This window comes from Primulina eburnea, chromosome 1 (assembly GCF_022965805.1).
Source record: "Primulina eburnea isolate SZY01 chromosome 1, ASM2296580v1, whole genome shotgun sequence".
Taxonomy (NCBI): domain Eukaryota; kingdom Viridiplantae; phylum Streptophyta; class Magnoliopsida; order Lamiales; family Gesneriaceae; genus Primulina; species Primulina eburnea.
Genome location: NC_133101.1, coordinates 11,087,477 through 11,211,138, shown reverse-complemented (window position 1 = coordinate 11,211,138; position 123,662 = coordinate 11,087,477). Strand labels below are relative to the sequence as shown.

At 36.6% G+C, this 123,662-nt stretch overlaps 10 protein-coding genes across 18 annotated transcripts; 4 read left to right on the top strand and 6 right to left on the bottom strand.

Moving 5' to 3' along the window:
* Positions 1-8,989: 8,989 nt before the first annotated feature.
* On the bottom strand, positions 8,990-11,117 carry LOC140804038 (uncharacterized). Its single transcript, XM_073159910.1, has 2 exons — positions 10,219-11,117; positions 8,990-9,423 (listed from the first exon to the last, which is right to left on the bottom strand). The coding sequence occupies exons 1-2, from the start codon at positions 10,631-10,633 to the stop codon at positions 8,990-8,992; spliced, it is 849 nt and encodes a 282-aa protein (XP_073016011.1). The 5' UTR covers positions 10,634-11,117.
* A 7,747-nt stretch (positions 11,118-18,864) lies between these two features.
* LOC140804030 (uncharacterized) lies at positions 18,865-21,898 on the bottom strand. The gene is made up of 2 exons (XM_073159896.1): positions 21,532-21,898; positions 18,865-20,743 (listed from the first exon to the last, which is right to left on the bottom strand). The coding sequence occupies exon 2, from the start codon at positions 20,725-20,727 to the stop codon at positions 18,865-18,867; it is 1,863 nt and encodes a 620-aa protein (XP_073015997.1). The 5' UTR covers positions 20,728-20,743; positions 21,532-21,898.
* An 11,628-nt stretch (positions 21,899-33,526) lies between these two features.
* LOC140811327 (cold-regulated 413 plasma membrane protein 2-like) lies at positions 33,527-34,796 on the top strand. The gene is made up of 4 exons (XM_073169186.1): positions 33,527-33,878; positions 34,023-34,130; positions 34,222-34,292; positions 34,383-34,796. The coding sequence occupies exons 1-4, from the start codon at positions 33,694-33,696 to the stop codon at positions 34,634-34,636; spliced, it is 618 nt and encodes a 205-aa protein (XP_073025287.1). The 5' UTR covers positions 33,527-33,693; the 3' UTR covers positions 34,637-34,796.
* Positions 34,797-43,663: 8,867 nt separating this feature from the next.
* LOC140811314 (mitochondrial import receptor subunit TOM6 homolog) lies at positions 43,664-45,468 on the top strand. Of its 2 annotated transcripts, none has more exons than XM_073169180.1 (2): positions 43,664-43,944; positions 45,218-45,468. In XM_073169180.1, the coding sequence occupies exon 1, from the start codon at positions 43,770-43,772 to the stop codon at positions 43,932-43,934; it is 165 nt and encodes a 54-aa protein (XP_073025281.1). In that variant the 5' UTR covers positions 43,664-43,769; the 3' UTR covers positions 43,935-43,944; positions 45,218-45,468. The 2 variants fall into 2 exon arrangements, with proteins under 2 accessions (XP_073025281.1, XP_073025277.1); XM_073169176.1 differs by having other exon boundaries at positions 43,666-43,944; positions 45,207-45,468.
* Positions 45,469-55,638: 10,170 nt separating this feature from the next.
* Positions 55,639-56,771, top strand: LOC140811299 (protein VACUOLELESS GAMETOPHYTES-like). The gene is made up of 2 exons (XM_073169165.1): positions 55,639-56,088; positions 56,340-56,771. Exons 1-2 carry the CDS (start codon positions 55,682-55,684, stop codon positions 56,686-56,688), a joined length of 756 nt encoding a protein of 251 aa, XP_073025266.1. The 5' UTR covers positions 55,639-55,681; the 3' UTR covers positions 56,689-56,771.
* A 12,251-nt stretch (positions 56,772-69,022) lies between these two features.
* On the bottom strand, positions 69,023-72,539 carry LOC140811290 (protein DETOXIFICATION 33-like). 2 transcript variants are annotated; one of them, XM_073169155.1, is made up of 7 exons: positions 72,191-72,539; positions 71,109-71,650; positions 70,929-71,015; positions 70,668-70,724; positions 70,315-70,553; positions 69,559-69,764; positions 69,023-69,423 (listed from the first exon to the last, which is right to left on the bottom strand). In XM_073169155.1, the coding sequence occupies exons 1-7, from the start codon at positions 72,482-72,484 to the stop codon at positions 69,331-69,333; spliced, it is 1,518 nt and encodes a 505-aa protein (XP_073025256.1). In that variant the 5' UTR covers positions 72,485-72,539; the 3' UTR covers positions 69,023-69,330. The 2 variants fall into 2 exon arrangements, with proteins under 2 accessions (XP_073025256.1, XP_073025262.1); XM_073169161.1 differs by having other exon boundaries at positions 71,109-71,389.
* A 9,506-nt stretch (positions 72,540-82,045) lies between these two features.
* Positions 82,046-85,617, bottom strand: LOC140827605 (cytochrome c biogenesis protein CCS1, chloroplastic). Its single transcript, XM_073190348.1, has 8 exons — positions 85,044-85,617; positions 84,183-84,402; positions 83,989-84,100; positions 83,329-83,601; positions 82,962-83,227; positions 82,721-82,877; positions 82,533-82,616; positions 82,046-82,438 (listed from the first exon to the last, which is right to left on the bottom strand). Exons 1-8 carry the CDS (start codon positions 85,510-85,512, stop codon positions 82,283-82,285), a joined length of 1,737 nt encoding a protein of 578 aa, XP_073046449.1. The 5' UTR covers positions 85,513-85,617; the 3' UTR covers positions 82,046-82,282.
* Positions 85,618-89,499: 3,882 nt separating this feature from the next.
* Positions 89,500-91,283, bottom strand: LOC140827601 (uncharacterized). The gene is made up of 2 exons (XM_073190334.1): positions 91,184-91,283; positions 89,500-90,313 (listed from the first exon to the last, which is right to left on the bottom strand). The coding sequence occupies exon 2, from the start codon at positions 90,290-90,292 to the stop codon at positions 89,627-89,629; it is 666 nt and encodes a 221-aa protein (XP_073046435.1). The 5' UTR covers positions 90,293-90,313; positions 91,184-91,283; the 3' UTR covers positions 89,500-89,626.
* A 2,366-nt stretch (positions 91,284-93,649) lies between these two features.
* LOC140827575 (probable 1-acyl-sn-glycerol-3-phosphate acyltransferase 5) lies at positions 93,650-96,940 on the top strand. Of its 5 annotated transcripts, XM_073190308.1 has the most exons (5): positions 93,650-93,814; positions 94,027-94,137; positions 94,408-95,014; positions 95,384-95,514; positions 96,417-96,940. In XM_073190308.1, the coding sequence occupies exons 3-5, from the start codon at positions 94,443-94,445 to the stop codon at positions 96,821-96,823; spliced, it is 1,110 nt and encodes a 369-aa protein (XP_073046409.1). In that variant the 5' UTR covers positions 93,650-93,814; positions 94,027-94,137; positions 94,408-94,442; the 3' UTR covers positions 96,824-96,940. The 5 variants fall into 5 exon arrangements, with proteins under 5 accessions (XP_073046409.1, XP_073046398.1, XP_073046388.1 ...); XM_073190297.1 differs by lacking the exon at positions 94,027-94,137; XM_073190287.1 differs by having other exon boundaries at positions 94,027-95,014.
* Positions 96,941-99,739: 2,799 nt separating this feature from the next.
* LOC140827558 (UPF0496 protein At4g34320-like) lies at positions 99,740-102,404 on the bottom strand. 3 transcript variants are annotated; one of them, XM_073190276.1, is made up of 2 exons: positions 102,133-102,404; positions 99,740-101,150 (listed from the first exon to the last, which is right to left on the bottom strand). In XM_073190276.1, exon 2 carries the CDS (start codon positions 101,125-101,127, stop codon positions 100,000-100,002), a length of 1,128 nt encoding a protein of 375 aa, XP_073046377.1. In that variant the 5' UTR covers positions 101,128-101,150; positions 102,133-102,404; the 3' UTR covers positions 99,740-99,999. The 3 variants fall into 3 exon arrangements, with proteins under 3 accessions (XP_073046377.1, XP_073046360.1, XP_073046367.1); XM_073190259.1 differs by having other exon boundaries at positions 101,821-102,403; XM_073190266.1 differs by having other exon boundaries at positions 101,832-102,403.
* Positions 102,405-123,662: the final 21,258 nt, after the last annotated feature.

Below are 123,662 nucleotides of genomic sequence, written 5' to 3'. Positions count from 1 at the left end.
ATTTATTTAATATGTAATTTTCGAAAATGATGTCTTTTAAGATACTTTTATGTGTCGTGTCATATTTAAACCGGTAATTGATTTTTAATGAAAATAAGGACTTTTTAAAGGCTCGGTTAACAATTTCGAAAACTTTCATAAACGAGATATTTTTCCTACATTCTAATGGGTCTAATGGGTTTATTATACTAAAGTTATTGGACATAATTACCTACCAATTTCGAAAACTTTCATAAACACAAAGGCATATCTTATTCCTTCTTTTACCATCATTAATGCCATAATATGTGTGAATATGTATATTTGTGTGAAAAATCTGATGCCATGCTATTTTTTTCGTTTTTATGGTAAGCACATGTCAAAACTTATATTTTATGCCACAAAGCTCATGGTTCTTGATTTTTTGGAGCGGCTGCAGGTTAGGAATGCTAGAGGCTTGATATACAGCGGGTTTACGGACCTTTATATGCACGGTTAAGGGCTGGAAAAGGAGGGCTAAGGGCTGCATGAAACCTAGGGTTCCATGGGGCAAGGGCACGCGATTTTGGAAATTTAAGGAAGGAGGCAGGGTAAGGGGCTATCCAGGCCGGGGGGGGGGGGGGGGGGAGGTTTCGTTGTGGTTCTAGCATCTAGCCATGGTGGTCCACGCACGGCTGAAGAGGCTAGGAGGGGCAGATGCATGGCTAGGACACGGTCGTTGCCACGCGCAAGAAGGACGAACCATGCATGTCCTCGTGCATGGCTCGCTAGGGCTAGTCCAAATGGGTCCTAAGGGGTTTGTTCTCGGTCCTATGATGGTCGGTTAGGGTCTGATCTATTTGATTAGGGGCTAGGATCGAAGGAGAGTAAGCTTGGTTGAGGTTAGGGTTTGGTTCGAGAAGTGCATAAAATTCCAGCGGGTTCTATGCATTTCTAGGGGTTCCAAATGACTTGAATTGGGTTGAAAATGAGATTGTTAGGTGTTAGGAAGCTGTGGTTAAAGTTTGGTTAAGATTCGGGTTAAAACCGAGACTTCGGTTCAAGTTTTAAAGAGTATTATGAAATTTTAGTCGAGGGGCTTAAGTTTACGTCAAAAAATATTTATGGGTATGTTTTAAGGTGTTATGGTAAGTTTGGATGGATTCGGGTCGAGGTTTTAAGGTATAGGGATAAAATGGGAAAACTAGGGTTTTAGGGGCACAACGGTCATTTTACGCATGAAAAGTGTCAGGACCCCTGGCAGTGTCATAAATGCTGTAATGAAATGCTAAAAGATTTATTTTGAAAGGTTATGAGATTTTATGATGAAAAATGATAAATGTTAAAAGACATGTTGCCTGCTTGGTTTAAAAGAAAATGATATTTATGCATGTATTTTTACAAAGTGATGAACACGATGAAATTTTTTTGAATGAAGTGATTTGATTGTAACATTAAGGAAATGGGGATTCGTGAGGGACAAAGCCCAGTAGAACCCGTTTACAGGACAAAGCCCCGTGGGAACCCAAGACCAAGGCCCAGTGATGAAAAAGTGGTTGCTGGTGTCCCCTCCAACTATAGGCCAAGCACATAACATAAAAATGATGATTGGTGCCTCGCCGCTTGGTACCATGGTTACAGCTGAGATGATCAATCGACCGAAGGATGAAAAGATGGTCATAATTAATGAACAGAATTCACCCCCAAAAAGAAAATGTGTATGTATATGTTTATGATGAAAAGAAAAGTATATGATGAAAGAAAAGGTGAAACGTCTACTACTTAAAATACTGCTAGAATTTTAAAAAAAAAATATTGAAAAATACATTTAAATACATGAATGCAATAACATCTGTCAATCAAAGATTTAAAATGTAAGTATTTCACTACTGGTAAAAGTACTGTAGTTAAAAATAAGAGAAATCATCAAACCCTAGACTGTCGTGTAAAATAAAACAAATGTGAAGCATGCGAAAATCCCGACAAACCATCGACATGTAAAAACGAAAGTGTATGAAATTGTCAATGTTCACTCCTAACTCATAAACATAATGTGCGGAAAAAGATATGGTCCTCGGGTTAGCGTGCACACATCCAAATCCGCCTAATCAGTCTTCTGCACCTCTAGTATCCTTGTCAATAAGCTCACCTGCATCGTTCACACCAAGTGAGTCTAAAGACTCAACACACCTGAATTGTTATAATAAATACATATACATAACATGCAACAATAAAAGTACTGTAATTAAAATAACTTCATGGTCTTTAAAGCATGAACTTAAACATATCGTGTCAAAGCACAACATGTCCAAAACATGTCTAATCATATCAACATATACGAGTTCATTTTCTTTATTTGAATTCAGATCATTAGTTGTGACTTTCATATCAGCTTTATCCGATATATCCATCAACCTATAACCGTGGTATCTGACGACAGGGACATCAGCGACAGTTTTACCCATCCATTGAGCTTTGGCCTTACATGTTCGTGTTCGTGTTCGTCACAACCAACTATTATCATTCAAAACATATTATCATATTCATCACTTATAAAAATCATATATATGCGTAAATTTCCTTAAAATTAAGCATGCAACATATTTTTTCATATTTCCATAAAAAGACATGTATGTGGTAACATAAAAATTTAAAACATGTCAAATTGTAATCAGGGCGCTGCCAGGACTTCTAAATCGACCCGGGTGCAAAATGACCGTTTTGCCCCTAGAAACCCTAATTGACCATTTTACCCCTGGACCTCAAACTTTCGACCCGAAGACAACCACACTTAAATCATAATTCAAAGATTCCTAATCAAGCCTCGTATGACCCAATCTAACCCTCACTAAACTCGGTCATAACGACATATCAATACCCAAATGGGGCAATAGCGCTAAAATTAAAGCCCATTCATACTCTGGACTAGCGCCTAGGCGCTGACATTGTGGTGCTGCGGCGTTTGGTTATCGCATAGGTGCCTGGCATCAGCGCTGTAGCGCTATCAGCTTCGAAGGCACCGTGGCGCTAATCTTATCGCAGAAAAGTATCTCAGACACTTCGAAGCCATCTTCTACCTACTCTCAACCAACTCAAACCAACCCCGAACCAACCACTCCTAGCTCACCACTGGACCATTCTGGACTAACCTAGCTGAGGACCCTAGCCCCATGCACGTTGTTGAACTCTTTTTACCCGAATGTCAAGAAACTGAGCCCTAGTCGAGTTTACCCTTTCGATAGACCTTCTACCCGAGACCAGCCATGCTTGGACCTCCCTAGACCACGGCTTGGACCCACCAAAGTCTGCACCACGGCTTGGTTCAATCCTCCTTGGTCGTATCTACCTTTTCCTTCACCATTCCACCATAAACTCTAGCCCTTCAAGAAAATCCGATTGGCCTTTACCCCAGCACGATCACATCTCGACTCCAGCAACTTGACCTCCTAGTTCTTGACGTGGAGAGCCCTATAACCTAGCCCTAGTAGCCCTTTGCACAAGAATCATGAAAATGTGAGTTATATACAACATGGTATGCATATTTCATGACAAAACCGAATAAAACTTACACCACATGATAAATCGAATGCTTCTCACGCAAAAACATACAAACAACGTAATATTGATGTGAATGATGTAAAGAAACAAGATATAGTCATGCCTTTGCGATTAAACGCTCGAAACCTTCGTGTAGAACGTGCACCGGAGAAGTGGGGAGGGATTTCTTTGAAAACTTTGTGAGGATTTTTGAAAGTGAGGCTGCTGGAAATTCAGAATAATGCTGCTGAATGAGAAAGGGGCTGTAACATCCCGTAATAAATAACTAATACTACTTTAAAATTTGCGGAAAATAAAATTTTTTCTTTTTAAATATCAAATCATCGCTTTCTGAATTTAAATAAAATGATCGACTAAATTTTGAAAATAATCCAAGTACAAAATTTTTCCATGGCATAAAAAAATATCATTCATCACTGCTGTAAAAGCGTTATCCAAAACGAGCATTTGAAAATACTTGTTTGTCAACAAAATTTTGAATAAATAAAATCAGAGTAAAAAGTTTAACCTGCATAAAATCCTTTCATAACAATAGTGGTTCTCGGGTTTGCACTGCATACAGTCCGAGCAAGCTCACTAGTCAGCACCTCCTGTATCCTCAAAAGCATCAACATCTGCATCGATCAAGTTTAGTGAGCCTAAAGACTCAACACGCATAAACCATGAATAGAAAATAGTAATTAATAAAATCACATACATTTGAAATTAACGAGTACGAAATAACAGATGAACATGCATAAATATAGATGTGTCATAACTTCGTAAACATTTTCATAAAAGTGCTTTCATCATAACATACATAATCATACTTAATATGTTCAAAGCAAGTGGCCCGTAACAAAAATCGTCTGATCAGACTAAACCATAGTACTAAGCTGACATGGATCATCATAGCCTTTTGACCGATGTCCACACCCACACATATTATAAAGTGCATTTTAATAAATTAAAATCATACATATATATTTTTAAGAAAACAAATTAATTAGCTAATATGTGACACAAAATCATCATTTCTATCATATGTTACATAACTACCTCATTTCTCCACAACTCCGACCAGTTCCTTCCACTTACAAGCAGGAGATATTGCCAAAATCATCCTCATGAATTTTTGAAGAAATTAGTTGTTAAATTATATTCAAGCAATTAATGTAGACTAAAATCTTACTGTAAGGAATTGTTGTACAGGAAATAAATATTATAATGTTTATAATGTGTGTATCAGAAGTTAGTGTTGTGCTCTGGTGTTGTTAACACGAGCACACAACATGCAGCGGAAATTAATTATTAACACACAAATATAATTTTAATGAATAAACACCAGCTTTAAATTATGCACAAGTACGAATACTTGTGCGATGCCTCATGGCAAAAATTTCACTAGAAAAATTATGTAAATCGTTTACACCAAAAACAATACTAGTGAGAAAACAAAAGCAAATTCCTTTACACTCCAAGGAATTAAAAATGCATCAAAATAAACCACATAAAAACTAGATGCATAAAATAAAAACGTATTGCTTAAAACAAACACAACCACTCTTCGTCCAACACTCTGCGTCAGTGTTGTCTCCGAGTGTTGGCAACACCAATCGGCAACACGGAAAATCTGTGAATCAATCACTCAAACACTTCACACGAAAATCTCCAATACTGAACTTGTGTGTTCAGAAAATGCTCCAGCAGCTTTCTGCGTTGCAAAGTGATCAATCGAACACACGAAAACTTCTCATCAAAAATAGGCTCGGCTTTCGTATATTCTTCTATGTAAGAACTCCTCTGCCGACCTTCCCGAAGACTCCCAAAAACTCCAGCAGCTTCTCTTCACAACAAAGTGATCCACAATCACACAAAATTTCAGCACCTACACAATAAAGTGACAACCCGATCACATAAAAATGTAGAGCAAATATATGTTGGACTTTTATAATTTCTTCTATGTGAAAAGCATCCTAGTCCAACTCTCTCCTCTCCAAGAACCCCACTGTACGGCTACAAGGGTATCCATATTTATATCAATAGTTTGACCTAAAATTTATTCCATAAAAGTGTCCTACAAAATATGGAAACAAGATTTTCATTAGATAAAAAACACTTTCAAATAAAGATAAAATATCTTGGAGATACAAATCATATTAAAAACAAATACTATAATATCTATAGATAAATAAAGCAAGATCTCATAGTCTACAAATAAGTAAACCAAGATATTATCATTTAAATTAAATCAAGCAAGATTTAATAATCTAAAAAGGCAAAATCATAAATTGATAATATCAATTTAGCAAAATAATAAAGGAATAAAATATTCCTTTCAATCTCCCCCTTTTTGTCTTTCTGGACAAAACATCCAAAAATGATAATCTTAGTTAGCATCGCAGTCAGTTAAGCTCCCCCTGCATTAGAGTGTGTCTCCCCCTGAGCCAAAGTTCATCTCCCCCTGAATTAAACATGTTAGAGCACTGGTGTTGTTGACAGTGTTGTCAACACTATCATTAGAACACCTGAAAACATAAGAAGACATACGAATGAGAAATTCATTAATCACACAAAGCAACCCAAAAACAACATTAAAGACAGAATATAAGTATTCATTCAATCTCAGCAACTCCAGATGCTTCAGCATCATTCTTTTGCATTTTTGGTCCTCATACTCCCCCTTTTTTGCCAGAAAATTATAAAGATATATCAGGAGTTAAGCACAGAAAAAAACCACAAAGAAATCACGAGAGTAAGGAAAGATGAGAGAGTAAGTGAAAATAAGCAAGAGTAATTATTATGGATTCAACGGTAACATAACTTATATACTCTTGCTCCAACGGGAAAAAATGACATTGATTCACTCCTTCAGTTTTAAACAATCCACACGGTAAAGGTAATATTTTCGAAATTTTCCCAAAAACTAATTATGGTTTAATCCTAAAATCAACCATTAAAATTGATTCAAACTCGTGTTAAGACGATTTCAAAAGAATATCCAGTGAAACACACGTCGATTATAACCCACTGACACAAAGTAGTCACATAAATTCAAAATTTAGGTAATCAAGGTTTTCATCAACTGTTATAAGTCAATACTGATACACTACAAAAAAAAAATAGATTTAGCGACGGTCAAAACCGTCGCTAAAACCGTCGCAAAAAGGTAAGGCGACGGTTGTAACGACGGTCAGGCTATCCGTAACCTGATTCTGCGTCGCCTTCGAAAAGTAACGGTTGAAAATTCCCGTCGTTATATAGCGACGGTTTTGATGAAGAACACCGTCGCTATATTTGCGACGGATTTTATAACCGTCGCTAAAATAGCGACCGTGTTTATATAAACACCGTCGCTATTTTAAGCGTCGGTTTTTTAATAACCCGTCGCTAAATTAAGCGACGGTTCTTTATAATCCGTCGCTAAATTAATCGGCGGTTTTTTAAAAAAACCGCCGCTTAAGTAGCGACGGTGTTTATCGATAAAATTCGTATAAAAAAACTACTAAAAAATTTACGAACGAAATATGGCACCGATGAAGAATTTTTCTGTAAAAAAACTACTAAAAAATTTTTTGTGAAAAAAAAGTTTTAATACCTAATTTGAGCGAAGCCATGCAGCTTTACGTAAGGGAAGATCGCACCGACGAAGAAATCTACAAAATAAATACGAAAAATTGTTAGTACAAAACAAAAAAATCGAAACTTTGAAAAAATAGATAAAGTTTTGCTACCGGATATAGTGAAAACTCGTTAAGAAAATTTTCGCGAACCTTCGTATATATAGAATTATAGCGACGGTTTTTGGAAAAACCGTCGCTATATAGCGACTCTTATATTAAAACCGTCGCTATTATAGCGACGGTTTTTGACAAACTGTCGCCGATCTAGATCAGCGACGGATTTTGCATAACCGTGGCTGATCTAGGTCGGCGACTATTATATTAAAACCGTCGCTATTAAATTAAGCGACGGTGTTTTACACGGTCGCTATATAGCGACGAATTTTAATAAAACCGTCGTCTGTTAAATTAAGCGACGGTTTATGAAAATTTGTCGCTATAATAGCGACGGTAGTATACAAGACCGTCGCATGTGTTTTACCCTTTGCACAAAATGACGACGGGTGTGTGGAACAGTCGCAATAATAGCGACCGTTTTTTATAAACCTTCGCTAATATAGCGACGGGTTTTATAAAACCGTGGCTATTATAGCGACGGTTTTATACAACCGTGGCTATTATAGCGACGGTTTTATACACCCGTCGCTATTATAGCGACAGGTTTTATAAAACCGTCGCTATAATTTAAAAGGCGACGGTTCATGAAAAACCCGTCGCTATATAGCGACGAAAAAAGAGAAACCGTCGCTATTTGAGCGACGGTTTTAAAAAAATCGTCGCTAATGCTTCCGTTTTTTTGTAGTGATATGTCACTGTATATGATGAATTCACGAAACAAACATCAATATGCATGTCCTAAATATGCCTCCAATATGATGAATTATCGAAATGTCAGGCAGTGTAAACATTATGCAGTGTCTGAACTTGGTGTTGGCAACACCTCATGGCAACACCACTGAGTTTTAGTCCAACTTCCATAAAATTTTCTTTTGATTGAGAAATGGTAGCTCCCACACTAGAAGAACGGTCTTCAATGGACTCCTCTAGGTAGCTTTTTCCATTATTATTTTTACTTAGAAGTGGTAGCTCCCACACTAGAAGAACGGTCTTCAATGGACTCCTCTAGGTAGCTTTTTCCATTTTCTTCTAGCCATTTTTTTTTATTTACCTCTTTTCTGTTTTTCTCCTTATGCTCACATTTACCAAGTCACTTTTTCACATTGGACAAGAGCACGATTTCCATGAACATCCTCAACTACTCGATGCCTTGGATTGAGCATAATTCACTCCTTAATATTTGATTGGAAGTATGGACACTCAAAGAGTACCTTTCAGAAATTGCCTTCACTGTTCATACATTACACAAATAAATAAGATGGTTATGATTATGCAGTATGCCTAGCATCCTAAAAATAGTTATGCACAAAACTGGTGTTGTCACTGGTGTTGGCAACACCAAAGAAAACACTGAAAAATGATTAAAGTACGCACATGCTGAGAGACTTCTGAAGATTGGAAAATCTCTCAAAAAGGTTTCGTGAATATATCAGCCAGTTGATTCTCAGTCTTAACAAATTCCAGTCGAATTATGCCTTTTTCAACCAAATCTCGAATAAAGTGACGTCTTATGTCTATGTTTTTTGTTCGAGAATGTTGAACAGGTTCTTAGAAATGTCTATAACACTTGAGTTGTCACAATATACCATCATGTGATTGCTTAACTTGTAATCCAAGAAAAAAAATTTAGTTCTCTACCATGCTTATTTCGAACTGTGATGGCATGCAATCCACAAAGTTATTCACAAGTATTTGAGATGAAGAACCGAAAATAATAACATCTACATATACTTGACAGATCAAAATATCATATTTCAGTTTTTGAATGAAAGAGTTTTGTCAACCTCACCTTGTTTGAAACCCAGGTTTATCAAGTATTCGGCCAACCTACCATACCATGCCTGTGGAGCCTGGGAAAACGTGGAGCTCAAGCATAATAAACCAATCATTTTGCGGTAGTCCACCTTTTCTTTGTTTCTTGTTTGCACACCATCATGTAATTCACCAATTATTTGTGATGATGGATGATTCTTCTGAATCTTGCTGGGAATTTCTTTTTCACAATTGATCACCACATCATCATTATCATTGTTATCATTATCCACAGTTTCTGTTTGGTTCAGAGGCGGTGTTGTGCTTGGTGTTGCTTCACTGGTCTCAACACCAGACTCAACACTGTTTCTGGTCAGTGCCTCACTTATATCCAGCAATTCTTCTACATCAGCATCCGGTGTTTTAACCGTCAGATCTGCAAGATCATCAAACACAATGTTAATTGACTCCATTGTAGTCCTAGTTCTCAGATTAAATACACGATAAGCACGGCCATTAGTAGAGTATTCAAGAAAAAGACATTTAACACTTTTTGAATCAAATTTAGCTAGACGATCTCTATCATTCAGCACAAAGCATACACATCCAAAAATATGAAAATATTTAAGGTTTGGTCTTCTTCCCATGATAATATCATATGAGGTCATTGTAGAACCACTCCTTAAATAAACACGGTTGGAAATGTGACATGCCGTATTGAAAGCTTCAGCCCAAAAACATTTTGACACATTCTTAGAACTAAGCATGACCCGAGCCATTTCTAGAAGGGTTCTATTTTTCCTCTCAGCAATGCCGTTTTGTTGGGGGGTCTTTGGAACTGAAAATTCATGAGTGATACATTTCTTATGGCACAAAGAAATAAAATGAGAATTTTCGAACTCCTCACCATGATCGGTTCTTATTTTAGCCACCCTCATATCATACAGATTTGTTATCCTAGCATGTAACTTCTTAAAAGCATCAAATGTATCGGATTTTTCTCTAAGAAAACTTAGCCAAGTAAAATGCGAAAAATCATCAACACAAACAAGTGAGTATTTCTTACCACCCAAGCTCTCAACATCCATTGGACCCAGTATATGCATATGCAAAAGTTCAAGGCACTGTGTTGTCCCAAAGTGTTGCAACACCGGGTGCGCAACACGGGTTTGTTTACTCTTATGGCATGGACCACAGACATACACAACACCTAAATTTAAATTGGGCATACCTCTCACAGCATCAAACTTACGCAGATTCTTCAAGGTATTGATACTCACGTGTCCCAGTTTTTGATGCCATACGTCTAATTCACTCACCTTGGCACTTCGGCAACCATCACCTTCTCCCAATTGATAACAATTGTCAGCTGAACGAGTACCTGACATTACACAAACATTGGCATCATTAAAAACTTCACAATTATTTTTATTGAACTTAACATGTAAATCATCATCACAAAGTTGACTTATGCTTATTAAGTTTGAGTTAAGTCCTTCAACATGTAGAACATTGTGAAGTTCAGGAAGCCCATCAACGTTCAGGGTTCCTTTGCCTACAATTCTTCCTTTAGAACCACCACCATAGGTTACACGCCCACTTTTTATTTCAACATAATCCGTGAGGTGTTCTTTAGATCCGGTCATGTGGCGTGAGCACCCACTATCGAAGTATCATGCACCTGCAATGTTAGTTTTTAAAGAAGTATAAATGATATTGCATCGAATAACAGTTTTAGGTACCCAAACTTTCCTTGTGGAAGATTTCTTGACTGCGGTGTTGCGCCTGGTGTTGGACAACACGGTGGGCAACACCCGATTTGATTTCCAATTCAGGTAGTCGTCTCTTAGTTTGTAGCAGAAGGGTCTGATGTGCCCAGGCTTATAGCAGTAGTGGCAGATAAAATGTCGCTTTCTTTGCTTTGGTTTGGAAGTTGACACTGGTTTCTTGATTTGTGATATCTTCACTGGAGGATCAACTTTCAAAGGAGAGGAAGAAGCTCTATTTTGTTTCGGCCTTTGTTCCGATGCTAGCTTTGAGATTGGCAGATTCTCCATAGGAGGGTTCACCATTAAAGGGACAGAATTGTCTTTAATTCCCTTTACAAACACAGTTGATTTTGATCTAGAGTTGGAAGATTCACCATGTTCATATGCGCTTTCAACATATCCAAGACCAGTTCTGCCATCCTTTCCCATTGTTAGCATTGAGTCAAGTTTTGACGAACTTGAGTTGAATTTTCCAATAGTCTTTGAGGCCTTCTCAAGCTCATCCTTGACTTTGCACAATTCAAGATCCTTCTTGCTAAGCACAACTTCAAGTCGAGACACAAATTCTTTCAGATCAGCATTATCCTTAGAGAGGATTGAATTTATTTTATTTCTTTTGATCCAATCTTCGTATAGCTCCTTATACATAGCCTGCACACATTCAAATGTGAGTTCATCAGAATCATTATCCTGGATTTCATGATTACCCAAGTCACCGTGAGATTTAGCATTGAGACACAAGGATTTTGAAGTGGTGTTGCGGCCCGGTGTTGCAACACCAGAGGCAACACCGTGCGGGTTGACTTGCAGCCGGCATTTTTCTTTCAAAACAGCAGTGTTTGTAGACAGAACGTCCATTGAGATTCTGTAAAATTTCCTGCAAACAAAAACAACAATAAACCAGAATCAATCACTTAGTGTATCAAGCGTTGGCTCTGATACCACTTGTAAGGAATTGTTGTACAGGAAATAAATATTATAATGTTTATAATGTGTGTATCAGAAGTTAGTGTTGTGCTCTGGTGTTGTTAACACGAGCACACAACATGCAGCGGAAATTAATTATTAAAACACAAATATAATTTTAATGAATAAACACCAGCTTTAAATTATGCACAAGTACGAATACTTGTGCGATGCCTCATGGCAAAAATTTCACTAGAAAAATTATGTAAATCGTTTACACCAAAAACAATACTAGTGAGAAAACAAAAGCAAATTCCTTTACACTCCAAGGAATTAAAAATGCATCAAAATAAACCACATAAAAACTAGATGCATAAAATAAAAACGTATTGCTTAAAACAAACACAACCACTCTTCGTCCAACACTCTGCGTCAGTGTTGTCTCCGAGTGTTGGCAACACCAATCGGCAACACGGAAAATCTGTGAATCAATCACTCAAACACTTCACACGAAAATCTCCAATACTGAACTTGTGTGTTCAGAAAATTCTCCAGCAGCTTTCTGCGTTGCAAAGTGATCAATCGATCACACGAAAACTTCTCATCAAAAATAGGCTCGGCTTTCGTATATTCTTCTATGTAAGAACACCTCTGCCGACCTTCCCGAAGACTCCCAAAAACTCCAGCAGCTTCTCTTCACAACAAAGTGATCCACAATCACACAAAATTTCAGCACCTACACAATAAAGTGACAACCCGATCACATAAAAATGTAGAGCAAATATATGTTGGACTTTTATAATTTCTTCTATGTGAAAAGCTTCCTAGTCCAACTCTCTCCTCTCCAAGAACCCCACTGTACGGCTGCAAGGGTATCCATATTTATATCAATAGTTTGACCTAAAATTTATTCCATAAAAGTGTCCTACAAAATATGGAAACAAGATTTTCATTAGATAAAAAACACTTTCAAATAAAGATAAAATATCTTGAAGATACAAATCATATTAAAAACAAATACTATAATATCTATAGATAAATAAAGCAAGATCTCATAGTCTACAAATAAGTAAACCAAGATATTATCATTTAAATTAAATCAAGCAAGATTTAATAATCTAGAAAAGCAAAATCATAAATTGATAATATCAATTTAGCAAAATAATAAAGGAATAAAATATTCCTTTCACTTACAAACACAATTTACTTTATATTTTATTACGTTTATTTTTATGCTTATATTTTATTACATTGATTTTATAAATTCTATCAAACAATTTATAAATTTCGAAATTGTATTTGATAAAATTTTAAAAAACACCATAAAAATTTTCAAAATATATGGTTTTACAGTTTGTAATCAACGAAGATATTAGAACAAATGAATATCAGATCTCATGAGTCCAATACTATGATTCAAATACTATGTTTAATCGGACGACAATAGTTATAGCTTATATTGAAAAAACTAAAGATACTTATTTTGAAAAATATAAATTCGAATTCTAAATTTCAAAGCTTTAATGAACAGGTTATCAATGCGATTTGCTTTCTTGCATATTTTTTTACAATTTTCCCAAGCTTTCCTCTTTCCAATGTGGACGTTGACCTGAGCTGACCTCCTGCATACTCAATGAACAAGTGAAGGGGTGCTTAAAATTTTTTTCTCTGTGACAATTCTGATGCTCAATCAAAATAGAGCTCACGAAAGTAGAGAGAAAACTCGAAAGCCTCATCCCCGCCGCATGCTCGGCACCTTAGGTTGGTCTCACCTGAGATCGAGATCATTCTTCAACTCCTATTTTGGTTCACTAATGTTATTTAATCATCTAGCGATGATGCTCAAATTGATTAGATGAGTTGGGTGGGCAATGTACCAGATAGATATAGTACTTTTCTTGTGAATATTTTTGACCTGATATGAGCTTGGCTTGGCCTGCACTGTGAGTATTCTTGACCGGGTAAGATGAGCTCGGGTGGTCTGGCCTTGCATGTGAGTACTATTGACTGGGTAAGATGAGCTTGGATGGCCTGGCTTGGCCTTTGAGTACTCCGAACATGGTAGGATGAGCTCATGTCAATTGATCTGCACACACTCAACAAAAATATGTCAGTGGGTGTCGGAATGGTTTTCAGCATTGATACTCTGACGTTCAAGCCATTACATGACAGAAGAAGTATAGAGATAGTTTATTGAATGTAATAGAATGCAATATCTCATGTCTCAAATGAATGAGAAAAACTGGGTATTTATAAGGGAGAAGATGACATCGATTGCAGCTCTTGGATATTGTTCCTAATTAGAAATCTACATATGCTCTACATTCTGACAGTAGGCATGATGAATCATAATGTCCCTGGTTTTACATGTTAATGATTACGAGGTATGGTTACCCATACTTTCCTTGCTCCCATATCCTCATGATCGGTCTGAGTAGTAAGAAACCAACCTGGACGATTCCTGCTGGTGACTAGGTAAGGTGAGACCAGGTCGGATGGCCTACAAACATGGAAGGAAACAGACCCCTTACCCGTAAACAGGCTCCACAATCACTTAATTTAATCTTTTTGGGTACCTCTCCTTGCTCTTTCAAGAAAGACTCCAAAGTGTTGCAAGTGCCCGAGATGCCAAGGGCTTCCCTGCCTAGCATACACCTTTTCCACCCAGACAATATCATTCAACCATTTCTTGATCGGCCAAGAATATGAGTCCGGCCTTGTATGAGTCCATAATGGTCTAATATGCTTCTCGGGTTACTACATGGCCCTGGTTGTTTAAACATGTTAGTCTTTCTTATAGCTGGATTCTGCCATAGGACTGGTTTTGCTTTGATCTTCACTTCATGCCCAAGTCTAATGATGAACTGAGCCCTTCTCAATGCATCACTACTCCGTCCATAAATAGTCCAGCTAGAGTCATACTCGATGTTCCGATTAGTCGTGTTTGGACTCCATTGGAAAGATAATTAATTTTTCTTTGAGATCGGCTCCTATAAATAAGAAAAGAGAAATTTAAAGAGGATGGCATTCTCTCTACGGACATGAAAGACTTCTCCAATCTGGAAAAAGTGACGACCTTCTTATTTTTCATTTTTTTCGTTGAAAAAGTATTAAGAATGAGAGGTGTTAAGCTTTTTATCATCCTGGCGTCGAGCTATTTTTCCGCAGGACCTCTCCTACAGTATCGTCACCGCAGTAGACTATTTCCTTGATGATGAAGCGACTCTTGGCCTCAGTCCATCCATTGTACTTGTTCAACTATTGATGAAAATACTCATTTTCTAGTACAACCCTTTCTTTTTTGAATTTTCGCTAGTTACTATGGCTAATTGTGGGGTCTTGATAACTGACTGAGGACTAAGTAGCCCCAACACTTCGTAAAATTTTGTAAGTTTTAAAAAGTAATCGGGAGCCTTATGCCTCCCAGGATATAATAAGGTGTAGGGGTTTTATACCTCCCATCATAGATAAAGTGTCGGGGTGTCATGTCTCTTGAGCTTGAATAATATGTTGGAGTCTCATACCTCCCAAGATTAAATAAGATGTCGGGGCCTCGTGTCTCTCTTGATTGAATAAGGTTTTGGGGTCTCATGTCTACCAGGTATAGATAATATGTCGGGGACTCACGTCTCTCGGGATTTAATAAGGTGTCGTGACCTCATACTTCCTGAGCTTGGATAAAATGTCGAGGTCTCATGTCTATGGGGCTTGCATAAGGTGTTGGGGTCTCATATCTCCCAGGATTAGAGGTGTCGGTGTAACGTCTCGCTCATTTTTAAAAGTGCGGAATATTTTTTTATTATTATTTTTAGCTCGCATTTTCGAAATAACATTTAAAAAAATGATTTTAAATATTCAACCATAAAAATAGCGTCGTTTAAAAATAATCAAACTCATCTTTTAAAATAATCATATTTATTTTAACATAAAAATAGGCGTGATGTCGTACTGAAAATATCATTTAAAAATACTCATAATCATTTGCCAATAAAAAGGAGTAAAAATCGTAACAGAAAAATATAACATTTAAAAATGATCTTAACTATTTGTCAGTAAAAATATCGCAGTTTAAAATAACTCAACTCGTCTAAAATCATATGTAAACATAAACATATAAAAATTCTTAAAATCATCAACGTATGAAAATATTCATCTCCTCTCAATCTCATAAATCGTAATGCGGAAAACATATGGTCCTCGGGTCTTGTAAAATCATATCGTGTAAAATCATGTCATCTCATGTCATCATATACGTATACATTTTCTTTTTAATTGAATTCAGTTCATTAGCTGTGACTTTCGTATCATCATGTCATCATGTCAGTCGATGGATCCATCTACGTATAACCACAGTACTGGGCGGCGGGGACACCAGCGACACTCTCACCCGTCAACTGGGCCTTGGCCTATCATATCATCATATCATGTCAATGGAAATACGATCGTCGGGCTCCCTCTGGGCCTTCTCCCGTAAACGGGCTCCCTCTGGGGCCTTTTCCCTCACGATATCTCCAATCATATCATCATGTCATCGTGTCATCGTATTAGTCACAACTAAATCACTTCCTTCAAAACGTGTCATCATATTCATCACTTAATAAAATCATGCATATAAGTAATTTTTCCTTTAAACCAAGCATGCAACGTATTTATCGTAATTACATAAAAATCATGAACATGATGCATAAACATTTAAATCATGATAAAATGTGCTCAGGGCGCTGCCAGGACCAGAATCTCACCCCGGGTGCAAAATGACCATTTTGCCCCTGGAAACCCAAAAATTACCGTTTTGCCCCTAGACGTAAAATTTCACTTTTTTGACATTTTCTTAATCCCATTGACTCTTACATGTCCCAAATAATTATTTAAGCCTACATGAATTTTCTCATATTTTTATTTGGCTTGAATCGACGACCTTTAAATAAATCCTTAAATATAACATAATAATGCGCTTTAATCACGAATTAAATCAAACCTTAACATAAAATTCCCAAATTAAAAACTTAGACTTCTAATAATTATTTGAACTTAAATATAATTTTTCATAATTTTATTAAGCAAAAATCTAGGCGTTTTAATTAATTCTTTAATTAACATTTTGTGCGACAATTAAATCCCGGATAAATCCAAACTCAATATTTTTGTCCCAAATTTTAAACAAAAACTTTTTATTATTTATTCTACCATTTTGAGCCATGAACCACATCCGTGGACCCATGGTTCTATTTTTAGTTCTTAAATTTTCGTTTTTGACACCTTATCAAACACACCGAGCCATCTCCTAATTTACTCGAGCCACGCCCGAGTCACCTTGAACCAAACCCGACCCAACCCATCTAGGAACCCTCCTGGACCATTAGAAACCATTGGACCTGCACCTAAGCTCCAAAATCGAAGCTATACATGAGCTGCAAAAACAATCAAGAAACCCACCTAGACTACCCTTGAGCCAACTTGAGTTTTCCTTGAGCCATGCGCGAACCACCGTGAGCCAGCCTCGAGCCAGACCCTCTATGGACCCTACTGGACCCTTAGACCACTTAGGAACAACCCCAAACCCCAAAACCGAAGCTCCCAACCCACAACCCAACCTGGCCGAGAACCACAAATTGACATGGGTTCTCATTTCTGTTGCTAGGACTTAGGCCACAGACCCATACCCTGAACCAGCCCTTGGTGCACCTTCTTAGGACCCTAAGGACCTAGCCTAGCCCAGCTCAGAGCCCCCTGGACGAGCCTTTCTCCCTGCACAAGCTGCTGAACCTGTGCGCTACTCCTTGAAGCTCTAGGGTGGTCTCTATGTTTTCTTGCTTATCCTCTTAACCAACAGTCCAGCCCTTGAACTGTAGTGACCCGTTCCAGAATCACCTACTAATCAGAACTTAAGCATGCAAAATTAACATTAAAACTGAATCAGGTAAAACAGCGGAAAAACAGTAATACAACCCAATCGAATCTGTAAGTACAAAATACTTAAACAACCAGATCGAACTAAATTCCAAGAACAAATACCAATAACTACAAGTCAACCTCTGCCAGCTCCCTGTCCACTCCCTCCTGGACCGCCCAACCTGAGACCTGCCCCATCGAATAGGGTGTCCAAAACAGAGATAAACCGAGGACGTGAGCATAAAACGCTCAGCACCGAAAGCATGAGTATACAATACTATGACATGCATGTATGCAAAATGTACTGGATACCAGGATCTGGGTATATCGAAATACTGCTCAGGTAAATGACGTCAAGGTATGTAGCACTCTGCGCCGTCGCACCAGGAGGTGGCTCCCATACCAAAATAAACCTGTGGATATACTGGTGACCTGACCACCGTCGGCCAACGGGGTCCAACCATCCACAACAAACGAGGGCTGAGCACCCTCTCAACCAGTGTTCTAAAAAGCGGTAGGCGGTAGGCGGGCGGTCACTTACCGCCTAGCGCCTAGTCGTTTAGGCGGGGCCTAGGCGGCCGCCTATGCGGTTTTTTTTTAAGCCCAAAAATCTTGTGATTTTCTATGCAATAATAAATTAATAATATTTAGTATATAGATATTAATACGTTCTTATATATTACTAATATTGGTCAATCACTATCATATGTTTGCTACAACCTTCGTATCATCCATGATACTTCAACATTTTTCCGACAAAATATATAGATATTAAGTCTAAACATCTATTTCTTCTTGTTCATCTCCATATTTTTCCAACACTTTTTCTGTATCAGATTCAAACTCAAAATCCATGGCGTCTTCCTCCTCTTCATCCGATACAAATTCTTCTTCGTGAAGCTCTCTTACATCTTCGACATTTGTCTCAGCATCTTCATCTCCACCATCAACAATCCATCCTTGTGCCATAGTTGCTTCAGTTGTAAGTAGCACATCTACTTCTTTTTCTTCTTGTCTTCTCCTCTTGTTGATGATCTTGGCATTAAATTGAACATAGACTAAATTGTTCAACCTTCCGGTATCTAGTCTATTTCTTTTTTTTGTATGAATCTGGATTAAAGAAAAATGTTAATATTGAATACTTGTTTAAAATTTTAATAATAAATACATAATAATTAATCAAGTGCTTACCCCCTCAAAAGTGCTCCAATTTCTCTCACAACCAGAAGAACTTGTAATTAAAGAAAGAATTCTTTTAGCCATTTTTTGCAATTTGGGTACACCAATTCCATAAAGATGCCACCATCCAACTAAATAAACAAATGACACAAGTCAACAACAATTAGAGAACAAAAAAAAACACAAGCAATAAAATTTATAAAATAAATTAAGTTCTTACCCGAATCATATTTCTCATCATTTTTTGTGCATCCCGCCTTAGCCAATGCTCTTCCAAATCCACCCTCTTTGTTGATATACTTCAAAAACTCCACATTTACTACCTCACTTTGGCTATCAATATCATCGGGGAAGAATGATTCAACACAAGTGAAAAATCCATTTGTGACCACTTCTTCACTTCCTATGCTTGGGTCATTGAAGGAGTAATAAGGGTTCAAGAGGTAGGCGGCCAAATGTAGTGGACTATCAAGCCGGTTACGACTTTTCTCATCAATAATATCAATAATGGGACGATAATGAAGCTCTTGATTTTTGAATGTCATTTTAATCTCATCTCTTGCTCTAAGTAATTCACCATACAAAAAACCCATAGATGGTTTCTTATCCCCATCAACAAGACGAAGCACCTTAACTAATGGAGCAAACACCTTCAAGCAAAAACTTACCCCGTTCCAAAAAGAGGCACTCAAAGCGGTATTATATGACATCTTCCCTTTTACACTCTTTGAATGTTTGCATACATTCCACTCTTCACTAGCAACCATAGCTCTCAATTCATTTTTCTTCTCCATCAAGCTTTGCAAAGTTAGAAAAGCGGTTGCAAATCTTGTTACTCCCGGCCTCACAATGTCTCTTTTTTTGGTGAATTTCCTCATCATTGACAATGTCTTGTGATGTGCATAAATAAAGATGGTGAAACATTTCGCCTTCTCAATCACCCCTTTGAACTTAGATTGGTTTCCAATTCCTTGAAGCATAAGATTCAATGTGTGAGTTGCACAAGAAGTCCAAAATATATGTGGTCTCTTCTCCTTTAATAAATCTTTCGCCGCCATATTATTTGAAGCATTGTCCGTTACCACTTGAACTACACTTTGTGCTCCAACTTCTTCAATGCACTTGTCCACATATTCAAATATATAATTCCCGGTGTGTGCTTCATCTGATGCTTCCCTAGAAGAAAGGAAAGTTGTGCCTTCCTTACAATTAACACACAAATTCATGATACTTCTTCTTTTTCGGTCGGTCCAAGCATCAGTCAAAATTGAGCAACCATTCAAAATCCATTCTTCTTCTTGCTTTTTTAATAAACTTTTAGTTCTTTCTACCTCTTCTTTCAATAAGGGCTCCCTTAATAGGTATTGACTTGGAGGACAATAACCCGGACCAAATTGACCAACCGCTTCTACAAACCTCTTGAAGCTATCATTGTCAATGGCATGAAAAGGAATACCAGACTCATACACCCATCGAGATACATATTGGTGCACACTATGTGTCCTTTGCTTCCAAAGTGCATCAATAATATTTTTCTGTTGAGTCGTCTTCTTACTACCACTCAATGAAGAATCAAGGTTAATTTCAGATGCAAATCGGTCCATAGGTCCAAGATTAAGTGGTTTTCTTCTTGTCCCTAGACTTCCTTCTACTTCCTCATATTCATCAAGAAAAACTTCTTCTCTCACCATCATTTCATTTGTATTCTTTTGTTTCTTTTTTGTTCTTGCTTCTTCAATAGCATTCTTACACTTCACTTTATCCTCGTCCGAAGATTTTTTACACGGGGCAACATTTCCCTTGATATTGGCAATATGTTGTTTCATCCGATAAATTCCACCACTAGTAATTTTACCACACAACTTACATTTCAACTTATCCATATTTGTAGGATCCACCAAGTCCGCAAATTCCCATCCAACATCTTTCGAATTACGCTTCAAAGGGTTATCAATCTCCGTCCCCGGTATTGAGTTAGATGCTTCAAAAGACATAGTACCCGCAATTTTCCTTCACAAATATCAATTCAAGACAAACAATAACATATAGTAGCAACAACAAATATAATAATTATTTTAAATTGATTTTCTCTTTCGAATGAATTGATCTTCAACTGGAAAAAAAAGGTAAATTGGCACTTGTTATAGGTAAATTACTAATACTCTTGAAATTAGATCCATCTGAATCTTGCATATCTTAACCTATCAAGTTAGAGAAGCTGCCTGGCATGGCTTCCCTGAAGTGAGGAAACCGAGCCAACCAAGAAAAGACGTGCTCATCTAATCCAACATACACGTCTCACACAAATCAAATTCCAATAGCACAATAAAAAACATAAATGAATGCCGATCAAACTACTAGCAAACAGAGATACACAACACAGTAAACTAAAATTAAAATCATAGAACTAAGCACAGTTCACCCGATAATTCTTCACCAAATCAAAATTTTAACTGTCAAAGGCTACAGCATTTTTCCATAAAACCAAAAAACCCCAATTCTTGAACCAACAAGGTAATGCAGTGACACAACTCAAAACAACACAGTCAAAGGAAAATCTGAGTCTTATAAAACGACATCAATGAACAAATACGCCCCAATTGCAAAAGGGGAATTGAAGAGACAATCTGGTTCTAACCAGCATAGACCTATTGAAAGAAACCAATATACACAAAGCTCGAGCTTAGGACAATTTACAAGAGAGGTTTATTGCTTCATGATAGAAAAATATTTCCACAATCCGTAATTCTATTAATTACTTGCTCAATATCCAATTATCCAAAGGAACAGCACTCTACCTTCCGGCGGCGGTAGATGGGTGGCGGCAGGACTACCGGCGGCGGTTGAAGACGTAAGCTGCGAAGGCGGGTCAGGTCTGGGTAATTTTTGTAGAATGGGATTGGGATGAGAGTGATCGCCTAATTTGAAATTTGTATCGCTGCTCTTTGTCGTTTCATCCTCTCTTGGCCCATTTGCAAAAAATTAAAGGCCCAAAATTTTTTTAAAATATGCGCCTAGGCGGCGTCCATCCCGCCTAGGCGGCGCCCGGGCCGCCTAGGCGGCCGCTTAATGCGGCGACGCCCATCTCCTTCGCCCATCAAAAAATCGGGGCGGTGGGCAACCGCCCACCGCCTAGGCGCCGCCTAGGCGGTGCTAGGCGGCGCCTTTTAGAACACTGCTCTCAACAGGCTATCTCAAAGATAATCAGGCTCAACATGATTATGCAAATGCCGCATAATAAACCATGCATCATATGACAAATAATAATGCAACATATAAACATGCAACACATAGTAAAGCATACTCAATCCTGCTATCTCGGATAGTACTTTCGTACCTCAAACCAGTAGATCCTAGAAATCAGCCCTAGAATCAAGCCTGCGTCCGTAGTCAGCCCACTGATGCCGCTAGCTCCCAACTAGAGCACAGCTCCGCTACAAAACCAGTAGCTCCCCGCTAGTGCCTAAACCTCGGGAAAAGGCTAGAAACCCATCAGAAACGACTAAAACGCTCTGGAACACTCGGAATTGGCGAGTAAAAAGTGAAGCCTTGCGCCTCTATTTATAGACAACGATCGGACTATCCGATCCTCTTCGGACGATCCGATCCACTTCGGACGATCCGAACCCTGTACCCTTCGGACCTTCCGAACCCTTATCGGACGATCCGAACCCTGCATGTCTTCCACGTGTCCAGACACCTATCTTCGGACGATCCGAACCCTGATCGGACGATCCGAACTCTGCATGTCTTCCACGTGTCCAGCCACCTGTCTTCGGACGATCCGAACCCTCTTCGGACGATCCGAACCCGGTTCGGTCCTTCCGATCCCACCGAAATATAATTAATCCAATAATTAACTCAAATTAGGCATCGGGATACTACATTCTCCCCCTCTAAAAAGGATTTCATCCGCGAAATCGAGCCTGAAGAATGACAATTCTGAACAACAATACATTCAACTTAAGAATGAATTACAACTGAAAGCACAACTGAAATTACAATCATAACTGAAAATACTACAACTAGAACATCTCTGGATGCTCTGACCGCATGCGACTCTCTAGTTCCCAAGTAGCTTCTTCAGTACCTCGGCGCTGCCACTGCACTAAGACAAGAGGAATAGTCTTATTCCGCAGTACCTTATCCTTCCGGTCTAAGATCGAAACCGGTCTTTCTACAAAAGACAAATCCGGATTCAGCTGAACTTCTGTTGGATGCAAAACATGAGACTCATCCGCTATGTATCGTCTCAACAAGGACACATGAAACACATTGTGAACACTAGACAGATACGGTGGCAAAGCTAATCTGTAGGCCAAGTCTCCCACACATTTTAAGATCTCAAAAGGACCAATGAATCTCGGAGATAGCTTACCCTGGAGTCCAAATCTCAGAATCCTCCGAAAAGGTGATACCTTGAGAAACACTTTCTCGCCTGCATCAAAATGAAGAGGTCTGCGCTTGGTGTTCGCATAACTCGCTTGTCGATCCTGAGCAGTCTTAATCCGCTGTTTGATCACAAGAACTTTGTCCATGGCCTGCTGAATCAATTCTGGACCCTCGACCTGTCGTTCTCCGACTTCCTCCCAGAACAGAGGAGTACGACAACGTCGACCATACAATGCTTCAAACGGAGACATACCAATACTCCTATGAAAACTGTTGTTGTATGCAAACTCTATCAGTGGCAGATGATCCTGCCAAGCTGGCCCGAAATCCATCACACAAGATCTCAACATATCCTCAAGAGTACGAATAGTCCTCTCTGACTGACCGTCAGTCTCTGGGTGATATGCAGTACTCAAACTCAAGGTAGTGCCCAAAGCTTGCTGAAAGCTGCCCCAAAATCTAGACGTAAATCGAGGATCTCTGTCACTAACGATACTCACGGGCACACCATGAAACCGTACAATCCCCTGAATGTACAACCGTGCCATCCGATCGAAAGTGAAATCTCTGTTATATGGAAGAAAATGGGCAGACTTAGTAAGCCGATCCACTACCACCCAGATAGCATCTCTATTCCCCACAGACATAGGCAAGTGAGTCACGAAGTCCATCGTGATATGCTCCCACTTCCACTCCGGAATAGGAAGATTCTGCAACAAACCTCCAGGTCGTCGATACTCAGCCTTCACCTGCTGACAGACTAGGCACTTGGAGACATACTGATAAACATTACGTTTCATACCTTTCCACCAAAATCGAGTCCTCAAATCCTTATACATCTTGTTGCTCCCTGGATGAACACTCAACTTGCTACGATGAGCCTGGGACAAAATCTCCTCCCTCAAAGTGTCATCTTCCAGTACAACAACACGACCAGATAAGCACAAAAGACCCTCGGACTGATAGTGGAATCCAGAAGTATTATCTCCATCAGCCAACCGAGCTAATTTTTGAACCTTAGAATCAGACATCTGAGCATCTCTAATCCGAGAATACAAAACTGGCTCGGACAAAATAGTAGCTATACGGATACTCTCTGTTCCCTTCCGATGCTTACAATTGAATCCCATCGAACAGAAATCCTGAATAATTCCAGATACAGCACAAGTCTGAAGAGCAGATAACCTCACCTTGCGACTAAGAGCATCGGCCGTGAGATTCGCAGATCCTGGATGATACTTGATCTCACAATCGTAATCTTTGAGTAGATCCATCCAACGACGCTGACGCATGTTCAACTCAGCCTGAGTGAACAGATACTTCAAACTCTTATGATCAGTGAAGATCTCAAATCGCTCACCATACAGATAATGGCGCCAGATTTTCAAAGCAAAAACGATCGCTGCTAATTCCAGATCATGAACAGGATAGTTTTCTTCACGAGGCTTTAACTGTCTCGACGCATAAGCAATCACATGCTCATTCTGCATCAGAACACACCCTAGTCCCTGTAAAGAGGCATCGGTGTAAACACTGAAACCACCAGATCCAGACGGTAAAGCCAAAACAGGCGCAGATGTCAAACGTCTGCGAAGTTCCAAGAAACTCTCTTCGCACTCTGATGTCCACTCAAATGAAACATCTTTCCGAGTGAGCTGAGTGAGTGGCTTAGCAATCTGAGAGAAGTTGACAATGAAACGGCGATAATACCCAGCCAATCCCAGAAAACTGCGGATCTCGGCTACTGTCGTCGGATGCGACCAGTTCAATACCGCTTCCACCTTGCTTGGGTCAACTGAAACTCCCTTGCTAGAAATGACATGACCAAGGAATACAACCCTGTCAATCCAAAACTCACATTTACTCAACTTCGCATAAAGCTGATTCTCGCGAAGTGTCTGTAAAATAATCCTTAAGTGTTGTACGTGTTCTTGCTGATCATGCGAATAGATTAAGATATCATCTATAAACACCACAACAAACTTATCCAAGAAATCCCGAAATACCCGATTCATCAGGTCCATAAAAACTGCTGGTGCATTCGTCACCCCAAAAGGCATAACCAGAAACTCATAATGCCCATACCGGGTCCTGAATGCAGTCTTCGATATATCTCCCTGATGAACTCGAAGCTGATGATAACCAGACCTTAAATCAATCTTGGAATACACAGAGGTACCTTGTAGTTGATCAAATAAATCATCAATCCGTGGCAACGGATACTTATTCTTTATCGTAGCACGATTCAACTGCCGATAATCTATGCAGAGCCGCATAGAACCATCCTTCTTTTTGACAAAAAGAACTGGTGCTCCCCACGGGGACACACTGGGTCGAATATACCCCTTGTCAAGGAGATCCTGCAACTGCTGTTTCAATTCTTGCATCTCCGATGGAGCTAAACGATAAGGAGCTCTAGAGATTGGTGCCGTGCCTGGCACTAAATCAATGCCGAAATCCACTTCCCGAACGGGAGGAAAACCAGGAATCTCCTCGGGAAAAACATCCGGAAAATCGCAAACCACTGGAATGTCACTGATACCGACACTAACTGCGGACGAATCAATAGCATAGATAAGGTAGCCTTCCCCGCCCGACTCTAAAGCACGACAAGCTTTCAGAGCAGAAACCACGGGCATCGGGGGTCGCGCTCCCTCTCCATAGAAAAACCAACTGTCGCCCTCAACTGGACGAAACTGCACAAACTTCTGATAACAGTCCACAGTAGCTCTAAACACAGTCAGCACATCTATTCCCAGAATGCAATCAAAATCTTCCATCGCAAGAATCATCAAATTAGCAGTTAAAACATTACCCTCAAACTCTAGAGGACAACCCAAAACTAGACGTTTATCTAGCACCGAATGACCCATCGGCGTGGAAACAGATACCACAACGTCCAAAGAAGTGAAAGGTAACTTATGACGCTTCGCAAATCTCGCAGATATGAATGAATGCGATGCACCAGTATCAATGAGAACGTAAGCAGGTAATCCACATAATAAAAACACACCTGCGATAATTCTCTCGTTCTCCTCAGCCGCCTGATCCTGGTTAAGAGCAAAGACCTGCCCTTGAGTACGCGGTCGGAGGTTAGAACCCTAAGTAGACTGTCCCTGCTGTGGCCTCTGATGAACTGAAGCCTGAGAACCAGATCCTGATCCTCCGCCCGTCTGTGGACAATCTCTCTTCATGTGGCCCAACTCACCGCACTTGTAACAAGCACCCGCAACCTTGCGACAACGTTCCGTCGGATGATCCTTCCCGCAATGCTGACACGGGCCCTTCTTCTTCCCAAAATGGTGAACTCCTCCAGATCCAGAGGAAGAAGAAGTAGATCCAGCTTTCTTGAATGCTTGGGCGCGGGGACCCAAAGAACTAGTAGGACGAGCAGACTGCATGGCTCGACCTCTCAGCAAACTGCCCACAGCCTGGCGACAACGATTCACAAGGCCCTCATACGATGTCGAATCATCGCAGACAACAACCCGATCATAAATCTCCTGATTGAGGCCCTGAAGAAAATGGTTATACTTGGCACTAGCATTGTCACTGACATGCGGAACATACGGAAGCAATTCAAAGAACTTCTGCTGATACTCATCAACAGACAAACTTCCCTGCTTCAGATTGATCAACTCAATCGCCTTGGTCTGCAGAAGAGCTGGCGGAAAGTAAAGCAACATGAAAGCGGCTCGGAAATCGGTCCAAAGAACTCGACCCTGTCGCTGAACTATCGGTGCAGAGGTAGACCTCCACCACTTGCGCGCACCACCCTCCAGCAAGAAATCAAGGGTATCAATCTGCTGCTCCGCCGAGCACTGAAAAGTCTTGAAGCAGCTCTCCATCCTCTCAAGCCAGTTCTCCGCAACATCCGGAGTCTCACCGCCCGAAAGAGGTTTCGGCCCCATCTGCAAGAACCGATGCATACTAAAACTCCGAGGCTCATCACGACGGTGTTGACGACGTTCTCGATGCTCTCGACGACGCTCCCGATCGTCGTGGTCTCCCCAGCGTCCAACGCTGCCATGACTACTAGCATCGTCGTCAAAACCAGACATCTTTTAGCTACAAAAGTTACCAGAGATTAAACCCAAAAGAACAGTTCTAAATCCCAAAATCTTAATGCATGCTCTGATACCATAAATGTAGTGACCCGTTCCAGAATCACCTACTAATCAGAACTTAAGTATGCAAAATTAACATTAAAACTGAATCAGGTAAAACAGCGGAAAAACAGTAATACAACCCAATCGAATCTGTAAGTACAAAATACTTAAACAACCAGATCGAACTAAATTCCAAGAACAAATACCAATAACTACAAGTCAACCTCTGCCAGCTCCCTGTCCACTCCCTCCTGGACCGCCCAACCTGAGACCTGCCCCATCGAATAGGGTGTCCAAAACAGAGATAAACCGAGGACGTGAGCATAAAACGCTCAGCACCGAAAGCATGAGTATACAATACTATGACATGCATGTATGCAAAATGTACTGGATACCAGGATCTGGGTATATCGAAATACTGCTCAGGTAAATGACGTCAAGGTATGTAGCACTCTGCGACGTCGCACCAGGAGGTGGCTCCCATACCAAAATAAACCTGTGGATATACTGGTGACCTGACCACCGTCGGCCAACGGGGTCCAACCATCCACAACAAACGAGGGCTGAGCACCCTCTCAACAGGCTATCTCAAAGATAATCAGGCTCAACATGATTATGCAAATGCCGCATAATAAACCATGCATCATATGACAAATAATAATGCAACATATAAACATGCAACACATAGTAAAGCATACTCAATCCTGCTATCTCGGATAGTACTTTCGTACCTCAAACCAGTAGATCCTAGAAATCAGCCCTAGAATCAAGCCTGCGTCCGTAGTCAGCCCACTGATGCCGCTAGCTCCCAACTAGAGCACAGCTCCGCTACAAAACCAGTAGCTCCCCGCTAGTGCCTAAACCTCGGGAAAAGGCTAGAAACCCATCAGAAACGACTAAAACGCTCTGGAACACTCGGAATTGGCGAGTAAAAAGTGAAGCCTCGCGCCTCTATTTATAGACAACGATCGGACGATCCGATCCTCTTCGGACGATCCGATCCACTTCGGACGATCCGAACCCTGTACCCTTCGGACCTTCCGAACCCTTATCGGACGATCCGAACCCTGCATGTCTTCCACGTGTCCAGACACCTGTCTTCGGACGATCCGAACCCTGATCGGACGATCCGAACTCTGCATGTCTTCCACGTGTCCAGCCACCTGTCTTCGGACGATCCGAATCCTCTTCGGACGATCCGAACCCGGTTCGGTCCTTCCGATCCCACCGAAATATAATTAATCCAATAATTAACTCAAATTAGGCATCGGGATACTACATGAACCATCTCTTTAGGCACTCTCTTAAGACCCTAATGACTCAACCTATCCCAGCCCAAAGCCCCCAGACCGAGCCTTATTCTTCCTGAACCAGCAGCAACATGCGTTGCTTTCCCTTGGGCTCTCGGGTTTGGAATCCTAGCTTGCTAGGACTCCTTCCCAGCCCTGGTTTTCAAGTCCTACCGTGGCTAGGACTCTTCCTTTGACCCCTCACGACCCTAGCTAGCTCTGGTCCCAGCCCTGAGCAAGCCAAGCCCCAAAATCCTTACAACCGAACCCATGATCACCTAACGTATTTTCTGTCCAGCTTGTGTTTCTTCATGTCGGGTAGCATATTGGAGTGTTCTAGGACCTCCTAAATTCGTGTCAAATCTTCCCTTATCACTTCTTAATAGTGGCAGCACCTTGCACTCAAAATTTCAGAAAACATGAACCACAAACAAGAATGACAGAAACATAAGAAAAAAATTGAAAGCTTTTCACCCTCATGATGAATCGAAAATTCTCATGCAACAATGCATTCAACAGTATATATAGCATGTATGATGCAGGAAAAATAGATACAATGCGTGCTGAAAGATGCAAATACGGGAGGGAATCGAGCCAAAAGCCGGAGGAATTTCTTTATTCCAAGACAAGCAAGATCCGAGACTTTAGCTGGGGCTTAAATGCTGAATCAAGAGGGCAAGGTGGTAATGAAAGTGAGTGTCGGTTGATAGGATATTAATTGGTGTAGGGTAGGTTTAGGTTTAATTTAATTGTAGTTTAGGTTAATTAAAATGTGACTAATGAGCCTCAATTAAAATAAAAAGGATTTTAAGTTCAATAAGCTTAAAAGTAGGCCCAATAAATCCAAACATACTTCCGAAAAATATTTCGTGTTGGAAAGATTTTGAAAATATTAGCCGAACCCTCAAAAAGTCCCTCGATTCGATAAAATTTACGTACCGTTAAAAATTAAAATCTTGCGGGTACCCAATAAATCTCAATTCTTGAAAAATACCTTTAAAACATCTTATATTAATTAATAAAAATTAATCGTATAGTTAAAATAATTTTCCTGAAATTCTCCGGTCTCCGATCCTCGTTCGAGCGCGAAATGAAATTAAAAAAATCTTTAATGCATAAACATTTAAAACTTCGTGAAATAAATTCTATCATGCATGAATTATTCATAAAAATAATTAAACACAATTTAATAAAATAAACATACATTTTATGTTTTAAAATAATTTAATAAAATACTAAAAAAATTTAAAAATTTGCATGCATGTGGTTTACGTGGACTTTTCGATTTTCTGGACGTTACAGTCGGAGCCTCATTCCTCCATGGCATAGATAAAGTGTCGAGGCCTCGTGTCTCTCGGGATTGGATAAGATGATGGGGTATCATGTCTACATGGCATGAATTAGATTCTGGGGATTCATACTTCCCTGCCTTAGATAAAGTGTCACGGTCTTATGTCTCCCGATCTGCCTGAGAACTTTCTCCACCTCTCCCTCCCCTTGAACAGCCGCTGATATCCACTATGCCGGTTTTTCAGGACCAACAATTATGGTTGGTTGAGGGTCATCGGGGATCGGATTACCATAGCTTACACATGAGTTTGTGGTATGCCTTCGGAATGGATCCCTCTAAGTTGATTTTTTTTTATAGAAAATAATATATACGTCCATATATCTAATTTCCCACATAAGACGTCAATGATGATGGTTGGGTCGATTAGGTGAGTTGGGTGAGAAATATACCGAGCAGAGATGTGTAATTTCCCTGTGAAAATTTTTGACCTTATGCAATGAGCACAGGTGGCATGGGCTGCACTGTGAGTACTCTTGACCTGGTAAGATGAACTCGGGTGGCGTGATATGTATTGTGAGTACTCTTGACCGAGTAGGTTGACACTACAAGAAATTTTCAAAACAACAACACACATACAACAACGGTTTTTGCTAAAACCGTTGTTATTTAACAACGGTTTTAGCAAAAACCGTTGTCGTAGATCAAATTTTAAACAAAAGACAACGGTTTTTATAAAACCGTTGTCTTTTGGGGGTCAAAGACAACGGTTTTTAGGGTAAATGACAACGGTTCTACAGAACCGTTGTCTTTGAGCGCTTATGACAACGGTTTATAAAACCGTTGTCTATTAGCGTGTTTTTTTGGACAATATAAAACCGTTGCACAACGGTATTTAGCGACGGTTTTGGTAAACCCGTCGCTAATTTAGAGACGGTAATCTCCATCCGTCGCCGATTTAACATTTGCGACGGATGTTCCAACACCGTCGCTCATTTAGCGACGGAATATAAATTTAGCGACAGTTATATACAACCGTCGCCGATGTATAATTTAGCTACGGTTAAAATTACAAACTGTCGCTAATGTCAAAATTTCCATCCCCCCAAAACTTCCCTCCATTTTCTTCTTCTACCTTCTATAAATATCTGCAAATTAACTCCATTTTCTTCCACTTCACTTTACAACACTTAAAATTTTTCTCATTTACACGATTTTACAACACTTAAAATTTTTATCTCTTACACAATTTACCACTTCACAACAATTAAAATTTTTATATTTCACAATATTTTATAACTTCACGACACTTAAATTTTTTTATCTCTTACATTATTATATTAATTCACAAAACAGATTTATTAAATTATTAATTTTTTTTATTTTACCTAAAATTGTAGCGACGGAATTCATGTATATTCCGTCGCTAAGTAGCGACAGTTTTGGACATGATGTCCGTCGCTAATTTGCGACGGAATTCGCAAAATATATTTGCGACAGTTGTTCAAAACCGTCGCAAATTGTAGCAACGACAACGGTGAAAAACCGTTGTCTTTGAGCGAGACATTTAACCACAGAGGCTTTAACAACAATTTTAAAAGGGCTACGACAACGGTTAAAAACCGTTGTCTTTCGCCTTTTTTCTTGTAGTGTGAGCTCATGTGGCTTGGCCTTTGAGTACTCTTGACTGAGTAGGATGAGCTCAGGTGATCTGGCCTGGCCTGTGCCATGAGTACTCTTGACCAGGTAGGATGAGCTCATGTGGCCTGGCCTGACGTGTGAGTACTCTTGATCGGATAAGATGAGCTCAGGTAGCCGGACCTGTACTCTGAATTGGGTAGGATGAGCTCATGTCAGATGATCTACACACACTCAACAAGAAAATGTCAATGACGCTGGAAGGGTTGCCGGCGTGGTCATTTCGACGTTCAAGTCAGTACATGACATATTAAGTAGAGAGAAATTATTGAATGCAATATAATGCAATATCTCATGTCCAAAATGAATGAACCAACATGGGTATTTATGAGAGAGGAGATGACATCGATTGCAGTGGCTGACAATGTTCTTGATTAGACATCTAATCATGCCCTGTCTTTTTACGTCCTATATTGACCATGGTCTTCTCATTGGCATTGATTTGACATGTTAATTATTACGAGTTATGGTGACTCATACTTATGGCTCCCAGTTCCATTTCCTCATGGTCAATCTGAGTAGGAAGGAACCGACCTGGACGGTTCCTGGTGGTGATCTGGTAAGGTGAGATAGGGTTGGATGGTCTGCAAACGTGGAGGGGAACAGATCCCTCGATTACCAGTGGACAGGGTCCGCGATCAGTTAACTTTATCTTCTCGGGTACCCTTCCTTTCGTTGTTAGAGAAGACCCTTCCTTTCCTTGTCAGAGAAGACTCCAAAGTGTTGTAAGTGCTCAAGATGCCAAGGGCTTCTCTACCTGGCCAGTCACCTTTTACCACCTGGACAGTATCATTAAACCTTATCTTGTACGGCCAAGAATATGAGCCCGACCTTGTATGAGTTTATAGTGGTCTGATATGGTTTCCGGGTTGCTGCATGCCCGGGGTTATTTAAACAAGTTACTTTTTCTTTACTCGGGCTGGATTCCACTAGGTATCTTCTGGGCTTCCCTGTACCAACTATGGACTAGTTCTACTTTGATCCTCTCTTCTTGCTTGAATCCAATGATGACCCGAACCCTTTCCACAAAATCATCTGAAAATTAGGTAAGTCAACTTCATGTTAGTCATTCTAATTGTTTCTCCCATGAAGGAGTTCAATTCGTCTTCTTTACCGATATTATCCCACACCAACGATAATACCCTATCCAACATGAACGAGGTCAACCACTTTAGCTCTAGGTTGGGCCCCCCGAGGGGCTAATCTTGAGCTCAGGCACCTATGCTCTGACCTTGGCTCAGGCCCACGGTAAAGTCGAACGATGAAGAGCCGAAGAAGCTTTTAGATCTGAAATGCTTTTTTTACGAGAAGTGAGAAGCAAAATAATGGAGGAAACCATTTTAGATCTGAAAAAGTAAATAAACCGTGGTGTAGGGGTAGACTTTACCATGGTTGGGAACACGTACAGGAAAGCTACTTTTCTTACACAAAAACAATTATTTTTCTCATTTGGGTAAGTGAATAAAAATAATAAAAAAAATTCCACGTGGCAATCAATGAGTGGATTCAGGTAGTGTTTGATGAGGCATAATCGACTTTACCCAGGCGCACCTTGAGCTAGGGTTAAGTCGATGCTACTTAAGGGAGCATTGTCTCCACATGATTTGGATGGACACGATTCATATATATATGTGATTTAAAAAAAATTAGTGGACCCCGTGCATGTGTGGTTAAATTTGGACCCTTGATTCTATCATTTGGGTAGTGCCCTACATATAGTATGGAATCAACTTGAGGTATCCGGCTTCCAACTTAGAAAAAATTCAACTCAAATCTTGTCTTTCAATGGATTAGTCACCCAATGGAGGTTAGCAACGACTAAATTATAAATAAAACCAAATTTTGGACGGAAACTGCGATTTAACTATTTATCTGATTTTTTCCATTGTATACTTTCGTGTACAGATAATGCTACAGAACATGTATCAACGAGCTACTGCACAGTACACAAGAGCTGTCTCCAAATTATTGCAGGCCACGTGGTGAAGCTCCTCGAAGACCTTGTCGTTTTCCACACGTTGACTCTGCCACGAACCCCGAGACGGCGTCGTATTGCACGAAATCCCATCCTTCCCTCTGGTAGCATTATCTTTTCCCAAAAATCCATACAAAGTAAAGTTAATCCACGTTGACTGATTGTTGTTATATAGCAGCAATCTCCCAGCTGCGGAGTTCACACTAAAAATGGTGGGTGGGAAGATGAGTTACCTGGCAATGAAGACCGATTACGAGGCGGAGAATGCGCTGATCAGCTCTGACCTGAGGGAGCTCGGAAATTCTTTGCAGCAGCTGGCGAATCACGCGTTTCTGGGTGGTGGTCTTGGGTTCGGGACGTCGTTCCTCAAATGGGTTGCTTTCTGCGCTGCCGTGTAAGTTTTTTACTCTATTTGTTGCTCAGATTATTAATATGGGCAAATGGATGTGCTTGTGAAAATCTGACAACGGATTGATTCGATCGCCACGTGGTTGATATTGCTTCGGATTCGTATTTGAGAATGTTTTTGTATCTGCAGTTACTTGTTGATCTTGGATCGAACAAACTGGAAGACCAACATCCTTGCATCCCTTCTAATCCCTTACATTTTCTTCAGTCTTCCGAATTGGTTGTTCCACTTGCTAAGGTAATTAAAACCAACCCTTTCACAAGAAACGCATTTTTACCAATAACTTGCTTTTCCAAATGACATGCACATGGATAAAAAAAAAATACAGGGGAGAAGTTGGAAAATGGATTGCTTTTATTGCTGTCATCCTACGCCTCTTCTTTCCTAGACGTTTTCCAGGTTCTAACCCATAATACGTGCAAGACCAGTACCAGTGATTCATACTTGTTTTTTGTGTGTGCCTCTGTCTCACACAATTTGTGAATGCAGATTGGCTGGAACTGCCGGCAGCATTGATCCTTATCATCGTGGTGGCTCCGAGATTATTTGCTGATGATATCAGGGGACACTGGGTTGGACTGGTTATCTGCCTCATCATCGGATGTTACTTGCTGCAAGAACACATTCGAGCTTCCGGTGGGTTCAGGAATTCCTTCACAAGGAGCAATGGCATCTCAAACTCTATAGGGATTCTCCTACTCTTCGTGTATCCTGTTTGGGCCCTTGTTCTTTGGTTTCTCTAGATGAAATATCAGCTACCAAATGGAAGAAAAACTATTGTGGATCCATTTGTTTTTGTTTGACAATCCCTTTGCGAATGTGGGTGAATAAAGGACAGCATGTTCTCTGCTGTTTGTATCTGACCGATCTACCTTATTGAGATTCTAATTTTTTTGTGTTTTACCTATAACATGCATGGTCGAGTCCCAGTTTCCACTAGGAATGAGCAAATATCAAACCAACCATTTGATTTAATTTCGGGTTTGGTTCCATCTTTGCTCTCCGACGAACTTTTCTTGAAGTCGCCCCAGCCTTTGGACAGATTATGTTGGGAGAAGTGAGACCATCTTTATGAATTTAGGTGTACGTTATTAAATTACTTATCTTTAAAATTATTTTATAGTATTTTATTAAGCTATTTACAATAAAAAAATATATCATTTAAGAATTATTATATAATAAGAATTAATGTTTTGATAAGTTAATAATTTTCCATAATAAAATTGTATCATTTCTATATTTTCGACCAAAAAAAAGTATGAATCCATTTCAATAAGTCAAGTCTTCCTAATTTGGTTTCAGACCAAATTAAACTCGAGCCCAATTTTGTCAGTTTGGGAAAAAAAAATGCTTGAAAAATGAAAATAAATAGAAACCATAGTAGAACTCAAGCTTATATGTGCCAAATTTATCATCAATAAGTTATAAGGTATGAGCTCAGCCTATTGGTTTGTAAGAAAGTCATTCTTGCTTAATAATTACCAAATGAAAAGGTTACATTCTAATAGTAGATTTAAATTTGTGAGACGGTTTCACGGATCTATATGTTAGATCATGTCTATATTTATCATAATAAGTAATATTTTTTGTATAAAAATAAAAAAATTTCATAGATGATTTAATAAAAGATCTATTTCACAAAATTAATTCGTGAGACTGTCTCACAAAAGTTATTATGAGATTTTATTTTGATTAAAAGCAACTTATTATTTTCCATAGTTTATAATTCATCTAAAATGTATGATGATATAAACGTAACAATGTAATTACCTACTTTCGTCTGACCACCAGCAACAAGGTCACCAAAGTCCAAAGCTCTTTGCCTCTTGGCATCAATTATAGTCCTGTATCCACCGTCCAAAAAAGATTCGTATAAATTACATTTCACACACAACGACGCCACTACGGATGTTAAGAGATCCGGGTTTTACTTAGACCCACCCGACCCGAAATGAACGAGAAGGGTTTGGGCATGTCCAATGGGTCACGAGGCAGGTCTCAGGTCCAATTTTCAGACCCGTCCAGATATTATGCGGGTTACGAGAAGGGTTTGGGCATGCCCAATGGGTCACGAGGCAGGTCTCAGGTCCAATTTTCAGACCCGTCCAGATATTAGGCGGGTTATGGGTCCTATAATACCCGCTTCATACTCGTTTCATATATGTCCATATAAATACTCTATGATTTTAGTTTTATTAATATCTATTTGAGGATGTCAATATTTTTTTAGAGAGCTAATAATTTTTTTTTTATGTAATTCATTATATCGTGAAGATATTTTGTTTGTCATTATTAAGTATGATTGAAGACATGAATTAGTTTTCTATTATGTTTTATTTAGAAGCTTGTTTGTTTTATAATTCAGTCATGTAAGAAGAAAATTAATCTTTCCATTTTGAAAAAAAATTCGGGTGTCACGGGTCTAACCGGTCCCGTTTTGTATTCAAGATGGGGCGGGTCTGAAGAATATTTAACCGAGATGAGATGGGTAATGGGTCAAAGTTTTCTTCGTGGGGCGGGTATTGGAGTCATACCCATCCCATCGACGTCTCTAGACACCACCCGAAAAATCTTTAAACGCGCCCCTCTCCATTTAATGCTCCCCCATTTGAAATCTTCGGATGCCGTCATTGATAACCAGCCGTCCACTATATTTTTTTCATGTTTAAATTTAATAAAATGACATTTAATATTGAAAAATATATGAAATAATATTTTCAATCATTGAATATGAAGAACGTTTTGAACAATTTTTTTAATTTCTTCAAGTTGGTTGAAATTTTTCTAAGAATTCCAAACCTCAAAATAATGGTGTTGTGTAACTTTTGGAGTGTATGATTAGGGACCTCAAACATCACTATTTATAGAAAAATCGTATCATTGAGTAAGTATAAAGTCAAATTATGTCTTATCATGATGAGATATTTTAAATTTCAAAATATGATATCTTATCACGATAAAATTATAAAGATATAATTTTTCTAATATAAATATTTACAAATTTATGACAAGTAGATGATATAAAGTTTGCTCATAATTAAATCTTTTAATTATCATCATATATAGATCACTTAATAGGATGATATTTGATATTATTAATAAACCCTTCCAATATTCTCTCAGTTATCTCGTATGCATCTTATCATTACTAAATGAGTAAACAAAAACATGAATTATGGTGATAAGCCCCCTAAACATGAGTATTATCTTCCATGTATCATGCTTCTCGAAATGAAATAACTTAAAGAATAATCATTATGTTTATCTAGGTCCAAATTTATTGACATTTTTCAAATCAATAAATGTGTACTTAATAAAAATATGATAAAATATCATAACAAAGTTTCATTAGAAAACTGAATTTGTTCTTATAACAAAAATTACATAGAGAAACCATGTCTCATAATTTAAACATGATCCTTAAATTTATGTGGTGGCATGCATTTAGTCAAAGGATCAACAATAATCAATTATTTTATGTTAATGTGTTCAACAATAAATGTCTCATCTTTAACATGTTTTCTTATGGCTAAATCTTAATGTCGATGCGTTTGATTATGACTTCCACTTTTGTTATTCTCAGTCATAAAAACAATAACTGAATTGTCACAGAACATCGTTGATGACCTAGAAATAAAATCAATGATTCTAAGCCCCGAAATGAATATCTTTATCCAAACATCATGTGAGGTAGCCTCAAAATAAGATACGAACTCAACCTCCATAGTGGAAGTTTTGCGCTTCTCCAAGATACAACTCCAATAGCTAGCAAGAAAATATAACCTGGAGTGTATTTTCTTGAATCAATACAGTCAGCGTATTTGAATCATAGTAGTCAATCACTTCCAAATTCTCAGTTCATCTGAACATAAGCATGTATTCTTTGGTCCCTTGAAAGTAACTATTTTGTTTATTTGCGGCTTTCAGTGGTCTATATATGCCTATCATATATCCCTAACATTCCAACTATATATGCAATGTGGTCTATTAATTACTATCATATATCCCTAACATTCCAACTATATATGCAATGTTAGGTCTAATGCAAACCTAAGCATACATCAAGCTTCCAACAACATAAGCATAAAAAATATTCTTAATTTATTCCATTTCAATGTTATTCTTTGGACATTGATCAAAATTAAATCTGTCGTCCTTCGCAAAAAAAGCCACACTTTGTTATCATCCTTCATCCACAATCTATCTAAACTTTGTTGATATAGGTCTCTTCAGACATTCTTAAGATCCCTCGAGATCTATCTTTATGTACCTTAGTGCCAATGATATAAGATGCATCACATATATCCTTCATATCAAATTTTTAGATAATAATTATTTCATCTCATATAGAATTCATTGGTTGCAAGCAATACGACATCCACATATAGGATAAGAAAAAAAATATTACTCTCATCAACCTTCTGGTATATACATTGATCCATGATGTTATCTACAAAATAAAATGAAATATAACATCATGAAATTTTAAATATCAGTGATGGGAGATTTGTTTCAATTCATATATAGATTTCTTATGCTTGCACCAATTGCTTACAATCACTAGAGGAAAATTCTTCTGATGTTTCATATAAACCTCTTCCTCTAGATCATCATTGATAAATGACGTTTTCATCTTCGTTTGTTATAACTCGAGGTCAAAATGTGCAATTAATGCCATAATTATTAAAAGAGAAACTTTCTTAAAAACAAGAGAAAATGTCTCCTTATACTTGATTCATTCACTTTGAATGAATCTCTTATCAACGAATCTTACTTTATATCTTTCGATGTTGTCCATTGATTCTTTTTGTTTTGAATACCCACTTACATCCAATGTTCTTTGCAACATTAGGCAACCGAACAAGATCCCAGACTCGATTTGATGACATCGAATAATGTATTCCTTCATTACATGATACCATAATTTCGATTCACTACAACTTATGGATATTGAAAAAGTTTCAGGGTCATTTCTAGCTTCTAGGTATCACTGATTTTCTTATTCTAGCGTATCTTCTTAAGTTTTTATATTGGGAATATTCTTGAACAGTTGTTTGGAAAACATTTGTTCTTTGTTCCCAGTTAAAAGTTTGATCAACTAGATTTCAGTAGAAAATTGTGGATCTTGATCAATTGGTCGTCTATCACCTGTTGGGGTTTGAGGGGTGCGAAAGACAACCAATGGATCACTTGAACTAGATGGTTGATCATTAATGTGATATTTTTCAAGAATTACATCTTATAGATTATCACTCTCACTAATCAAGTCATCTTCAATAAATTTCGCATTTATTGATTCAAAAATTCTAGTGTTATGATATGGACAATAGAAAATGTACCTCTTGAATTTTTCTGCATACCCAATGAATATCCACTTATCGTTCTTGGGTCCAGTTTTTTCTCTTGTGGGTTATAAACTGCTACTTCAGACGGCATCTCCAAATTCGTATTTGTTGCAAACTCGGTTTCCAACCATTCTATAATTCAAATGGCGCCTTTGAAACAATTTTGCTTGAAACTCAGTTTAAAATATACACTGCTGTTTTAAGAGCTTCAAACCTCAAGGTCTCGGGAAGTTTGAAGTTATTCCTCATACTCTTAATAGTGTCCATTAAATTGTTTTTCTTCTTTCAGCCATATCATTTCGTCCAGGAGAACTAGGCATGTTATATTGGGCAACAATCTCATTTTCTTAAGAAAATTCGCAAATGGCTTAAGAGCTTGTCCATTTTCAGTGTGTCTACCATAATATTCATCACCTCTATTAGACATCGCGATCTAAATTTGTTTATCACATTGTTTTTCTACTTCAGCCTTAAAAACTTTAAAGACATCGAACGCTTCGTGCTTGTTATGAAGTACTTAGATATACATGTATCGTCAGTAATCATAAATGAAATTAATGAAAAATTATGGACTTTGCATGTCCATGTCTGGACAACATATATCTGTATGTATGATCTCTAACAATTTGGTTGTAGCATCCTTTCCCGAGCCACTACTAAATAGACTAATAAGCATGAAAAATTAAAATGTAATAAAAAAAATTATACAACGGAAAGTAAATAACTTAATCATCTTTCAACCCAAACGAAAACAGAACAATAATCTAAGTCTTAAACATTAATACAACCATATCGAAAACATAATAGTGAACGAGAATACTATAAACTAAATAAAACCTCCAATAGATCACCATCGAAAACCCAACTGCTCTAGCCACTGTCCTAGACTCCGAATCGTCCAACCTAAGACATATCCCGTGGAATGGGGTGCCCAAGATGAAAAACAATGACGTGAACGATAATCGTCCAATACGAAAATGTACGAGTATACAAACTGATATGATGCATGTGAAATGCAATATGTTTGGATATCAAGGATCCAGTCAAGAATCTCAAGCTCAGCCTAGAGGCACCTAAGTGTGTAGTATCTGATATGTCCTAGGCATGTTTTAGCTCTCACACTCATCATCAAGACAGGACCTACAATGTCCAGGTCATCAGAACATGCGGGTTCCGTCGAACACTGTAGCTCACGATAACCCACTGTCCACAATACAAAATAGGGTTGAGCGGCCCCAACAAATGAGGTATATCTCAAAATATATCAGGCTCAACATGATATGTCATGCATAATATGTCAAAGCAGTAAAACATGTATCATGCAACAGATAAATATGCAGCATATAAGTGTGTATACGACGCTTGGATATCTCAGTCAGTACATCACGTACCTCACTAAAACAATCTGACAAAAATCTTACTCGTCTGAACCTAGACAATACCAATAAAATGGAATCACTATCAAATGAGATTTTGAATTACCAAACATGCTTCAAAGTTCTTTTAATGATCTTTAAATCACTATTTAAGGCTTTAGGATTATACATGCGTTTGTCGTCAGCCCACCGCCGACGTCTCGATTTGCATCCCGGTTCACCGACCCCTCCTCGAGTCGACACTAGTTCTTAAACATCCCGACACCAAACTGCCTTAGAAACTGGCTAGAAAACCTAAGGTTTATGGCTAGAACTCTCTCTGAAAGAAGCAGTGTAGGAAACAAATGAAAACAACTTCCCTTTATAGGCTGCATCCGGACTAGTTCAGAACAATATTATCTGTCTCGTGTCAAAATCTCATTCGTCTAGTTGGATTTTTGGGGTTAATATTGAAGTGGATTGGAACGTCCAGTTTAATTCGGTGGATCCTAATAGGTTGATCCCGAATTGTCTATTCCTTAATAAGGCTTAATTAACAACTTTTTAGTCATCTCTTATTTTAGTCATCTCTTAGTTAATACTTCATTCAAAATATGGATTCAGGTCATTACATTGGTACTCCTCTTGGAACCCCTTTTGGATTTGTTGGTCTTAATTCCTTAATGTAGTCTACACAATTATCAAAATTAGTAAAATCTAAAGTACTAAATACTTCATCATTTACTAGTATCTTATTCATCTTTATGGAGATGTGTTCCAATATTTGGTGCCACAATATAGATGAATCCTCAATTATAACACATATTTTAATATATGCATGAACATGCATAGTGTTTTTGGTATCATTTTGCAAAGAAATTGAAAAAAAAGACCATCAATCATTGTATCATTTTCAACAATATTTGATTTATAAAATAAATTTATAGAATTATTTAGAAATTAAAATGAGTAACCAAACGGTACAATACTTGAAATTGAAATTAAATTTCTAGAAAACTTAGAACATAAAATGTTTTCTCCAAAAATATCCAAAATAACTTGCAAGTCTCTATATCATCCATATGTGAACGCATTTTGTTTCCCGAACAGACGCTCTGGTCATTTCCCTTTGGCTCCCTTAGGTTTTGCATACCTTGTAAGGTTTTGTGATATGAATTGTAAAACCAGAGTCAATCCACCTTTTATTATAAATATATTTAACCATATGAGATTCATAACAAACAAATGAAATAGGAATATATTTCTTCTAAAGCCAATCTTTAATTTTGGTGCAATCATTCTACATGTGTCTATCCAGTTTTTTTACAAAAGAAAAACTTGGATTCTTTTTTGATGTCAGGTTGAGGTGAAATTTTTATCTCTCTTTTCCATTGACTTTGACTTGCTTCTTAGACTTTCCTTATGCATCCAGAAAAACATTATCACTTTTCTCTAACAACAACCTTCCTTCCTCTTGAACACACATTGTGATCAATTCATTGATTGACCATTTATCTTTATGTGTGTTGTAAGAAATGTTGAAGGTACAATATTGTTGTGGAAGAGTGCATAAAATGGTGCACAAGAAAGTTGTCAGACATTTTCACTCCTAAGTTTTTTCAATTGAACCACTGTGTCATCTTAATGATGTTCTCTCGCACACCTTTCACATGTGTGAACTTAATGAAGAGAACTTCATTATTAGAGTGTTAGCAAGGGCCTTGTCTAAAGTTGCAAATTGTTTATCAATTTCTTTAAGTATGTCATTGAATTTTTCATGCCCCTCAATTTAACCACGGATACCAACAGAGATCTTAGTCGTTATGAACATAGTGTGGAGGTGATCTTATCGCTCCCACTTTCATAAAGATCAACATCATCAGGTTTTCAAACTTCATCTATGGCATGTTGTTCATTTTTCCTTATGACATAATCAATATCCATTCACCTTAATTGAAAGATAAATATTTTTTTTCAATACTTTTTAATTATCCCCTTTGAGTTTGGAGATATCACAACTAATATAAGATAAATTAACATATTGCACTGCAAGAAATTTAATAAACATTCTTATCACAAAAATATTTTGTAAAAATTTCATGTTTTGCCAATGTAAATTATATATAAAAAATCAGGTGAGATAGAACATGCATGTGAGCTAAAGTTTTAATTGAATTGTTTCTTATATTTAAAATTTTAAATTTATTTATATATATATATATATATATATATATATATATATATATATATATATATATTATTTGGATTTAGAAATTTGTTAAAAATATTATTTTAGTAATATGAAGTTTATTTTATTTGTAATTTTTTGTTTAATACATGTATATTATATTTGATATTTTGATTATATTTATGTTGTTGTTTATATTTTAAATTCCATCCAATGTGGGGGGAGCTCCTTGTGCGTGGCGTATCATAATGTCTAGTTGCTGCTGGTTGGCTGAGTCACTATGGTTTACCTCCTGTCGCGCCGGGGTGAGGGGCGCCTAAGGTGAGCGATTTCACCTTTTGAGCAGTATGTCAAAAAATAAAAAGTTACTAGGCTGAATAACAAAATCTAGGCCCAATGTACGATTATATGTCAAAAAATAACAAAATCTAGGCCCAATGTACGATTATATGTCAAAAAACAAAAAGTTACTCGAAGTAATGTGTATTCAATAGGAAATAGAAATTTATTTTTTTGGTGTTATCATTTTTATTTGTTTATTTTTTTTAGTCATGTTAACAGCGAGTTGACATTTTTAATCTTATAACTTCCATATTTTTTTCATTTTTAGTCTTTTTTAACCCGAGTTCATCATGTCTTCAAGTTAAAAAAACAAAAAAAGAAAGAAAAAAAACAAATTACAAGAATAAAATAAAAATTCGTCGTAACATAACCAAAATTTAAAAATAAATACAAATTATAGTACTAAAAATTAAACGTTATTTTACCAATAGAAATGGAATCCCTTTTTGGAAATATCCCACAACCAAAACGTGGGCCAAGGCCCAATATTAAGTAATGGGCATATATGAACTATACAGCCCACACACAAAAACCCGGCACCCAAAACCAGTACAAAACTGCAAGCTACAAATTGAAACGAGGGCTTAGGGTTTTACATCAGTCGTCTCTTCAACACAAGCCACACATATCGATCGGAGCAGCGAAAATGTTTCCGGGAATGTTTATCCGAAAACCGGACAAAGCGGCGGCGATGAAGCAGCTGAAGAGCCACGTCGCGATGTTCGGGGTTTGGGTCACCGTCATTCGTGTCACTCCTTATATTCTCCATTACTTCTCCGATCAGAAGGAAGAACTCATGCTCGAACTCTAGCTTTTCCGAGGTAGCTAAATAATCAAGATTGTTTTTTTTTTTTTTTTTGCAAAATTACGCCTTCATTGATTTCTGAAGAATTTTATTCTAATTTTCTGAGATCCGAATTTAATATCCAATCTAGTGAAGTAAGATAGAAAGAGCTATGTTTTGGCTCCTAGATTGTCTTTGTTTATTTATTATTTAACTCTATCCATCTTCAAATCGTTTGGCTTTGAATTTGTTTGGATTTAATTGAAAGTTAAAAGGGATATAACGAGATGTGTGTGTTATAAAGTAAAATGATCTAGTGACACTTTGAACAGTTACAGTGTGTATAGTTTGATTACTTTCAGAGGTGGTAGGATGAAGAACTTTAATTGAGAAAATTTGATAGTTTACAGAGACCGGAAGTTATCTATTATTTGCACCTAAATTATGCAGATTACTCAAGCGTGGCTAAAACTAGTGGATACAATCAACTCATTTGCATATTAGCTTCTATTTTGATGGTGATGATACTAAACTTTGGTTAATATAAGGCGAGAAGAGTTGAAGCATAAAGAATCTAGGACTAGCATAGGCTTCAGTTACTGATTCACTGCTTTATCATAGAGTCATCGCCCCGAAGACACATTAAAGCGCTGTCTCGACCCCTCATCTAAAAAAATTATAATGGTATGCATAATTTTTCTGAAGAATCGAGTTTCGCCTCACTCTCCTCATGAATATCGTGTCTTCCCCTGAGTGCAAGCTATACTTATACAGTGTGCTGTGTATTGAGGTTATGACCTACAAATTATTGTCAATGCATTATAAAACGGACCAGTTTCCTCATCCGTGTGTGACGCGAAAATCTTAACAAGTAGACATTCCATTTCTCGACTGCTAGGGTAAGTATTGACTCAAGTCATTTTAAAGGCCCTGTTAGTTACATGGAAAGTGTTGGAAAGTGAGAGGATACGCGAGAAAAGAATGTATAAACACAATTTAGTGGAAAAGTATTTCTTTGCTGTCTCCATGTGTTTGGATTTTTTGATTTTTTTCCCATCTCTTATATATATATATATATATATATATATATTAGATGTTATTGCAAAATGGGAATTTATTAGGCACTGACCGGACCGGACCCATTTATCCTATTTCCAGATTGGTGTAGGTTTTCTAATATTTTTCTTGTTGCAACCAAACAACTACTTTGTTTAATGAAACCAAACATACCAAGATTTTATACTAGGCTCCCAATTTCTCAGAATCACCTAGTTTGCTGATTTTTACTATCTTGTCTAGTCTTCATGCAGTTGAATGGTTGACGTGAATGATCACACTGGAACAGGGATCAAGAGTTTTGAGTCGTAGTTTCGTTGTGTTTTCCGAATTATCATCCCTTTACAGTTTCTTTTGAAACCTAAGGCCTTGAGATACTCAGGTATTTTAGATATAGAACTGCTGTTCGATTTTATTTTCAAGTTTTCAGGATTTTAGTGAGGTTTCTGTATGGTTTATGGATACCTCGTTACCATTTGCATGCTAGTGGTATGTTATAAGTAAATTGTTTGCAAAAAAATAAGCTATTGCAATAAAAAATTATAAATTATTGATTTAAATTCAATTAGCTTAGAATTAAAAGGAACTAGAACGTTAAAGTTACTTGATTTGTTTTATTCTTTTTATTATTATTATTTGCGTAAGATCATGAAATAAAAAAAAATAGTTTGTATTTATTATATACATGACAACAACTAATGCAACTTACGAAATGGCATTATCATTTTAATTTGTGTTTCTTTTTTGTTTTATACTTGAGTTCTTTGGAGTGATTGATTATCTTTGTTGAATTTTTTGAACACGTCTCAAAATATAGTAAATATCATGGAAGTGGTTGCTAATACAAAAAAAATCTTAATCAGAAATTTAGAAAGAGTGATTGACGATTTGTTTAAAAAGTTCTAGAGTTTTTATTTGGATATGATATACATGTTTTAGGAATTGCTTAGATTGTCTTAATGGTGGATACATACACTACAAAAAAAAGTTTGCGATGATCAAATTTGTCGCTAAAACCTTCGGTAAATTTGTTAGCGACGGATTTTACCGTCGTGACTAAGTCGGCTGTCGTTGACCTTGTGAGAGAAAGAAGTTGGGTGAGTTGGCCAAGGAGGGGCTTTAGGAAAGGAGTTTCATTAACCAGGAACCGGAGTTTTTGGGACCCTTAGCCGCATATGTAGAAAAAGAGGGAGCGGAGAAGGAAGATGTTCGTACGACAGTATCCACGACCCCTTTACGCTTATCCTAGATCTTCCCATTTTCAAGAAGATCCCAAAATGGCATAATAACCGTCGCTAAAATTAAAATTAGCAACTTTTATTTACTCCATTGCATTATTAAAAAATCGTCGTTGAATTTAAATTTTTTTTGAAATAATCAATATTTTTTATATTTAAAATTGTATCTATCTTTTTTTTTTTGAAAATTTATTTATATTGTATTTGAATATTTATCAAATCTAATAAATTAATTTTAATTTCGAAAAAGAACATTAAGCTAATATATATATATATATATATATATATATATATATATATATATATATATATATATATTAAATCCGATTGATATTGTATGTAAAATAAATCACGTTTGACTGATATTTAAATTAAAATGTGCAATAAATAATATCAACAAAATATAATAAATATTATGGTGCCTTAGTCTCGTCATCGTCGTAACCGTCGTGGTCGTCACTATCACCATCCTCCTGTCCATCATAATCGTCGTAACCGTCGTGGTCGTCACTATCACCATCCTCCTGTCCATCATCATCGTCATCATCTTGGCCCAAGTCATGTGATGACCTGATATACTGCTGTGAGTAATCGTATCCATGTAAGGATCTACGCTCGTGTGATGGTCTGGTGACAAAGCAGATGTCGTGTGATGTTCCTGCATCGCCGATGTGTGATCCTCATGCTGTGAAGCCGCCGTTGTGGGAGGAGCTACGTGGGTGGGATGCTATGTCGTATGGTTGAAAGGGTGGCTGTGTAGGTGCTCATTGAGACATGCCAGCGACCAGTAGACGTACTTGCTCTTCCAAAGAAGGCATTCGTGTCATCAACAACTCGTTCTCCTTCTTCGACTCCTAGAACTCCATCGTTAGTACGTCAGATCGTGCATTTTATTGAATCCACCCTTAATTTTTGGGTCTCCTGACTCATAGCTGTCATAGAAACCCCAGCGCTACTAGAACCTTCATGTTGATGTGGAGCCATCTGATAAATCATGGAAGTCATGGATCCACAACCATACATCCGCCATTTTTTTGGCTCACCTGTCGAACATTGTGTTGACCTCATGTGTACTTGGAGCTTCCGGAATGGTCTCATCCTCGTATGGGGTCAACGACTCAGCTATATATGTCTCCATAACTTCCTGCGAAGAAAAATATATATAAATGATAAGTAAAAAAACTACATGCAAAAACATATGGTATTTCGAGTATCAAACTTATATGGCAATACTGAAAATGAAATCTTTACATCTGAAATATTGCGTTAAATAATTTAAACAAAAGCAACCAATTAGTAAATCATTACATTACACTAAGAAATACATGATACGTTGAACAAAAACAAGTGGTCAAGAAAACTGCACTAATAACTCTAATCATTGTCGTTGTACAAGACATCGTCGTTTTAAACTCGAACATCATCTCTATCATTGTTACTGTCATTCATGTCAAGCTAATTATCATAAAGAACCATGACATCGACCAGATCTTGTTATGTCAACGAGAATTGAGTTTCGATTGCTTAATTTTGACTTTCGTTATTTTGAAAAATATACGTTGTTGCATCAATTGCATTTACACTTGATTCCATATATGTAACATATGCTCTTCTTTTTAAACTGCTCAAAAACGGCCAATTTGAATTAGCTTTTTCATTGTTGGGTAAGTCAAGTATACAACTATGTAACTCCATTTTTAATAATTAAACGGCGAAATCAATTTTATTTCGCCCCTTCCCCATGAAAAATATCTAGCTCTATTTTTAATTATTTCTGTCTTTTAAAAGTCGAATTATTTTATTAGTACATGATTGAATATCAATTTTATCACATCATTTGGTACTGGTTCCGAAGGATAAAATGATTAAATATGTATTATATATATAAATATATATTATATTTATTTATATAGATAACACAGTGATTTATAATTTTAATTTTTATAAAACTTGATTCAAATGTATACTAAAGCTGTCTGAATAATCAATATCTTATCCATCCATAACTGGAGCTATTAAATAAGGACTTTAAATGCAATGTGTACTAATTAACACATGGGGATTTCCTTGGTTTAATAAACGATAATGATCAAATCGTTTTTTGCATTACAATCATTTTTCAATGCACGACTTTTACATCTGCAGAAATTACAAGGTATCATGAGAAAAACTACAAACGCCTGGTATGATAAATGGGACAGTCTTTCAAAAATAAGTTCATGTTTTGAAATCAAAATTTATAGGACGTACGGTTATGATTATGAATATTGGCAGAACTCTATCTCAAAAGTTAGTTTCGGAAAAATGATTGTCCAAATTTATATATACAATTTTTAAAAATTTAATGCAATCACACATCTAAAACATACTAAAATTTACGGGATTTACTTTTTGTCTACATAAAATAGTTACATAATAAAGAGTTTTAACATTTAGTAGTTGTATGGTTTTGAAAGCAGACTAAGCATATATTAAAGGTACTTATCCGTGCCTCTCAAGGGAGTACCTTGAAGAAATAGTTTTCGTATTTGGGGTGAGGATTTGATGGGTGGAACTCAAAATTTGTGTTCAGAGGCGTACCCAGAAGTTTTTCATTAGGTGAGCAAATTTTGTCTTGAGGAAACTTTTTGACAAGTTATATCCCTAAAAAACACTTGTTTTATGGTTGCTGTAAAGTGAGACTGTTGAGAAAAAATTTCATAATCAAGATACAAATAAAATTAAGAACATGTCAAAAATATAAAAAAATTTGTGGAATTAAAAAGATAACTTGTATTCAATCTAAATCATCTAATATCAATGGTTGTTTTACTTTTGGTTTCATAATCATGTACAAATTAAAACATATTTTTAAATCATTAAATTTACACCGTAGATATATTTACACAATTGTTCTACTTCTTGATCTTAAATTTTAAGATCTTATATTATACAATGGTGTAAATTAATTGGTTTAAAACGAGGGAAAACCCAGAAGAATTGACAAAAATTGCAAGTTCACACACTTTCTTTCAATCGCATACATCTTTTAATTATTTTCAAATTTAATTATATATTGTAATATTAATATTTTCATTTAAGACCGGAGTGTCATGCCGATTCGCTAACTTCGTCGTTAGTTAATAGGTGCATTCGGATATTATCATACATGACATAATCATGTTAAAGACTTAGAGCAAGGGAATGTTAAACAATGGAGTATGAAGATGTTGAGAAGTAATTCAACCTTGACCAAGTCATTTATCAATTTTATTAGTTTCTAGATGGTTGGCTAGTGCCAGAATAATCTCCTTGTTGGTTGAGATATCTTAGGAAGTTGTTCTCTGTAAGCCTATATATAGGCACGTCACTTTCCTTTTGTAGCAGTAATAAGAACACAAGTGCAAATAAAACATCTTTTGCTTTCATTCTTATTCTCAATTTCTATCGACTATCAAAGTGGTATCAGAGCCAGGTTCGATTGTAACTGGGCGTGCTTATGGCAAACAACAATGTTGTGAACGTTTCTCAACCAGCAATTCCACTTTTCAAAGGTGAGTGCTATGACTTCTGGAGTATCAAAATGAAAACTTTGTTTAAATCTCAAGACTTGTGGGATTTAGTTGAAAATGGCTACTCTGAGGAGGATGAGGAAGCGAAGGTAAAGGAGAACAAGAAGAGGGATGCAAAAGCCTTGTTTTTTATTCAGCAGGCTATTCATGAGTCTATCTTTACTAAGATTTCAGCAGCAAACACTGCCAAAGAAGCATGGACAACATTGCAGACATCCTTCCAAGGCTCCTCAAAAGTAATCACGGTAAAACTCCAATCTCTTCGTCGTGATTTTGAAACTTTACAAATAAAAAATGGAGAATCGGTACAAGACTACTTGACAAGGGTAGATACTGTTGTTAATCAAATGAGGTCCTATGGTGAGGAAATCAAAGACCAAATTGTTGTTGCAAAGGTACTAAGGAGTTTGAATTCAAAATTTGATTATATAGTAGCTGCTATAGAGGAATCCAAAGATTTGACAACTTACTCATTTGATGAGTTAATGTGATCTCTACAATCCCATGAAGTAAGACTGAAGAAACATGAACCAGATGAAGAAAAGGCCTTTCATGTGAAGGGAGAGATGTCCAGCAGAGGACGTGGCAGAGGAGGCTATCGTGGAAGAGGCAGAGGACGTGAAAACAACAAAAGCAATATCCAATGCTATTATTGCCAACAATATGGACATGTACAAGCTAATTGTTGGAAAAGAGAAAAAGACATACAAGCAAATTGTGCTGTCCAAGAAGAGGAAGAAGAGGAGGCTAAGTTGCTTATGGCATATCATGATGATGCAAAGATCATGAGCGATGTTTGGTGTTTAGACAGCGGATGCTCTAATCACATGACTAATGAAAAGTCTTTATTCAAGGAACTTGATGATTCTTACAAGTTGAAGGTGAGAATCGGTGACAATAAGCAGATGCAAGTTGAAGGTAAATGTACTGTGACAATAAATAATGATCACGGTAATGTCAAGTTTCTCTATGATGTTTATTTCATTCCATCCTTGTCACATAATCTGTTGAGTGTTGGGGAGTTAATGGGAAGTGGTTTTTCTCTTTTGTTTGATGACAATTCTTGTGTGATTAGAGAGAAAACTTCTGGTCATGTTGTAGCTAATGTTTCTATGACTAGAAACAAATTATTTCCTCTTGAACTTTCTAGTGTAGAAAGTTATGCTCTTGCTGTTAAAGAAAAGGATGAATCCACACTATGGCACTTAAGGTATGGACATTTAAATGTCAAGGGTCTGAAATTGCTAAATGAAAAAGAAAGGTTGTGTCTATGGAAAGCAGAGCAAGCGTCCTTTTTCTGTAGGCAGGTCTTGGAGAGCATCTAAAACTCTTGAGTTAGTGCATGCTGACTTATGTGGTCCAATGGAAACTGCATCATTTAGCGGGAGCAGATATTTCTTACTCTTTACTGATGATTACAGCCGCATGAGTTGGGTATATTTTCAAGAACTCAAGTCAGAAACATTCTCAAATTTTAAGAAGTTTAAGGCATGTGTTGAGAAACAAAGTGGCACACCGATTAAGGTGCTTTGAATCGATAGAGGTGGTGAGTTCTTATCTAAAGAATTTTCTTTATTCTGTGAAGAAAATGGCATTCACAGGGAATTGACGGCGCCTTATACACCACAACAAAACGGTGTGGCAGAACGCAAGAACCGCACGGTAGTAGAGATGGCAAGAAGCATGTTGAAAGCCAAAAGTCTTCCGAATATATTTTGGGCAGAAGCAGTAGCCACATCAATTTATCTTCTAAATTTATCTCCAACAAAGGCTGTTCTGAATCAGATTCCCTATCAAGCGTGGAAAGAAAGAAGGCCTTCGGTAAGCCACTTACGTATCTTTGGTTGTATCGCATATGTTTTAATTGATTCACACAATCGTCGTAAGCTTGATGATAAATCAGTAAAATGTATTTTTGTTGGTTATTGTGATCAATCTAAAGCATATAGGTTGTATAACCCAACAAGTGGCAAAGTGATTATTAGCAGGAATGTTGTTTTTGATGAAAATTCAAAATGGATATGGAATGAAGAATCAAGTGGTGTTAATGTTGACACAACTGAATATGAAGTTCTACAGAACACACCTGAATTTGTCAGCTCAACCTCAACAACAACTTCCGTATCCTCTAACTCCAACAGCAATAACTCATCAAATGATGAAACTCCACCGAGAAAATTCAGATCATTATCAGATATTTATGAGAGCACACAAGTTTTATCTGTAGCTGATCCTACAAACTTTGGAGAAGCTGTAAGCAAAGAAGAATGGTGGAAAGCTATGAAAGAAGAATTGGAGGCAATTAACAAAAATGCAACTTGGGAATTGGTGGAGTTGCCAGCAGGAAAAAATGTCATTGGAGTAAAGTGGGTATTCAGAACTAAGTATAATTCTGATGGAGAAATTCATAAATACAAGGCAAGGCTCGTGGTCAAGGGATACTCACAGCAACAAGGTATCGATTATGAAGATACTTTCTCTCCCGTAGCCCGCTTTGAAACAGTAAGAACTCTTCTAGCCTTAGCTGCTCAATTAAGATTGGTTGTTCATCAATTTGATGTTAAGTCTGCCTTTTTAAATGGTGAGTTGGAAGAAGAAGTTTATGTAACTCAACCCGAAGGCTTTGTTGTTCATGGTGAAGAGAGAAAAGTGTACAGGTTGACAAAGGCATTATATGGCTTAAAGCAAGCCCCGCGTGCTTGGTACAGCAAGATCGATTCTTGCTTTCAAGAAAATGACTTTAAGAGAAGCAAAAATGAACCCACACTTTATTTGAAGAAAGCTGGTAACGATTTTCTCTTTGTTTGCTTATATGTAGATGATATTATCTACATGGGTACTTCCTGTTTTATTAAAGAATTCAAAGACAGTATGAAGAACAAATTTGAGATGTCAGATTTAGGTATATTGAGCTACTTGTCTTGGTTTGGAAGTGAATCAAACTGATGATGTGATTTTTGTCCATCAAAAGAAATATGCTACTGATATTCTAAAGAGGTTTAATATGCTCAATTGTAAAGTTGCAGACACACCAATGAATTCGAATGAGCAATTGCAACTTAACGACGAAACTGAACCAGCTGATGGAACATATTTCAGGAGCTTAGTAGGGGGTTTAATATATTTAACTCACACCAGACCAGACATTGCTTATTCGGTGGGGGTAATTTCAAGATTTATGCATTCTCCGTCAAAGCATCATCTTGGAGCAGCCAAAAGAGTATTGCGTTACATTGCTGGAACAATTGATTTTGGGATATGGTACAGTCAAGTTTCTAAATTTAAATTAAGGGGCTTTACTGACAGTGATTGGGCCGGGTGCTTGGATGATCGAAAGAGTACAACAGGTTACACATTCAATCTTGGTTCAGGTGCCATCTCTTGGAGCTCAAAAAAGCAAGCAACAGTAGCTTTGTCATCTTCAGAAGGTGAATATGTATCTGCAACTTCAGCAGCATGTCAGGCAGTATGGATGCGAAGAATTCTTGAAGAACTTGGTCATGAACAAAAAGAAGCAACTGAGATCTTTTGTGATAATAAAGCAGAAATTTTTATGACTAAAAATCCCGCTTTTCATAGCAGGACCAAGCATATCAGTATTCGTGTTCACTTCATCAGAGAACTTGTAGCTGAAGGGAAAGTTGGTTTATCCTACTGCAATACAGAGGAGCAAGTTGCAGACATCCTGACAAAGTCTCTTCCTAGAGATAAACATGTTTATCTAAGATCTCAGCTTGGTGTCTGTAGGTTTGAATTAAGGGAGGGTGTTGAGAAGTAATTCAACCTTGACCAAGTCATTGATCAATTTTATTAGTTTCTAGATGGTTGGCTAGTGCCAGAATAATCTCCTTGTTGGTTGAGATATCTTAGGAAGTTGTTCTCTGTAAGCCTATATATAGGCACGTCACTTTCCTTTTGTAGCAGTAATAAGAACACAAGTGCAAATAAAACATCTTTTGCTTTCATTCTTATTCTCAATTTCTATCAGAAGATACTAAGAGGAGTAAAGAACAAAGGGGGCAAATTAGTGTAAAAATGGATAATAGAATCATATTCATGTTGGTCTTTTCAATATTCTTCTCAAAGTACAAAGTTTACAAATATCACTTGAGGCCAAATGTTCCATTTGTCTAAAGTGGGGAAAGAAATCCCATTGGTGTTCTTCGTACACAATTAGACTTAATTATTTGATGCCTTCTGTCCCAACATTTAGTATATTTTGACCATAGGAGCAAGATTCGGGGAAATCTTGTTTAGAAAGATATCAAACCTAAGATAGTATTAAAAATTATATGATTCTATTTCAGCAAGCTTCTCTCCGAGACAATGCCCATATCGTTACGTCTTTCGTGTCGGTCGGAACTTATCTGACAAAGAATTTCGCTACTTTATGATCGTTATAGTTACGGCCGCCGTTCACCGGGGCTTCGGTCGTCGGCTCTCCTGTCATCAGATCACCAACTTCCTTGACTTTCTGACATTGTGCAAACGTCAGCTCCCATACATGGTCTTACGACTTTGCAGAGACCTCTTTATTTTTTTATGTTGGTCTATATAAACTTTTTATCGTATAGTTGGTCAAAATTTTGCTTCTAATGTAATAAAAAATCTCATGTTATGTTAGTACTCCGGAAAAAATCAAACTAAAAATACGGAGATGCAGTCGATTATTGCAGTCGGGTCCGATTTTGATGAATTGCGGGATCAAACTCTATTTAGATTAACGAACTTGAATACTATTTTTGAACTTTGTACTTTGAGAAAAAAATGCAAAGAAATAGTCCATTTATTGCACTAACAACTATCCTTGCTCATATTTGTTGAATTTTCCCTATTAGTTTCAAGTAATTGCTTAAGAAATTGGCGATGCTTTTTGTTTAGGGTGTTTGTTAGCATTTGGAAGACGAAAAGCAATTGCTATTGTTTAGCTTTGATATATTTCGTGTCATCAATTTAGGCTCATTTTCTAAGTAAAGAAACTCCTTTTCTTCTTATCTTACTCAATAATAAGTTCCAATAATGTGACGCTAAAGCATTGAGAATTTGATATATGTATTTCATAATGGGAGCTAATCACAATATTCTACGTACCATAATTAAATCTATGGACTTTTGAATATATCCATTGGATAAATGTGTAATTAATTGTGATATTAAAAAACTTATAATATTAATAATACTCTATTTATTTTTTATTTTTAAAGAAATATGTATTCTATTTTATGTAAAAAAATTCATTTATAATGTGAAGTATGTGAAACATTACAATCATCCTACTGAAAAATATCTTTAATTTTTGAAAGATTTTTTAGGTACTGAGTCTCGAACCCGAGATTTCGTCTCGAACTCGAGACCTAGGAACTTGATCGAATGTTCAAGTTGCCATATTCTTATATTCTTTGGAGAAGTTATTTCTCAAAAACCTAATATCCAAAGCCAAGGAACTCTTTGACATGCATTAACCATATAATATAATAGGCACCTTTGAGTATTTTATTACATCACATAAAGGGAGAAAAATTCCCATTCTAATGTGCCTTATGCCCCCATTTTAATAATTTACAAATATAAAACCAATTCCAAGTATAAATCCTACATTGCTTCAACTTCAAGCTATATAATAACAACCTTAATTTTTATTATTATCCAAAGTTATCCAAGATTCACCTTAAATTAAAATAAAATACCAATTTTGGAGCCATAAAAACATAGGCCAATACGTGAAAGCTTTGATGTATAGAACTATATATATTATCCATTTTCCATTAAATTTTAAATTTTTTTATCTTTTTTTATATAAAAAATATATACTTGATACCCATAGAATATAATATTTGTCCCCTAAAAAGGGAAAAAAGAACAAATAATTAATTATAAATTTGCATGCCACCACACAAATTCTATTCCTACGCTGCCACTTTCCACCACCATGAGATACAATGAAATCTCCCATTTCAGCCACCCGCAGCACAACCTCAAGTTCGAGTACAGCGAGTCGCCGTTCAAGTGCGACGGCTGCAACGAAGTCGGTATCGGCTCTCGCTACAAGTGCGCGGCCGCTGCTTGTAACTTCGACCTCCACACCCACTGCGCCATCCCTTCCCCTTCCATCTCTCACCCTTTCTACACCAAGTGCTCGTTCCAGTTCCTCGCCCGCCCACCAGGGACGGTGGCACGCTACTGCAACGCATGCGAGAAGGACGTGTCGGGGTTCTTGTACCACTGCAAGTCTTGTGGGTTCGACCTCCATCCCTGCTGCGCTAAGCTTCCGATGGTGCTCGATGACGGCGAGATCAAGCTTTACTTGTATAGGAAAGTCTCCTCGCCGTGTCACAGGTACGGTAATCCGTAACCATCAGTAAACTTCATCTCCAAGTTTCTTGAAATAACAACTTGTCTTCGTTAACTATTTTATAAAAAATATTAAATGGATTAATTACATCATTAACTGAGAAACAATAATTGAATATGTAGGGCCTTAGTTTTTTTTAAAATTTATTAATGAAAAAAATGAACTTACTCTGTTGTTTTTGAAATTCGACTCAAACCCACAAAAAATCTGAATTTCGGAAGACGTGTATAAGCAGGTGTGGGAGAAAGGGTGGGAGCTGGAGCTATAGATCTTCATGCAAGAAGTACAATCTCCATGTTGCGTGTGTAAAAGAAATGCTGGTCGATAGCTGGCACGAGATCTACACCGGGGAGTGCCGCAGTGGCAAATGGGGGACCAAATACTCCGGTGGCCGGAAACTGGAAACCAGGATTCCGAGCTTGAAAGATACATTGGAGACTCATAATCATAGAAAGAAGAAGAGAGGGAAGATGGAGAAATGCTGCGAGGTGGCGGCGTTGGCTCTGCAGTTCGTTATCTCCGCCGTGTTAGGGGATCCCACCACCCTCATTGCTGGGGTTGTGGCCTCCTTGATGTCCAAGTGAATCTCAAGATTATATATCAAATGTTTTCATAAAATCTAAAATATTTCTATAGTTTATTAATCAAAAGAATATTCTCCATTATATTTAATTTATATGAATTTTAAAAAAAAATTATAATTCGTGGTAATTAAATATAAATTAAGATGTATATAATTATTATATTTTTAAAAATATGTTTGAATTAGAAAGTTGAAATTTTTATTATTTGGTAATATAAGTAAATTAAAGTAAATGCATTAGAATTTAGATAACATAAATATAATTTGAGGTATTAATAATAGGCAAAAACTTGTGTGAGACGGTCTCACGAGTCGTATTTTGTGAGACGGATCTTTATTTGGATAATCCATGGAAAAGTATTACTTTTTATGCTAAGAGTATTACTTTTTATTGTGAATATGGGTAAGGTTGACCCGTCTCACAGATTGTGATCCGTGAGACGGTCTCACATGAGACCTACTCTTAATAATATTGGAGCCAAAGAAAGAGAGTTAATTTAGAAATATTATATAAGATTTATTTGATAAATAAATATGCGTGAATAAGTTTTTCACTGCATTTTCTATTTGTAGTGTCACTGTCAAATAAACTCATCCTCTCAAACTTTGGGATCTTTAGGAGGTGATTTATAAATTATTTATCCATAGAATAAATTTAAAATATAAAATAAAAAACTACGTGTTATTGAGAAAGTACTAACTTTCAATAAATTCTCAATATAAAAGAATTATGAATATAGTTTACACTTCTTCAATTCAAGATAAGTTTTAAACTTTTGAAAGATCGTTGTTTTTAACTGAGGCAAAAATTTGTGTGAAACAATTTCACGGATCGTATTTGTGAGACGAATCTCTTATTTGAGTCATCCATTACAAAATATTACTTTTTATGCTAAAAATATTATTTTTTAGACAAAAACTTGTGTGAGACGGTCTAACGGATCGTTTTTTGGAGACGGATCTCTTATTTGGGTCATCCATGAAAAAATATTACTTTTTATGCTAAGCGTATCACTTTTTATTGTGAACATGGGTATGGTTGACCCGTTTCACAGATTAAGATCCGTGAGACGGTCTCACATGAGACTCACTCTACTTTTTATTGTGAATATGGGTAGGATTGACTTGTCTCACAGATTATGATCCGTGATACGGTCTCACATAAAACTCATTCTTTAACTTATCATATTGATACGCAAAAAAATTTCCAAAATATTATATTTAACAAAACATATTTGATAATTTTGTGATACAAATATTTTATTATTTAAATCCAAGATCTGCAAAAATTATGCTGCTTGTCTTGCACTGCTGTCAGATAAAGAGTACCTTATAAGATTTGTCATATTTACTTTTTCTTTTTCAAAAAATATATACATGCTTTGTACTTTATTTTAAAGCAAATTACCACTCTTTGTTTATAACCATGTATTATACTGATCAATTTATTGATGTACGAGTGCATATATATATATATATATATATATATATATATATATATATATATATATATATATATATATATATATATATATAAAATAGTAAAATATACAAATGCAACGCATGTGTTATTATTATTTTTAATTTTAACAAATAATATTAAATAATTAACACGAAATTATTTTCAATTTAGAAAAGTTTTACAACTTAAAATGGAAGTTTTGTTTAATTTTTTTCTATGTAAAATATGAAGTGACGTGAAGAGGTTTTTAGTAGGGTAATAAAAGTAACTATGGAATTAAATATTTTGATATCTTCTAAGATAATTACTCTAAGAGTCTCACACTTACTTTTCAAAAAAAAGAGTCTCACACTTAATAATATAGTATAGATATATATAATAACACACAACAACGTGTAAGTAAGTGAAATATCACATTAAACATCAATCTATTAATTTTAAAAAGAAACAATTAACAAAATAAATTCTAAATTAAATATCAAATTTAGAACCCAGTCGTAAATTGTATGTTATGACAAAAAAATGACCCTTGAATAAACATATAAAATCACAAAGCCATGCACAAACGAATTCTAGTATAGTTTTTCTGACAATAACTAAAATCTCGAGTTTGGACAAAGTCATTATCAACCAAACAATCACCTAGAATATTTTCCACTGGTTATATTATATGAAAATGTAAAATAACATGAGCAAAAAATAAATGATTTTCCGACTGCATTAGGCTTTGTTGTTTTATTTTTTTCATAATTATTTTGGATGTTCATTATTAAAAAACGACACCTACACTTGATCTTATTTTCAGAAAACAAAATTTACCGATGAAAAAGTCTTAAAAGTTTTTATCCATTGATCGATTTTTTTATACTTTATTATAATCTTGACTAAGAAGAAATATAAAATATCGTTTTTCAATTAGTTATGTTATGAAAAATATTGTGTAATATATACTCATTTGAGTGAAGTATATATTCGACCAGCTAAAAGTATTATTTTTTATATCAAAAATATTTTTTACTGCAAAAATAAAATGTTTTTCTTACGAAATTACCTATCTTCATAATGATTATATTGGAAGATCAAAAAATACTACTGAACTTAACATAATTTAAAGTTCAAAAAATCACTTCCGATTTTATGAAAATATATATACGAAATAACTAAAATGATCATATTTATATAATTATCCTAATTCATTATTAAAAAATTTCCAAAAACTCAAATATTTTAATTCATATGAACGTATCGCTTGGGTTCTATGATCAAATAATGTAATTTAAAATGAATTTCCACCAAATTAAATAGTGCTTGCAAAAATCAAACGTCAAAAAATCAAAATAACTTTCAACCCAACCTCATAGATATAAAATATATACCAAGAAAAGAAATCAGATGGGATCAAAATGTTTTATCCCATGATTCCACCCTCCCATAATTTTCCCCACCGCTTTGCATCACCTTCTCGTACTACTGCATAAAACATACAAGAGTAGATTTCTTGCAAGAAGATCTCACGAATCTTTATTTATGAAACGAGTCAACCCTATCGATATTCACAATAAAAAATAATATTGTTAGCATACAAAGTACTATTTGTTCATGGATGACCCAAATAAGATATCTGTCTCACAAAATACGACCCGTGAGACCGTTTCACAAAGTTTTTGTCAAGAGTAGCTCTCTTGTGAGACAGTCTCACGAATCTTTATTTGAGAAACGGGTCAATCTACCGATATTCACAATAAAAAGTAATACTCTTAGTATAAAAATTAATTTTTTTTCATGGATGACCCAAATAAGATATATGTCTCACAAAATACGACCCGTGATGCCGTCTCACACAAGTTTTTGCCACGTATAAATATATGGGATATATACACGGCTATTCACCAGAGTCCGGGTCCGATGATAGAATACATAAAGGTCATTTTCAGTTTAAGGCTCTCGACTTTGTAGCTTTTGAAGGGCAAGTAACTTCAAGAATCAATTCGGCGATGAACCTCTGCAAGTAAGTTGAGATCGAAGAAAGTGCAGTCGAACTAACTTTTCTAGGATGTTTCCGTGAAAGCTGTGGACTCTCATCTGAAATCCCAGATACGGAGGCTTGGGATATATCCATAACATCTCCTACAAATGAACAGTAACTTATCTGAGATCGTGATCGCAACCTCGGCTCCACAAACATACACAAAAAATGAAAAAATGTAAGAGTTTTGCTATGCCACGCCAAATGATTGGGGAAATCCTTCATATTTACCATTTCTTGATTGAAATTTGACGTCAACATTGGTTCTTTAAATCAAGTTTTTCCCAGACAAGGTCTAAGATATGTACACACTAAATGATATTCTCCGGAATTTCGACGAGGCAGCCACCAGACAGTTGAATAGGAGATGTACCGATAACAATTCACTACAACAAAAACGACTTTTCGCAGCGCGCATATGGGTTTTCCGCAGCGCGCAATAAAGTTGGAAGCTGTTAAAAGTTCAAGATTAAGCATTAGAAGGGCTTCAGAAAGCACATTGTAAGTAGCCCTCTGCAAGACAATTTGTCAAATGCAAAATTGTCTTGCATCATAAATCAAAGACATACGACAGAAACTACATATGATGAAAATGAACATGGACTGGCCATAAAAGCTTCACATGATGTAACCTCGTATTCTTTCCAACTCAAAAGTACAAAAATTTGTTAAAACACAAAATCTAGAAATAGTAGCATCAGTAGAACATTAAAATCCTTAAACTTTTTTTTTTTAAAAAAAGAGTGAATAAATTTGGTTATTCTAAAATTATATAAACTATAGATATAAAAAGCTGAATTTGACCGTCTACATAATTACGTCACTAGTGATCCACATTTTCCACCAGCGCATGATTTATTCTACAAAGACTAGATTCACAATAGCAATATTTAAACATGAGAAATGATGGTTGTTCGAACCAAGATTTATTTGATTATTCAAAATTCCATATGGTTGTTCGAACAAAGATTTATTTGATTATTCAAAATTCCATAAAGTTGTTAATTTTACAATTGTCAACACCTACACTACCACAATTTTAGCCAGCTAGTTTATGTTCCAGTATGTTCTTGAAATTTCTCACATGCTAAGAAAACACTAAAGATAGCAGCATGAGCATTGCATTGATCTATGCAGCAGTGAGAAATTCATGTACTAAAGATCACAAGAAATAAGAAATTTGTGCACTAATAATCAACATCAGCAAATTTTTCATTATTATTTGCATCTAAGTAAACTAACTATGATTAAGAAGATTAGTTTATCCTCTTGGAACATAGGAACATTGATGGATGAGTCAATGGCTTGTCTTCAAGAGACAAAGTGGAAGGGAAGCAAGACTAAGGAACTAAGAGACAGTTTCAAACTTTTCTATTCAGGAACAGATAAAACTAGAAATGAAGTGAGAATGGTAGTGGATAAAGTCTATAAGGATGAATTTATTACTGTAAGAAGGTTTGGAGATAGGATTATGAGTATCGCTTTAGCCTTAGAACCAGAGATCGTTCATATCAATAGTGTGTGTAAGGAATTGTTGTTGTGCAGGAAATAAATATAAAAACATTATTATAATTATGTGTGTATCAGAAGTTAGTGTTGTGCTCTGGTGTTGTTAACACGAGCACACAACATGCAGCGGAAATTAATTATTAACACACAAATATAATTTTAATGAATAAACACCAGCTTTAAATTATGCACAAGTACGAATACTTGTTCGATGCCTCATGGCAAAAATTTCACTAGAAAAATTATGTAAATCGTTTACACCAAAAACAATACTAGTGAGAAAACCAAAGCAAATTCCTTTACACTCCAAGGAATTAAAAATGCATCAAAATAAACCACATAAAAACTAGATGCATAAAATAAAAACGTATTGCTTAAAACAAACACAACCACTCTTCGTCCAACACTCTGCGTCAGTGTTGTCTCCGAGTGTTGGCAACACCAATCGGCAACACGGAAAATCTGTGAATCAATCACTCAAACACTTCACACGAAAATCTCCAATACTGAACTTGTGTGTTCAGAAAATGCTCCAGCAGCTTTCTGCGTTGCAAAGTGATCAATCGATCACACGAAAACTTCTCATCAAAAATAGGTTCGGCTTTCGTATATTCTTCTATGTAAGAACTCCTCTACCGACCTTCCCGAAGACTCCCAAAAACTCCAGCAGCTTCTCTTCACAACAAAGTGATCCACAATCACACAAAACTTCAGCACCTACACAATAAAGTGACAACCCGATCACATAAAAATGTAGAGCAAATATATGTTGGACTTTTGTAATTTCTTCTATGTGAAAAGCTTCCTAGTCCAACTCTCTCCTCTCCAAAAACCCCACTGTACGGCTGCAAGGGTATCCATATTTATATCAATAGTTTGACCTAAAATTTATTCCATAAAAGTGTCCTACAAAATATGGAAACAAGATTTTCATTAGATAAAAAACACTTTCAAATAAAGATAAAATATCTTGGAGATACAAATCATATTAAAAACAAATACTATAATATCTATAGATAAATAAAGCAAGATCTCATAGTCTACAAATAAGTCAACCAAGATATTATCATTTAAATTAAATCAAGCAAGATTTAATAATCTAGAAAGGCAAAATCATAAATTGATAATATCAATTTAGTAAAATAATAAAGGAATAAAATATTCCTTTCAATCTCCCCCTTTTTGCCTTTCTGGACAAAACATCCAAAAATGGTAATCTTAGTTAGCATCGCAGTCAGTTAAGCTCCCCCTGCATTGGAGTGTGTCTCCCCCTGAGTCAAAGTTCATCTCCCCCTGAATTAAACATGTTAGAACACTGGTGTTGTTGACAGTGTTGTCAACACCATCATTAGAACACCTGAAAACATAAGAAGTCATACGAATGAGAAATTCATTAATCATGTAAAGCAACCTAAAAAGAGCATTAAAGACAGAGTATAAGTATTCATTCAAGCTCAGCAACTCCAGATACTCAGCATCATTCTTTTGCATATTTGGTCCTCATACTCCCCCTTTTTGGCCAGAATGTAAGCCAAGTTCCAAAATCAGACTATAACAAAACATATGTGCTCTTACTCTAACAAAACAATACACCGATTCAATCCTTCAGCTCCAAAAAAAAAAAACCGCATGGTAAATGTAATATTTCCGAAATTTACCCAAAACACTCATAACGATTCTATCCCAAAATCAAACAGTAAAATTGATTCAAACTCGTGTTACGACGATTTCAAAAGAAAATCCAGTAAAACCCACGTCGATTATAACTCACTGACACAAGTATACACATAAATTCAAAATCTAGATAATCAAGGTTTTTATCAACTGTCATAGGTCAACACTGATATTTCACTGCACATGATGAATTCACGAAACAAAAATCAGTATGCATGTCCTAAATATGCCTCCAATATGATGAATTATCAAAATGTCAGGCAGTGTATAAACTGTGCTGTGTCAGAACTTGGTGTTGGCAACACCTCCTGGCAACACCACTGATTTTTATTCAAACTTCCATAAAATTTTATTTTGGTCAGAAATGGTAGCTCCCACACTAGAAGAACGGTCTTCAATGGACTCCCCTAGGTAGCTTTTTCCATTACTATTTTTACTTAGAAGTGGTAGCTCCCACACTAGAAGAACGGTCTTCAATGGACTCCTCTAGGTAGCTTTTTCCATTTTCTTCTAAACAATTTTTTTTTTTATTTATCTCTTTTCTGTTTTTCTCCTTTTGCTCACATTTTCCAAGTCATCTTTTCACTTTAGACAAGATCACTATTTTCATGAATGTCCTCAACTACTCAATGCCTTGGATTTGAGCAAAATCTATTTCTCAACATACGATTGGAAGTATGAACACTCAGGGGTACCTTTCAGAAATTTGCCTTCACTGTTCAGTCATTGCACAAATAAATAGGATGATTATGAATATGCAGTATGCCTAATATCCTAGTAATGATCATGTACAAACGGATGTTGTCTCTGGTGTTGGCAACACCATGGACAACACTGAACAAATGTTTTAAAAGTACACACATGCTGAGAGATTTCCGAAGATTGGAAAATCTCCCAAAATCCAAAGGTTTCGTGAATATATCAGCCAGTTGATTCTCAGTCCTAACAAATTCCAGTGAATTATGCCTTTTTTCAACCAAATCTCGAATAAAGTGACGTCTTATGTCTATGTGTTTTGTTCGAGAGTGTGGAACATGAATCTTAGAAATGTCTATAACACTTGAGTTGTCACAATATACCATCATGCAATTGCTTAACTTGCAATCCAAGAAAGAAAGTTAGTTCTCCTACCATGCTCATTTCGAATTGTGATGACATGCGATCCACAGAGTTATTCACAAGCATTTGAGATGAAGCACTGAAAATAATATCATCTACATACACTTGATAGATCAATATCATATTTCAGTTTTTGAATGAAAAGAGTTTTGTCAATCTCACCTCGTTTGAAGCTCAAGTTTATCAGATTGTCAGCTAACCTACCGTACCATGTCCGTGGAGCCTGTTTCAGTCCATACAAGGCCTGTGCACATTCAAATGTGAGTTCATCAGAATCATTATCCTGGATTTCATGATTACCTGAGTCACCGTGAGATTTAGCATTGAGACACAAGGATTTTGAAGTGGTGTTGCGGCCCGGTGTTGCAACACCGGAGGCAACACCGTGCGGGTTGACTTGCAGCCAGCATTTTTCCTTCAAAACAACATTTTTCGTGGATAGTATGTCCATTGGGATTCTGTTAAATTTCCTGTAAACAAAAACAACAATAAACCAGAATCAATCACTTAGTATATCAAGCGTTGGCTCTGATACCACTTGTAAGGAATTGTTGTTGTGCAGGAAATAAATATAAAAACATTATTATAATTATGTGTGTATCAGAAGTTAGTGTTGTGCTCTGGTGTTGTTAACACGAGCACACAACATGCAGCGGAAATTAATTATTAACACACAAATATAATTTTAATGAATAAACACCAGCTTTAAATTATGCACAAGTACGAATACTTGTGCGATGCCTCATGGCAAAAATTTCACTAGAAAAATTATGTAAATCGTTTACACCAAAAACAATACTAGTGAGAAAACAAAAGCAAATTCCTTTACACTCCAAGGAATTAAAAATGCATCAAAATAAACCACATAAAAACTAGATGCATAAAATAAAAACGTATTGCTTAAAACAAACACAACCACTCTTCGTCCAACACTCTGCGTCAGTGTTGTCTCCGAGTGTTGGCAACACCAATCGGCAACACGGAAAATCTGTGAATCAATCACTCAAACACTTCACACGAAAATCTCCAATACTGAACTTATGTGTTCAGAAAATGCTCCAGCAGCTTTCTGCGTTGCAAAGTGATCAATCGATCACACGAAAACTTCTCATCAAAAATAGGCTCGGCTTTCGTATATTCTTCTATGTAAGAACTCCTCTGCCGACCTTCCCGAAGACTCCCAAAAACTCCAGCAGCTTCTCTTCACAACAAAGTGATCCACAATCACACAAAACTTCAGCACCTACACAATAAAGTGACAACCCGATCACATAAAAATGTAGAGCAAATATATGTTGGACTTTTGTAATTTCTTCTATGTGAAAATCTTCCTAGTCCAACTCTCTCCTCTCCAAAAACCCCACTGTACGGCTGCAAGGGTATCCATATTTATATCAATAGTTTGACCTAAAATTTATTCCATAAAAGTGTCCTACAAAATATGGAAACAAGATTTTCGTTAGATAAAAAACACTTTCAAATAAAGATAAAATATCTTGGAGATACAAATCATATTAAAAACAAATACTATAATATCTATAGATAAATATAGCAAGATCTCATAGTCTACAAATAAGTAAACCAAGATATTATCATTTAAATTAAATCAAGCAAGATTTAATAATCTAGAAAGGCAAAATCATAAATTGATAATATCAATTTAGCAAAATAATAAAGGAATAAAATATTCCTTTCAGTGTGTATGCACCACAAGTGCGTTTAGATGATGAGAGTAAGAAGGAATTTGGGACTCTCTAGGAGATGTAGTTAGTAAAATCTCACCTGAGGAAAAGATAACAAATTTGGGAGTCTCTAGAAGATGTAGTTAGTAGAATCCCATGTGAGGAAAAAAATCTTCTTAGGCAGAGATAAAAATGGTCATATAGGTAGAGATACAGTTGGGTATGAGAGGATCCATAGAGGTCAAGACTTCGGGTTTCAAAATAACACGAGGGTTTCTATTCTATCTTTGCCTTAGCTAGTGATCTTTGGATAGTAAACACTATCTATAAGAAAAAAGCAACCATTTAATAACCTTTAGGAGTGGGCAAAATATAAGTCAGGTTGATTACTTTATTGTGAGGAAACAAGACCTAGATAGTCATAAAAAATTGTAATGTCATACAATGAGAATGCTTGACGATCCAACGTAGTCTATTAATCTCATATCTTTGCCTTAAGAGTATAAGCAAATGGTGAACTATGAAGGGAGATTATGCCAAACTCTTAGGAATAAGATTTTAGATAGTCAGTTAGTCGTCGAAGAATGTGAGGATGTGAGGCATGAGAATAACACCGATACCTCTGAGTTATTTGAACTCATGGCTAACAACATAGGAGTGGGGCAAGGAAAGTACTTGGAGAGGCTAAAGGGAAGGGATGACATCACAAGGAGACATGGTGGTAGAACAATGAGGTGCAAAATTTACCTATGAAAAAGTCATAAAAGTTTTTATCCATCGATTGATTTTTTATACTTGTATTATAATATTGACTAATAAGAAATATAAACGAGAATTTAGATCTTAAAACTCAGTGGCATCATATGCTTTTCTTATGAATTTACCTATCTTCATAATGATTATATTGGAAGATTAAAAAATACTTGACAAAATTATAGTTGAAAAAGCTCAAACTGATAGATTTTCTTTTCAACGATCATCTTTATTATCATCTGTCATAATGGATACGTCCCTTTCAGTCGTCGTACATATCATTAAATACTTATTTAATGTTCCTTGTGTTTTTGTGATTTTAAACTCTTGTTTTTCATAAAGCTAGCACACCATATCCAGAATATGTAACTTCTGTCATCCGAAAGTTGGTAGGATATTGTGTAATCATTCTAAGCAGGGCAAACGTTGAATGGCTTGACTTTCAGTATTTTATTTGAAATAACTCATTTCTAACCGGTGACAGTGCGGTTGGATCTTCAACGATTTGAACACGTGATAGATGATAGCTTGCAGCTGGAGTTCGGACATTATGCGGTTTGATTTCTTGCCAAAACAACTTGATCTTCTGATGCTCTTGTCTGAACGGCTTGAATTGATCCAACGGTCTGAAAACCTGAAAATACAATAAAATAATGGTTGGACATTAAACAACTTGATGGTGTTATCTTATCAATCACCAAAACTTAGAGTAATAAAAATATTCTAACAAAGTATTATTATCTTATACATATGAAATTAAATCCCATATCCAAACAAAAGGTTTAAAGAATTTCTAATTCATTTTTAATAGTAATTAGTTGTAATATATTTGTATTGGAAAGCATAATAAAAATTAAAAAAAATTATATGAAATGGAAAATGACAAAGATCACTCTTTAAATATGGGAAAATAGTTGTTGTAGGAAGATTAAAGGTTGTATAAGCATTCCAGTCCAAAATTTTTTATAAGCATTCAAAAGCATTACAAACAATTGAAGACATTTTAAAAATTAATGTGTATTAATTTTCCATAATGAATACTGGTGGACTATTAATGTGTGTTAATTTTTCATTATGACATATAACTAATGTTTAAATATCTTAATTATTTTCATATGTTAGAAAAGAAAGAATAATGCATGAAGGCATCTTAAAGATTATTTAAATTGAGGATATATACTTGGTGGATTATTTTGTGAATGTGAAATATGGACGGTTAATACGTTCAATTTTCAATTTAGGATTAATATTAAAATTAAAAGGTGGATTTTCATGCTTACTACTACATTTTACTTAGTATTTTTAAAAATCTAGCTTAAATTCTAGGTGAATCAATTATATTTCAGTACTTAATGCATTCCATAATTATATATTTAAAATTGAATAATAATCGGTTGACTTTTTTTATTTTAGGATTGAAAAAGGGGACTTTCATGCTTATTGATACTAAATACTAAAAGTTTTACTTAGTATTTTTAAAATTTCTTACTTAAATTATACGTTAATTAATTATGCTTCAGTACTTAATGTCATAAATTATCTGATTTGTTGATACATTTTTAATTTTTTTTTGTGTTTGATAAATTTTTAATTTATTAATATGTAGAAACGGAAAAATAAAAGTGTATAGAAAGTTTACGGAAGAAATGGGAAAATATGATTTTAATAAAAATTGGAAGGTGAAGTGTTATATTGGGAGAAGTGAAATCCTAAAATATCATTATCTTATGATAGATATAATTCATTATTATAAAGTTGATGGTTATAAATGAGAGTAAAAATAGATAAAATAAATTGCATAAATAAATTAAATTAAAATTAGAATTTAAGTTCACAAGTTTAATAATATATATTTGTAATTATTTTGATTTTTTTTGTTAGAATATCTAATTAATTAATTTATGTCATATAAAATATGAATCCATGCCTCAATCCATTGGTACTAGCTACTTCAATTCATATACCATCATTTCTCTTTACCATGTTTGCCCCATAACAAATTTTAAAAAATATATGTCACTATATGTGAATGAACTTTATATGTGGAATGGGGTTGAGTTATCACGTTTACATGGTAAAAAATGAAACCAAACCTCAAGCTCGATATTCAAGCATAATACGTATTTCGTCGAATCGTATTCACCTTACTATGTTAAACTTGTCCAAAATTTTCAACTCGCTCCGATTCAAAACCATATTTTCCTCATGCCTTATAAGTAGTGATAATACAAAACTATAGCAAAACTGGAATATTGTCTATTAGAACCAGTTTCAAGATTAGGCAACAAATAAGTTATCATTGAGGTGAGTGAGAATAGGACTTGAGTCTTCTTCTACCATCACTTGTTTCTTTAGACTTCTTCTACTCAAGCAGGGTTAACAGGTTCCATTTTTTCCCTTTTCTTCACACATTTTTCTTTAGTCTTCTACCAACATTCCACCTTGCGTTTTCTCAGTTTGAGGCAAAGATGAGTCAGAATAGGATTTGAGCCGTGCCTCAGCTTTCGACGCCTGCATCCGAAGAAAACTTTGCCTATCAGAGTCGTTTTATCATTAAACGATTCACATACAACAATGATCAAGCTGTTATCCCTCTGAGTTTTACGATGCAGAAATAAATTCAAGTGGTATTTGCATAATGCTGACCTCTCTACTCCAATTAGCTCGAAGAACATATATGATTAATATAATCGTTTGAAGAAGGCAACCAGCTAACATCCCCAACCAGATCCCTTTGACACCTTGTTTAAATTTGTAACCGAGTAATGCTCCAAAAGGAAGGCCAAAAAGATAGTAGCATCCCACGTTTATTAGCGCAACTGATAATTGCCACCCTGCTCCTACTGCCACCCCTGCAAAGTTGAAAAGTATATTTCAGGCTACTTCACCAAAGCTGAAACAAAAGCCAAGATATTAGCCAATCATAAGTGAATATGCAGTTCATAGGCAAGTACTACGATCGAAATATTGCACACCCCTTGAGAATCCAACATCTACAATATTCTGTTTTGAAAGTTTTCACTCATCTATGAGTGCTACATGTATGCACCTTAATCCAATTTCCGATTATAGTCATAGACACATTATATTATTGACACTGATCAGATGATAGTACGTTTACTAGGTTGTCATTTCTTCTACATTGACTCTTAGTAAGAGCACTAGTGTTAGAATATAAACCAAATCTAATTGGGTGGGAGAGCCGCCCAAACGTAAGGCGTTGTACATTTTCTTATAGAGCTGAGGTGATATGACAACATAGAGCTTATTGGAAACAAATGATATACTCAAAAGTTGAAATTTAACACCCCACCCCCCCCCCTTTTTTTTCCTGTGTCGCTTTGACATTTATCAAAGTCTTTGAAAGCTCAGAACATGGTGGAGGAAAAAATATGGAGTTACCATGGAGTACAGGTTGAATGCTGTTAAGGAAAATGGTTGCTGCCAAGAAATAACCCAACTTAGATGTCGTTTCTATGACTTCTTTTTTATCAGAAAACATTAAGGGATAGACATTCCTAGTTGCAAGAATGGCAACTGTGAATATGAATCCAAATACTGTCGATGTAACCACGCACACTATTACTGAGAACTTTGCAGCTTTGGGATGATTGGCTCCTAGTTCATTGGAAACTCGAACACTGCAAGTTATTGAGGACAATGTCAAGAATCAAGTTTGATTTTAAAACCTTTGGATAAGCATAAGTTTGTATGGTCATTCAACTTCTGATATAAATATAGACATAATTTCTAACCTGATTGCAGCATTGAAACCAAGAGTGAACATCAATGTCCAAATTTCCAGATTCATGCTGTCATATATCAACCGCAAGGAAAGTTAATTTGATTCAGTTGTAGCTCAAATGAATGTATCTCTATCTAAAACTAAATTCAATTAGGTAATGTTTTTATCCGAAGAGGACGAAAGATGGTAACTCGAACCCATCTCAAAACATTTCTTTATATGTAAACTGAGTGTAAAAATTTGAAACCTATAAATTGATCAAGAAACTGACCAAATGGATATGGCATCAACAGCAATTTCTGGATTCTTTAACCAGCCAACCATAAGGATGACCAGGGTATAATACCATAGCTCCAAGCTGTAACCACGAAAAGTTCAAAAAAGATTGTGCAAAAACTCATCTGGTAAACAAAACTACTTTTACAATTCCATTTGAAAGTCAAGAACTTACCAAAGCATGATAGCCGATGCAAGCGACAACTTCACAAAGCTAAAAAGGGACTTAAAAGCCAATAAAGAAAATCCAGTCCACGATTCTGGAAAGAAACCGCATAATACATAACCAATTTGCGCCAACACCACGAGCCACCAAGATACATTCTCTGCTATAGCGGCACCAAGCAAGCCCATCCCAAGTTTTGTCAACAATATCCAGTTCAAAATAAAGTGAAATAGCAACACGACTAATGAAATTATACTCATGACCCATATTTTGCTTTGTGCCTGAAGAAACTTTTGAAGAGGGAAATTCAATGCATATGCAAATAACTGAGGAATCACCCAAAGAGCATATTTTCCAGCAAGTTCTGAGATATTTTTATCTTGTCGAAGCAGCTTTAGAATTGGCGACGTAAAAATGTATAGAGGTGAAAGGAATAAGGCAGACACAAGTGTTACAATGCATGATCTTTGCAGATAGATTCCAAGTGTATCATACTGTTCTGCACCAACTGCCTGCCCGCATAGTGTTTCAAGGGCACTTCCCATTCCTAGCTAAAAACAAGAAATTTGCAGAATGTCGGATAATCAATTCCAAATTTTTAGTGAATATTGATTTACACCATCAAGATTTTTGCAGTTCTTTAAAAAACAAACAACATCATTTTAACATATGAAGATATCACTTGAACACACATTTGACTTGGCATTTTCCAAACATACTTCCAAAGAAATCAATAAAATATTATTACATTCTCATCAAAGGACAGAAACAGATCCCAAGATTCTGATTTTAGTGGGGAAAAAATATTTAATATTGAACAATATAATAGAAAAAAAAAACTTCATCCATAATTAAACAAAATAAAAAAATGTGGCAAACTGAATTAAAGATTTGCCTCAACTCCAATAAAAATGAAATCTTTGGCATGTTTTTCTCACAATCCCTCCAGAACCATGAGATTAGTGCTCAAAACAATGATAAATCTCAAAATGCAAGAATGAAAATCATGCCCGTAATCATCATCATCATCATCTGCACAAAATTCTCAATCACACAGTGAAAAAAGAGACTAAGTTCAAACACAAAAGTACCATTATGCCGAACACAAATCCCTCAAGAACATTCTGCACAACCGAGACAGCAGCCAGTTCGACCTCTCCAATGTGCCCCACGAATGCAATGGTCACAAATCCGAGAGAAAACTGAGCAACAGAAGTGATGATAGCCGGCGCAGCAATCTCCCACATCATCTTCGACTCGTCCCATATTCTTGAACCCATTTTTCTGACGTCATTGGGAGGATCAAATTCTTTCCACTTCTCGATCTCTAAAGAGATTGGCTCCATCTTGTGCAGCAAATGCTGGGTTTCTTTGGTTTCCACCATTCTTTACGTATTTGCCTTGTGATCTTGTACACATCATTCATACATATACACGTTTCTTTCTAAAGTTTGTTATAATATTTAAATATATAATCTTAAAATTAGTAAGTGATTAGATTTATTGGTTGGCAATATGAAATTATTAAATTTATGGGATTATTGTTTCTATCTTAAATACAATGTATCAATTATCTTGAAAAAAAAACCGAACTTCTAAAAATCTCGAGTAACAAATAAAATTAACTAATAAAATCAAACTGGTAATAGTATATATATATATATATATATATATATCGAAAGAGACGTGTTACAATTAGATCTCGCATGTGAGTTATTATCTTAATTTTGAAAAACTTTGTGTGAGACGGTCTCACGGGTCGTATTTTGTAAGACGAATCTCTTATTTGGGTCATCCATGAAAAAGTATTACTTTTTATACTAAAAATATTATTTTTTTATTGTAAATATCGGTAGGGTTGACCTGTCTTAGATAAAAATTAGTGAGACCGTCTCACAAAAAACCTACTCTTTGAATTTAGGATTTTGAAATAGTCGTATCACTTTTGTGATAGTTCAGGGGCGAGATAGTTGAGAAGCTTGATTTAATATCTGAATTAGTAGATTTATATTTTAAGAAATTGGAATTTTACTTTTTATTTTTTAAATATGAATCAATCGATGATAGGTTATATCTTATAATTATATTGCATTGTAATTGCATTTTTATTACCTCCATCGGATTATTAATTGAATTTATTTATTTGATATTGTTTTTTTTATATAAATTAAATATGTTGATGGAACAATCATGATATTATATCTAATTAGATTCAAATATATTTTAAAGTCGAAATTATTTGGAGTTATATTTGAATATTAATAGTAATCCACTAACATTATTATTATTATTATTATTATTATTATTAGAGGATATCACGAATCTTTATCTGTTAGACGAATCAACCCTATCGATATTCACAATAAAAAGTAATATTTTTTCATAAATGATCCAAATAAAATATCTGTATCACAAAATATGACCCGTGAGACCGTCTCACAAATTTTTTTCCCTATTATTATTATTATTATTGGCATGCATATGTTTTTCAATTGAACTAATTATTGTTTTCAGAATTTTGTAATTAATGAACCATGAATGAAATAAAAAAATGATACATCCCATTCCTTTTTGTAAATTCAAATGTACAGATAATGTTATATCATTCTATAATAATCGATTTTTTTATCTTATATTTGTTTTTAAAATTAAATTTTAATTTTCTCTATACATCGCATTATTATTATTATTATTATTATTATTATTATTATTATTATTATTATTATTATTATTATTATTATTATTATTATTATTTAAACAACCAAATATGTATTTTTACGTCATATAGATCAATTCGTGGTAACGCATAACCATGAAGCATGTTTGGTGAAATTTTGAAAAGAATCGTTTGACTTTTTTGTGTTCATTTTTCCCACACCTCAACCACTTCTTATCCTTCAATTATCAATTTTGTTGTTTTATATTCTTTTTCTTGTTTTGACTTTGCATCAATGTAATGCACCAATATTCCATGGCCATCCCAATTATTATTTTTCACTCAAAAAGATCTTCATAAATCGAGATGTCGGTGGACAATTGCAAAACCGAGATTGTATAAAATTTAGGATCTTCTTTTTTTCCTTTATGTATATTTGTATTTTTTCAATTTCAATCTTCCTATGTTATTGAATTTCAGTCGTAGTCATGTATTTTTTTTTTTACAAATTTAGTAATTTTTCTGATACGGGCTGATGTTGCACCAATACATCGTAGATATGACACTAACGTTTGTAGTGTCATATCAGTAATAATTAATAAAATGAGAAAAATCAGAATATATATATATATATATATGATCAATACTGAAATTTGATAACATAAATGATCGTATCGTCAATAGACAACCGTAATATGAAAGATACAAATTTTCCTAAAATTTAGCCTTTTTGTGGAAGAAATTTTGCATAGATAGACTCGTAAGATGTTAAAAAATTTATAAGCTTCTAAAAATAGCTAAAAGATATTATTAATATAAATTTAGATACTTCCAAGTATCATTATAATATTTTTTTATATATTTTCGTGGTATAATTTTGTAAATTAAATATTATCAATATGTTTTTTTTATTCACATATATATTAATTATTAATATTTACTTGTAATTAAGTACGAGTGACTTTAAATAACTCCCTACCTTAGACCTTAGTCACCAAACGTAAGTTGCTTAAGATACCCTCTTTTTTAACATTATATAATTTTCCTAGAATAAAATAATAAGAAGCTGACTTGTTATGATAAATAAAATATTATATTAAAATTTTGAAACATATAATCAATTAAAAGACATTATAAAAGATATTATGCATGAGTTTTAGCTACCTAATCATGCAATTGGTGCGCTTAAGTAAAATTAAAGTGTGTATAAATTTAATAAATGCAACTTTTCAACGCAAAAACTCATGCGAGACGCTCTCATAAATCAAGCTTATGAGACAGATATTTTATTTAGGTCACCTATGAAAAATATTATTTTTTATTGTAAATATGGATAAAGTCAACAAGTTTCATGAATAAAAATCTATAAGACGGTCTCACAAGAAACCTACTCGTTTTTAAATGTTGTTCATGCTCTTGGCACAAATCTTTCCATATGCAGAATTTTTAGCTTTCCTTTAATACATTTAGGCCAAAAACATTGGTGGTGATCTTTGGATGGAGGTTTAATGCAGTTGGAATGAATGATATAAAATATAATCGAATCAATATTATGATACCTCCGGTGCCACCTCCGGGAAAAGATGTAAAAATCGAAACACTTTATCGGCACACATGTTTAAAGCCAGAGCCAGAGATATAATATATAGTTAATCGAAGATTCATCTCTTGTCTATCAGCACAGTGGCGGAGCCAGGAATTGAAATCTTCCGTGCTAAATTTTTTTAACAAAAAACAGAATAATCTATAACAATTAAAAAGTTTCTCATTCACAAGATCTTCAATATTTTGGTTATTGAACTCGTAAGATTCAGAAACCGACAAAACATTGACAATGTAATAATAGATTTCCATCAACCTGCAAGAAAAATTAATGAAGATCAAATAAAATGAATATCTCTAAAAAAACCATTCATTTAATGTTAGATGATAAAATTAAATATTTTTAAACTAAAATATACAAAGATAATCTGTATAGACATAATCTTACTATTGAAGCTATGATCTACGATTTTTCGAAGTATAATATTCATCAATTATAGAATTAGAGTCTATATTTGAAGCAAACTCTCTCTCAATGTAGATAATCATAGAATATGTCAGAAAACAATCTCTCATTTTACTACGAAAAACTGTTTTCACATGCTTCATAGCCTAAAATGCACGCTCCGTAGTTGCCGTGGAAACAGGCAAAGTTAAAACTAGACGGATCAACTTGTCCATCAAATTATAATGTTGGAACTTTTTTGTTTCAAATAACCCTCGGCACAATTCTGAGATATTGGACATTTTCTGAAAATCTTCATGACAAACTACATCGAGCTCAAAATGTTGTAGCTGATACCTCAAATGATGCATTTCCTGTTCAGTGAAGTCCTCGGGATAATACTTCTCAGCAAGAGTACAAATCTTGTCAATGTTGAACCATTTAAAATTATCTTTTGGATCCAAAGCAGAGCTGATAATTAGAAGTTCAACTGTCTCATCACTAAATCTAAAGTTTAACTCTTCCATCTGAAAATCTATTGCAACATTAAATATATCATAATGAAAGTGATGTTCAACTGTGATAGTATCCCTTTTCTTGCATGAACAAGTAGAATGCTTATAATGAGAACCCATCTCCGGTATATCGACATCCAATCTTGTGCAAAATGATTTTACATACGAAAGAAGAATATCAAAACTACCATTTCTCAATCTCAGGAAAAGTTCTTTAGTCATAGAGACCAAATCCATTACACTGATGATATCAAGAGATTTTTATTGCAGGGCACGGCAAAGCAAATTTGTGATCCCCACAATTTTATGCAGCAAATGCAAAATAAAAATGAAATCAAAAGACTTCATCACTATTAATGAACCACCAGCTTCCCCTCACATTGAAGTGGAGGTGCCATCAATGATAATGTTTTCGAGCACATTAATACTTGCATCATATATATCTATCAAGCTGCAAATAGAATCAAAATGGGAGCTCCAACGAGTAGTACCTGCTCGATGCAAAGTACCAATCTGATTAGCTCCTCGCCCAGTCTCGCGTTCACCGACAACAACAGAACGTGCAATTTCATAATTGCATTAACTTGATAAGATTGTAACTCAGCATTGCGCTTGATAGAAGTTGTAACGAGATTGACAATAGTAGTCAGATTTGAAAAGAAGAGCCATATAAAGATCTCTTTTTCAGCTGCTGCAACTAATGCTAGTTGGAGTCGATGTGCAAAACAATGTATATAATATGCATAGGGGCAATCTTTAAGAAATAAAGCTTGCAATCCATTAAAAGCACCACTCATTTTACTAGCACCATCATACCCTTGACCTCACATATTATGAATTTCTAGATTATATCTAATGAGGACGTCACATATTTCTTTCTTGAGTGTTGCAGCTGTGCTGTCATGAACACGCACAATTTGAAAAAAACGCTCCCACAGAAAACCATGGGCATCAACAAATCTCAAAATTATAGCCATATGTTCTTTGTTAGATACATCTTTCGCTTCATCCACCAAAATACAAAACTTAGATACTCCAATTTCATCACGAATTTTATTTCTGACTCTATTACCAATAATATGCAAGATTTGGTCTTTTTGAACTTCTGGTGAGGTATATCTTGCATTTCCCGAAGCCTTGTCTAAGATAACATCTTCAATACTAGCATTCCATTCCCCCAATAGTTTTAACATCTCAATGAAATTACCACGATTTTGGGAATATGAAGATTCTTCATGACCTCTCAATCCACATCCTTGCAAACTAAGCCAATGGACACACTCAATTGTTTCTGCAAGCCTTAACCGATTTTTTTGAATCTGTTCAGAAGTTTCTCGAATCATAACTACACCTATATGCCTAGTGACATTCATCAAATCAACAATAGATTTTGAAGATTTATTGTGTGTCTAGTTAGAACTTCCCATGTGATACAAAAAAGCACACTTTGTTCCATCATTAACGCGTTTCCAACTTTTAAACCCTCCAATTGTAAATGCAGATTGTTGTGCTTCACTTAATTCAAAAAGATAGCACGTAAAACAAAATATTGCATCCTTCGAAGGAGAGAGTACTCTAACCATGAAAACTTTTTAAACCATGTATATTGAAATCGACGATGCTTCTTTCCTCATTCAGACTGTGGGTATTCCGGCAATTTATGTTGATATGACCCCATTTTGATATAAGCTCGTCTAATTTCATCACGATGATTAACAGGATGTTGCAACATCGAAATACGCAATCCAGGATCTCGTTCAAGGGAAGTTTCATCAAACACAACGTTTTTAGATTTAGAAGGAGGTCCGGGCTCCTCAATATTAATAGATGCATGAGTATCGATCCTCTCGGATGATGAAGGATTATCAATTGTTGACTGAAATAATGATAAAATATTGTTTTTCCTCTTTCTCTCTTGATTTTACATTAAAATAACCTAATAAAAACAAAATTATTAACTTTAGATTAGAACCAAATAATATAGAGTACATAAAAAGTGCAAATTCAATCAATAAAATAAGTATTGCATATAAAATAGTAGCAACCATCATCGGTGATTCAATTGAAGGGTTTATTGGCTAGCTGAAGGGTCACTGCTTCCACAAGAGAGGCCTTACTCTCACGTGGGCACGCTAGTTAAGTGGACAACCATTGTTTAAGTAAGATGAAAGTAGGGAACGAAATGATCTGTCCAAACAAGGTTTCCAGACTCATATTCAAATTTAATCTCAATACAACAAAAGGAGAAGGCAGCATTGTCAAATGCTGAGGCATTAGATTCTAAAACTTGAAAATTACTCTGAAAATTTGTGTTTATCTGTTACTGTGCAATTATTAATTATATCAATTATTAATTGATTTGATATAATTAATATTTTAATTATATTAATAATTATTTTACAAGTTTAACATCACACTAAACATGCATAAGCTGGAATGCATCGTGGAAGCTTGAGCACAAGTACATTTTAGCTGGAACGACCCTGTCTCAGAAAGGAACAGCTGGGTTGTAGCCCGGGTGGCCCAATATACATTTTAGCTATTTGAATATGAGTCTGGAAACCTTGTTTGGACAAATCATTTTGTTCCCTACTTTCATCTTACTTAAGCAATGGTTGTCCACTTAACTAGCATGCCCACGTGAGAGTAAGGCGTCTCTTGTGGAAGCAGTGACCCTTCAGCTACCTAATAAACCCTTCAATTGAATCACCGATGATGGTTGCTATTATTACTTATTTTATTTATTGAATTTGCATTTTCTATGTACTCTATATTATTTGGTTCTAATCTAAAGTTAATAATTTTGTTTATATTAGGTTATTTTAATGTCAAATCAAGAGAGAAAGAGGAAAAATAATATTTTATCATTATTTCAGCCAGCAATTGATAATCCTTCATCATCCGAGAGGATCGAGACTCATGCATCCATTAATATTGAGGAGCCCGGATCTCCTTCTAAATCTAAAAAAGTTGTGTTTGATGAAACTTCCCTTGAACGGGGTCCTGGATTGCGTATTTCGATGTTGCAACATCATGTTAATCATCGTGATGAAATTAGACGAGCTTATATCAAAATGGGGCCATATCAACCTAAATTTTCGGAATATCCACGGTCTGAATCAGGAAAGAAGCATCGTCGATTTCAATATACATGGTTTAAAAATTTTCCATGGTTAGAGTACCCTCCTTCGAAGGATGTAGTATTTTGTTTTCAGTGCTGTCTTTTTGAATTAAGTGAAGCCCAACAATCTGCATTTACAATTGGAGGGTTTAAAAGTTGGAAAAGCGTTAATGATGGAGCAAAGTGTGCTTTTTTGTCTCACATGGGAAGTTCTAACTCGACACACAATAAATCTTCAAAATCTGTTGTTGATTTGATGAATGTCACTAGGCATATAGGTGTAGTTATGGATCAAGAAACTTCTGAACAGATTCAAAAAAATCGGTTAACGGTTGCAACAACAATTGAGTGTGTCCATTGGCTTAGTTTGCAAGGATGTGGATTGAGAGGTCATGATGAATCTTCATATTCCCAAAATCGTGGTAATTTCATTGAGATGTTAAAACTATTGGGGAAATGGAATGCTAGTATTGAAGATGTTATCTTAGACAAGGCTGCGGGAAATGCAAGATATACCTCACCAGAAGTTCAAAAAGATCAAATCTTGCATATTATTGGTAATAGAGTCAGAAATAAAATTCGTGATGAAATTAGAGATTCTAATTTTTGTATTTTGGTGGATGAAGCGAAAGATGTATCTAACAAAGAACATATGTCTATAATTTTGAGATTTGTTGATGCCCATGGTTTTCTGTGGGAGCGTTTTTTTAAAATTGTGCGTGTTCATGACAGCACAGCTGCAACACTCAAGAAAGAAATATGTGACGTCCTCATTAGATATAATCTAGAAATTCATAATATGTGAGGTCAAGGGTATGATGGTGCTAGTAAAATGAGTGGTGCTTTTAATGGATTGCAAGCTTTATTTCTTAAAGATTGCCCCTATGCATATTATATACATTGTTTTGCACATCGACTCCAACTAGCATTAGTTGTAGCAGCTGAAAAAGAGATCTCTATATGGCTCTTCTTTTCAAATCTGACTACTATTGTCAATCTTGTTACAACTTCTATCAAGCGCAATGCTGAGTTATAATCTTATCAAGTTAATGAAATTGCACGTTCTGTTGTTGCCGGTGAACGCGAGACTGGGCGAAGAGCTAATCAGATTGGTACTTTGCATCGAGCAGGTACTACTCGTTGGAGCTCCCATTTTGATTCTATTTGCAGCTTGATAGATATGTATGATGCAACTATTAATGCGCTCGAAAACATTATCATTGATGGCACCTCCACTTCAATGTGAGGGGAAGCTGATGTTTCATTAATAGTGATGAAGTCTTTTGATTTCATTTTTATTTTGCATTTGCTGCATAAAATTATGGGGATTACAAATTTGCTTTGCCGTGCCCTGCAATAAAAATCTCTTGATATCATCAGTGTAATGGATTTGGTCTCTACGACTAAAGAACTTTTCCTGAGATTGAGAAATGGTGGTTTTGATATTCTTCTTTCGTATGTAAAATCATTTTGCACAAGATTGGATGTCGATATACCGGAGATGAGTTCTCATTATAAGCATTCTACTCGTTAATGCAAGAAAAAGGATACTATCATAGTTGAACATCACTTTCATTATGATATATTTAATGTTGCAATAGATTTTCAGATGGAAGAGTTAAACTTTAGATTTAGTGATGAGACAGTTGAACTTCTAATTATCAGCTCTGCTTTGGATCCAAAAGATAATTTTAAATGGTTCAACATTGACAAGATTTGTACTCTTGCTGAGAAGTATTATCCCGAGGACTTCACTGAACACGAAATGCATCATTTGAGGTGTCAGCTACAACATTTTGAGCTCTATGTAGTTTGTCATGAAGATTTTCAGAAAATGTCCAATATCTCAGAATTGTGCCGAGGGTTATTTGAAACAAAAAAGTTGCAACATTATAATTTGATTGACAAGTTGATCCGTCTAGTTTTAACTTTTCCTGTTTCCACGGCAACTACGGAGCGTGCATTTTCGGCTATGAAGCATGTGAAAACAGTTTTTCGTAGTAAAATGAGAGATTGTTTTCTGACATATTCTATGATTATCTACATTGAGAGAGAGTTTGCTTCAAATATAGACTCTGATTCTATAATTGATGAATATTATACTTCGAAGAATCGTAGATCACAGCTTCAATAGTAAGATTATGTCTATACAGACTATCTTTGTATATTTTAGTTTAAAAATATTTAATTTAATCATCTAACATTAAATGAATGATTTTAGAGATATTCATTTTATTTGATATTCATTAATTTTTGCAGGATGACAAAAATCTACTATTACATTGTTAATGTTTTGTCGGTTTCTGAATCTTACGAGTTCAATAACCAAAATATTGAAGATCTTGTTAATGAGAAATTTTTTGAGACTACGATGAACATGTATTATAGTTATGATTTTAATTGTTATAGATTATACTGTTTTTTGTTAAAAAAATTTAAACCGGGTAGATTTCAAATCCTGGCTCCGCCACTGTCTTTCAGATAAAGTTTGAAACATATTCAAATATGAATATATCTCCACAATATGAATCATGCTGCCATTTAAAAATACAACCAGAAAAAAACACAATTTTTGGTTTCAATGGCATTCTCAAAGATATATTGCATAAAAAAGAATACTCGATGAAATTGATCATTCAACTTATATCAAGAATAGCACAGTTGGCATGAAGCAATCTGTATACAACGTATATACTCAATGTATGTGCAGCATACTAGGAAAGCAATACAGAGCAAAATATAAGAAAGAAAATACATATACGCGACTCTATCTTCATCAAACTCCGGCTTCATAACATCTATATATCTCACTCGGGTCACTGGTATTCCAGTTACTCAACGAAGGTTCGAGGATTTGTTACTATTTTCGTCAAATATATTTCTTTTGTAATAAAATGAATTAAACTAGCCACTTACATGGTCAGTTTGCGTAGAAGAAGATGGCGGGACTATTTCTGGTACTTGATCGAGCACAAAATTCATGTCGTCCGAGAATTCAGCCTTGGCTCGATTCGTTTTACTTCCAACAACGACTGTTGTTCCATCTTGTAAAGCCCAGATCTATCGAACATGTTCACAAAAATGAAGTGTTATTGAATTTCTGTGGTGGCGTTTATGCCAGTGAATTAATCAAAAGCCAACATATTTGTTTTACCTGTGTATGAGATAAGAAACTTATGCAAGTAGTGAGCATTAGGAAGCCGAACCCAGCATAAACAACTGGCACCCCGGGATCAGTCTGCTTGAAAACAAATTTATCATCATCATTGAAATTAAGAAAAGAAAAAAATCATGATAAATGGATGCTCCATAGCACATTTTATCCGGTTTTTTTGACCTCACCTTTAGTTCAAGGCCGGTACTACCAATAGCTTCTAATACAATAATTTTTACACCATCAATGTCGATTGGAAGATTCGAGTTGGGCCGCCTGACTCCAGCAAATTTTCCTTCTTGGTCGTATAAAACAACCGATTGCGTATCACGAGCTAACATTGATCTACAGAAACAGAGTTGGCATCATATACAAGAAAGGTGATAGGAACATTAGATTATTTCGTCAAACAATGTGCAAAAAGCATACATTCCCTTAAGATAAGTAGAATCAGTGTCTCCAACAGGAAGGAAAGTCCCGTAAAGCTTTTTGTCACCGTTGACTTTTAGAGGCGCCATAGCCAAATTAAACGGCCCTGCATCATCTTTCATAACTTGTAAAGCCGACAAGCTCCAATCTGTCTGGTATATGGTGATCCCACCGTACCTCAGAGGGTTGTTAACACTTATCGTCTTCCTCATGATCTCTTTGCCATTAATGTCAAAAAGTGAAAGATCACTGTGGAACTGTGAAACCTGACACCATAAAAGGATGAAAAAAAAGCTAAATTTTCAGTGATGACGTGAAGAAAAAGGAAGAAATAATGCATTTTAGACTCATTGATTCAGCTTATTACCTCTCCACTATCATAGTAATCCATGTAGAATCTGTTAACATGAACCTCGGTATTGAAAGTTTCTGAAGGGGTCGATAAAAATCCACTTGGTTCAAGTACGTCTCCCATGACAAAATTCAAACCCTGTGGAACAGTAATCGACCCCCTGAAGCTGCCAGTAGCAGTTATAGTTCCACCGACCATTATTAAGAGCAATGCTAAATGGACTCCAATGGGTGCAAACCTACCTGCTAGCCCTTTGAATGCATACAAAGTGGGACCCTGCAAGAATACCTAAAAAAGAAGCAATTGTAATTGTTCTGCAGTTATGGTTCTAAAATAAGTAGATCACTAGAAAATAGCCCTCGATACATAGAAAAAGCATCCACTGTGGTGGTAGAAGCTATAGTTGATAGCTGTCTTGGAACTAAAAAATTTAAATTGTACATCGTTGTGCCAAACAGACACCACAACATGACATTTCGGGCTAAATATTTCACCCAAACACTATATTCCCGAAAAAAGAACATAAGCTATGTATTCTGGTTCAACCAAGCGTAGAAGATTCATAGAAGTCTTTAATTTCACCTAGAAGCAAAACTCTTCAAATATACTCAAGCCCACTAGTATGAACGAACAAAAATATCAGCAAAAGCTAAACTGAAGGACATGGCATTATACTTCATAACCAGCACCCATTAGAATGATCCCCAAATCTTGAATCGAAGCTCTAGGTAAAGTGTCTGAATATTCCTGCTTACGAATTGCCTCAGGTGAATGTACGAAAGACCACCTGCAAACCATGTATAGCATTACCAAATACGAGCATTAAAGGCTATCCAGATGACAAAAGTCAACAGTCATCAAAATCAAACCTTTTAGCTACCTTCACTATGGGGATCTGTGTCGTATATGTACAAGCCATAAGCGATGCTCCTAAAAGAATTAAGGTTCCGAGGAATACCGGAGATGAAAACATATGGTCAAAACCAAGGGCGAAAATCCACCTCCATGTGAAGAATCCCAAGACAGGGTTCACTTCAGAGTACTTTTGAAAATAGAAATCTGGCGCCTCACCTTGCTCAATTACAGTTCCTGCAAGAAACGAAAACAAAAAATGCCAATTTGTACCTATGAAGCTGGAGTAGTGTACAGAATGAGTACTCTGATAGATGGTAAAGATATCTAATGAAAGTCCACATGGGATTTATCACTCTACAGCAACAAAGGTGATATGATCAAATTTACCTTATATCAAGAATCCTCTTTTTTCAAAAAAATGAAATTTTTTACGTTATCAGAAAGATTAGAGATGGCGTAAGCACTCGAAGTCTCGAAGGTCCCAAACCTAAAGCAAATATACCGATTCTCCTGGTCTAATCTATAATGCAAGATAATGCAGAACAGGTTGTATTTAAAAAAGATAGACAACATTTATTACCGCAAAAATAAACTGATAAAAAGGTTACAAGATTAATGTATCTGAAAAACAGGTAAAATGCCCAAAAAGAAAAACATTTATGGCAACAAAAACAACATGACGATAAAATCTTATATCGTGGCTTCTTAATTTTCCATTTACTTGCATGAATCGCTTCTCAATTTTTTTCACGCACCACTGAAATTATGTAAAACCCAAAAGTATAACATCATCTGTGCAACATTTATACAAAATTGATGCACAAAAATTCGAATTTTCCCATACAACAATGATAAAAAAAGAGTATGCAGAATACCTAATGCCATTAAGGCAGCGACAGCAAACATTTCAGCAATAGCCAAAGGCAAATTCGAGAGCGCTGCCAACGCCTTTCTTGAGAACCCTTTCAGCAACCAAGAACCATCTTTCTTACCCCTCGGCACCTTCAGCGGATCACGGACACTTCCGCCGCCTCCCTTATCGGAAACCACCGGAGCTCTGCCCGGCTCAGGTGCTGCAATCTTCGTTTTATTGGGCACATGCAGCGTCTTTTTTCTACCCCTCACACCACTCTCAGTCTCAGAGGTTTCAAGCTTACAAGAAACACTATTTTTTCTACTAAAAGAACAGCTCACGTTGATTTTGCTGCCATTTTTGGAGTTAAACAAAGTGCAGAGAAACGAATTTTGGCAACGGGAATAATGGGTGCTGAATCTGAAATCATAGGATAACGAACTACTATGGTTTACAAGATTTGATTGTGATATCGAACAGAAAATCTTCATTGGGATCAAAATTTTGTTCAAGCAATTTTTCTTGAATGATTCTTATGGCCTGAAGGGAAGAGACGCTCACAAACTCATCAGTTAGTTTATCCAGAAAGCTTCAGTGGTTATTGGGCCTTTAAAATAAAGTACAAAAATCTTGGTAGATATTTCTTATTCCTCTTTTTCAAGAAACTTCTTATTAAATATCTATTGATATATTTTTGTGAAATAATTTTTTTACTCAATCCATAAAAATATTATATTTTATATTAAAAATAATATTTTTATTATAAATATAAATCGAATTGACCTGTCCCACAAACTTTCCAAATCTAATAAAAGGTGTAACCAGAACTTAACCGTTTAATACGGTTATGGTTTGGTTTCAATTTAAGTTTTAGCATACTTAATGACCAATTATCTAACAATCTTGTACTAATCTATAGCCTTAATAACCAATTAAATAATTATCATGTACTAATCTAGTATAAAACCAATTAAGTACTTTTGGCCCTCTTTTATCTCAAAATATAAAGAATAGGTTTCTGGTGAGACGGTTTCATGAATCTTTATATATGAGACGTGTCAACTCTACCGATATTCACAATAAAAAATAATACTCTTAAAATAAAAAAATAAAATTTTTTGATAGATAACCCAAATAATATATCAATCTCATAGAATACGTCCCGTGAAATCTTTTCATACAAGTTTTTATCAAATATAAAACTATATTTGAAGCGGTGACATAAACATTTTCTAACATAGGGGAGGTGTTCGAAACTCGGGTCATAAAAAAAAAATTGGTACGGAATGAAAGAATCCTAATTTTAAATTCAGTTTTAAATATATTTTGTATCTTATCCCAATTTTTAATAAAATTTTGGTGAATTAAAATTTATACCAAAAGGAAACACCTGGATATTTTCATATATTTCGTAAAAATAATTCATCAATACCTTGGGTAACCATACTACAATTTGGCATGATATATGTATGACAAATATTAAATTTTAGAGTGAGTCTCATGTGAGACCGTCTCACGGATCTTAATATGTGAGACGGGTCAACCCTACCATATTCACAATAAAAAATAATACTCTTAGCATAAAAAGTAATACTTTTTCATGGATAGCTCAAATAAGAGATCCGTCTCACGAATACGACCCGTGAGACCGTCTCACACAAGTTTTTGCCTAAATTTTAAGATGAAAAATAAGATCATTTGGTTATTTTTTATTTTATGTTTTACGCATATATAAGACACAAAATTATGACAAGCTTTTAAAATATAGAAAAATTATTTGTTGATGATCCCTGAAACGGGTCAATTATGCTCATATTTATAATAATAAGTAAATTTTATAGCGTAAAAAGTAATAATTTTCTATGAGTGACCTAAATAAGATATTCGTTTCACAAAATTGACTCGTGAGATCGTCTAAAAAATGTTTTTGTGTTGAGACTGACTTATTTCAGGTTAATCAAAATTGTTTTATATACTAAAAGTAATTGTAACCCTAATCTAGTTAAGTACACAATTAATAGATAAGATTACTCATAATTAATATTTTGGAGAGTAGATAACAATATTTATAAACACAAAAACTCGTATAACCGATTCAGTTCATAAAAAAATATTGTTATTATGTCAAAATTATTATTTTTATTTATAAATATAGATTGAGTCAATAATCTCACGGATATATCCGAGAGATTATCTCACATTATACTTATCCATTAATAAAAAGTTGAAGTCCATTTAGAATTAAAAAAAATGAAGAGTGAGTCTTATGTAAGACCGTCTCACGGATTTTAATATGTGAGACGGGTCAACCCTGTCTATATTCACAATAAAAAATAATATTCTTAACATAAAAAGTAATACTTTTAGATGGATGATCCAAATAAGAGATCCGTCTCACGAATATGACCCGTGAGACCGTCTCACACAAGTTTTTGTCAAAAATGAAACCGAACCAAATAAACCAAAACAACTTAATTTTCATATCATAACAGCTGAATTTCTAAATTAACCAAGCTGAATTTGTAGGTTTCCTAAGTCCATGGCCAAGTAATTATTACTTCTTGGGTTGTAATTGTTATCTTACTAGCTTCCGCTACTACAGCTTTGAACTAAATCAATCCGATCGGTCAATTACGAGACAAAATAAGAGCATATTACCTAGGGATGTAAATGAACCGAACTGTTCGCGAGCTTTTCGGATCTCGGCTCGTTAAAAAGCTCGTTCGGGCTCGTTCGTTAAGCTTATCGAGCCGAGTCCGAGCCTTATTTTGGGCTCGACAATTTTGTTGAGCCGAGCTTGAGATTAATAATGTTCGGCTCGTTAGCTCGTGAACATGTTCGATAATAGGTTCGTGAGCTCAAAATTGAGCTCGGCTCGTTTAGCTGGTTCACGGGCGCTGCTGGTTCCACTACAAAAAAACGGAAATATCAGCGACGGTTTTTACTAAACCGTCGCTATATAGCGACGGTTTACATCAAACCGTCGCTATAATAGCGACCGTTATGAATAAACCGTCGCCGATTAATATAAGCGAAGGTATTAGCAAACCGTCGCTGATGGCAACGGTTTTGGGGTTTAGGGTTTAGGGTTCAGGGTTTTAGCAAACTGTCTATAAATTGTCGCGTTTAGAGTCGTTTGTAACATTTTCACTTAGTCATCCTGAGTGTTTATTAAATAGATATATCTGTTGTCCTTACAATCGAAAAAAAAATGTCAGAACAAACCATATTTAGACGAAATTACAAACCATTTGTGTTTCCTAATAAAAAGTACAAAATTGTTGATGTCAATCGAAAAAAGAGTCTTGGATACTACGAACCATTTGTGTTTCCTACGCAAGCCTCGCAAGTTGTGTATTTGACTTATCCAACAACGAAGAGAGCAGAATCAGATTGGATGCATGTGAGTACTCTACGTAGGCGAGCTTATGTCACTGATGTTGAGCAAATACTGAGCATAATCAAATTGATGCGAACGATGCATTTCAAAACAACGAAAGTGGACCTCATGACATCTCAACTCAATTTCTTTTATCGTCTCAAAATCTAGTCGATGTTAATGTTATGTACGACAACGAAATTGATTTGAACTGAAAGTGAAACAGAAGAGGTTCAATATTCGAGCGACGATGTTCGTGACATTTATTGAATTGTACTTTGGAAAAAATATATATTTCATTAATTATAAATGTTAATGTTTTACAATTATTGAATTTATTTTAGCGAGAACGACATGGCAGAGATCCAACGTCATGGGAGCTATATGTTCACACACATCGACATGCAGATGGATCTTTCGTTGACACGCGATCCCGCCTGCTCCACGTAAGTTTATTAAATTTCGTTATTCTCATCAATGTTACATTAAGAAAATTCAATTTGATTCATTTTAAATCAACATCATAGGAGGAAATAGAGCGCTACATGACTGATTCATTTTGTATGAAACACTTGTATTATTATTTGCAGATTAATAATATGATTACATTTCTCAAATTTTGTTAATTTTTTTTCGATTATACAGTACAATATATTTTTATTTCAGATTTAAATAATTATATCATTAAAAAAAACAATTAGCGACGGTTTTTTGTTCAAACCGTCGCTAATTTGCGACAGTTGTACAAAAACGTGGTCGATCGCTTAACCGTCGCTGTTGGCGACGGTTTAAGAAAAATGTCGCCGACCTAGATCGGCGACGTTTTTGTCAATACCTGTCGCTAGCGACGCTTTTACTCAAAACCGTCGTTATTAGCGAACCGCCATTAACGAGCCGAGCTCAAGCCGAGCCCGAGCATCATAATTTCCGAACGAGCCGAGCCCGAGCTTCAAACCAAAGGCTCGTAACGAGCTCGAGCCGAGCCCGAGCCGAAAAAATAGTTATACGAGCCGAGCCCGAGCCAGCTACTGTTCGGCTCGGCTCGGCTCATTTACATCCCTAATATTACCTGAACATTTCCAATATGAAATGTGATTAATATGATAAAATAAGAGCAAATCACATTGAAATATGCTCAATTGGTCTAATACACAAGTGGCACACAACTGAACTATATAATATACAGTTTCATATCAAGGAATTCTAACCCCATCAAGGGATAAACTTCAAGCTACAATCAGATGCAAGAGCACAAGAATAGCAAGAACGATGAAAATCAGCTTCCAGGCTATTGGTTTCCATTCGATTGGACCCGAATGATAATGATGAAAGCCATGAACATACCCTCCATGGAAGGAACTCGAGAACAGATATGGTGTACCAGAAGTTGTTCCATAAACAGTAGCATCATGAAAACCATGTAGCTGAAGGTTAAAAATGGCTGGCAATGCACCAAAAATATTAGATAGGGTCTGGTGACCAAACCTGGAAACTCCCATTGGCATCAATCCGGATATGGGATCCAGGTTGTTTTGGCGGACAAAATTTATGTCTACATGTGGGGCAGTTTGTGGTCTCTGTCCCATCGGTCGGTTTGGAATAGAAACTCCAGGTATGAAACGGGTTCTTGGGTCGAAACTTGATTTACCCCTCCCATATATTGGAACTAATTTTTCTTCTTGAACAATAGCTTTGCAAACCGGGCACTCGTGAGAATATGAGTGGATTTGAAGCCACTGATAGAGGCAAGACCAACAGTAAAGGTGACCGCAGAGTGTCACAATCGGCTCATGTGCCAACTCAAAACAGATGTTGCACTCGAAGTTCCCAGTGTCGGGTATTATATCAGGTAAACTAGAGACATCTGCTGATTCAGCAATTCCACAGTCCATGTCCACAATCTCAATGCAGACCTGAAAAGATCTCGTAATTCATTCGACAAGAAAAACCATGCCTAAATAATCAAAACGGGGGAGGACTCAAATGGAGGTAAGCACATCGATCACCCGACTCAAATGAAAATGTTGAAATTCCATGTTAAATTTTTTAAAAAATACATGTGTTTCCTACCCAATATTTTCATAGCCACCCCTCGTCAAAATTTCCTAACCCCCCCCCCCCCCCCCCCCCTACATGCACTTCAACCACGTTAGTAGGAAATCCAAATTATCGATCAAGGGAAAAATAGGAATTCCCCCGAAGCAATTCAACAACCAAATCCATAATCCTTTTTCTTGAAAAGCCATCAGTCTCACCGCTTCATCCATCAAGAAAATCGATAATCCTTATCGCTTAAAAAATAAGCTAGATCTTTGACATAAGGAATTCATGCATAATTTCTTCCAGATTAAAGGATTATCCAACTCAATTTTGAAGCAAGAAAGGAATTAACTAAAGCACTACGACTCCTCGAGATCAGATAACTTCTACACAATTTATTCCTAAATGATACGAAAAATCAAATTCAGAGCTGTAAGCAATCAACTATATATCATTATCTAATCTCCAAGTACCAAAGAGTGAAAAATCAAACTCCTATTAATTATAACATAACAAAACACTTAACACCACAAAGCCCTTAATATTTGACTACCCAACAACTAAAAAAAATTCAGGAAAAATTAAGAAAAACAGCTACTTCACCAGTAAAAAGAAAAAAAAAGTCATACAAGAAGACAGAAATTCACCCAATCATGAGGGAAAAAACCAGCTAATTTAAGGCAAAATGTATAGTAAATTGATCGAAAAATAATTCAAAAAAACAAGAAAAAACAAATACTTGCCTTCTGGAGCTGGAATTGGAGCGAAGGTAATTGGCAGGTTAGGTAGGAAGGAAGAAACGTGACGTGAATTTGTAGATGGCTAAATTTATATACAGCGGAATATTTGGACTACGAGGGGCCGATTTGCAAATTAGGAATATTTGTGGACTCAACGTAAATCAGAGGGCACGTTGTGGGCCATGATGGGCCTGGAAGAGTAAATGGTTGGTCAATGGATAGGCCCTTCCCAACAAATAATAAATAAGAAATTTGTTGGCATTTACGAAATCATTTTTTAAGAGGAAAATAAATATAATCTACTAAAATTAATAGGAGGGGAGAAACATACGCATTTTTATGTTATGGTTTCATGCACCACATTCCTTTATACAATACTATTTTAATCGTCGTGCAAAATTTAGTTTCACATTTTCGGACGAGCTTGTCATAATATGACTTGCTCAATGTAGTTTAGTTGACTAAGATGATTTACAAATTATTGTGTTAATTCCGAGGTTATCCATTGTGCACCTAATTGGCCAACAACCACAATAGAAGTACCGATGAGGTGTCACACATCTATTGGATGCACAATTTTTCTACCTTTCATCACATCCAATAGGTGAATGACACATCATCGGTGCTCATAAAGATGTGCACGGTAGGTATGCATGATATCAAAACTATATAAATATATATATATATATATATATATATATATATATATATATATATATATATATATATATATATATATATATATATGAGTGGGTCACACGTGAGACTGTCTCACGGATCATAATCTGTGAGACGGGTCAACCCTACCCATATTCACAATAGAAAGTAATACTCTTAGCATAAAAAGTAATATTTTTTAATGGGTGACCCAAATAAAAGACTCATCTCACAAATATATACAATAGAAAGTAATACTCTTAGCATAAAAAGTAATATTTTTTAATGGGTGACCCAAATAAAAGACTCATCTCACAAATATATATATATATATATATATATATATATATATATATATATATATATATATATATATATATATATATTTCACTAGAGTTTTAATAGGAAACAATCTAATATGTTTGTAGTATTTGAACAACTGGTTTATATAAAAATAAAACATCCATAGATTTTTTATTATTATTATTATTATTATGTTGTGTCCTAGATAAATGGCAATTCGGTTAATCAAATAAAAAATTATTTAAAAAATAAATAGTAAATTATGAAATCTTTTGAAAATAAGTATAATTTTTATATATTCGATAATATAATTGATTTTCACAATTAGCCGATAAAAAAAAAACGGCATTCGTCGTTTTAAAAATCCATAGTTCATCCCACGCAAAATGGATGAACAAAAAACGATATCCACCGTCTTTAAAAACATTTGTTCGTTCCACGCAAAAAGAGTTGGGATCCAAAAGAAGATGAACCATGCCAAATAATTGAACAAAAGTTTCCTTTAACCATAATAGTTTTATTATAATATACAATTAATTACACATGTACAATATTTTAAATTTATTAATTACAAGTATTGTATATTTTCGTAAATTATAAAATAAAAAAATTAACTGTGTCTCTGTCCTCATAATTAAAACGTGCTTTTAAAAAAATGAAAACGACACTTTTGAAAATGATTTTTCATTTTTGAAAATGACATTTTTTAAAGAATCCAACCCAACAAGTTTAATTTCTTAAATCACTTATTTTTGCAATTATAAATAACAACCACAAAATATGAATGTGAAATTAAGATAATATAAGGTGAATATTTAACCACTTATCGTGAGTTCGAATCTTGTAATACGGTTTTATGTGACTAACATGGTTTGCATGATACTGTGTTAACATGTAAATTTGCAAAGTGTCACCAGAATATGCTAAATCGTTATTTTTTAAAAAATAATCTCGACTTAATTACACTAATCTTTCTTATAATCTATTCCATCGACTTAAGTTTCTCCGTTTGATGATATATTAATAAATATTTGCTCGGTGGTCGGTGAGTGCGCATATAATTATATTATACAGAAAAGTTTCATTTAAAAAATTTAATAATATTAGATTAATTTTGTATTTTGAAAGAGAAAATTCAGTATATCACAATGTAAATAAATTACTGGTGATTCATTTAATAGTCAGCATTACATACGTAGGGTATATACAATAATGTTAGATATATAAATTTATAATTAACGATTTAATATTTTACATCCTAGACTGAATTGGAGGAAAAAAAATATTTAAAATCGTATATATTAGAAAGAAAATAAAATAAAATGAAATATGGATAATTTTGTACGATTATAAAAAATAGTTACTTTTTTTATTACCAATAATATTAGAAGTGAAAAAGATAAAAAAAGAGCGACAGCTATTTTATTTTTTTATTTTTTTGAAAATGAAGATGTAGAAATAAAAATAATAATAAAAGAAAGCTGGCAGACCAGAATGATGATTCAAGTACTATCTACACCACCCTGAGGTGGAATTCTCGACTCCTAAATTATTTCCAAGACACTACTGTCTGCATAGTCTTCTTGTACCGCGAAATTCCACCAGAATCTTCGTTTCACATTAAAAATACATTCAAAGAAAACAAAAGATTGAATCTTTTTCAGTGTATCAGAGGTAAAGTTCATTTGATTATTCTTGAATTCATAAAATAAACACATTTCGGAAGTATTCCCACTGCTCTATCATAGCTGGTGTCTGTCTTCGTGTCTCTCTTCTTGAAGATTTTGGAAATTGCATGATTCAGTTTAATCTACATTTTAGCTCATTTTCCTTCAATTTTGATGCATTTTGTTGGGTTTGTTGTTAAGACTCGTGGGTTTTTGCAGATTGTTTGATTTATGTACTACGGGGTAGATCAATTGTGAGGCTCGTGGTATATGCTGCTTATGATGGAAACTTATCGAACTTGTGGTTTGTTTGTGTTTTCTGACCAAAATGTGAGGGTTCGATCATAAAATTTATCCCTCATCATTTGATGGCTGAAATTGTTTGTGTTTGTTAAAACAATGCAACTTTTTCGACGTCATGTAGTTTATTTATGCTCTGTTTTTCTGTACCTAATTGAATACCGATTGAAAGGTTCATATTTTCACCAGATTATATTTATTTTGTTGATACTTGATATTTTGATGCCGAACTGAAATTCGAGTTGCAAATTGCCTTCTGAAATAGAGAGTGATCAATCTTTTCACCTTGCGAATTCGTAGGAAAATTTCGGTTGCACTTACTGATTTTGTAGCTGATGGACTCTGACTCGGTTGTCGGATCGATAGAAGGCCAGAGGCACTACCCGCTTACCACATTGCGAGTAATACGTGGAGTTCTTTGTTTATTGGTGCTAGTCTCAACCGCCTTTGTGTTATTAGTTTACTTTGGTTTTTGGACAGCCATTATCTTGAGATTTTTCAGTGTACATCACAGTAGAAAAGCATCAGCGTTCTTCTTCGGGATCTGGATTGCGCTATGGCCTTTCTTTTTCGAGAAAATAAACAAGACTAAAGTTGTATTCTCTGGAGACCAAGTTCCAGACAAGGAACGTGTATTGCTTGTCGCGAACCACAGAACCGAGGTGGATTGGATGTATTTGTGGGATCTTGCGTTGCGGAAGGGATGTCACGGTTACATTAGGTATATCCTCAAGAGTAGTTTGATGAAACTACCTGTATTTGGTTGGGTATTTTATGTTATGGAGTTTATTCCCGTGGAGAGGAAATGGGATGTTGATGCATCAACTGTGCACCAGATGCTCTCGGAATTCACAGATCCTCGTGATCTTCTTTGGCTTGCTGTTTTCCCAGAGGGCACGGATTTCACGTATTTTCTCTATTGCCTCTGTCTCTTAAAATAAATGTTTCTTTGATGTTACCTTAATCTCAGGCTCGCATGTAAGAAAGTGGCACTTTTTGATGTTGATATTCAAACGGTTGTCATTTGGGAACCAAAAATTGTAACTACCATTTTGTGTGGTTGTCTCCGTGGCACATCGATTAAAATGTGATTTTTGAGCTGTTATATTACTTAAAATGGTTGAAATATGCTGTAATTACTAGCTATAATTTTTGGCATACCCTCACCCTATAGTTTTTCCAACATTTTAGTATATTGCATACTCATCTAATTGGAACTTCTATATGATGTGTTTATATTCTTCTTATCTTACTTATTTCTGCTTTAAATGTTCAGAGAACAGAAATGCAAGAGAAGTCAAAAGTATGCTTCTGAAAATGGACTGCCTGTCCTGAAAAATGTCCTGCTTCCAAAGACGAAAGGCTTTTATGCTTGTTTGGAGAATTTACGGGGATCGTTGGATGCAGGTTCTCTCTTTTCTTCTTCCTAAACAAGCATACCTTCTTTTACATCAACTAGTTAATGCTACCTTATTTGATTCACTATTCGGTTGCTAAGAATGTGTTTTGACAAATTATTTGATGAATAAGACTCTTTCTTCTATACCTCGTAATGGTTTGATGAATATGTAATTTGTTATATCTTCTTTCCTGAATGAACCACCTGGTTTCTATTTAAAGAAGATGGAGACTGAGATATAGAGCAAATGAGAATGGAAAAACGTTATAAAAACTTGCACAGTCAGATTTTACCCTTCTACCTAATATATTGTGGCCTGAAGTGCGATTTCATGATCTGTCACATACAAGACAACGTTCATGGAAAGCTAAGAATTTGAAGCTCTATGATAAATCACTTGTTGGGAGGGATCTGGTTTCAAACCCAGATTCAAAAACTTAAAGCTATGTCATAAAGCATAGTCGGAGTCCAAAATACCGGCCTCATAGGTAGAAGAGTATTTCAAATTTTACTAGTCACGCAATGAAATTACATGGAATTGATGTGATCATAATATTGTCCATCCTTTGGAAGACTGGCACCTATGATGGTGCACTCTATACGACTTTCACTTGACGAGCACACTTGAACTGAGCCTATAATAAGAATGTGTATTGCATCTTCCGTTGTGTTAATTCTAAGTAGAGCACCGATGCGAGGCAATTAACAGAAGAGGTTAAACTCCACAAACTATCCTGATTGGAGACAGAACTTTCCAAACTTATTAATCACTCCACATTTTCTTACTTCATGTTCTATAGTATATTCCAAAGAAAATGGCTAAGTTAATTTTAGTCACTACATTGCTTTGGATCATTTTATCTTGTATAATATTCTTTTTACTCATGGCACTCACTTTTGGTATTTGCAGTTTACGACATAACTATAGGGTACCGGCACCGTTCTCCATCTTTCTTGGATAATATTTTTGGAGTCGACCCCGCAGAAGTTCACATCCATGTTAATCGTGTTTCCCTGAGAGAGATCCCAACATCTGAGATCGAGGTATCTTCGTGGCTGATGAATACGTTTAGCCTCAAAGATAAAATGTTGTCTGATTTTTACAGAAAAGGACGTTTCCCTCGCGAAGGATCAGAGCAAGACCTCTCTCAAATAAAGTGTGCAGTGAACTTCATATTTGTAATGATCTTGACCGGTACATGCACATTTTTCACCTTTTTCTCCATCTGGTTTAGAATCTATGTTTCTTTAGTCTGTGCTTATATGGCTTCTGCTACGTGTTTTAATCTTCGGCCGACGCCCATTTTCCAGCTTTGAGCACTTTTCATGTAATGAAATAAAATTATATGAAACAAGATTTCTATCTTCTAACATATATTGTGTATTCAGACCATGTTGCTTGGATGAGAATGTGTGTTATATTTGTTTCATCAATTCTTTCAAATTTGTGTTTCTTTTTTTAATTATTTAATTTATTATATGATATGATCAAAATGATAAGGTGTTGGGATAGAATTATATTCTGCTCCCATTGAACTCCAATGGAATTCTTGGAATTGCCTTTACATGACATTTTAATAAATAGTTGATACACGAAAGATGGCATTTTCAATAAATTTGATAATTAGAATGAATTAATAAAATAAAATTTTATATTTAGAAACTATCCATATAAAATTTAAAATTTTATTTGTTTAGCGGATGGATATTGTACGAATTCCTCCTTATTTTATTTAGGTCAATCAAGGGTCCTCTTCACTCCGAGACCTCCTATACATATCATCGTATGCTTGAAAAAATATTTCTCTATTTTATTTTTTTAGGTTTAGTTTATTCTGTCGGGGAAAATATATGTACGAAATTCTGATAATATTTAAATAAATTAAAACATGACTATTAATATTTATCAATTGAAATAAACCAAATCAAAAAACAATATCATGACTATACATGATATATGAATCGGAGAAGTTATCTTATCCACGTGACACACTTTTCAAAATGCTTTTTGGTTGATTTTGACAACTCAACAATACTTTGTCATAGTTTGTTATAATATGCATATAACAATTTTGGTATACTTAGCAAGTATATGATCGTTTTTAACATCTATTATGTTATTTACAATCCTAATTTAAGATATGACATGCTCGTAGTTTGCTTCCCTATGACGATATTTTTCAGTTATCTACATTGTTTTTATCTGGTAATCTTATTTTTCCAACTATTGTTTTGTTGCTGAATGATTTTTCGGTTTTTGACAATCATCAACTATAACTCCTAAGAAAAAAATGCTTTTAGTCGTGATAGGATTTCATTTATGACTAAAAGTATGTATAACCTATATATTCTTCAACATAATTAATGAATGGTGCTGTAATTTTTTCAAATATGGTGATATTTGTGATATCATTTTTATATATCTAGTATCAATATTATCAACATATAGTTATAATGTTAATAAATTTTAACTATTATTTCTAAATCACTATGAGAAAAAATACTTAAAAATCTCTTTAACTGACTATATTTTAGAAGTTTGTCATCGTTTTATTTGACACAATTCAAGAAAGTCATCTCGTTCGTCATTTTTTTAGAAGCTTTGGAACAATTGTTGCGTGCATCATATCATGATGATGATATAGTTTCAATATAATTTGTTTTGTCTACAATATAATATTGTATTATTCATTGAAACAAAACAAATTTATTATATCGAGTTTATATTTTATTTTATAATTATTGTATTTTAAAAATCTTGAGAAGATATACAAATAGCGTAATTAATATATGCATATGCGATATCATTCAAATATATGTCAAAGTATTTATTTTATTCAATATCTTATTTAATAACACAACTGTTTAGATTTTATGACAGTCAAAATTAAATTGATGAAATATTGTAAAAATTTATTTGAATTTCACTATTTGGCTAAGTGAATTTATTTGGAGAAGAGTTTTTTATGCTACCATCATGTATATAATGAATTAGTTGGTTAGCTATTTTGAATAAAAAAAGAGACAAAAACAATCTCTTAACCCCCTCCAAATATATCGAGATAATATTAGAGGAATGAAGTGCAACTGGCTCAATGTCTCAATTTACTAAAAATGTACAAAATTGATCTATTGTGTCCACAAAACTTTAGAATTATTAGAATATTATTATAAATAGAATGAGAATTATGCATAATTTGTTTTTCATGTATTTGTTTTTCTGAATGAAAATTTTTTTCTTTTTGAAAAACGATTTTATTTTTTGAGAAATATTGACATTTTATATGACATCCATATGTCGTAAACCATGAAGTAGCAATAGAAATGAGGACATATTAATATACAATATTATTTTTTAAATTTAACACGTCTTTTTTTTAATCAATTATGTTTGTCTTAACTTTTTTATTCAAAATTTGATACATTTCTAGACTATATGTACAAAGAACTAAGAAATTATATAATTTACATAAACCGTTTATTACACTCTTCGTATAATAGAAGACCCAAAATACGTGGCTTTGATTAGTGTAACTATTTTCATATAAACAACAAGGCATATAATAGAATATCAAAAAAATCGACTACCGTCAACAATACTAAACAAAATGAATATAAAAAAAATCATAAAACAAACCACATCAATAAGAAAAAAAAAATGATAACTCAAAGTTTAAAAATAATTTATTTAGTATAATAACAAAGAAATTGAATTATATACGAGCAACAAAAATCATAAATCACTCTCAAATTAAATACCAACTCATTTTATTCACAATTTTATAAATTTTTCAATATTCTTTTTCAGATAAAGAGAAATCGACTTACTAACGTCATTGTTTAATAGATAATCTACTTCTTTAAAAAAAAAAACCACACAAAAGAAAAACAACATCTCAAAATATCATGAAAAAATCCTTTAATAAAACCATTAAGAAAAATAGCCGTACAAATATAATACGAAGTCACACAATTTTTCTTAAACCAAAGAAAAATATTAAATCGTTGCTAAAATATATCTAGTTACAACAAAACATACGTTAATTTGATATACAATTTAAATTTAAAATCATGCATAATCATACGTCACCAAGCACTGGAATCTACCAGCATTACAACTACAAAGCACTCGAATAGTGATTATGAGGTCCGATTTCTCTGATTTTTATCCTGAATCGGTTCAATAATATCTACATTTACAATAATAAATTTTTTTTATATAAAATAATATATTTTTTACAAAGACCCTAAATTAGAGACCCATCTCTTCTCATGCAAGTTTTTGTGAATAGTAAATGTCCAAGAAAATACATCAACAAGATTTGAAGGAAAAAAGCTAAAATCAACTCTACCTAATGTTCAGTCATAAACTAAGGAAAAGATCAACAGATCGATGATTAATTGTCAACAATCTAGCTCCACCATGCCTGTCCTGTTCATCCCTGATCGGACACGAAACACTGTAGTATCCAAGCATATAACAGCACAAAGTTTTAATGGTTAGGGTGTTTGATGATCCTCTGCAGAATAACAGTTCTTGCCTTGCGAATATCACGGCAGCAGCTATCAGCTTGCTTTCCCAATTCCTCAGCATTCTTCGTGAAAGAATCCGTTTTCTTCTTGATTTCTTCGACTCCAAATCTTACAGCCTCTTCATCAATCGCGAAATCAGCGTTTTCCAAAAGAGATTCGATCTGAAGCTCCAACTTATTAACCAAAACATGGATAGAGTCCAAATCTTTGATGGTCACATAAGTTCCCACAGTCATACTGTTGATGATCTCCTTCTGTCCCTTCACTGCATTTTCATAGTTCTTGAGAAGTGAATCGATCCACTTCCCCATGGAGCCGAGAGGGATGGAGGTTGCAGCCGCCAATGCGGCTGCAACAGGTGGTGCTGCTATGGCGGCAGCCACCACCGAGCAAATCAGAACAGCAGCAAAAGTTGCAGCAAAGATTATGCTAGATATCTTCCTCCAAGTATGGACGGACTTTAACGTCTTGTCCAACTTGCTATTCTTAATATGCAATCTCTCCAGCATCACCATTTGCTGCTTATACACAGCATGAAAGCTTTGAAAGAACTCCTCGGTGAACGGATCCCCTGCCTCCCGAAACGCCCTCAATTCCTTCAAGGTTTTTGAATACTTCTTCCCATCCACCCCATCTTCTCCTTCTTCTTCGTCAAACTGCTGAATCGCAACCAGAAGCAGCAACTGGTTATCTCGAGCTCGTTTCAAGCATTTTTCCAACACGGCATAGAAGTCCATGGTCTTGAGGCTGTTCTCGAAATACTCCTCAACGAGCTCAAACAATTCTTGATTGTTCCAAATATCTTTCTTGCAGTCGAGAATCACTTTCACCACTTCTTGATTCATCTCCAGAAGGCATTCGGTGACCTCCCGGAGTGACTCGAAGGACAAAGCCCGCACTTCGACCCCGCTAGCGAGGGAAGTGATGACATTGTTGGTACGCGTTTGGAGTGTGACATCGAATGACTGTAAATCCGCGTCGACCCGACAGGCTGCCTCGTAGGAGTTCAGCTCGGTTGAGTATTGAAGATTGTTGATTGGATCTGCACCTGAAGTCTCATTAGCCTTCTTGCTAATATTGCTTCCCATCGTGTCCCAAATTTTCAATAGCTCTGAAAAACAAAACTTCAAAACAACATCCAATTTCCCAATTTTGCACGTTGCTTCACACATACTAAAGCAATAATTGTTGCTTCAAAGATACGATCAGATCAAATTAAAAGCTACACAAAAAACCAAGAAATGTGTTTATTTCCCGAAAACACAAACAACCATACTCACATTATTGTACAAATATTTCCACCAAACGTATTTTCCAAGCCACAACATTCAACTTCACACAACACTGTTTTACATATATTCAGCTTTTCACCGCTTCCACGATACTTATATTCTACGACATTATATTATATTATATTTTCAAATTATATTCCAAGAATGCAATTTCAAAATATATTTTCCGACAATATTGAAAACTCAAGCAAATATGCTCAAATTTCTATGGGTCAATCCTCTGATTCACAATTCTTCAGGACTCCTATCATTCTAAGGCAGCAATATCCAATCAACAACCTCAAAAAAATAAAAACCAATCAGCGTACACATTCAATTCAAACACGTAAACGGGCCAAACCAATTTCCAATAACAAATCAGCTCCATAAATAAGAGTCATTATCATACTCGAACACAAGTTTTCCACTTTCCACAAACTCCACGTGAAAATCAAAGAGAACCCATAAATATAAACACTAAAAAAAGAAATTAAAAACTCAAAGAAATACCACTACTTCACGAATTTCTCGCCGAGTCAGCAAGAAATGACTGGAATCTCTAGCCTTCAAATAAAACCCATCACAGATATCATCCTAATAATGGCGAAAACAATAATTTATGTTGGATAACCTGGTGGGTATTAATGGGAAAGAGAGAGAAAGGGAAGAAATATCATATTTACACATATGAAGATTTAATATCGATATTCTGGGAAATGTGGAGCGGCGGATAAAGATCGAAGTTGATTGAGAATGAAGAAGAGATTGAATCGATTAAATAGCTCAGAAAGAAAGAGAGATTAAAGTAGTGGATGAAATTACGAAGAAATAGCTTGCACGCATGAGTTGGTTCATAAATCTTCGTATGGGAAACGCGGGAAGCAATGTCTTCCTCTGCAATAAATTTTACAGCTGTAGAATGAGTATTATATTGTGGAAAACGAAGAAATGGGAATTTGAGTTAATTTGATGAAGACAAACGTAACAATGATAATTTACAAAAGTAGATTTCTAAAGCCGGAGTAATCTATATATCTGGGTGCCAGTGTTGGATGGAAGATGGGTAGGTTTGTAAAACAAGTTTTTTGAGATAGTACTTTCTTGGATTTATGATTTTATTGAGGAGTGAGTTTTATGTGAGACCGTTTCACGGATCTTAATCTGTGAGACGGGTCAATTTTACTCATATTCACAATAAAAAATAATACTCTTAGCATAAAAAATAATACTTTTTCAAAAATAACCCAAATAAGAGATCCGTCTCATAAATACGACCCGTGAGACCGTCTCACACAAGTTTTTGCCGCCAATAAACAAATTTTTTGAAATGATATTTTTCTTGAATTTACACCCTAATATGTTCTGGGATTATAATTAATCAAGAGAGAACGTGAAAATCACATGCCTTCAAAATCATGTAGACTAAAACATGATGAATCCAATTTGATCAAAATAAAACTCTTCTTTGGTTATAATTTTGTTTAATTTTTAATATTGACTAAACATTTCCTGATTATAAGCAAAATTGTCAAATTCTCGTAAAATCCAAGATTCGGTTTAATCATGATAATATTTGGTAATTGTAGGATAATAGGATTTTCGCAAATCGTCGGTATCTATCTTATTTTAAGATGTAAGATTTGCCAGATTTTCTAAAGGTTGAGTGGATAATTTTATTTCATATATGTTTTCGAATGATAAACAGATCAAGATATAAAGATTTGAGATGATATTGAAATACCGGGATAAAAATCAAGAAAGAATCACGCGATTCCATAGAATTCGACTTCTATAGTGTTTATATTATATAATTTCGAAATTTACTTGGATGAAAGAGTTAGATTTCGGTTACCACTCAAGATCACTGATAGATCGCGATTCTAGATAAAGATTTGATTCAAGTTCAAACGCGCAGATAATATACGACCGAGATAGCAACCAACCCCTATAAGTAGGAGGGCATAGTATCTCAAAATTCACACCTCAATTCACTCCAAATTTTTGAGTTGCTCTCTCTAGTCTCCCTAGGAAATTTTCGAGATTTGCTCTCGTAGTTCTGCCGAAGTACCGGAGTGCTACCGCAGTCCAGCCGCCGAAGAAGGAAATTCGAAATTTCCGTGCAAAGAACCCTCTTTTTTCACGTTTTTCTCAAGAATTTAAAGTAAGTGAGTTTGTTTTAAATTGTTGAATTTCGGTGCATGTATTTTCATTTTTGGTTAAAAATTTGGTCGAGTACAATTCTTCTTGTACCCCCTTCTGGTTACGATTTTTGACATGAATTATGTGTTGACACTGTGAGGATTCGACTGTATATGAGAAGAAATCCCAACCATGATATGACCCTCATACGGTGGGGATATAACCGATTTGGTCTCGCCCGTGTATGTATGGCTAAATGAAGAACCTAAAGGGGGGGTGAATAGGTTCTTTTAGGCCCTTTAGCGTTTTTAAAACGAGTTTGCAAAAATTGCAAGCGGAAGACTTGAGGGACAATCACAAATAAAATGAATGCGTAAAGTAAGTGCGTAAAATAAATGCGTAGTAAAGTAAATGCGTAAAGTAAAGAGGGATAGAGATGTTTATGGAAGTTCGACGAAGAATCGTCTACGTCTCCCCTTCTCGATGAGGATCGAGGTATCACTATATCGACTTGGCTTTAGGAGCTCCAAGCTAGCTTTTACAACCACGCCTCGATGCGTCTACTTGGCCTTGAGGGCTCCAAGGATAGCCACGAACTTTACAACCCACTCGAGAGTATTACTTTCACTCTTTTTCTACAACTCTTTTGATATTACAACTCTTTTAATCAACGCACACAAGAGATAGTAGAAAGCTTTGTAAGAGACAAGAGAGTGGAGTGGGATGATTGAAAATGCATCCTCAAAGGCCTATTTATACTAGTCTTGGACGCCAAGGTTCGGATCTTCTGTTTATGCTTCGGAACGTCCGATGTGATTGAAATCAATTTCCGTAATTTTGGGATGACTTCGGATCGTCCGTTTTCGGTCGGACGATAGGACGCAAAGATGCGATCCTTGTCGATGACCCAAGAGGATAAGACGGGATTCCAAGAGAGTCCCATCTTAACAACAGTATCATGGTCGATAGTCTCGCGAGGAGAAATAGATAAGGATTCTTCATCTGTAAAGTCAATGCCCAGATGGGCTAGAATCCGGTTAATGAACCGGCCAAATGGAAAAGAGACGCGAGTAGAAGAAGCCGCGTACTCCATGGCGTACATAAGAAAACGGGGAAGGTTAAAAGGACGCTGGGAGACTAAATAATAGAGAATGTACAGATCGAGATATTTGCAAGTGGAGAGGTCTCCACTGCGAGGAACAATAGAAGAAGTGATGAGCTTCAGAACAAGCTGAAGCTGAGGAGAAAGGTCCTTCGCATGAGGACGGTCATCGGCAGGAGTAGGCGGACGACCGAAGATGGTGGTCAAGGCAGTGACTCGATCAAAAGTGGGGTCATTCTCAGTCCAAGACTGAGAAAAGAACTCACTCGGTCCGTCTCGAGGAAGATCGAACCAAGTGGAGAGGTCGGCGGTAGAAAAAGAAATGAACCGACCCTGAACAATGGTAACAACACGAGTGTCATCACCACCAAGAACTAAGGAAAAGTTCGCATAGAACTGATGTATGAGAGAGGGGTAGATGATATCGGGTACGGAAGGTAGAAAGAAGTTTCCCCAACGTTGAGACTCAATAAGAGTAATCAACGTAAAGAAATTTGCACGAAGATAATCGGTGTGAAGGGTACGACCAGGCAGAATGTTACGGGTTTCGAATTCAGGTGGGATAGGACGAGGATTGGGTGGTTGGGTAAGATCATGATGAAAGGCACCGTGACGAGGGCGAACATTTCGGCCAGCTGCGTTACGGCGCGGAGGCATAGTGAGTAGTGAGTGTTTTGTGTGGGGAAAGAAAGAAGGAGTGAATGAGCAAATAAATCAGAGGATCCGAACGCCTATTTATAGGCCATGTTCGGACGGTCCGAACATGAGTTCGGAAGGTCCGGAATTTGAACGGAACGGTTATCTGGCAGTCAGTTCGGACGATCCGATTCACAATCGGACAATCCGATCATAGAACGGAGGCTACGAAGCGTAAACGGAGAGTCCGAAGTCTGACAATCAGGCATGGGAAGGCGCGAACATTTAATGACATCGGAAGGGGGTTCGGACGATCCGATGTGTGTTCGGATGGTCCGAAGAGTGAATCGGAGGTTCTGGAACCTATGGTCAGGTTCGGACGATCCGAACAGGTTCGGTGGATCCGAGGTGAAACGGAGCATCCGAATAGGAGCGGTGATTCCGAAGTAGCCAAGATGAGGAACACCTAAAATTTAAAATATTTAGCACATAAATGAATGTTGAGCCATAATTATGGATAAATACAATTAATTTGTATTATCCGACATTATAATGCTCACATTAATAATACTCCCCCTCAATTTAACAAATATGTACGAGAGTATTCGACTAGTGTTTACAACTCAATCATGCCAAGTTCACCACGCAAACGAATAAAAGTAGATTCATCTAGTGGTTTTGTAAAAATATCAGCAATTTGATTCTTGGTGTCAACATAGTGAAGTTCAACATCATTTTGCTCAATGTGATCACGAATGAAATGATGTCGAATGTCAATATGTTTAGTACGAGAATGTTGAACTGGATTCTTTGTTAGACATATGGTGCTTGTATTATCACAAAAGATTGGAATTTTTGAAAAAGTAACACCATAGTCGAGTAATTGATACTTCATCCAAAGAATTTGTGCACAACAACTACCGGCAGCCATATACTCGGCCTCGGTCGTTGAAAGTGCAACACAGTTTTGCTTTTTAGAAAACCATGACACCAAGCAATTTCCCAAAAAGAAACAAGTTCCACTAGTGCTCTTTCTATCCACCTTATATCCTCCAAAGTCGGCATCACAGTAAGCTTTTAAATCGAAAAATGAGTTCTTAGAATACCATAATCCGAGATTTGGAGTATTTGAAAGATATTTGAAAATGCGTTTTAAGGCGAATAAGTGTGATTCCTTTGGACATGATTGAAATCGTGCACACAAGCAAACACTAAACATAATGTCAGGTCTACTAGCAGTCGCATAGAGTAGGGAGCCAATCATGCTACGAAATAACTTTTGGTCAACAGGTTTACCTCCCTCATCTTTGTCGAGTCTGACTGTCGTGCTCATAGGTGTGGATGAGGCTTTGGAAGACTCCATCCCAAACTTTTTTAGCATCTCCTTGATGTACTTTCCTTGGTTGACAAAGAAACCATCCTTGCATTGCTTGATTTGGAGACCAAGGAAGTAGTTGAGTTCGCCCATCATGCTCATCTCAAAGTGATCCTGCATAAGCTTAGAAAAATCTCTACACAAGTGTTCATTAGTAGCACCAAAAATAATATCATCTACATATATTTGTACTATCAGCAAATCATTATTTTTAGTCAAGGTAAATAAGGTAATATCAACTTTACCCCTACAAAAACCATTAGACAGCAAAAAGGTAGATAATTTCTCATACCAAGCTCTAGGAGCTTGTTTCAAACCATACAAAGCCTTATCAAGTTTATACACATAATCAGATAAGTGCACATCTTCAAAACCAATAGGTTGCTCAACATACACTTCTTCTTTCAAATCACCATTAAGAAAAGCACTTTTAACATCCATTTGAAACAATTTAAAGTCTCTAGAGCAAGCAAAAGCAAGTAGCATGCGAATGGATTCTAGTCTAGCAACAGGGGCATAAGTCTCATCATAATCAATTCCCTCTTCTTGACTATATCCTTTAGCTACTAGCCTAGCTTTATTTCTAGTGATTGTACCATGCTCATCTAACTTGTTCCTAAATACCCATTTAGTTCCTATGACAGGTCTATCAGTGGGTCTAGGTACAAGATTCCAAACTTTATTCCTTCTAAATTCATTTAGTTCATCTTGCATAGCAATAATCCAAGAATCATCAAGTAAAGCTTCTTCTATGTTCTTAGGCTCTATGTGAGAAAGAAAAGCAAGATAATTGCACATATTAGAAGAGCGAGTAGATACTCCCTTCGATGGGCTACCAATGATGAGGTCCATGGGATGATCCTTGTGTGTAGTCCACTCCTTCGGAAGAGGTGCGTCCTCTTGATCTTTAGGAACATTATCTAGGCTTGTGGACTCCAACTTTTCGCCAAGGATATCTATATCATCATCATCAGAAACAACAGTTCTAGGCAAGCAAGGGTTAGTTTCATCAAATATGACATGAATAGATTCTTCAACTAGTAAAGTACGTTTATTAAAGACTCTATATGCTTTGCTAGAAGTAGAGTAACCAAGAAAGATACCTTTGTCCGATTTAGCATCGAACTTACCCAGGTTGTCCTTACCATTGTTGTGGATGAAGCATTTTGATCCAAAAGCGCGGAAGTAAGAAATGTTAGGCTTTCTCCCTCTCCATAGTTCGTATGGAGTTTTCTTGAGAATTGGCCTTATTGATACGCGATTGATGATGTAACAAGCAGAACTCATTGCTTCAGCCCAAAAATATTTTGGTAGAGAATGCTCACATAGCATGGTCCTTGCAATCTCTACTAGGGTCCTATTCTTCCTCTCAACGACACCGTTTTGTTGAGGAGTTCTAGGACAAGAAAAGTTGTGACCAATGCCTTTGCTTTGACAAAAAATTGAAAAATTTTCATTTTGAAATTCCGTTCCGTGGTCACTACGGATTTGTTTGATCAAAAGATTTTTCTCATTTTCAACCTTTTTGACAAAAATTTTGAAATGATCAAAGGCATCATTTTTGTGGGCTAAAAACAATGTCCAAGTAAAACGTGAAAAATCATCTACAATGACAAAAGCATAAGATTTTCCTCCTAGACTAGTTGTCCTCGAGGGACCACATAAATCTAGGTGAAGTAATTCAAGGGGCATAGAAGTGGATACAAAATTTTTATTTTTCAAAGATTCCTTTGTGTGTTTACCAAGTTGACAAGCATCACAAAAAGAATCTAATTTTAAATTCAGCTTTGGCATTTCGGAAACTAGGTCAAGTTTTAAAAGTTTTTCTATGGTGCTCATCCCAACATGACCAAGTCGTCTATGCCAAAGAATGTTGTCATCAACATTTAATGTTACAAGGCTTTTTATTTTTGAAAAAGATGAAATCTTTAAATCGACCTTGTAAACATTTTCACTTCTATAACCTTTGAAACTAATGGTTTTGTCAGTTGTGAGTGATACAGTGCAATCGTGTGGTGTGAATTTGACTTCATAACCCCTATCGCACAATTGACTAATGCTTAGGAGGTTATGTTTAAGCCCTTTCACAAGAAGTACATCATCAATAATAGTAGAGTTAGATATACCGATTGAGCCGATGCCTTCTATGATCCCTTTGCTGTTGTCTCCGAAGATCACCGATCCCTTTTCTTTTGGTCGAATGGATTGTAGCAACTTCTTTTCTCCCGTCATGTGTCGAGAGCATCCACTGTCAAGATACCAAGTGCTCGATGACTTGTCTCCCCTTTGTCCCTACAAGGTTGAGATACAGTTTGATAGTTGGTACCCGTTTCTTTGGGTCCTTTGGGGTTAGTAGTAGTTGGGGATTTGGGGATCCATTTCCAATAACTATTCTTGTTGTGTTGGTGTCTAAGTTCCTTGCATTTAGGTCTTATGTGGCCTATCTTACAACAGTAAGTGCATGTTGGTGGTGTTTTTGGTTTTGCCTTTGCGATAAGACTAGCGAAGTTGACTGATTTCTTTTCATATCCTAGACCTCCTTTGTCGATGTAGTAGCCCGAATGCCGAATTGGGTAATTAACGGATTAATGGTGATTAATCATGATCGGAAGGTCCGAAGATGGTTCGGAAGCACCGAAGAGTTCGGAAGGTCCGAAGTGAGTTCGGTGGATCCGATCATTAGGTGTCAAGAGTTGATCGACACGTGGGAGTTCGGACGTTCCGAAGTGTAGGTTCGGTGGATCCGATCATGAGGTGTCAAGAGCAGCTGGACACGTGCATGTTCGGACGGTCCGAAGTGTATGATCGGAGGATCCGATCATGAGCTGTCAAGAGCCAGTGGACACGTAGCGTTCGGACGTTCCGAAGTGGTGTTCGGAGGATCCGAACATGGCCTATAAATAGTGGTCGGATTTCCTCATTTTGACTCGCCAATTCAGAGAGTTCCATAGCATTTCAGTCTTTTCTGACAGGTTCTAGTCTTGTTCCGAGATTTGGGCACTAGCGGGGAGCTGCTGGTCTTGTAGCAGAGCTGTGCTCTAGTTGGGAGCTAGCGGCATCAGCGGGCTAGCGACGGACGAAGGTTTGGAATTTTATCAGTATTTATCTCAGGATTATCTAGTTAAGTCTGGTAGATAAGTTTAGTGATGGTTTTCACTTGATGAATAGGCTTGGATTAGACCTGTTGTCTGGTTGTTCCAGTGGATTAGGATTGCTGTGATAGAGGTACGAAAGTACTATCCGAGATATCCTGGTTGAGTATACATTCTTATATGTGTTGCATGAGTATGTGGTGCATTGTTATATGTCATATGATGCATGCTATTATGTCACGTTTATTACTGCACGTTGCATTTCATGTTGAGCCGTATTCTCCTTCGAGATAGCCTTTGCTGTTGAGCTGTATCTCTTTCGAGATAAGCTATATCTTGGGGCCGCTCAGCCCTGTCTTGTGGACGCATGGACACCGAGAGTACACAGTGGCCGACGGGTCGGGAGGGCTTCGGTGGTCCGGGACATTTTAGGTCCACGTCTGTCTTGTAGTGGATGCAGTGACCCAGAGGTTGGACCGCGCGGCACTATCCACTTGGCGCCTCTAGACTGAGCATTGTTGAGATCCTTTTGTGATTCCTGTTTCTTGACTACCCCGGTATCATGATCATAGCATGTGCATTTCATATAGGTCTGTATACTCATACTTTTGTACTGGGCGTTCTTATCGCTCACGTCCTCGGTTTTGTTTATCTTGGACACCCCATTCTCTCGGGGCAGGTCTCAGGTTGGATGGTTCCGGAGGAGCAGGAGGAGGACGTTGAGTAGCCGGTTGGTTTAGTTTCGGTATCATTTGATTCGATATGGTTGTACCAGATATTCTTTACCTTATTTTGAGTTGTTCTAGAGTTCGTTTGGGTTGTATAACTATCATTTGTTAGTTGTTTCCGCTATTATCTCTGATTAGTAATTATTAAGTTAATTACATGCTTAGTTTTCAATTAGTAGGTGATTCTGGAACGGGTCACTACATTTATGGTATCAGAGCATGCGTATGATTTTGGGATATAGATTTTGTTTTGGGATTTCCGTTGACCATTTTTCCCTATTCTATCTTGTAGCGATGGCTGACCATTTTGATGACGGGAGTAGTCAGGGGAGTGTAGGTCGATGGGGTGACCAGGATGATCTTAGGCGTCACCATGAGCATCGTCATCGTCGGGATGGTCCTAGGCGTTTCGATATGCATCGTTTCATGCAGATGGGGCCTAAGCCTTTAGTTGGCGGTGAGACTCCCGATGATGCGGAGGATTGGTTAGAGCGCATGGAGAGTTGTTTCCGCGCATTCCAGTGCACCGATGAGCAGAAGATGGAGACCCTTAGTTTTCTTCTTGAGGGCCGTGCTCGCAGGTGGTGGCGATCGACTTCTGCGCCGATAGTTCACTCTCAGGGTAGAGCGACTTGGGCCGATTTCCGTGCAGCGTTCATGCAGCTGTACTTTCCTCCAGCCCTTCGCCAGGCCAAGACGATTGAGCTCTTGAACCTGAAGCAGGGGAGTATGTCTGTTGATGAGTATCAGCAGAAATTCTTTGAGTTATTACCCTTCGCTCCTCATATCAGTGGCAGTTCTGAGGCCAAGTATGATCATTTCCTCCAGGGCCTTAATCAGGAGATCTTTGATCGAGTCACTGTCTGTGATAATCCTACTTCGTACGATGGGTTGGTGAACCGGTGTCGTCAAGCAGAGATCAGTCTCCAGCGTGGTAGGGCTATTCTTTCTTCTAGACCTCCGAGTACTTTGAGGCCTCGATCTCAGTCGTTCAAGAAATCTGGTTCGTCTTCTTCTGGATCTAGATCTCGATCTAGCGGTGTTTTCCGCTTTGGTAAGAAGAAGGAGTCTTGTGCGCATTGTGGGAAGAACCATCCATCGGAGCAATGCCGAGTAGCCGCAGGAGCTTGTTATCAGTGCGGAGAGATGGGGCATATTAAGAAGAATTGTCCTCAGTTGCGAGGTGGAGCAGGATCTGGTTCTGGATCTCAGGCGACTGTTCAGCAGAGGAGGCAGGGTCAGGCAGTGGGTAGTTCGAATCTTCGACCTCGTGCCCAAGGTCAAGTTTTTGCGTTGAACCAGGATCAGGCTGCAGACGAGACCGAGAGAGTCATAGCAGGTACTTTTTGTTTATGCGGTATTCCTGCTTTTGTTCTTATAGATACCGGAGCATCTCATTCATTCATTTCTGCACGATTCGTTAAACGTCATAAGTTACCGCATGTTTCTCTAGATGTCATTCTTTCTGTTTCTACCCCGATGGGTCATTCGGTTTTAGCCAAGCGTCTAGTGATGGGTTGTCCTTTAGATTTTGAGGGTAACGAGTTGACTGCGAATCTTATGATTCTGGAGATGGAAGATTTTGATTGTATTTTGGGTATAGACATTTTGACTACCTACCGAGCTACTGTGGATTGTTACCAGAAGCTTGTTCAGTTTCGTACGACTGAGAGCTCTAGTTGGTTTTTCTATGGTGAGGGAGCGCGACCTCCGATGCCAGTAGTATCTGCTCTGAAAGCCTGTCGTGCTTTAGAGGCGGGCGGGGAAGGCTACCTCATCTATACAATTGATACGTCCACAGGTAGTGTTGGTATAGAGGATATTCCAGTGGTTTGTGAATTTCCTGATGTATTTCCAGAAGAGATTCCTGGTTTTCCTCCGGTTAGAGAGGTGGAGTTTGGCATTGAATTAATGCCAGGGACTGCACCGATTTCTCGTGCCCCCTATCGTCTGGCTCCGTCAGAGATGAGAGAGCTGAAGCAGCAATTGCAGGATCTTCTTGATAAGGGTTATATTCGCCCGAGTGTTTCGCCTTGGGGAGCTCCAGTCTTGTTTGTCAAGAAGAAGGATGGATCGATGCGGTTGTGCATTGATTATCGCCAGCTGAATCGGGTGACGATCAAAAACAAGTACCCATTACCCCGTATTGATGACTTGTTCGATCAGCTTCAGGGTACTTCTGTTTACTCCAAGATCGACTTGCGATCAGGTTATCATCAGATGAGAGTCAGAGATGATGATATTTCCAAGACTGCATTTCGTACTCGTTATGGGCATTACGAGTTTCTAGTTATGCCATTCGGATTGACGAATGCGCCAGCGGTGTTCATGAATCTGATGAACCGAGTCTTCCGAGATTTTCTGGATCAGTTTGTGGTGGTTTTCATTGACGATATCTTGATCTATTCTCATAGTGTGGAAGAGCATGTCCGGCACTTGAGAATTGTGTTGCAGATTCTTCGCGAGAAGCAATTGTATGCTAAGCTGAGTAAGTGCGAGTTCTGGATTGATCGTGTAGTATTCCTTGGTCATGTGATTTCCAAGGAAGGAATTTCTGTGGATCCCAGCAAGATTGAGGCAGTGCTAAATTGGTCACGACCTACGACGGTGGCTGAGATCCGTAGTTTTCTAGGTCTAGCAGGGTATTATCGTCGCTTCATCGTGAATTTCTCCCAGGTAGCTAGACCTTTGACGCAACTTACTCGGAAGGATGTTCCATTTGAGTGGTCATCTGAGTGCGAAGATAGTTTCAGAGAGCTTCGTCGACTTCTGACTTCTGCACCTGTTTTGGCGTTACCGTCAGGATCTGATGGTTTCAGTGTTTACACCGATGCCTCTTCTCAAGGCTTAGGGTGTGTGTTGACGCAAAACGGTCATGTGATTGCTTATGCTTCCAGACAGCTGAAATCTCACGAGGAGAAGTATCCTACTCATGATCTAGAGTTGGCAGCTATTGTGTTCGCGCTGAAGATTTGGCGTCATTACTTGTACGGGGTTAAGTTTGAAATCTTTACTGATCATAAGAGTCTGAAATATCTGTTCACTCAGGCTGAGTTGAACATGAGGCAACGTCGTTGGATGGATTTGCTGAAAGATTATGACTGCGAGATCAAGTACCATCCAGGATCTGCAAATCTCACAGCTGATGCTCTTAGTCGCAAAGTGAGAGTTTCTGCACTTCAGACCAGTGCTATGATTAGTACTATTCAGGATTGTTGTTCGTTGGGATTTAATTTCAAACATCGGAAAGGTATGGAGAGCATTCGTGTTGCTACCATTTTATCTGAGCCAGCCTTGTTCGCTCGGATTCGAGATGCTCAGATGTCTGATCTCAAGACTCAGAGATTAGCTCGGTTAGCGGGTGGAGATAGCGGTTTCCATTATCAGTCTAATGGTCTTCTGTGTTTGTCTAATCGAGTTGTAGTACCAGAAGATGATAATTTGAGGGAGGAGATCTTATCTCATGCTCATCGAAGTAAGTTGAGTATTCATCCAGGAAGTAATAAGATGTATAAAGACTTGAGGACACGATTTTGGTGGAAAGGGATGAAGCGCAGTGTTTATCAGTTTGTTTCCAAGTGTCTTGTTTGTCAACAGGTTAAGGCAGAGCACCGTCGACCTGGAGGATTATTGTTGAATCTACCTATTCCTGAATGGAAGTGGGAGCATATCGCGATGGATTTCATTACTCACTTGCCATTATCGTCGAGGAATAGTGACGCTATTTGGGTAGTGGTGGATCGACTCACCAAGTCTGCTCATTTTCTGTCTTATAACCGGGATTTCACTTTCGATCGTATGGCTCGATTGTACATTCAGGAGATTGTACGTTTGCATGGAGTGCCTGTCAGTATTGTCAGTGACAGAGATCCTCGTTTTACCTCACGGTTTTGGGGTAGTTTCCAGTCAGTTTTGGGTACTACACTGAGTCTGAGTACTGCTTATCATCCGGAGACTGACGGTCAGTCAGAGAGGACTATCCGTACGCTTGAGGATATGTTGCGAGCCTGTGTTATGGATTTCGGACCCGCTTGGCAGGATCATTTGCCTTTGATTGAGTTCGCGTACAACAACAGCTACCATCGTAGTATTGGTATGGCACCATTTGAGGCGTTGTATGGGCGACGTTGTCGTACTCCTTTATTCTGGGACGAAGTTGGTGAACGACATGTTGAGGGACCGGAGTTAGTCCAGCAGGCTATTGATAAAGTTGCAGTAATCAAGAAGAGGATTAAGATTGCCCAGGATCGACAGGCTAGTTATGCGAACACCAAGCGGCGACCTCTTTATTTTCAGCCAGGTGAGAAAGTGTTTCTCCGAGTTTCGCCTTTTCGCAGGATTTTGAGATTTGGTCTCAAGGGTAAGCTATCTCCGAGATTCATTGGTCCTTTTGAGATTCTAGAATGTGTGGGAGATTTAGCTTACAGGTTAGCATTACCTCCGTATTTGTCCGGTATTCATGATGTGTTCCACGTATCTTTGTTGAGACGATACGTAGCAGATGAGTCTCACATCTTGCATCCCTCTGAAGTTCAACTTGAATCAGATTTGTCTTACGTGGAGCGACCAGTTCAGATTCTCGATCGCAAAGACAAGGTGTTGCGGAATAAGATCATTCCTCTTGTCTTAGTACAGTGGCAGCGCAGAGGCACTGAAGAAGCCACTTGGGAGTTAGAGAGTCGTATGCGTTCAGAATATCCAGAGCTCTTTTGAGTTTTGCTTTGTATATGTTTGTGTTTTTCAATTGTAATCGAGATATCAGTTGTATTCAACAACAATTGAGATATAATAGCGATGTTGTTATTTCGTTTTGTTCATTCTCTAAGCCTGATTTCGAGGACGAAATCTTTTAAAGGGGGGAGAATGTAGTAGCCCGAATGCCGAATTGGGTAATTAACGGATTAATGGTGATTAATCATGATCGGAAGGTCCGAAGATGGTTCGGAAGCACCGAAGAGTTCGGAAGGTCCGAAGTGAGTTCGGTGGATCCGATCATTAGGTGTCAAGAGTTGATCGACACGTGGGAGTTCGGACGTTCCGAAGTGTAGGTTCGGTGGATCCGATCATGAGGTGTCAAGAGCAGCTGGACACGTGCATGTTCGGACGGTCCGAAGTGTATGATCGGAGGATCCGATCATGAGCTGTCAAGAGCCAGTGGACACGTAGCGTTCGGACGTTCCGAAGTGGTGTTCGGAGGATCCGAACATGGCCTATAAATAGTGGTCGGATTTCCTCATTTTGACTCGCCAATTCAGAGAGTTCCATAGCATTTCAGTCTTTTCTGACAGGTTCTAGTCTTGTTCCGAGATTTGGGCACTAGCGGGGAGCTGCTGGTCTTGTAGCAGAGCTGTGCTCTAGTTGGGAGCTAGCGGCATCAGCGGGCTAGCGACGGACGAAGGTTTGGAATTTTATCAGTATTTATCTCAGGATTATCTAGTTAAGTCTGGTAGATAAGTTTAGTGATGGTTTTCACTTGATGAATAGGCTTGGATTAGACCTGTTGTCTGGTTGTTCCAGTGGATTAGGATTGCTGTGATAGAGGTACGAAAGTACTATCCGAGATATCCTGGTTGAGTATACATTCTTATATGTGTTGCATGAGTATGTGGTGCATTGTTATATGTCATATGATGCATGCTATTATGTCACGTTTATTACTGCACGTTGCATTTCATGTTGAGCCGTATTCTCCTTCGAGATAGCCTTTGCTGTTGAGCTGTATCTCTTTCGAGATAAGCTATATCTTGGGGCCGCTCAGCCCTGTCTTGTGGACGCATGGACACCGAGAGTACACAGTGGCCGACGGGTCGGGAGGGCTTCGGTGGTCCGGGACATTTTAGGTCCACGTCTGTCTTGTAGTGGATGCAGTGACCCAGAGGTTGGACCGCGCGGCACTATCCACTTGGCGCCTCTAGACTGAGCATTGTTGAGATCCTTTTGTGATTCCTGTTTCTTGACTACCCCGGTATCATGATCATAGCATGTGCATTTCATATAGGTCTGTATACTCATACTTTTGTACTGGGCGTTCTTATCGCTCACGTCCTCGGTTTTGTTTATCTTGGACACCCCATTCTCTCGGGGCAGGTCTCAGGTTGGATGGTTCCGGAGGAGCAGGAGGAGGACGTTGAGTAGCCGGTTGGTTTAGTTTCGGTATCATTTGATTCGATATGGTTGTACCAGATATTCTTTACCTTATTTTGAGTTGTTCTAGAGTTCGTTTGGGTTGTATAACTATCATTTGTTAGTTGTTTCCGCTATTATCTCTGATTAGTAATTATTAAGTTAATTGCATGCTTAGTTTTCAATTAGTAGGTGATTCTGGAACGGGTCACTACATTTATGGTATCAGAGCATGCGTATGATTTTGGGATATAGATTTTGTTTTGGGATTTCCGTTGACCATTTTTCCCTATTCTATCTTGTAGCGATGGCTGACCATTTTGATGACGGGAGTAGTCAGGGGAGTGTAGGTCGATGGGGTGACCAGGATGATCTTAGGCGTCACCATGAGCATCGTCATCGTCGGGATGGTCCTAGGCGTTTCGATATGCATCGTTTCATGCAGATGGGGCCTAAGCCTTTAGTTGGCGGTGAGACTCCCGATGATGCGGAGGATTGGTTAGAGCGCATGGAGAGTTGTTTCCGCGCATTCCAGTGCACCGATGAGCAGAAGATGGAGACCCTTAGTTTTCTTCTTGAGGGCCGTGCTCGCAGGTGGTGGCGATCGACTTCTGCGCCGATAGTTCAGTCTCAGGGTAGAGCGACTTGGGCCGATTTCCGTGCAGCGTTCATGCAGCTGTACTTTCCTCCAGCCCTTCGCCAGGCCAAGACGATTGAGCTCTTGAACCTGAAGCAGGGGAGTATGTCTGTTGATGAGTATCAGCAGAAATTCTTTGAGTTATTACCCTTCGCTCCTCATATCAGTGGCAGTTCTGAGGCCAAGTATGATCATTTCCTCCAGGGCCTTAATCAGGAGATCTTTGATCGAGTCACTGTCTGTGATAATCCTACTTCGTACGATGGGTTGGTGAACCGGTGTCGTCAAGCAGAGATCAGTCTCCAGCGTGGTAGGGCTATTCTTTCTTCTAGACCTCCGAGTACTTTGAGGCCTCGATCTCAGTCGTTCAAGAAATCTGGTTCGTCTTCTTCTGGATCTAGATCTCGATCTAGCGGTGTTTTCCGCTTTGGTAAGAAGAAGGAGTCTTGTGCGCATTGTGGGAAGAACCATCCATCGGAGCAATGCCGAGTAGCCGCAGGAGCTTGTTATCAGTGCGGAGAGATGGGGCATATTAAGAAGAATTGTCCTCAGTTGCGAGGTGGAGCAGGATCTGGTTCTGGATCTCAGGCGACTGTTCAGCAGAGGAGGCAGGGTCAGGCAGTGGGTAGTTCGAATCTTCGACCTCGTGCCCAAGGTCAAGTTTTTGCGTTGAACCAGGATCAGGCTGCAGACGAGACCGAGAGAGTCATAGCAGGTACTTTTTGTTTATGCGGTATTCCTGCTTTTGTTCTTATAGATACCGGAGCATCTCATTCATTCATTTCTGCACGATTCGTTAAACGTCATAAGTTACCGCATGTTTCTCTAGATGTCATTCTTTCTGTTTCTACCCCGATGGGTCATTCGGTTTTAGCCAAGCGTCTAGTGATGGGTTGTCCTTTAGATTTTGAGGGTAACGAGTTGACTGCGAATCTTATGATTCTGGAGATGGAAGATTTTGATTGTATTTTGGGTATAGACATTTTGACTACCTACCGAGCTACTGTGGATTGTTACCAGAAGCTTGTTCAGTTTCGTACGACTGAGAGCTCTAGTTGGTTTTTCTATGGTGAGGGAGCGCGACCTCCGATGCCAGTAGTATCTGCTCTGAAAGCCTGTCGTGCTTTAGAGGCGGGCGGGGAAGGCTACCTCATCTATACAATTGATACGTCCACAGGTAGTGTTGGTATAGAGGATATTCCAGTGGTTTGTGAATTTCCTGATGTATTTCCAGAAGAGATTCCTGGTTTTCCTCCGGTTAGAGAGGTGGAGTTTGGCATTGAATTAATGCCAGGGACTGCACCGATTTCTCGTGCCCCCTATCGTCTGGCTCCGTCAGAGATGAGAGAGCTGAAGCAGCAATTGCAGGATCTTCTTGATAAGGGTTATATTCGCCCGAGTGTTTCGCCTTGGGGAGCTCCAGTCTTGTTTGTCAAGAAGAAGGATGGATCGATGCGGTTGTGCATTGATTATCGCCAGCTGAATCGGGTGACGATCAAAAACAAGTACCCATTACCCCGTATTGATGACTTGTTCGATCAGCTTCAGGGTACTTCTGTTTACTCCAAGATCGACTTGCGATCAGGTTATCATCAGATGAGAGTCAGAGATGATGATATTTCCAAGACTGCATTTCGTACTCGTTATGGGCATTACGAGTTTCTAGTTATGCCATTCGGATTGACGAATGCGCCAGCGGTGTTCATGAATCTGATGAACCGAGTCTTCCGAGATTTTCTGGATCAGTTTGTGGTGGTTTTCATTGACGATATCTTGATCTATTCTCATAGTGTGGAAGAGCATGTCCGGCACTTGAGAATTGTGTTGCAGATTCTAGTTTACCGCTACTCACATTGAACTCACATTGATCTATTCTCATAGTGTGGAAGAGGTTTTCTAGTTTACCGCTACTCACATTGAACTTGTTGAAGGCTTTCTCTAAGTCTCTTAGGTTTGTTTTGAGCTTAGTGTTGTCATGCATCCTAGCTTCTAGTTCAGTTTTAAGTTGCTTATTCTCATTTCTAAGTGACTTAGCCTTATTGTACATACTAGTGTAAGCGGAGAGTAATTCATCGTAAGAGGGTACCTCGTCGTCATCCGAGTCGGTCAGATGATCTTCCTTCGCCATGAAGCATAGGGTAGACTCCTCTTCGTTGTCGCTGTCGCTCCACGTGGCTAGAAGGGCCTTTTTCTTGTCTTTGCCGGCCTTCTTCTTGGAGGGACACTCGTTTGCATAGTGACCCTTTTGTTGACAGTTGTAGCAGGTCACTTCCTTCTCAAACTTTTTGTCTTTCTTGTTGAAGTTGGAACTCCGCATGAATCTTTTGAACTTTCTAGTGAGGAGTGCCATTTCTTCATCGTCGCTATCTTCAAGTTGACTGGTCAAGGCGATCCCTTTCGCCTTTACTTTGTCGTCATCTTTCTTTGTCTCCTTCCGGGTAGATACTTCAAGTTCATGGGTCTTTAGGGTCCCATGAAGTTGATCAAGGTCGTAGGATGCCGCATCTCCCTTGTTGGATTCAATGATAGCCGTGCGCTTTGCATCCCATTCCGCCGGTAATGCTCGAAGGGCTCTCCTCCACACTTGTTTAGTTGGGTAGTTCTCACCAAGTTGGGCAAGCTCATTGATGATTTGGGTGAGCCGCCGGAACATGGTGTCGATATCCTCCTTGGGTTCCATCTCAAAGGTCTCGTACTTGAGTTGGAGAAGGTCTATCTTCGTTTCTTTGACTTGATTGGTTCCCTCGTGGCAAATCTCCAATTTGTCCCAAATCTCTTTGGCGGAGGTGCAAGCCGAGATTCGGTTGTATTCATTCATATCTAGAGAACAATGAAGAATATTCATAGCTTTAGCATTTTGAGAGATAAGTTTCATATCGTCCTTGGTGAAGTCATCCATTCCCTTAGGAATTTCCTTATTATCCACCGTTTTCATGGGGATATAGGGACCTTTCACCGTTATTTTCCAAAGGTCGTAATCGACGGATTGGATGTATAGAGATATTCTATTTTTCCAATATCCGTAATTTGTACCATTGAAAAGAGGGGGACGATTTGTGGATTGTCCTTGGGCATACTCGCTTGCTAGATTGGCCATTTTAAAAGATTTTGAAAAACCTTGCTCTGATACCACTTGAAGAACCTAAAGGGGGGGTGAATAGGTTCTTTTAGGCCCTTTAGCGTTTTTAAAACGAGTTTGCAAAAATTGCAAGCGGAAGACTTGAGGGACAATCACAAATAAAATGAATGCGTAAAGTAAGTGCGTAAAATAAATGCGTAGTAAAGTAAATGCGTAAAGTAAAGAGGGATAGAGATGTTTATGGAAGTTCGACGAAGAATCGTCTACGTCTCCCCTTCTCGATGAGGATCGAGGTATCACTATATCGACTTGGCTTTAGGAGCTCCAAGCTAGCTTTTACAACCACGCCTCGATGCGTCTACTTGGCCTTGAGGGCTCCAAGGATAGCCACGAACTTTACAACCCACTCGAGAGTATTACTTTCACTCTTTTTCTACAACTCTTTTGATATTACAACTCTTTTAATCAACGCACACAAGAGATAGTAGAAAGCTTTGTAAGAGACAAGAGAGTGGAGTGGGATGATTGAAAATGCATCCTCAAAGGCCTATTTATACTAGTCTTGGACGCCAAGGTTCGGATCTTCTGTTTATGCTTCGGAACGTCCGATGTGATTGAAATCAATTTCCGTAATTTTGGGATGACTTCGGATCGTCCGTTCTTGACTTCCTAGGGTCCGAACATGCGCTTCGGAGGGACCGATCAAACTTCGTATCTTCCGAACAGTTCTTTCAGACAGTGTGTGAACAGCTTCGGAAGGTCCGAACTCAAGTTCGTACCGTCCGAACATTCCCGCGTTTCCAGAGATTTGAAATCTTCAACACTTCGTAGCGTCCGATCATGTCCTTCGTAGCGTCCGAAATCTTACTCGATCAATCAGTCATATCAATTTGTCTCCGCATTGAAGTGATTTGATTGCTTGTGTTCGGAACGTCCGATCACGTCTTCGGAACGTCCGAACGCTCTCCTCGCAGCTTCCGAACAGCTTCTATTTTGCTTCTGAATTGCACAATTTCGGACCGTCCGAACCGAATGTCGGATCTTCCGAACGTAACCTGTTCTTAATTTCCTGCATGCCTCAATATAAAACATTAGTACATTTTTAATCCAAGTTTTGGTATCATCAAAACAAAAACTTTGGGATATGTTACAGCATTAAAAACATTAATCTCATCCTCGAGATTTGTATGCGTTTAAGGCGTAACACTAAATTTGGGCCCTTGATTCTATCGTGTGGGTAGTGCCCCTACATGTAGGATGTAATCAACCCTTAAAAGAGGGGGCATTGCCTCCACATGATTTGGATGGACAAGATTCACACACATATGTGATTTTAAAAAAATTAGTGGACCCCGTGTATGTGTGGCTAAATTTGGACCCTTGATTCTATCATGTGGGTAGTGCCCCTACATGTAGGATGGAATCAACCCCATTAGAGAAGTAAAAATTAGGGACTGATATCAGTAAACCATAGAAAGTTGAGGAATTTCAGTGTCTGGTAAATTTTATGCATGTGATATGAATGTTGTTCAAGATATGTGTTTTCGAAATATTATGCATGTTGATATTTTGTGCTCAAACGGTCCCACTTGTTGAGTATTCCCAAAATACTCACCCCTTACTCTCCCTTCCCCAGACAAATCTGAAGAACAGGTTGAGGAAAAAGAATCTGAACAATTCTGGGGCTGGTGATTCGTTTTTTCAGATTAGTATTGGAGTTCGAATTTTCGTAAATTTTATTTGTAAAAGTTTCCGCATTAATTATTATTTTCAGTTGTAAAGACATTGGAATTTTTTGGTATCTTTTTGAGAATTTATAAAATAAACTGATTTCGTTTTATACTGTGCTACGAGGCTGGTTGTTTTTCGATTGTGTGGCTACACTTGCGAAAGGAAAGGTTCCCCGATAAGAGACGTTCGAAGCTACTACCTAGGGGTGATGGACCATTTCAAATCCTTGAAAAGATCAATGCAACGCCTACGAACTCAATCTTCCAGGTGAGTATAACGCGAGTTCTACTTTTAATATTAGTGATCTTTCGTTGTTTGACGTAGGTGATGAGCAAGATTTGAAGACAAATCATTTTCAAGAAGAGGAGGCTGATGCGATCATTATAGGTCAATCTCCAAGGAAAGCATGAGACTCATTAGAGTTGCCGGTGGGACCAATCACGAGGGGACGACTAAAGAGATTCGAGGAAGCATTGCATGGGCTCATAAGAAATCAAGAAGAACTTGCAAGCAAGGAACCAAGTCTCGAGGGGTTCGTGATTCGTGGAAGTAAGTTTGGGAGTCAGAGGGACTTGGTTCAAGTGCTAAATTATGAAGAGGATGACCCCAGACCAGAAGATCTCGAGCTAGGGCGACCAAATATTACCGCCCCAACGCACCATGTTCTGCTCAAGAGTGTGAATTCCAGAGAGCCAGGCGCTAGGGCGGCAAAATATTGCCGCCCTAGCGCCCCACACACTGTCCAAGCTGCAAAATTCCAGAACTTTATGCGTTAGGTTGGTCAAATTTTACCGCCCCAGCGCGCCCACCTACGAAAAAATCCCTAGTTTCCTAGTTTAGAGTCCAAATTATTTGGCAACTAGATTTTTGAGTATCTTTTGTTATGTAAATTATTTGGACTAAAATTTTGACACTTTTAGAATATTCATTGATAGAATACAAACTTTTTGAGTTTTCCCTCAAACTTTTCAAGGATTTTTTCTTTGTATTTAAAATCAAACTTATCAAAGTTTTACTTTGTGGCGTTTGTCGATTGTGTCTTACGCGGATTGTCAAAGGTTTGTTCTTTGAAGGTTCGTTTGAGTGTCGATTGTTTTCTTGTGATTATTTATTGCTAAACTTTTCATAGTTTAGAGGTTAATATCACGCAATACTTGATTCAAAAGATGGGACATCACAACACGGATCCTTATTCGTTATTGAATTGAGGGCGCGATTCCAATTAATCTTGTTTGTATTTCTTTCGTACGAGGATTCATATCATTTGATCCACACAAGGCACGATCCCAAACCAGATATGTATTTACTCATAGAGGTACTGAATTTCTTGGCATTCACATAAACAAACACTCGTAACAACTTCATCAAATAACGCCGAGATTATTTCACTACATGAAGCAAGCCGTGAATGTGTGTGGCTAAAATCAATGATCCAACATATCCAAATCTCATGTGGATTATTATTTGACAAGAAGCCTGTGACACTATATGAAGATAATGATGCATGTGTTACTCAAATGAAAGAATGATACATACAAAGTGATAGAACTAAACATATTCCTCCTAAGTTTTTCGCATTCACCCAAGAGCTGGAGAAAAATAAAGATATTGATATTCGTTACATTGACTCAAGTGAAAACTCATCAGATCTCTTCACAAAGGCACTTTTCACGACAATATTCAGAAATTATATATATAACATTGAGATGA

What these genes read in the sequence shown, in the direction of transcription:
- LOC140811299 (XM_073169165.1), top strand. Translation starts at nt 55,682, where the DNA reads ATGAGATACAATGAAATCTCCCATTTCAGCCACCCGCAGCACAACCTC. An exon ending in GTCTCCTCGCCGTGTCACAG is followed by an intron (nt 56,089 to 56,339) that starts GTACGGTAATCC and finishes GTGTATAAGCAG; the next exon opens with GTGTGGGAGAAAGGGTGGGA.
- LOC140811314 (XM_073169180.1), top strand. Translation starts at nt 43,770, where the DNA reads ATGTTTCCGGGAATGTTTATCCGAAAACCGGACAAAGCGGCGGCGATG.
- LOC140804030 (XM_073159896.1), bottom strand. Translation starts at nt 20,727, where the DNA reads ATGTCTTTTGAAGCATCTAACTCAATACCGGGGACGGAGATTGATAAC.
- LOC140827575 (XM_073190297.1), top strand. Translation starts at nt 94,443, where the DNA reads ATGGACTCTGACTCGGTTGTCGGATCGATAGAAGGCCAGAGGCACTAC. An exon ending in CCAGAGGGCACGGATTTCAC is followed by an intron (nt 95,015 to 95,383) that starts GTATTTTCTCTA and finishes TTAAATGTTCAG; the next exon opens with AGAACAGAAATGCAAGAGAA. An exon ending in ACGGGGATCGTTGGATGCAG is followed by an intron (nt 95,515 to 96,416) that starts GTTCTCTCTTTT and finishes TGGTATTTGCAG; the next exon opens with TTTACGACATAACTATAGGG.
- LOC140804038 (XM_073159910.1), bottom strand. Translation starts at nt 10,633, where the DNA reads ATGACCGGATCTAAAGAACACCTCACGGATTATGTTGAAATAAAAAGT. An exon ending in TAAGTTTGATGCTGTGAGAG is followed by an intron (nt 9,424 to 10,218) that starts GTATGCCCAATT and finishes ATGATCTTGCAG; the next exon opens with ATCTGACGGTTAAAACACCG.
- LOC140827558 (XM_073190276.1), bottom strand. Translation starts at nt 101,127, where the DNA reads ATGGGAAGCAATATTAGCAAGAAGGCTAATGAGACTTCAGGTGCAGAT.
- LOC140827601 (XM_073190334.1), bottom strand. Translation starts at nt 90,292, where the DNA reads ATGGACTGTGGAATTGCTGAATCAGCAGATGTCTCTAGTTTACCTGAT.
- LOC140811290 (XM_073169155.1), bottom strand. Translation starts at nt 72,484, where the DNA reads ATGGTGGAAACCAAAGAAACCCAGCATTTGCTGCACAAGATGGAGCCA. An exon ending in GCATCGGCTATCATGCTTTG is followed by an intron (nt 71,016 to 71,108) that starts GTAAGTTCTTGA and finishes TCGTGGTTACAG; the next exon opens with CTTGGAGCTATGGTATTATA. An exon ending in GGTTTCAATGCTGCAATCAG is followed by an intron (nt 70,554 to 70,667) that starts GTTAGAAATTAT and finishes AATAACTTGCAG; the next exon opens with TGTTCGAGTTTCCAATGAAC.
- LOC140811327 (XM_073169186.1), top strand. Translation starts at nt 33,694, where the DNA reads ATGGTGGGTGGGAAGATGAGTTACCTGGCAATGAAGACCGATTACGAG. An exon ending in GTTGCTTTCTGCGCTGCCGT is followed by an intron (nt 33,879 to 34,022) that starts GTAAGTTTTTTA and finishes TTGTATCTGCAG; the next exon opens with TTACTTGTTGATCTTGGATC. An exon ending in TGGTTGTTCCACTTGCTAAG is followed by an intron (nt 34,131 to 34,221) that starts GTAATTAAAACC and finishes AAAAAAATACAG; the next exon opens with GGGAGAAGTTGGAAAATGGA.
- LOC140827605 (XM_073190348.1), bottom strand. Translation starts at nt 85,512, where the DNA reads ATGAAGATTTTCTGTTCGATATCACAATCAAATCTTGTAAACCATAGT. An exon ending in TCTACTTATCTTAAGGGAAT is followed by an intron (nt 82,878 to 82,961) that starts GTATGCTTTTTG and finishes CTGTTTCTGTAG; the next exon opens with ATCAATGTTAGCTCGTGATA. An exon ending in GTACCGGCCTTGAACTAAAG is followed by an intron (nt 82,617 to 82,720) that starts GTGAGGTCAAAA and finishes GTTTTCAAGCAG; the next exon opens with ACTGATCCCGGGGTGCCAGT.